This window comes from Brachionichthys hirsutus, chromosome 21 (assembly GCF_040956055.1).
Source record: "Brachionichthys hirsutus isolate HB-005 chromosome 21, CSIRO-AGI_Bhir_v1, whole genome shotgun sequence".
Lineage (NCBI taxonomy): Eukaryota > Metazoa > Chordata > Actinopteri > Lophiiformes > Brachionichthyidae > Brachionichthys > Brachionichthys hirsutus.
In genome coordinates this window covers 6,366,756-6,505,198 of record NC_090917.1, presented here as the reverse complement: position 1 = coordinate 6,505,198, position 138,443 = coordinate 6,366,756, and the positions used below count along the sequence as shown (strand labels likewise).

Here is a 138,443-nt window from a genome sequence, read left to right as displayed (position 1 = left end):
TCCCCTCAGGAATCGGCTTCCTGACGTAACAGACATGCAGAACTCAACACTGTCGCCCACACACACCCCTCCCGCCACCTTCGAAAGCTCCGCGGTAATGAAAATCCACTCTCGTCTGGTAGGGTTGCACGCATGTTACACGCATGTGCAACCCTACCAGCCTACTCGCAGGCCATTTGCTGTTGACATGTGAGTTGGTGTTGCAGAGAGGGAGTGAGTCAGAGGAAAGATTAAAGGTTATCTAATGTTCTGGCAATTCCTTAATTAACTGCTGGATTGGCTTAGAGTAAATCAGACCTCTGATACAGACATGCTCATTTATAAAGGGAACATGGCTTCCATAATACACTTGGATGCTAAATCCAACGTGTGATTCTGCCTGATAATTTTTTGCAATAGACTTGTTTAATTTTCCTCATATTATTTTTGTGATACCGGTGGGCGTATCACACTGCTTTTTCTCTCGCCTTTTCCATTTCAAAATATGTTCATAATGTCATTGTCATTTGTAATATTTGTAATGCAACAGATTAGACCCATCAAACTACTAAAAGTGACATTTAAATGTACAGTAAGTATTGCTTCAATGAGTATTGTAATGCTCCATTTTGTGGCCTTTTTATGGAGACATAAGTGCCATTAAGTACTTTGAAGTGTTTCAGTGCCAACATGTGAAAATGTATAAGGTTCTGTAAAATAAATCTGGTTAATCTGAAAGCATCTGCAACTCTTTTCATTTAAGCACAAGTCAAATCTAAAGCCGTTTGAAGCCACCTTGTCTTCTAGTGTCGCACGATGAGCAGTTCATTACAGCGAGATCTTTGGCTCAGCTCAGGAAAACAGCCGATGTGCTCGGTGGCATTAGTGACACATACTGACAGGGGACAAAAGGTCATGGGTGGCGTCAGAGACACGCTCGCTCAGACGAGGCAGTTCTTCTGACCACACAGCTCTGAAAACATTAGATAGAGTCCGATGGCTCTAACAAAGGACATCAAGTACGGTATTAGTTTCTATAAAACCCAGATTAACAAAATCCTAAAATTTACCAGCTCACACAATTCATCTGCACAGAAAGCCCATCAGAGGTTTCAAATACTTTTTTTAATGCTCATCTTTGAAATAATGTAAGGCAAATAAATAATAATTCTGTACTGACATGTTAAAGAAAACAATGTGTCAGTCTCTGGAGAAAGGAAATGCTTGCTGTTTCAGCGCACGGTGATCTTCACTGAAGCCATCTATTTAATGTCTATAATTCACATTGCTGTTTTTTTATTTAGTCCTGTCTGTGCACTTTGTTTATACCACTTGAATGACACAGGGAGGTTCATACAAGTTCCAGGCCCATCTTTGTTCCTCTAACGGAGATGAGGATTCAATTAATTTTCCGGTAACACAGGAGGCTCTCTAACAAGCAAGGGCATAAAGGTCTTCATCTGGCTATTCAGAACGGTTTAATCAATAATGTTCCCGGAGAAGAAAAGTATGAAGGCCATTCTGAATATGTTCATACTCATATTATACAAATTAGCCTGTATCTTATGATTTATTTTAAGCAGGGAAAACAAGGTTGGCTGATGCAAAAATATAAAGAAAAATGTAATGTTTTTGTCAATTAAAATTACACAGGAGTTCTCATAAAAACATTGCTTTAAGCAAAGAACAAAGAACAAACCTTGAGTGGCAATCAGGTGATGAAAACAACAGCAACAATGTTTTCAACCACTGTTAAATAAAGACAGAAAATAATATGATAACATTGTTCTTGGACGGAGGAGAACATCGCACACAGACGTGCTGGAATGTTCCAAAGGTTTTTTTTTGTCAAACAACAAAAGTTATAATAAATTGCGTGATATTCTATAATACAGCAATATTCAGAGAAACACTCCTCATCCAAAAACTGCCTTACGAGTGATCATCTAATAGTTTCAGCACCTGCAGATCTCACAGTATCTCTGACAGCCGACAGGAAGCCGTAATCAATAAATCTGTGATGCGTCTGCCTGAGGACAAGCTGCCATTAAACACTAATTATACGAGCGCTCCTTAATGTAACTCTGAGCTGTCATCACCACCGTCTCTTGATTTCTGGCCAAATACCTGGAAGCATTTTGACATCCCACATCAGGTTGGGTGTTAGTTCACTGAACAAACATGCAGGTCTTCTCACAGGGCTCCTTCTCCGTCTTCCTGATTTTGACATTCAGAGCACACATGAAGGCTTGAAATGATCATCGTGGTTCAGGAATGACAACCAGCTTTTGAGTTGGAAGCTTTGGCGTTGGTTACAGTTCAGTCACTGATGTGGGACATGCTTCCGAGGTTAGACATTTTCCCTGAAAACAATAACACAATGTGTTAAAAAACAAAAAGTGGATAGTGGTTAATGTGGCCTTTTTCTTCAGCAGATATCCACACGATGGTGCTAACAGCTCAAGCTTGATCTGAGTGGCTCATCCAGTGTGGCTGACTGGTTGCTGGGATCATTCTGATGTTGAGATGGACACTGAACTACATAGTTAATGTTCAAAACTTCACAAAGATGGTGCACTAATAAAAATGTCTACAAGACATTGATTACATTGATCTCCTCTCTAAATTATAATATATGGTCAGTAGACCTTTTTCTCCTTATTTTTCAATTATTTCTTCAATTAATGAAAGTGTAGGAATGTAAATAACATATTTAATCCTAGATGACATAAAACATTTCAAATGTAAATACTTAAATAAATGTTTTGTAGGAAGTTTGTGTTTGTCACATAAGTCTCGAAATGTAAGCAATACTCTATCCACATATAAATCTTTAACAGTAGGGATGCCCTTCATTTTCCATATTTTAAATCCACCATAATTTTTGCAAGTACACATTATTACAAATAATGAGAAGTTTAGAATCTAACTGGGCTGTCATATCGTACCATTGTAAGTTAGGAATCTGAAGGCCACCTCTATCATAGGGTAGATATAATAACTTAAAATGAAGTCTTGCTTTCCTATTATTCCAAACAAAGTGACTAAATAATTTATTCAAGTTATCAAAAAATGATGGTGGTAAAGGCAATTTACCACCATCATTATTCAAAAACATCAGCATTGATTTTGTGTTATTGATTTTATAGCCAGAGAATTCACGAAATTATTTTATTAAATTAATCAAAATGGGGATAGTAGTTTTTAAATCTGTCAAAAAAATAAATGATACAATGTTGTTCCTCCAACATTGTGACCTGATATGCCTCAGTGAGTTCTTCCGGCTATAGCGAGCGGTTCCAAAGCTAATGTGAAAAGCAACAGGGATAAAGGACACCCTTGCCTCGTTGAACGTTGTACATTAAATGGTTTTGAAATAGTGTCATTGGTTAAAATTTGTGCTGCTGGGATTGTGCATAATAACTTAATCCATTGAATAAATGTTTCATGAGATAGCTCCACTCTATTCATTTTCCAATCTCAGCAGTCAATGGGCGAGAGGCAGGATACACCCTGGACAAGCCGCCAGTTCATCGCAGGGCAACACAGAGACAGACAATAGCTCCACTCGATTCTATCAAAAGCTAAAAGCTAAATCTAATTATGTAGGAGGATTTTTCAGAGTGGGCATAGGATGCACATGTCAGTGCGGGAGATGAGAAAAAAATTAGTTGTCAGTGAAAGCGTTTGAAGAACACTGTTGAAGCCATAAAATGGGAAGTAAAGCAATGTTTTACATCTTTTAAATCATGACAAACTTGTCAAGAATTAATATGATCACCACCACGGTGTGAATATTAGCATGAATGCTAACACCGGTCTATGCTAAATGCTTTGATCTTTTACCTTTAATGAATCCATCTTCAACTGTCCGGCAAATGGATCAAAGCAGACAAGTCATATAACTAGCAGACGAGAACAAAGAGAGTCTGTTTGTGTGTGTCGGCGTGTGTGTGAGCATGATGGATATTTACAGTTTACTTGGGTATGTGGTCAAGGATCCTACCAATCTGCCAAGATATACTGTCATAGAGCGGGAGGATAAGGATAGTTTTTATGAAGAGGTAGGTACACATCTCTCTCTTTAAAAATAAATTTGTTACAGATTATTAATACATTTTGTAGTGATTGCCTTCTATTGATGCTCATCTGTACCTGCAGGTTGCCATCCTGGGGGAGTTGATGTGCCGAAAACTTGACGCATATCATCTTATCAAGTTTCATGGCTGGTTTTTGGGAAGTACGAGGCTGGCCTTTGACCCATTAGACGATGACTTAGAAGGTTATGACTTCAGAAACATGAACAAGCTGAGCCTGAATGACATCAGAGAAATAATCCAGCAGGTATGAGCACAGTCCATACAAAGATAGACAAGCCAGTAACTGTAAACTTTCACATTTAAACTGGACAACTTTCTTTTCAAGATGGCCACAGCGTTGAAGGTTCTGAAGTCCATCGGGGTGATCCATGGAAACGTATCCCCCAAGAATATCATCATGGAAGATGAACGGACAAGACCTCTCAGGGTCAAGCTGGCAAACTTTAGTTTGGCCCGGCTGAGATCCGACAACCGGAAGGCTCCAGAGCTGCAAGCGGATGAATTTACGTAAGGACAATGAAAACAGTGATTGTAACTGCCAGAGAGGGAGAGGATATTTTCCACCTGTGTCTTGATTGTCAGCAGAATTGGTTGTGAATGCCGGAAGCATGTTAGCTCAAGTCAGTTTGTTAGCTCTGGTCAGTTTATTAGCTCATGCTAGCAACAATTTTAGCCACTTAGATGGTTGCTCATGCTAAAATTCAGCATGTTAGCAGTCAGCATTGATCAGTGAACACACTCATTTAAACCTTCCACATCCGGTTCATACTAGATGAACTCTTCTGGTATCAGCTTATTGTTAAACATAAAACATATTCACTATTAATTTTTCATTTTTGATCATTTTAATGTGTATTTTTTTTTCTCCATGAAAGTCTAATGCTTTCAACAATTTTCACATTTATTTATTTATATCAGGTACATAGTAATACATATTTCGGTCAATATGCCAGTTAGCCAGAAGGCTATTTTTCACTAGTCACTATCATTCATGGATCACATTAGAATAAATAGCCTTTAAAATGTTTGTTTCTTCCACATGTAGCTCTCCAGAAAGAACTCCCGGCCTACTGTCATCTGAGGCTGAGGATATGTGGTCTTTGGGTTCTGTCATGCGCTTCTTGCTCCGTGGCTGTGAGCGATCTGCACATTCTAAGGTAATGACTGAGGAGGCTGCTGCTCCACTTCCTCCACCTGATGGATGGATGGATGAATTAAAACTTGAAAATCCTGATTAACAGCCGTTATTGGTGTTTTGTCCAAAATGCTTTAAATGTTAGTTTGGCGATGACAAATGGAGATATCATTTTTAGTGGTTTGGTGCGTCTTCTTCTACACTTCTGGAACGGCTTGCAAAAGATTTTCTGACTGATGGTGGATTTGACCATTGCTTCCTGAACTAGATGCATCAAGAGGAAACCCATGAAGAAGAACTGGAGATGGCGGAGTGCCTTCATCTTCTAACTGCCATGATGGAAAAAGATCCTGAAAAAAGGATTACGCCTAGTGACGTTCTCATTCATCCCTTCATTCTCCGTGGATCGTATCCATGGACGAGTGAGTACCCAGCAGCTGCGAAAGAAGGGTTCTGCATAGACTTCCTCAACTATGAGTTAATGGAGACCCTGGGACATGGTGGCTTTGGAGGAATGAGGAAGTGCAGAAGGAACGACACCGGAGAGTTTGTGGCTGTAAAAAGGCCCCTGAGTCGAAACGATTGTGACAACGAGGTGAGTGTGGACCAGCTGTTGAGTTTCCTGTTCCCATCTCTCATTTTGTTAGTTTTGTCAGTGAAGCACAGGATAAGTTGAGTTTGTATTTAGAAGTGCAAAAAGCATCGCAAACACATGAATAGTGCATGCATCGACAACGGTAACACAATGTGCCTTTCTGCCTTCGAAACTCCATCCAGCTGAATTCACCTGACCTTCATGAATGTGAACAGATTAACTTCTATGTCAGGAAACCAATCATGTATAACTTGTCATGTTTTTACAGAGTAACATATTGGAAGAGCTAATGGCTGCAAATGCTGACCAGCACAATATCAACAAGTGTCATGGATGGTTTGATTTCACATTTGGAAAGGCGCCTGTGCTGGAGCTGCTGGACAAGGACATGGAGGAGCTTCTGAGTGAAAGGGAAAAAACAATGCCTCTGAGTGACATCAGAGGCGTCATTCAACAGGTAGGCTCAATAGCAGGGAGAAATCGCACGATGCTGTCGGTTATAACCTGTAAGAATCTCTGAAACACACCCCTCCCTGTGTTCTGCAGATGGCTGAAGCTTTGCTGGCGCTGAAGGAAATGGGTATAATCCACGCTGACATAAAACCCAATAACATCATGTCAGTCGATCCACAGAGACCCTTCAGTAAAGTCAAGCTGATAGACTTTGGCTTGGCCAGGCACAGGTCTGAACTAAAGCTTGGTATGGAGATGCAGTTACCTTGGTTCAGGTAAAGTCTATTAAAGTATTTAGTATTCTTGTCCATACTTGCCCATTATTTCATTTGGGACATGCTCCATGTACTCTTTTAATGTTAGTAATATGTGACGTACACTTTTTTTTCTTTCTACATGTAGGTCTCCAGAAGTCTTTTTCGGTCTTCCCCTTTCTGAGGCCGTTGATATGTGGTCTCTGGGCTGTGTGATGGCCAAAATGATCTTGGGAAACAATCTCTTTACTGGCACCGTGGATAGAGAGGTGGTAAGTTACCTGTAGATCAGCCTACTTCTTTGGTGTTCAGTCGGGTCAGCTTTCTGAAGAGGACCCCCCAGGACAGTTCAGTAAAACTGAAAAAATAACTGTGCGGTGTTTTATCTCCAGGTTGCACAAATGGTGAAGTTGCTGGGAATGCCGTCCAACCGTGTTCTCAACAAGGGGATTCACGTAAAGCGTTTTTTCACCAAGATCATGTTCACAAAGTGGAGGGTACGCATATTTAAGCTTCTCAACTCCAAAGAACATAACATGTTTACAGCTGCAAACTCTTTTCTGATAGTCATACAAACACAAATACTTTCCTGCAGAAAGCATTTCCCCCTAAAGTTGTTGTCGTTGCGCTTCTTCAGATGCTTGATAAGGAATCGGAACCACTTCTTCTTCCCACGGGTCAGGAGCTGAATTCTCTGGATGATCTGAAAAGAGTAAGGGTTAAAAGTTCCTTGTTTTCTTTAACCTTGATTGATGATGTTCTCATGGATCATAAGGAAGAGTTTGACCATTGCTTCCTGAACTAGATGCTGCTGGAGGAAAATGATGATGCAGAAGCTGTTAAATCATGCATCAAGCTTCTGAAGGCCATGCTGGCGCTGAATCCTACGAAGAGGATCACACCAGAGGGAGTGCTCAACCATCCATTCATAAAACCCCACCCAGACCCTTGCAGTCCACCTCGAAAAACCTCAGCAGTAGGAGATGCGCTGAAGCCTGACGCTGAGAAGAAAGGAACCAAGGAGGAGAAGAAGCCGAAAAAGAAAAATAGGTTATTTCGCTTCTTCTCCAGGAAAAACAGCACCTTTCCACCAGGTGTGATCCCGGATCAGCTGGCTCCATCTGGCAGACGATTTAATGCGGTAGATGAGGAGAGACCAGGCAGGTGAGAAGACCATCTGATTATCACAAACACCATCACCTGACTGAGGTTTATCGGATGCTTGCAGATGTCTTGATAACAGGAATACATTTATGTGTTTAGTTTGCAGAGTGGCCCAAACAAGATGCCAGAATCTCCGGTGGAAGTCCCTGAATGTGCCACAAAGACTTCCATCCATGTGGACCCCATCACAAATGGTGAGAATCAGTCACATCTTCTCCTGAATGATCGCTGAGCATTTGGAGGATGGTGGGCGTTCTAATGTCTTTTTTGTTTGCAGAGACCAAAGGAGCGCGAACGAAGAAGAAGAAGTTCTTGCGCTTCATCTCCGGTCTAAAGAACATCGTTCCATGATGTTCCTCAGATGGACTGTGATAACATTGGCTCCCAACAAGACCATCACAGTTCACTTCCTACAACCTCTCCACCAGGAGAGGTGGAGAGGTTTGAAGGAAGTGAACTGTGATGTTAATCCTGGTGCATTATATAAATGGCTCCTTCTTACCATTGTTGGTATTTAATTATTGAAATATATTGTATTGTATATATTAAATATAGCTTATTAATTTTTTTTTCTTTGGTCGAAATATGGTTTCTTGTACTCGAAAAGGTATTATTTATTTTATTTTTTATTTTTATTCTGTTTGAAACAAACAATAAACTAAACTAAACTAAACACTGGAAATGTGATTGACTTACTTCCGGCAATGCAGCCCAAGGCCCAAGCTCTGACACCGGGATTATAGGGAATGGACGGCCTGTATGAGGGGGTCCGATACGCCATACTCCCGGAGAATCCCCTCCTGGACTCCCCCAGGAACACGGTCAAATGCCTTCTCCAAATGCACAAAACACATGTGGACTGGTTGGGGCGAACTCCCATGCAGCTTCAAGGACCCTGCCGAGGGTGTAGAACTGGTCCACAGTTCCACGGCAAGAACGAAAACCACATTGCTCCTCCTGAATCTCAGGTTCGACTATCCGACGGCCCGTCCTCTCCAGTACCCATGAATAGACCTTACTGGAGACTGATTACATTTCTTGATTAATATTCATATGCTGTATATACATATACAGCGGAGAAGAATACAATTGCATGTACACAGTGATAACTATCAGTAAGTACTCTGAAGGGTCAAAAGTGCATCAATCCACTCATTTTTTATCACTCAATGTCTGAAAGCCTGGGGGAAGGCACGCAAGGTGAAAAATGCGCATAACATATTTGGAGGAATGTGTCGCCCCCTTCAGGCTATGAGAAGTAATGTTTGATATTACACGATATAACAATGTTATTTGACCCAATGACAGTGGGTTTAATACAGTTATTATAATTACAATAAATACAGTCTAACATCGCGCCTTTAAGGTAATATGAAAACGCTATAATAAGGCATTTAACTGAGTATTGTAAATGCTATCAGTCTCAGCCCACTACAGTATAATTATTGCTGATTTGTATACATAACCCCTTTTTACGTAAAAAAACACACACGATGAGTTAATATGGTATTGCACAATGTTCTTGAATAAATATCTCAGCACAATTTGTCCTATGCAAAGACAGAAAGATTGGTTCCACCTCAACAAACTACACACTTTATATGCATTTTTTTCAAGACACCACAATTATGGACAGAAGAATTAATTAAAGAATTAAAATGAAATGAAAAAAACCAACAGAACAATGACTGAAAAGGTATTGGTTGAAGTGAAACACTCATTAATGCCAAACCCTTATTACAGCTCGATTATGAATGAAAGCACCAAACTTACATATTAACATACAAGATAAACAATATATATATATATAAATGTGTGATAATGCGCCGCCTCCGGACCAATCAGAGCATTTTATACCAAAACTGATGTCAAAATACGTCATGTCTTCAAAATGCGTTGAAAACGGCACACGAGGATCATACTGACTTTTCAATTCATAAAAATAAATGAACATATCATTACAAACCAAAATAAATCGTGTGACGTCACGCGCCCTCCCTCCCTCTCCCCCCGCCCTCTCCGTCAGCCTGCGTAAACTCTCCGTGTCGGTCAGTCGGTGCGTCCACAGGAGGCTGCGGAGTGGGTGCGAGCAGAGAACCGGCTGGTGCGTGTGCGTGTGCGTGGAGTTTTATCACTCGGACTGCGCAAACGCGTGGATATACAAGACCCTCCTGGTTAGATCTGTTGCTGATATTACATTTGTCGGACTTCTGGGCTGGAGCAACAAGCTGCCATCATGTCTCAGGCTCCGGAGGACGTCAGCAAGCTGACGGAAAACACGTACAAGGTGAGACGCCTCACGGTCACAGGTGGTTCCTTCCTTCAATCAGCCCATTTACGCACAGGGACTTCAACTTTCAGGCAATAGTTTTGTTTGTTTGTTTGTTTTGGTCAACAAAAACAAATACAACAGACAAATAAAGGCAAGAAAAGACTGATAAAAAAAAGCTTATCTTAACTTTATTTATTTATTTTAATCGTAAGAGGGGTTCATTCATTTAGAGTCTAACTACGGCTTGTTGGGCTTTTTAATCCGGCCCGCCGAACTTGTCCAAATTATATAATTATTAAATTACATTTTATTATTATTAAACCTCATTCATTTGACCTATAATGCTAACTGTAAAAGGCCAAATCCTCTCTTGTAATGTCTTTTACATGTCATTTATATGGGTTCGCATGAACACCCCAGATGAATGGAGTTAGAGTCACCCCCGATTCAGACCAAACCCCAGAGCAGTGAAAGCAGGATGTTTATCTGACAGGTGATGCCAGAAGGAAAGTCTCTCTCTCTCAATCAACAGGCTACATCTTGCCAAGTGATGTGATCACAGTCTACTTTACACAGAGGGCTTAATTCTTTACCGGGTTGATCTAATCAAGTTTACACTATTACCTCTCACTAGTGATAAAGAGGTGTGAGCGTGTGGGCCTGCATTTCTGGTTCAGTGAGGACCAATATCTTCAAACGTTGAAAACAAAAAAGGGTTTGGGTGCCCGAGTTCAGTGAGAGTTTATTGGATTTATACATTTCAGCAGTGTGTGTGTGTGTGTGTGTGTGTGTGTGTGTGTGTGTCCGCGTGAGAATAAAGATAAAGATGCAGTGCATTTTTTTCAGTGTAATGTCCCACCTGGTTTAGCAATAGAAGTTGTGTGTGTGTGTGTGAGGCAGACAAAGTCCTGCCTGTAGTTTACAGTGTGCAGCAGTTTCAGCTGGAAGGGAGAGAATAGAAATAAAATAAGGAACCTGTTTCCCTCTTTTTTTCCCCTCCTCTACTCTGTTCCTTTCTTCATGAATCGACATACCTTGCCCCTCCATTGTTCAGCTGAGGGTGTGCCAGGGGAGTAGAGACAGGGAGGTGAAGGGGGGGGGGGGGGGGCGAGTGAAGAGGTTCATGCCACAAATGTCTGGAAATTCCTGTGGGACTTTGCTCGTTTTGAGGGAGTCGTAAAACACACGTGAAGGTTCAAGTTAAAGATTGAACGTCTCATTGTTCTCGCAGAGTATTTATAGAGCAAAGGCACATGCATTTGTTTACATGTGTTTCCCCGCTCCACCCGTCCCCATGAAAGTAGCCTATTATTTTCAGCAAGATGAGTTAAACATGTTTGTGACTAAGTCAAAGTAACTTATTCATAAACGTGGAGCTTGTCTTACTGATTTCTACCTGTTGTTGCTTCTCCCAGATTGTGATGGATCAGTTCAACCCAGGACTGAGGAACCTGGTCAACCTTGGGAAGAACTATGAGAAATCAGTCACAGGTAAAAAAAAAAAAACACCTTTCTCCCACTTTCAACCTCGCTTCTTGAATAGTGTGGGTGCAGGTTTTGCTGCTGTCCGAGCCAGTCACATGACGGTCTGTCTCCCATGCAGCCATGACCCTCGCAGGAAAGGCCTATTTTGACGCCGTCTCTAAGGTTGGAGAGAATGCTGTCGTGTCTCCGGTCTCCAGAGAGCTTGGTGAGTTTTATGTGTGAAATCTGAAGGAGGTCTGCGTGATGTACTTTTGTGTTGTACTTGGGAATAACTTCACACAGACGTGTCCAGAGGAGAGAGAGGGACTATATCGGTAGAAGGATACTGAGGATGGAGCTGCCAGGGAACAGGGCTAGAGGTCGACCCAGGAGAAGATGCATGGAGGTAGTGAGGGAGGACAAGAGAGTGGCTGGTGTTGGGGAGGACGATGCAAAGGACAGGGTGAAGTGGAGAAGGTTGATTTGCTTTGGCGACCCCTCACGGGACAATCTGAAAGTAGAGTAGTAGTAGTATTTAGCCCTCACTTCTAAAATTATGAACTGTAAATCACTGTTCGTGTTATCATACAACACATAGCTTCAAATGGAAACTGTGTCCGAAGCTTTCCCTGGTGCTGCTCGTGTCCTTGAAAAGTAGCCGCGGCTTTCTCTCCTCGCTCGATTGCATTTGCGCTTATAATGGTCCAATAATAAGTTGATGATGTCAGGCTGGGTGAAGAGATCTCCCAGGGCTGCTTGCTGTGTGGAAGACGTGAACAAAACAAGGCAGTCGAGCTGAACTTGAGATGAATGAAGAAAAGGACAAATCCAGACACCCACATCCTTCTTGTCGCCTGTCTGTCAAATAGAGTTATGTCATTTATTTTTGTCCAATCTGGAAGCATCAGGAAGTTTTGAAAATTGCTCCAACTACAAATTTCCACCAGAAATATGGGAATCTCTGCAAGTGGAAATCTGTTTTTCAAAATTGAGATAAATCTTCACACTCCGCGGTGACGCAGCGTTGATCAAGTTCGTCAGGCTACAGCTCCCAGATACATAAACGGAGAGAGATGAGAAATGTCTCCTCTGGTAGATTTAAAAGGGGAAAGCTTGAGTAAATATGTCTGTATAGACCAGAGACGGCCGTCCTGCCCTGCTGTGCTGCTGCCTAATGTGACCCGTGAAGTTCAGCAAACACACTGAGCAAACGGATCGACTGAGGACACTTCCCATCACCGACCCCCTTAGTCCCGCTTTCTCCATCTGCCCCCCCCAAAAGCCACCGCCAGTGTATCCTGCCCATTTGTGGAGGCCCATGTGTCTGTGTCACGACCCACTGACGCATGGAGTTCTTTCTTCTTTGTCATCTTAAAGATGGCTGCTTATGACATGTCAATGTGATCAAATGCACATCAGTGCAACTCGTAAAATCCTTGAGTATGTAAATGACGGAGACATTTTTTAATTGAATCGCAAAAATGTCAAAAACTAGAAAAGCACTTGGGGAGCGCAAACCTCTGCCAAGGCAAAAATAAAAAATAAACAACCCGGTGATATATTTTAGAAATTCCTGGATCCAGATAGTGATCCAGATCTTCATCAAAATATTCTAAATTGTTCTCGGTATCTTTTACACACCAACCACGAAAAGTAAAAGTCAATCAGAGTTGATGTGTATTTTAAACTGATTTTTGAATCCATAAATGTGATTTTCAATATTAAAATATATTTTTTCCTGACCTCATTCTGGATCAGATCCAGAAGACATTTTGCATGATAGTGCATATCGGACACCTTTACGACTTTGATTTTTGGTGAGTGAATTGAATGCATATTTGACAAGATATATATATATATATATATATAATAAATAAGCCTCCATTATAAGTAAATGGGGAAAATCCAGATTTTATTTGTATCCAAAATTCAATGGGGTCTAAGTTAGACCAAGACCCATCTTAAGATGTTTATTTATTTTTAAATCAAGATAAACGGCCGTTCACCTCACTATTTCGCATAATCTCCTATGAGAGAATGATATTGAATGATGTTAGTTTTTGGAGGGCGCAGTCGCCCCTGCAACCTTCACACATGAAAACACTTCACATCTTTTAATGGGCTCCCTTTTTCTTCATGTTAATCTGTAGTGCAAAGCTGTGACATATTTCAGATGTTTTTAGTTGGTGCACAAATAGAATGTTTCTGAGCATTGGCACAAGTCTTGACTCCACAGGAAGTTTTGAGTCCACTTAAAGGCAGCAGGTAATGAGGGACTGAAAATATTACAGGAGGAAGAATAGCACGGTCGCCGCCCTTCCACCTTTTCTTTGAGCTGTTTTTCCCACCCCAGTCAAAATTGTGTTTTGAAATATTTAAGTACAGTCAGTGTGAAAATAATGGAAATGTCAGCCGCAGCGATTCCTTTTGCTCCTTGGAGAATAAGAATTCAGAATGGAGTGTTTCCTGCTGATAGCTGCTGTAACAGGTTTTGCCTTTAGAGTGGGAGCCATTTGTTTTTGAGGGGAGGTTATGATGTCATGAATGTGACATTTCAAACATCCTGCATGGAGCTATTTCACAGACTATTCTCCAGACGCACAGTGCTTGGGTGCAGCATGGACGTGTGATGGATAATTTGTCTTCAGTGACATTGTCACTGGAAGCATCAGCAAAGCAGAAACGCGTCGGGGATATAAAGCATGACAATGGTCTCTCTGGGAATGAGTTATACTGGTCCAAACATGGTTGAGTGTGACTCGGTGCCCTCAAAATGAAGAAAACACGAGATAAAATGCCCTTCCAATATAACGGCGCGTGTTTCCTGGGCGTTCACTCGTTGTTCAGTCCGTTATTACTCCTCTCGTCACACTCCGTAGCTTTCTAATGATCCCCGACCCCGAACTGCCTCGTCCTGTATCCGCCATTAAACTAAAGGCCGTCCAGAGCACGGCGACTTTCCTCCGAAGGACCTCTGAAGAGAACAGAGATTGACTGGATTTGGTCGCACTTCATAAAAATACAACATGATTCTCTCTGAGCCTTTAGTTTGCTCGACATCATAAGTCGTTTATAGGATGTTAAATATTTCAACCAGTATTTAGTGGGAGTTTTTATCTCCAAACATTTTAGACCAACACCGTTTTTCTTTACACTAAGAACACATCTTAAAGTGTTTTTTGCCTTTAGATTTATTTTTGATGCCTGGGGGGCTGCAGAGAGATTTATTTTTACTAGTAATAAATGACATAATGTAATGTGGTGTCTGTGTGTGTGTGTGTGTGTGATGATGGGTCAGGAAGCTGGCATAATAATACAGAATTGTCGACAGTACATGTTCAAATCAATAAATAATAGATCAGTGAAAACAATTGTCGCTTCTAGACATTATTTGTGTAATAATCTGATGATAGATTTTTGTATTTTTGTATTTTGTATAAACATCTACGGCACCAAGAGTTTGAAGGTGTGGTTGGTTTGGTTCAATGAGATAAAATAATATTAATTATATTGATATCTAATTAATGACTGGTCCAATAATTAATCAAATGGATGGATGAATTATTAAATGACCTCATTCATGTGAATTTAACTTTACATCATTCTGATAGCAGGAAGGGAGTTAGTCATCTTTTGCAATCTGCATGTGTTCTTCCCCACCTTCACTCTGTTGAGATTAAATTCCTGAATCACATTGGAGGGAGACGTTTCTTCATGGCACACCCTTTAAGCATGCGTGGACAAGCCCAGTGACGTTCCTGTAGGGCGATGGCTGCAGCAGAGATTGCTCGGAAGCTAATTGCTCAATAGATGAAGGATCATCAGTTTACAGTGGTGAAATAAAGGTGAGCTGGAGAAACGGTGCCAAGTAGTGAGGCGGTATTTACCTTGACAACGTCATATCGTTGCTCAGTCTCATTATCGGACACCATCCGGTATTGGTGTTGCCAACGCAAGGCACTCCCTGCTCCAACAATCATTACGTGTACACAGGCGTCGCTTTGTGACTGATGCCGAGTGTTTTGAGACGCTGCTTCTTGAGTCAGGCTTGAAGCTTTGACTTCAATATTCTTCAAAAGCTACGATTCTAGATCCAGAAGAATCCGCCGCTACTGAAAGTGTAGCTTTTTCTGAATAACTTCTAAACTAATAATGATAATCCAGTTGCTAAGAGGTTTGTTTTCATGGTTAAGGAATCTAAAAAAAAATGGAGATGGAATAAATGTAGGGCCATTCTTTTTTTGGTGTAAGTCACAATATAGGGAGACCGAGGTGCTCGGCGGAGGTCTGCGCTCTCCGAGGGCTTTTCTAGTTTTGCCTGAAGTAGGATACACAATGTTGAATTTCAGTGTTTGATAAGGGAGTGGACGGGAGAACGAGCAAAGTGTTCAGCTCTGAGTCATCAGATCACATGAGTGAATCAGCGCTTTCATTGATGTGACCCAACCTGAACACGGTGTTTTACATTTGTGATTAAATTAGGGTGGAACACTGTTGGTTTTCTCTTACTTTTATTAAGTTCAGAATATTTGCTGTGATAGAAGTTGTATTTCCAGGTATTTTGCATCCAGATTTTATCCCCACTTAAGCTGGAGAGAATAATTTTGTAAGTTTTTTCCACTTCCCTTGTGCAGACTTTCACACCTTGTGAAACCTGCAGGCGTGCAAAGTTCTGCCTCTTTGGGTCCCTTCTTGGCATTTCTCAGGGCTCCGTCCCCTTCCAGCCCGGCGCGGTCTGTTGTTGGGTCTATACAAACACACCCTGAGCCCAGCACCTCCCCTGGCTGTCCCAAGTACAAAGGCGGCATTTACCAGTACGTTCTGGTGACCTTCAGAGGGCAATGTTGTTGTAGCTGCACGCTGCCTGCTGGGTCACAGAAGTGCAGCTCTATCAGCGGGTCATGTGTTTGCTGTGGGCAGAGGAGGAATGTCAGATGATAGGTGAGAAGCCTTTGAGTGTTTAGGTGGAGCTTGCTGACACGGAAGACTTTCGAGAGATTTCCACTTGAAAATGAAGGAATGAACTCGACACCTGCGCTTCGAACGATGGCCGAGGTTGTGCAGGTTGCCCGGCCTGTGCTCGCATCCCTCTGGGTCACATGTCCAGATATGGTAGCCCCGTTTTTACGGGTTTCACCAGAACACATGTCCTATAGTAAACCTTCAGTCTAGATGTCCCCTCATTGTGACAGAGCTACAGTAGGACCTCCCATTGTTTCTCCTCTGTAGCCTCTTTGTGAATGGAGACGGTTCTGAATCTGACTGCACAATAGCAGAAAGCTTCATAGGTCATTATTGACGGTGGTTTAAATAAAGGTAGATAAGTTATCTGTGAATTAGGAACTCTAAAGACGTGCAATGCTTGGCGAAAAGATCTGGAAAGGTGTTTCTTCTTGTTGGTTCTTTTTCCACAAATGATTCTGAATATTTCCCTTGCCATGATCAGGATATAAAAGTACAGGACCGTACATTCCAAACAAGGTTTTTATCATTTCTAAGGACAAACGTTGCTCCCCGTGTTTTCCAGGTGAGGTATTGATGGAGATTGCAGAGGCCCACAAGACGGTCCATAATGAACTGGAAGAGAATGTAAGTATAGCCTGTGCAAATGGGCACATCCTGAAGACAAACCGAATGTTTGTCCCCATTGTCGTTAATCTCATGGTTGGACTAGCTGACATTTTACCTCGACGTAGGCACGAGGTCCTTCTCTTGATTTTTGTTTTTTGGAGACGCGCTTTCTGAATGTCTGACTTCATTTGGACTGAGATCCTAACGCAGAGGGTTTTTGTATTTTTCATGAATTCTTTTACTTTAAGAAAAGTTTTGCCATTTGATAGGCTGTCTTTTCTTGACGGGTAACTTCTCTGACCTTTTGAGCTCGCTCTTTTCATTTTAGCACTGGTTACCAAAGGAAAAAGTACGTTTTAGATGCCTCAGTTGTTTCTGTTCCAGCTGCCTCGGGGAGAAATGCTCCAGATGAGCGTTAAAGCGGCGGCTGAAGCACAACACTGACTGACGTAGTTGATCACTTCCTGGACTAATTGTTTTTATTCTGCCAGAGAGGAAGGTTGTAAATCGTTAACCTTAACATGCTGATAAAGCATCCCTGCTGGGTGGAATCTCATCCTATCAGAAATCCATTATGAACCAAGCCACTCCCTTCACAGCGATGCCGCTGAGCCATGTGACTGAGCTGTATATTACGTTTAGAACAGGGCATATGCAGGAAGATGCACTGGATTTGATGCGTGTGTTTTTATTTTTTTTGCACAGTTGAAGAGGTTCCACAGAGAGGTGATTGTGGAGTTGGAGAAGAAGACAGAATTGGATGTTAAATACATGAACGTAAGTATGTTTATATGTTCATCTTGGACCGCCGGCTAAGAAAGTAGAAATGAATGTCGTGACTGTAAAGCTTCGTGAGACCTTAAAAGCTGGTTCTTAGGTTGATTGCTTGTTTCTGCTCGTATGCATCGAAGAAACGTGTTTAGAATGAAGACTGCGTCAGCTCCTCCCTTCGCTTGTCTCATGCCTCATCTGTCAAACATGCTTGTAGGCTACCTTCAAGCGCTATCAGTCGGAGCACAAGCTGAGACACGAGTCCCTGGAGCGCTCAAAGACGGACCTGAAGAAGCTCAGGAGGAAAAGCCAGGGAAAGAACTCGTCCAAGTACGAGATCAGAGAGAGCGAGGTGAGAAAACGTTCCTTTTCTCCGAAACGCAGCAGTCTCCGAGTATCTCGGGCGGCTTTGTGATGATGATTATGCTCTGCCACGCTCTTGCCCTCGTGCTCATCAGAACATGACGAGCGTACAGCTGTGATGGCGTGGAGCGATTTGAGCTTCTGGTGCAAAGAAGGATTAAATGGTTTTTAAGCACCAAGACGACATTTTCAAGTGAGGTTCTGTCTTTCCCTGCACGTCTTTCTCTGCTACACCTGTAAAGTGCCTTGGGATAACTTTCTGCTATGATCTGGCGCTATATAAATAATATCAAATTGAATTACATTTTAGTTATTTGAAATTCCAGTGTTTGCTTTCATTGTGTGCATTAGTATGACATAAGAGCAGCGCATCATAACGTGGATAACAGTGAGTATCTCTTTTAGAAAGGTGCGATTGTCTTTTTGTTTATATGCCCATAGACTGCTTGAACTGTTGCTATACTGCCCCCCCAACAACCTCCAGTGGCACTGCACCATTTTATCTGAGCCAATGTTGACAGGGCCTGTCTTGAGATGACTTTTGCGAGGTGTTCCATGACCCAAGTATTGGGTCCCGCGCTCCGCTTACTTTGCTTGGATTGTCTGTCTGGTTCTTATTTTAATTTAACAACCATTTTCATGGATTTACTTTGACGCATGATGGGTAAGCTTGGCTTCGGTCAATAGAATGAATTGGAATTAAAACAAAACTTTATCGCAGCGTGTAAATGGCCTCTTAAGCTGCACTTTGAAGATTCTTTCTTCTTTGATGCAAACATCAGAACCACTCGCTTGTTTTCTTCTTACATTTTTTCTGCACCTTTTCTCAAGGCATTTGCAAAAGACTCGCAGCCCTTTTTTGGTGAACATTCATTGTCTGACACGCTATACTGGAGAGATAGAGAATGAAACCAGATTAGAGCAAGAGGAGTAAAGATTGTGTTGTTATTATTACGTCCTATTTGTATTAGTAGTAGTATGTTTAAAATTCATCTACCTTTTCTTGAGCTGAGTTAACAGTTTGGTGGACATTGTGGTCCCCTGTTCTAAGTCATAAGGTGTAAAGAAATAGTCTATAATGAACTGCCTGTCTTTTTTGAGTCTTTTAGCTATTAATCCTACACCTCTGATGCTGTCTGTAGTATATGGGGACCATCTCTTCGCGCCAAACGGACATGCAGAAATTCATCGCAGACGGCTGCAAAGAGGCGCTAATGGAAGAAAAGAGGCGTTTCTGTTTCCTGGCAGACAAACACTGCACGTTCTCCTACCAAGTTAGCGGCTTCCACGAGAAGGTAAGCGTGGCCAGAGAGCTCGATCCTGCATGGTCTGACGTGTCTGTGAACGTGTCTGTTCATGCTGCTCTCTGTCTGCAGGCCAGAGACACGCTGGCTGTGAAGCTCCCCCGCTGGCAGGAAAAGTGCAGGGACATCACCAAGGTGCCAGACACGGTGATGAGCATGATAGAGGGGCTGTCGAACACTCCACAGCAGTCACCGGATGAACGCTGCAACAGGGTGAGTACCAGCACCGTAGGGGGGGGGGGTTAAATATATATATACTCTGTGAGCTGAAGCGACGGGTCAGAAAGTCCTTAAGAGCTTCATTCACTTGTCTAATCCAAGGAGTATCCCTGAAGTATTTCATGTTGTTGCTTTGTGGTTTATCTCGGTAGATTATCTGTAAAATATCCGGATCTCATTATCCGATCAGCTCGGAGGGAGACGATAACCTATAACGTCTAGCGATATGTTTGTCACCTATCGTATCGGCTGATTATATTCTCCCCCATCTCCTCAGGGCAACGTGGAGTCGTCGGTGCCTCCTCCAGCGCCGCCACTGAAGGCACAGACCAGTCCACTGGCAAACATGTTCAACCCAGATCCCATTTCCCTGCTCGCCTCTTCTTCAGAACGCAACGCGGGTACGAAATCCCAGTTTGAAACCCAAACGTAACTCGACTCGTAGCCGATGCGCTACATGAAGAAAATAGATTAGCTTAGCATTCCCCAACGTCTGTAAGCGTGTGGATAAAGCTGACTCTGTCCAGCAGCCCCCAAAAATCTGCCTCTAAAATTCAATGCTGGAAACATCATAACTGCAAATCAGTTGATTCCACATCTCTCATTTGCGTTTGTGTGATCCTCTGCTGTCTACAGATGTGGGCAGCCTCGAAGACGATCTGCACCGGTCTCCATCTCTGTCGTCCAGCCTCGACGGCAGCAGGAAGCACAGAGTCAGGACCATCTTTCCCCACATGGCGGGCAACAACCCAACACTCCTCAGCTTCGATGAAGGCGACGACATCACCCTGTTCAACCAGGAGGAGACGGATGGCTGGCTGTATGGAGAGCTGGAGAAGACGCACCAGTAGGTTTATTATTTCATTGATCATTTATCAGTTTATCTTGTCTTATATATTTAAACGTTTTCCCGGCAGCGGGAATGACTTCATGAATTCCTCCGTCTCTGGTTACGTCTCGTGATTCTGTTCTTATTGTCAACCAATGAAAAGAAAAACACTGAAGTGATCCTGTCTGACAGGCGCTGCCTGTGCAGCCAGTGTCTGGTGCAGCTTATTCCTCTGTGCCCACAGCCATTAGATATGCATCAGTGAGCCACTCGGTTGCACTGGGAGACGCATTTGATTTCAATGCCGCAAACACCTGTATCTGCGAATACTCAATTAAAAACATTAAACAACACATTTATTACCTGTATTCAAAGATCTATACCTCCAGGCGGCTGAAATGGAAGCCAGAGATTAGCAAAGCTAAAAGGTTTGTGAGACAAACTAAATTACTGTTGATTTGCAATCTCAAAACTCTTGGCACGATGACAGAATACAATGCGCTTTCATTCCAGCAAGCAGCAGCAATGACACCCAAGTATTTTCTCATTACTCAGGTTAAACGTCCTCCTTCATTTTCTGCGCCTCTGAATACTTGTAAAGACGTCACACATAGAAGCACAGAATGTCTGGTATGTTTGTCGAGACAGTCGAACAACTTGCTTGTCTCTTTTCCTGCCCAGTAACAACACCTAAAGAAAAATTAGTCTTGCGCATAAAAATAAACAATAGATCTATTTTTGAAAAGTATATATGGATATCTCATTCGGCATTGAACAAACTCTTTAATTCCTTTTCTCTCATCCCCCAGTCCAAACACACTTGGCGTCTGTTAGCTTCGCATGTCTCGTCATGCTATCCAGAGGGGAAATATTTAGCTGCAGCCACAGAGCCGTTAAATGTCCCCCCTCTGGGTTGCCCTCAGCTCTTTGCCGGCCCAATTAGGACTCGTGAGGCAGAAGGAAGCACCGCCGAGCGCGTGTTGAACATTTTCACTTTGAAAGGCAATTAAACAGAACGCTTCTCTGCCCCATACGGTGTCAATCATTTAGCGATATTGTGAATGAAGGTGGTTTGGTGTCAGTCATCAGCAAGAAGAGGACTTCTCTGGGCGAAGTCGCATTATTTTCTGTTTCTTAGCAACACCTTCGGTGCATTGGTCTGATCAGACCTCGTTTTCCCCTCAGTGTGACTCCGAGACTTTGGAGGCTCAGCGAGCAAAATGTCTGTCATGTATTTCTGAGGTTTGTATCTGATTCAGAAACGCACTTGAATCACAAGCAGACCTTCTTCTGGTTTGCAGGAGTCAGTTTTCCTCCTCGGTTTTTCATAAGATTTTGGATTTTGCAGGCACTGAAAACATTTCATTGTTTATCAGAACTGGTTTTTCAACAGAGATTTGATTATAATGCTTTTTTTGCTGGTTAATGTTTTATACGTGAAATGTTTGGTTGTGATACAAATTCTTATTGTCAAATTGCTCCCTCAAAGAGTGCTCATCGTTTCTGTTATATTATCACATTCTAAATGGATAACAACCTAAATACATCCACTAAATCAATGACCAATAAAAACAATTATATGATAGAGGGTGTTTAGTATGTAATTACTTTTGTGAATTTTCTGATATCGTGCTTTATTTTTTGTCTCCCATTAGACGGGGCTGGTTCCCCTCATCTTACTGCAGACCGTGCACCGATCTGGTCGTATCAAACAGGTACCAACACATTTCAGAATTCTCGGTCGATGATCAGAGAAACGTTTTCGCCACTGGCGTTTGACAGCAGAACTTTCCTGTCGCGCAGCAGCAGTATTGTCAGCACGCCGGTGCGTAGCCTCAGCGTGGTCAGTCTGCCAGAGCTGGAGGAGGAGGAACCGGTTTTGCTGCCGCCACCAGACTACAGCGACGACCCCCCCTCTTACCCGGAGATAACGATGAACTCGCCACAGACCCCGGTTAGTCCCAACCGCACTGATGCCTAAATAATCTTTGGGTCAGCGCAATGAGACTAATCTCAGCTTTTATTGTGTCTCCTGAAAATGAGACAAAGTGTAAGAAGTATTACAGTCTTTTTTGTGTAGCATGTAGCGAGGCTGTCCTGCTGCTATTGTGGCAAAAAACAAACACATTTTAAAATGAATCCCATATTTATTGCTCTTTCAAATGATGGTATGAATATTTTCTAAAAATATGGAATTACTTTACAATACAGTGAAAGTATGCATGCAACTTATTAAAAAAATAATTTTTTTAAAATGTTTTTATGGTCCAACCTGAAAGCTGAAAACGACAGACGGCACCAAACATGAGAATGAATGATGAAGTGAACGATTAACTGCGGAGCATTAATGGTACACTTGGTGAATATTTGATCAGGTATTTCCCTCAGCAGTTGGAATGACATTCACCAGGATTCCACATAACGGCACCAAATGAAGGACAATTCTATTTCCTACCGACTGATACATAGACAAGACCAGGAAGTCTGTCATATCGATTTGTAAGATACTAATATCTTACAGTTTGTTATGCTATTTTGAGAAAGCTGTAGGCTATGCTCCTTTTTATTTACTGATTGTATATGCTAATACCATGAATATAATAGAAAAAGCATGGCAAATGTGACAAATGATTTTATGGGGAGTTTAAAGAAGTTCTTCTCCATCTTGAACACAGAAAAGATTAATTCTCACCAGGCGAGAGTTTCGGCCCATCTGCAGGACATTCTTTTAATAACTGTTGCCGTTGTGCCTTCTAGCCAGGCCTTCAGCTTTAATGGCAGAACCGAGGATTGTGAGCGAGTTGCACAGGTGCCATGCTTGAGCGGCTTTGATTTGTCACGGCATCACATGTTCCCAAAAAAGTTCTTATGTTTCACGATGAGTTAGCTTTGTGGTCTTAAAGTCCATCATCCCAGACTGGAATGGTTTAACAGAAATAAAAAATGCCATCACGCAGGTTAAATGGATTCATGTCAGACTGACTCGTCTCGTCTTATCAAACATTTCATGGATTCCTAGTCGCTGCGTCCACTCCCCTAAAACAGGGCACTGCAGAAACACACCTTAATTCTTCCAACCATTCCGAGTAAACATTTCTTATCTGGAAGGTTGTTTTTCCACAAGGGCCTCTGAGAGTTTTACAGCAGCCTAGCCTCTGTCATTCTGCTGGTCATACAGCAAAGATGAGAAGTCTGAGACACGCCAGGGAGTTTATGGGTCAAAATTATCTTAAAAGGCATCTGAAAAATACTCTCAGCCTGCTTTTGTTCGGGAATTGAGAGGTAGGAGGAGAGAGTTACGGCAGGAGACAGAAAGCACAAGAGGGTACAGACATAATTTAATTTGGTCCCTGGACAGTGTCTTCTGATCGAGAATGAACTAGTAGTTGTTCCAAACCAGCAGGCAAGCCCAAGCACACTTCTTTCTCCCTCCATCTGTACTCGGTGTCCTCTGTATCTGCTGCCTCGGGGTGTTGCCATGAAATAAACCACAATGAGAGGTTATAAACATGAGAAGTCCAAAGCTTTCAGAATTCCCTTTTTAATATCTCAATTTCATATGTATTTATTTAAACTTATACCAGTGCAAACAAAAGCTATTTGTCTCCTTTTGACATGTCAGAAGCCTGACTCTGCTCTTTAGAGTTGCTGTTGGGACATAGCTGTGCTGAGTTTAACCTCACGGGCATCATACTGGTTCCTTTTCCCTGTATTAAGGCTTTGCTACTTAGTTGGGTGTTTTTTGTGTGTTTTTGTGTGGTAATTTTACTTGATTAAGGATTATTATGAATTACTATATACTTTTATGCCAGGACCTTCCAAAAGTGATGAGTTGAACTAAAATTAAGAACTTTTTGATGTCAGACAACAAAGGTGTTTCCTGAAGGGCGTAGTTCAGGGAAAAACAATTTTTTTATTATAATTCTGTTTGCATGTTTGGTGACTCCTGAATGTTTATCGCCCTCTAATGGAAGAACAGAGTAATGCATGGTTAACGATACAAAAGAAGCCAAATACTAGATAATGCACTGATTTAATATATCATTATAAATTATAATGGCTGCCTTGTCATGCACACTAAATACATCAAAGAAAAAAATCTTATTTTCAAACAAATGTTTTTATCTGATCAAAACAAATCTAAACAACAATCTGAGTTGGCAGTGGTTCTTTTGACTACAATGGCATCCCTGCAAACTTAACTTTATTCATAGCATTTTATAAATGCACTATAGTTCCCCTCATAGCTTTTTTTTTGATTGTCGTTCTGCTCACTTGGCTCTGTGGCGGCAATAAGATTGCTGTCCTTCCCTAAGAAAGAAAAAAGAAAACTCCGTCCCCAGCCAGCTTTTCCAGATTGTCAAGATTCCAGACTCAGTAAGAGGTACTTTAAGTCTGTAAAGCTCCACTGCACTTGGGAAATTATTGACGAGAAATCTCATCCAACCAGTTTGGCAGCTCTGACTTTACTCCCAGCTGGAGGGAGTTGAGATGTGGTGGCTGGTGCTGTGGGCCGAGTGATGCGTGTTACTTCCTTTATCTGCTGGATCTTCAAGGGTCCTTGTTTGGGATAACAGTTACATAAAACAATTGAAAATATGCAAATGACCCTATCAGTCCTCTCTTCTCTTTTAACTACAGGTTTCTTTAGCCAATGGGACTGCAAAGGCTCATTTTCTAGGGTGAGTGTCCGAACACAACTAACCAAAACTCACATTCTGAGTTAGTCAGGTCTGTTATTGATCAGAAGATGATCAATTTAGACACCAGCATTCTGATTGTTTCCCATTGTCTCACCTCAGAGGAGGGAATCCGTTTGCGACAATAAAACTGAGGCCAACGGTCACAAATGACAGATCAGCGCCAGTCATCTAACCCGGCGAAGGAGGAGGAGGAGGAGGAGGAGGAGGAGGATCAGGAGGAGGAGTTTCACCGCCGTCATGCCTTCAGGGGAATCGTGCGACCCCTGTGCCACACTATCACCACAATCCTGACATCCCTGCGTGCTGCATGCTCGTCCCTCTCAGCATGAGTCTTCTGTGGGAAAAGACTTTGTGTTTCTTTTTCTTTTCGTTCATTAGACTAAATGGGGAAGCGCTGCATAATGAACATATGGAGAAGGGATTCTGAAAAGGTTTATGCATGAATACATTATTTTGTGTTTCACTAAATGCTAAATTAATAAGTCACCCAAAATTCTAGACTTTGTGTAATCATTTAAATTCTTTCATTTATTTGACAAAGATAGCACACTGTTTCTGGTGGCTGCTTCACAATAGAAATAGCCTCTTATCTCATCAGCGTGACTGCTTTTATTGTGAAGCAGTGAATCCTAATGCAAGTAATACATAGGCTGTAACAGATCTGACGGTGTGAAGATCATATTGCATGCATGTGTCATTTTCCTCATGCACTGCTAGGCGATCAGAATCCAGGCAAGGATTGTCCGACTCTGAAAATAAATATCAAAGCATGCAGAGGTAATAACTGAATTAAAACTCAAAAGGCTGTTTCAAAATCAGTGCGGTTTACAAACACTTTATTAGCAGGAATTATTTAGTGAAAATCAACAGTACTGAAAAGATCTTTCAAGTTTCAAACAAGTAGTTATGTCAGTTTTCCTACTTTCACATTTCTTCTGAGGGTCTTTCCCAAACGGTTCAAGTGTTTTGTCGACTGACAAATACAAAAGGTCCAAAAGTTAAAAAAAAAAAAAAGTTACAAAACACATGTGTGACCATGTGCAATGCTTTTAAATACATTTGAGGGATATTTTCTGTTTAGGGGCTGAACAGAAAGCCGCTTTGATTTATTGTACCAGTTTTCACCAAAATGCTCAAGACTTTATTTTGGGAGTGGACTGTCCCTTTCAGTCAAAGTCTTTGTAAACAACAGTGACCTGATCCTGGACCATGGATGTCTTCCTGACTCATCAAAATGTATGCCGTTATTTCCATGTTTATTCATTATTTTCGCCTTTCTTTTTTTAAAAGACGCTTTGTCATATAAAGTTGTGAGAATGAAGGGCACATGACATACTGGGGGGGGGGAAAGGATTTGTCAGTAAAGTGAAAACTGAATAGTTTGTTTCTGTTTAAAATGAAAAGAGTATTTATATAAATTAACTTTGAGATATTTAAATCCAATGTACGTGCAGCAGTCCATTCTGTGAAAGTGACGCTTTGGTCTTGATGGCCATTCTGCTCATAACACCACACTGACTTTGATTTGACTGCTGGGCAAAATGATCTTTTGATGGAAGACATATTTTTTCACTCGTCGTGTTGCTGTTGTCGCGTTGACACTGTACGAAGCGCGGTTTATGCAAAGTGAAAGTGTGCCTTTATTAGTAGATGTTTGAAATCTAGAAAGTATTAACCATTTTGTATGAAGATTTTTTTTTTCCGCCTTGTATTTGCTTCAAAGAATATAAATGATGAAATTATCTATGAGTTTATTGATCACCATTGATCAGTGTGTAAGTGAGCTGGTCAACCTGACATAGCTGGCCGCATCATGCTTCGGAGTACCTTTCCACTGTGCTGACCATTGTAGTATTTGTTTCTCGACAAAATAAATCAAAGTAAAAGTCAGAGACTCTGCCTCCCGCCTCCCCCTGGCTTTTCTGAAAGCGTAATTACCTGAAGATGACTCGTTCAGCTTAGAATGTGTAGAATTTTGTTATGGATGATGATGTAAGACAATGCTTTTAAAGCAAATAAAAAATCTCACAGATATATACACTCCACCCCTCTGAACCCTCATATCTCTCCTCTGACCACCTCCCTTGCTGCCACCCTCCTCACTTCTCTCCCTCTCACTCAACCCTCCCCTCTTCCCCCTCTTTAACTCCTCCTTTTGTTCTATTTGTTCATGTATCAGTGTTCTTGGTTTTGCTGTGCTCATATTTGACATGTTTTATATAGTTCTTGTTTATATCCCTCACATATATCCACCCTGCTTATCCAACCACCCAACACCCTCAACACACTAACTTTAAGTCATCACTGACACTTGCCGATACCAGAAAAAAAGCTCACACACGATAACAAATCTTCTTTTCTCTATCACAATAATCAATAATGGAAGACTGAGTTGCTTTTCTAGTCATTTTTATTAAGGGAAATCTGGAAATCCTTTTTCAGACTGTTGCCTCCGTGACCCGGCCACCGGATAAGTGGTAGAAGATGGATGGATTATTAATATGACTATTATTATTATTATTATAAATAATAAAAATATATATAATAAAATGTATTAGCATGTTTCCAGACTGTCACATCGCCAAGAACACATGTAGCGTGTTCTGAAGTGCAATTCTCGGTTCCTGATTTTGAAGCGTTTTCTTTGAAGAGCGCCCCCGCGTGGACATTAAGGGCCGGGAATCCGCTGCAACTGGAACAGCCAATAGCAACGCAGAAGCAACATCACTTCCTGTTTCGTGTAGCAGACTGACTCCGGATGTGACCGGATGCCACCCCGGTTTGTTATTTAGCTCAGCTGTTCACTCCCACCTGCTGGATGAACAGCGACGTTTCACGGCTTATGAACGGAAGCTAAAGGTTTGTGTATTTATACTCTGTTCATTTGCTATTTCCAGCGAGCTAAGATCGTAAACCTGCAATAAACAACACAAGTCGGGTAGTGTCGTTCATTATATTATACTATTGTGTATAACATTAAAGCGTACAAATGGCCCCTTTCGCTTGAAGGACGTCGATTATTTTGAAGCTCGCGTCTTGCTAGTGTCGCTACACGCCTTGTTATACAGTAGCAAACCAGGAATAAACAATTATTACATTTTATTATACTGTTATTACTGTTAAATACTGACTATGATGTGTACTTGTAACAGCTGTAAAATGGTCATTAACATTTACATTACATTAGCTTGTTGTTCTTCACAGCCTGTGACGTTGTGGTGACTCCATGGTGTAAACAAAGAGCTCATCGATCATTGATCACCACAATCCATGTCCTGGATTATTAGCTGCATGCCAATTTACACTTGGTAGATTTGAAAAGACGCCCCTTTTTATTTCATTTTGTGAAATTTGTTTTTTGAAATTGATTCCATGTCTATATGGAGAACAATTCCATAAACTACGAGTTGTTATATGTAGTGTCTGAGTCAGGAGTCTGATTTATCCAGCTATTGGAATCCCAAATTAACTCCTTTTTTAAAGCAACTCACCCTTTTCAATAGTAATGAATAGCTCGAAGAAACTGACACGTGGATTATAAACACGACCAGGATTGTTCCTCTGGCGTGCCGGAGCCACGGAGTCTTGATCTTAAGTAGGCAGTTATAATCAAAGAGTGGGCAGCTATCCCACCAGAGGGATAATGTTCCTGTCCCTGAGGAGGAGAATTATTGTTATTATCGGCGCCAATTGATGACACACGATATTACATACTCCCATAGAGTCACTTCGTGAATTTATTCTGCTTATATGTTCACTCTTGTTTGGACAATGTGTATAAAATGAACCTGCATAACTTCATCTGACACACTTAAACAATGCTGCTGTGAATACTTGCGATGATATAGTTGATATTGTGTCATCATCCACTGTTCCATCTGTTCCGCAGCATCCCGCTGCAGCCATGCCCGTCTCCCTGCTCTGGGCGGTGGACGTGTACGGCCGGGTCTACAGCCTCTCCACGGCAGGGCAGCAGTGGGAGCAGTGCCGGGATGCTCAGCTGGAGTTCAAGCGGTTGACAGCAGCTCAGCAGTGCTGTTGGGGCATCGCCTGCGACAACAGCATCTACCTGAACGTCCATGCCTCTGACCTGTCGGTCCGCTACCAAGAAGAGACCTATGAGAATCAAGTGGGTCTCTTCTGTCATTTAGGGTGAAACCATAAAAACATTCTTTATACTTCTATTAGTTAAAAACGCCCTTCTGTTTTTCTGTCTGTCCTTTAATCCTTTCAGAAAGTATCACAAGTAAAAGTGAAAACATCGAGTTCCCCTTAGATTTATGTTAAGTGCAGCATCCTCTTCCTCTGTTGTTGACTTCAGTGCTCTCACTTCTGCCTTAAACACAGGTGAAGCATGTTGAACCAGTTTCAATCGTATATCAGATATCGTGATGGTAATAATCGACATAGCACTGAAATGGCAGGTTCAGGACGCTACCTAAAGCTTCAGCCTTCACAGTTTGCTTTCTCTATGCTATATTATGTATATTAGGTAAATTAAATACTGTGTGGCAACTGATCTTATGACTTCCTCTAAAGCAGGGGTCCCCTAACTACAGGCCGCCTCCACATTTGGCCCCCTGAACAAGACCAGAGACTTTTTTCTGTGACAAACCCGGAAAGGGTTATTTGGTTATTATTTATTTTATTAATCGTGTTATTATTTATTTCCTGACTTTTTTTTTCTGTGAAGAATGGGTTATTTGGTTATTATTTATTTTATTAATAGTGTTATTATTTATTTCCTGACTTTTCTTCTGTGAAGAATGGGTTATTTGGTTATTATTTATTTTATTAAAAGTGTTATTATTTATTTCCTGACTTTTTTTCTGTGAAGAACAGGTTATTTGGTTCTTATTTATTTTATTAATAGTGTTATTATTTATTTCCTGACTTTTTTTCTGTGAAGAAGGGGTTATTTGGTTATTATGTATTTTATTAATAGTGTTATTATTTATTTCCTGACTTTTTTTCTGTGAAGAAAGGGTTATTTGGTTATTATTTATTTTATTAATAATGTTATTATTTATTTCCTGACTTTTTTTTCTGTGAAGAATGGATTATTTGGTTATTATTTATTTTATTAATAGTGTTATTATTTATTTCCTGACTTTTTTTTCTGTGAAGAATGGATTATTTGGTTATTATTTATTTTATTAATTGTGTTATTATTTATTTCCTGACTTTTCTTTCTGTGAAGAATGGATTATTTGGTTATTATTTATTTTATTAATAGTGTTATTATTTATTTCCTGACTTTTTTTTCTGTGAAGAAGGGGTTATATGGTTATTATTTATTTTATTAATAGTGTTATTATTTATTTCCTGACTTTTTTTCTGTGAAGAATGGGTTATTTGGTTATTATTTATTTTATTAATATTGTTATTATTTATTTCCTGACTTTTTTTCTGTGAAGAAGGGGTTATATGGTTATTATTTATTTTATTAATAGTGTTATTATTTATTTCCTGACTTTTTTTCTGTGAAGAATGGGTTATTTGGTTATTATTTATTTTATTAATAGTGCTATTATTTATTTCCTGACTTTTTTTCTGTGAAGAAGAACGGGTTATTTGGTTATTATTTATTTTATTAATAATGTTATTATTTATTTCCTGACTTTTTTTCTGTGAAGAACGGGTTATTTGGTTATTATTTATTTTATTCATAGTGTTATTATTTATTTCCTGACTTTGGTTACTTGGATACGTGTGGCTGTCTGGAACACAACGCTAAAGGGTGCATGTTACCTTAAGCTGTCTGCAGGAAACAGTGACTTTGGACGGTGAGACTTTTGTCTTAGATTGGATTTGGTAGCAGGTTACTTTAATAGTTTGCTTGTGTGATTTATCATCTGTTAGCGATGGAATCCCGTCGGTGGTTTCTCTGACCGCTTAATGCCAAGTGACCGCTGGCAGTGGAGCGATGTCACCGGTCTGCAGCATCAACCTCAGGACAGCTTCCGGCTCCCCTCTAGCAGCTGGGAGTGGGAGAGCGATTGGTACGTGGATGAGAACTTTGAGGGGGAGCCCACAGAGAAAGGGGTGAGATAATCAATGTTCTGTCTTTGCTGATTTTTATCTTCTTTTATTGTAATGATGGAGGTGTTCATATCTACAGGGGTGGAGCTACGCCATTGACTTCCCTGCCACCTACACCAAAGACAAGAAATGGAACTCCTGTGTCCGTCGCAGGCGATGGCTCCGCTACAGGAGGTACAACGCCATGGACACCTGGGCTAAGGTGGGTGCTATACTGTGTTTGTGTGTTTGTGTGTTTGCGTAAAGCTTCCTGGTTATTCAACCATGCCTCTTCTCTTTCTTCGTGCATTTACAGATCCCCTCGCAAAAGGCGCCTCTACCAGATCCCTTCAGCGACATCAGCTGTGGCGGTTGGGAGATCACTGAGGAGCCCACAGGCCGGTTATCTCTGTGGGCTGCTTCCCTGCAGGGCAAGGTATACACGCGCATTCATGCAACGTCCATCTCAGCCTTAATCAGTGTTCATGGCAAAGATATTAAAGGCTTGACTGACTTGGAGTTTGCACAAATACAAAGATCTCTTTTTTCTTCTTGCGATGATCTGATGAGCTAACTTTCTGTCCAGGTGTGGTTCAGAGAGGGAATCCATCACCACAATCCTGAAGGCTCTTCATGGGAGGAGGTGCCCCTCCCTGGGGAGGTGGTCCAGATCAGCTGCGGTCCAGGGGATCTGGTCTGGGCAGTGCTGTGGGAGGGGGAGCTCATCGTCAGGGAGGGCATTGGCCGTGACTGCCCCAAAGGTACATCAGCTCACTGTTGGGAGGAGGATGTGGTTGATTCGTGTATTGAGAATCTATATTTTTCATTGCAGGTACCTCGTGGGCCGTGGTGGAGTCCCCCAGTGCTGATGTGGGAGCCACGCACGTAGCTGTGGGAACTAACGTTGTGTGGGCTTTGACCAAGGACTATAAAGTGAGGACATTTTGTAATGAACACTATGGACGCGCCCACAAAAAAAACTCAGCCACCTTTCAATTAAACAGTTGTATTAATGTGTTAACATTGACATTTTTAATTTTACTCCACTTATTTTCCTTTTTCCAATATATCTCAATTCCATGTTTGATCCATTTTATTAAACACTATCAACCTTTACTTAAATTATTGGCTTATAGTTTCACCCTTGAGTCATAATACTTGAACCTTGTACAAATATAATAAATTGGAATTAATTTAATTTGGTTTTGGATTTCCAGTCAAGTCACATGACAATGTGTGAATATTTTATTTTAACTACGTGATGTATGACTTTATTTCTGATAGATTAGAGAAAATATATTCTTAAAATGTGCTTTGGGGGGGTTAATCCTCTCCTTTATCTGGATGTACAACCCAATTCATTTATTGTATAATGTAGGGGTCACTGTAGGTCAAACGGGAACGGCTTCAACAATGAGAACTGGACTGCTTTTGTTATGCTAAAGATGCTCTTTCCTCCTGACTCCTGCTCTGCCAGGTCTGGTTCAGACGGGGCGTGAACTCCCACGATCCATGTGGCTCCAGTTGGATCAGCATGGTGGGGGAAATGGTCATGATCAACGTGGGACTCAATGACCAGGTGAATTCATGCTACATTGCATCACCCCCCCCGACTAGGAACTGATGCATCAAGCATCTTCCTCTCTGCTCGAGCTGCTTTTGGTGTTCCTTGCAGGTGCTTGCTATCAGTTGCGAGGATCGGGCGGTGTACTTCCGACAGGGCGTAAGCTCCAGTGAATTGAACGGGAAGACCTGGAAGGCCATAAACGTCCCCAGAGACGGAGACCGATCCCAGTCGAGAGCCAGCACAAACAGCCTGCAGAGGTGAAGGTGCCTCACTTGGACACGCATGGTTTTACACAGCTTCCACTCACCGTGTCATATAAACATGTCATATTAGTGTTTGCTGGGCGAGATAACAAAGCGTTCCTCTTTCTGTGCGTCTGCGTCACAGTGCTGGATGCTTCTTCTCCGGGGAGGTGCTCACTCAGTCGGCCGTGAGCGACGTGGAATCAGATACAGAGAAAGGATCTACAGACGTCATCTCTGCATCCCCAGAATCCTTTGTGGACGCCCCCACAGAGATGCAGCAGCCGTTGGAGACCCCCAAACCCCGCATCCCTAAAGTTACCAGTGATGGCTTCATCACTGAACTCGTCTCCGATGACGAACCGGCTAAGACCTCAAGAGGGAGCGGACCTGCCGGTCCAGCTGTACCAGAAGAAGAGGCCACATCCGGAGAAGAAGCGCTCCAAGCCCCTGGCGTTGGTGTAGTTCACCCCCCCAGCCAGTCTGGAGGTCCTCTTGACCCACAGTGGAGCAACGTGGATTTGGAGGAGGCGCAGAGCCAGCAGGCCCAGAGCGGAGCCACGCTGGAAGCAGCGGATAGCTGCAGCTTGTCGTCGGTGGCCACTTACTCTCTCGCCATGGAGGACCCATGCGGGATAGATGGCCATCCTCTGTGGGCGTGGGTCAGTGGAGGAGGCTGCTCCGTGGACAGTCACTCCCAACTCGGCTGGTTTGGCTCTTTGTGTGAGTTCAATGGGACGCCCAGTAATCACAGGTCATTATTATCGGAGTCCCAGAACAAATCACAAGATATCATAATTCCTCACCAGCTGTGGTCCAGTCGGTCCAGTCCATGACTCTGTCTGTCGCCCCAGCCCTGACGGCGGCCTGGCGGAGACAAATCTTTGAGCAGCTCAGTGAGAGGACCAAAAGAGAAATGGATAATTTCAGACACTATGAACAAGCCATAGAACAGGTACGAGCCGCTTGGGAGAGGCTGTAGCAGCACGCTACAGGGTGATTTGTCTCGTCAGCATTCTGTTTCACTTACTTATTCTCTCATCTGCCTGTTTGTTCAACCTCATTGCAGTCTGTGTGGGTAAAGAAGGGAACCATGCAGTGGTGGAGGGACTGGAAGCCACACAAGTGGATCGATATTCACTTCACGCTGGAGCAGTTCTCAGGACCAGAGGGCAACAAGGATGGCATCATTTTCATTTATTACAGCTTCAATGAAGAAAAGAGGGTGAACAAAGTGTGTGTGTGTGTGTGTGTGTGCGTGTGTGTGTGTGTGTGTCGGTTTCTGTCTGTGACTTCTCATGACTTTATCAGCGGAATATTGAATTCCCATTCCTCATCTTACATTAATACCTTTCTTCTCCTCGTGTTAATACTCACAGTACCTCCACGCCTTCATCAACGAGGTCACCATCCTCGTTCCGGTGCTGAGCGAATCCAAACACACTTTTGCCATCTACAATCCTGAGCGGACCAAACAGAGGTGGCCGATCAGATTGGCGGCAGCCACAGAGCTTGAGATGCACGATTGGGTGCGTATGGATTAACAGGAAATGCCGTCATTCCCAGAGTGCATCCAGTGCCATAAATTATTATTTACAAGGTCAATTAAGGAACTTTGCCAGGTAGTAGTGACCATAAAACATTTTGAATTAATGCCTTGTGATAAATGTGTGTCGAGGCTTTTTATTATATTGATTAGTTCCCTTGATCTGAACAGCTTCCGCCTTTGGAACAAACTTTGAATAAACCCAAATATTCTGATGTCACACTATCAGCCTTTAGGTGTTCTACATGCCCAACTAATAGTCTCACATTTGAGCTTTTTTTTGTATTGCCTTCATTCTGCCTGTTCTAATCTCATCTATCCCCCCCCCCCACAACCTCCCCTGTCGACCTTCACCCTTTCATCTGAAGCTTGCGCTGTTGAGCGTGTCATGCTGTGACTCCAGGGCCATCCAGGGTCCCCCTTCCAAGCAGGCCATGTGGTCTGTCACCTGTAAAGGGGACATCTTTGTCAGCGAACCCTCACCGAGTCTGGACCCCGTGCCCTGCGACCAGATGTAAGAAAAGCTCACCGAACGCTTCATGTCGAGCTAAAATACTGGCTGAGTAGGATAGAAAGCGTCCCATCTTGACTTGGTGCAGGTTCTGGCGACAGGTCGGAGGCCACCTACGTGTGGTCGAGTGTAACAGTGTCGGCATAGTGTGGGGGATCGGATATGACCACACCGCCTGGGTCTACAGCGGGGGCTATGGAGGCGGCTTCTTCCAGGGGCTGACCAGCAGCGCCGATAACATTTACACTCAGACGGATGTAAAGAGCGTCTACATCTATGAGAACCAGCGGTGGAACCCCGTCACCGGCTACACCAACAGGTGGAGTCCTCGCAGCAACGCGGATATTTATTCTCCCAGCGCTTATATCTACTGACATGTTATTGTTTCTTAATATTTAATACAAATAAAAGCAATCGTTTCTTCTACATCTCAAGTAGTTTTTGTGTGATTTGAACTGTAAAGTAAAGTTTTGACTTGTTCTGTTAAGTGTGTTTGGTTTATTTTAGGGGCCTACCGACAGACCGCTACATGTGGAGTGACGCGTCAGGACTGCACGAGTGCACGAAAACAAATACGAAACCTCCCCCCCAGTGGACCTGGGTAAACTACAGCTACAGACACGCACATGGAGGCATGTTGTGTAGCCAAAAAGCGACGTGCGTTTCACTCCTCATGCTCGCTGCTTCCAGGTGTCTGACTGGATCATCGATTTCAGCGTCTCTGGAGGGACGACCAGAGAGGGCTGGCAATACGCAGCTGATTTTCCAGCGTAGGTTTCATTCCTAAAAAGCCTTCGTGATGCATTCAACCGATGACGCCTTCGTAATTACATCCATTTATTTATTTGTCTTCTGCGCCGCCTCCTTTTTTTCCCCCGTCTCTCCACACAGGTCGTATCACGGCCATAAAACGATGAAGGACTTCGTACGTCGTAGGCGATGGGCCAGGTATTATAAAAAAGCACCACTCGCATATAAAGTCTCTCAAACAATATTTGTTCAGCGAGTACACGGTGGCTGAATGCGCGCTTGACATTTGCAGTTTTTGTTTTGCGTATTTGTGTAGAGTATTTGAGCAGAGTCTCAGAACAAAGTGACACAATCAACGCAGGAAAATGACATTGGCGCTTTCAAGCCTTCCGCGCCGTGGGAAGTTCTTCGTGTTGTAATAGATCGTATCAGTGGGCTTTAATTTCTGAAGGGAAAATTCACTTCACTTCACTTCTCTCTGAGGATAAATCCTGATCACCGCACGAATCATTTTACACACATTTAAAGAGCCGAGCTTAGTTTCTCCCCAACGCCTCATACTCCCGCAGCATCATTAGCTGTACGTACACGATTACATTTACAGGCACCTGTGAACGTTGAGTGTTTCCTCCTGGACAGGAAGTGTAAACTGACCACCACAGGACCCTGGCAAGAAATTCCACCTATAGCGCTGAGTGACATCACCATCCTGCCATGTGCAGCCCAGACCAGCGTGGACACGATTCCTCTCTGGGCCATCAGCAACAAGGGAGACGTGCTCTGTAGACTGGGAGCCACTGCCCTCACACCTGCAGTGAGTCACTGCTAGTGTACACAGCCATACAAACAAGTCAAACGCCGTCAGCCCAATGACCCAAAAACACCTTTTTCTGTCCTTGCTGCAACACCACATTATCCTTCCTCGCTTTAAGCAGCTTTATGGAATCATTTCTTCATTTTTAAACTAAATGTCCTCATGTTTGTGTCACAGGGATCCTCGTGGCTCCATGTAGGAACCGACCAGCCCTTCAAGTCCATCTCCATCGGGGCCGCCAGCCAGCTTTGGGCCATCGCCCGAGACGGTTCTGCCTTTTACAGGGGGTCTGTTTCTCCACAGAGCCCGGCAGGTCAGTAAAAGCTGAACAAATGATGAGAGAATTAGAAGCATTAAGGTTAGCTTTAAATGAGCAGGTGCACTGTATGGTATTGCTCGTATCTCCCTCTGCAGGAGACAGTTGGTACCACATTCCGTCCCCACACAAGCAGAAGCTGAAGCAGGTGTCTGTTGGGAGGACATCAGTCTATTCTGTAGATGAAAATGGTAAAGATATTACATATATGATATTCCTGATATTCATAGTTCCCCATCAACACATTCTAATTGTGTGTGATGTGGCTATTCTCTCTCTCTCTCTCTCTCGCTCTCGAGGCAACCTGTGGTACCGGCAGGGCGTGACCCCCAGTTACCCTCAGGGCTCCTCCTGGGAGCACATCTCGACTAATGTTCGCAAGGTCTCAGTAGGTCCTCTGGACCAGGTCAGTACCCGGATATCAGTCACTTTTTCACTGATCGCCGTCTATGTCAATGCCAAATTGATCCCTTTTGGTTAAGCATTAGCATTTACCACATCATTTTTGAATACTGATATTCAGACTTGCAATTGGACTCAAAAGCAGCACTCGCTGATGGATAAGTCTGTGAAACTTGTATTTACCTACTCAAGTGGGATCAGCGAGATACAGGCCAGAAGACAGGCACACAGTACCCAGCGAGGGACGAGCAAAGCCCGTAGTCGTGGATGGAAGTCGAGTTTATCAGGGCAGGAACAGAACAGATAATTGTAAACAGCCAGGAAAAAGGGAAGGCAATCAATCAATGCTGGAAAATCAGGGGGAGGGCATGCTGTGACAGATATTTGGAGCTTCTAAACGTGAAAGTGTGCAACTTGAATGACTGATTATATTATATTGTATTTCTGTCCTTCTACAAACTGGAGAAAATAATCTTCAGAACACATCACTTTGACGTTATTAACTATTTTGTTTTGCATATTGTTGAGTGGGTGATTGTTTTGTTGTTGCTGTTGGGGTAAAGGTGTGGATCATAGCAGACAAGGTGCAGGGTAGCCTCAGTCTGAGCCGCGGGACAGTTTGCCATCGGCTCGGAATTCAGCCAATGGAGCCTAAAGGGCATTCATGGGACTACGGCATCGGGGTAAGACACAAAACCAGCTTCACCGGGTCGGAAAAGTCTTTAAAAACACAGGCTTTAGTTGATATAAGTAGTACAATTAATTATGTTTAACCTTTTTAAAGTAACATTTTGTGCCAGATTGTAAAATAACAGAAAAAGGCGTCTGGAGCTGAGTTCTTCTCCCCCATCTTTTAGGGCGGATGGGATCATATTACAGTGAGAGGAAACTCTATGGAGCCGCCTCGCATCCGTCTTCCTCCTATGACACAAATGTCACCCCCTGCTCCGCCGAGAGCTGCCCCTGATGGGAGCATGGAGGGTGACGGTACTGTCCGGGGATTCTAGGCAAACACACGGTGTGCATAGGCAACCGAATTATTATGAGATTTGTAGTAAACCTAATTTCACTCCTGGAGAGGACAGCCTTTAGACCTCTCATCACATTCCATCTAAGCGATCCTAACTGCTGACTGAATCTGTCTCCTTTCTGGGGACACATATTAATAGGTATAATTTCAGTGTACAATATCATACATAAAGTGAATGTCCAAAAGTGATGTTTTTTTAAAAAAAATATATGTTTTTATAAAAGAACAAATTCTATATATTTAAATTGCAGTTGATCCGCCGCTGAGCCGTCAACTCCAGGAATAGCAGTGTGTAGAAAATCTAAAGTACGTTTCATCTTGCAGCCTGCAGGAAACGGGTTAACTTGAGTTCTGCCGTCAGGACAGTGTTCAGGCTTCAACGGCTCCAGATGCTAATCTGAAACATCCTGTGAAAATCTACAGCACAGACTTCCGTGAGATGTTTGTATCTGGACGTTTTTAATTTTGCGGGATATTGAAATGACCTCTTGAAGGCCGGCAATCCGATTTCCAATCACGTGTTCAAGCAACCTGAGTGTGGTGTGGTCAGGCACTAATCCACGATGACGGCTCCCTCTGTATCTTAATGGCCCGTTTGAATATGGTGCCGCATTTGGAATGTTTTAAATGAATGTGAAGTGAGAGCTGTTTGCATCATCTGTTACTATAGCAACGTAGTGCTTATGTGTTATGCATGGTCAAAATAACAGTCTTTGTCAATAAATAAATGGGTTTATTGATAAGAAATCCTCAAATTGTTTCTTTCCTCTTTTCTACCTCCAATGTCCTGCCATCATTTGGCCTTCCACACACACACGCACGCGCACACACACGCACGAGCACACACACACACACGACAGCATTTGGCCTTCCAGCAATTGGCACTCCACTTTAAAGAAGACGAGTAAATCAAGTTCTCAAATTGGCAGGAGATTGTCCTCGTCAGTTAATGAACAAACACCTTCTAGCTTCAACATTTCAATATTTAGGGTTGCTGCTTGCGTTTTTTTTTTTTTTTCCTCCTTCTTCTGGGTGTGACAGTTATGACTCGAGGCCACGGAGAGCAGGTTTCTCATAAGTGAGCACACAAGAAGATCACAAGATGACACAAAAGAGAACAAGTTCCTGCTACCACGGAGGCTGAGAGCTAACAGATCAGATCCTTCCTTTTGTGAGGACGGGAACAAATGAGCACGATCCGTTGCTGTTCCTAATTTCCAAGTCTTCTGTCTTTTGTGTCTGGTCCTCAAATCATTCCATTATTTACACGACAGGCCAAGTTCTCGCCAGCCCACCTCTGATTATGGTGCTCGGGTTTAATGTCAAAGGTCATTGATCAGGAACAGCGTCCCATTCCTGTCGAGAACACCAATTCTGAACACATCCGAGAGCAATGTGACTGGAAGAACTGGTTTTAGTTTAATATTTGCCACTAAACGTTTACCCGTGCCTCGATGGCAACCTTCCGGTGCCCCCCCCCCCCCCCTCCGGTTCTCGGAACAGCCTCCCCGACCCGCTGCTAGCTTTGCTGGCTGATGCTGTGGACGTGGGTGAGGTACTGGGTGAGGCCGTCTTCCCCGTCCTCCTCCAGGTGCTGCTGGTAGCATTGCAGCAGCCTGGCAGCACTGGCCTCCGATGACATCCCACCGGCAGGCAGGCAGGCCCCCGACATGTCGAGGACGATGGTGGTTAGTGATTTGATGTAGTTCTTTGCCAGGGTCAGCGTTTCGATCTTGGACAGCTTCTTGTCGGTCTTGACGTGCGGAATGGCCTCGCGGAGCGCCTGAAAGGCGTTGTTGAGCTTGTGCATGCGCTGGCGTTCCCGCTCGTTGCTCTCCAGTCGCCGGACGCTTCGCTCCTTGTTGCTGGAGCCATGTTGCCTGCGCCGCCGGCCTCCGCTCGCTCCTTGACGCTTGCCATTCCCGCCCCTCAGGGAGCCCCTCCAGGAGCCGCCGATCCGGACCGAGGCCTCGGAGGCCTCCGAGCCCTCCTGCTCACTGGAGCCCGGCTCTAGTTCCGTGTCCGGTTCTAGTTCTGGCTCGGGGTCAGACCAGGTCCTTCTGGAGGCTTTCACGGCCTTCCCTTTCGACTTCATCTTGCTGCGTCCTTCAACAGTCTCTCTTTCTCTCTCTCTATCTCTCTGTCAGTCTCAGATCTCACAGGTTCAATAGACCTGGAAGAGAAGATGGGGAATCCAGGATGAAGTATCAAAACCAAAGTGCCAAAGTGATATTTTAGCAAGAATTCAGGGTATTACTCTCCAGCCTTCTCCCAGTCCATCAGTAATCCCAAAATACTGAATAAACCTTTCTCCAATTCAAGCAGCCTCACATCCTGTTGTATCTAATCAGCCTATTGCAGTGTGAAAACACCACGATGTCGGCCTGTTAGTCTACGCCTCCCTTATCCCCGCGGCCCTGCGATAGTACTCCTTTCAAGGTTACACTCAAAAACGTAAAAAAAAACTAAAAAGCCAACATGGACCAGCCAGCAGGATTCAAACGATTCACCGCCACAGCTCAGCAGTCGTTTCACCTCCAGTTAAAATGTGAATATTGATCAATGAACATTGTTAAAGGATCCACAAGCAAAAAGGAAATTTACGTAAACACGATTATTATAAATCTGCTCATGTATAAAAGGCGTTTTACACAGATTAGAGCCTGTAAAGCAGGATTTGATCTAGTCAGGAAACTTCTCTACTCTTTATGTTCCCTAGTTTATTCACCCTAAATCCCCCCCCCCCCCCCCTCCACAACAGGGAATAAAACGGGACCCTGTCAGAAAGAGGCCTTACCTTGGACACGTAAAGCGTGATCTTCACCGTGCAAGCCGGTCCCTTCAACGCACCATCACGTCACGCAACGCGCAGAGATCCACGCAGCGCCCCGCGCAGCACCGTCACATGGAGCCACCTGTAGCTGACCGAGGTACACGTCGCGCTGCTCAGCCAATCACAGAGCCGCAGCGTCCCCCTTCCAGCTGTTTGCTCTGCGCCGAACGTCCCAACCGCTGCGCCTGCGACGGTGCGCGGCTTGAAAGAAGCGCCGCCTGGAACAAATACTCACATACTCACAAATACTCACAGAAGTACTCGTTTTAACACTCGGTCTAGAATTCTAGAACTACTAGAATGACCATAGCAGTCATAATTTGGATTATTGTTATAATGATCTAAGAAAAAAAATAGGTGGAATAGGTAAATAAAAAAAAAAAAAAGAACACATCATGATACTAAATTAAAACTATACTGATGAGTGTTTAATGATATAATGTCTCTGCAATGACAACTGCCAACTCGAACTGCAACAATTATCTCTGTGAAAAACAAAACGAATGCATCCTGCTTTCAAAACAGGTTGGACTCCTCATTAGACCTTAACAGTGGTAATTATTACCTATTATGAACATTTAAAACAGGTTGGACTCCTCATTAGACCTTAACAGTGGTAATTATTACCTATTATGAACATGCCAAAATGCTGTGAGGGGGCGGCCAGCCAACTGAAGACACTCCGCTGTTTCACACAGTGAACACAGGTAACCTGCACCCCCCCATGTGCAGCTCCTTCCACACACCACAGGTAACCTGCACCCCACATGTGCAGCTCCTCCCACACACCACAGGTAACCTGCACCCCACATGTGCAGCTCCTCCCACACACCACAGGTAACCTGCACCCCCCCCACATGTGCAGCTCCTCCCACACAACACAGGTAACCTGCCCCCCCCCCCCCCACATGTGCAGCTCCTCCCACACAACACAGGTAACCTGCACCCCCCATGTGCAGCTCCTCCCACATAACACAGGTAACCTGCACCCCCCCATGTGCAGCTCCTCCCACACAACACAGGTAACCTGCACCCCCCCATGTGCAGCTCCTCCCACACAACACAGGTAACCTGCACCCCCCCATGTGCAGCTCCTCCCACATAACACAGGTAACCTGCACACCCCCCCCCCCCCCCCCCCCATGTGCAGCTCCTCCCACACACCACAGGTAACCTGCCCCCCCCCCCCCATGTGCAGCTCCCACACACACCACCTTGTGACATTTGACACAAGTATCCCTTTGTCTTACAGCTTCTTCACACTTGGCTCTGACTTCTCTCCTCCATCTTCTGCTGCTCCATCCGGGGCTCTTGCACCATCATTTGTGTAGCTTTTGCTGTCATGTGTCCGGAGCGAAGCTTTTTTGTGAAATCATGCTGTTTTGTAAATTATTTGGAGGCCTCCTGCAACACCTAAATAAAGGTTAAGAATCTCACAAGAGGCTTGCATTACGGAAATATGCATTATAGCAAACAATAGCCTAATAATAATGATGATGATATGTAGGCCTCATACCTTGAATATTAGCTGATGGGATGTCAGCAAGTGTGCAATTCAATGTTTCCAATTGTCTTTTTTTCTAGGGGGCATCTCTAAAATGTTTCCTGAATCACTCAGAACTAATTGAAGCTTCTTCCAAGCAGCAAGAGACATCACTCTCTGAACCTGCTCCTCCATCAGAGTCTTCCTCACCAGGGCTCTAAAGCAGAGACAGTTTCATTTGGGATTCTTTGATGCTTGATGGAGTCGTTACTCTGTCCGTGCTGCACCGGAAGCCTCAGGGATCGCTGCGCTTCCACAAAGCTTCACTGGAGGAAGTGTTTCTGTGGAGGTTGTCTTAACATCTGATTTGTGAATGTTTGCGCTGACGAAGGATGCTAAAAGCAGCCGCTTGTGTTGCACTTGGAGGAAAATATAAAATACAATTTAAATAAGGACAGTACTTGACTAATAATCTTTGTTGCTTTTGTTTACGTAAACAGTAAACATATTAAATAAACACGGAATAAATGATCATTCAGTGTTTTCCTTCCAAATATTGTTAGTTTTGAAACAGAAATGTCACGGCATCATATCAGTGCCACGGTGGCGTTTGGGTTACAGCCTAAAATCATTTTAGTGATTAGCTTCTTATCAGTTCAAAACAAAATGAAGGCTACAATATTCGATTTAAGTTGTGGAGGAATGAGATGCCAACAGTGATGTAGATGTTGGGTGGTAGGACTGGTATCTATCCAGTCATTATGGTATTGGCTCATTTGAGCATGCAAAATATAGGCGGGGGGGGTCTTTCAAGATCCAAAATAAAATTCACACACGTCTGACTTTAACTTTTTCAAGCGAGGTGTGGTATTTTATTCCTTTATTTGTGATCCTTTTTTTCCATTAGCAGCAGCAGCCAAAGTCAGAGACATTCATGCACACCTTCAACTCCAAGCAATCAGCATAATTTCCATTGTGGCTTACGAGCCGCCTCTGCTTCTTTTGAATACGGACCTTCAGGCTCCACCTGAATGTACAGAAGCAGGGCTTGGTCTGTTTGTCACATTATTGACTTTTTACCAGACTTTTAAACTTTTAAACCGTCCCATCTTAACATAGACCAACACGACGGACGCCATCGTACTTGGTCAAATGAAAACGGAATGTAAATTGCACACGCACGCAAGTAAGACGCATAAGAAATGACCTTATGGGATACCTCAGTTAAGAAGGGGATCCAAGCGTATTTTAATAATGGAGTGAAAGAACACTAATTTAATATAGTTTGACTGTGTAACAGCAACAATAATAAACAGCTGGGAAGTTCCCAGCTCTTAGAAGCAAACACTGAGCCTTTGGTGTCCTTGAACAGTTTACTGTGTGTGTGTGTGTGTGTGTGTGTGTGTGTGTGTGTGAACAGACTGGTCCTGCCAGGTTTCCTCTGCTCCTCAGGTACAATTTATCTAATCAACCAAAAACCCTGCAAATGCCGGCTCTGTGGAAACATTATCTGTTACTTCTAGTTTGTTCAGTTTCTGCCTCCATCAGCCCAAAGGCTTGCGCTGTTTATTTAGTCATAGCTGCTGCTGCTGAATCCTGAGCTGAATAAACTTCAGTAATGAGGCAAGCAAACACGGCTTCCTTCAGCATGCGCTGTTTGAGCAAAACAACCCGTAAACAAATTCGTATTTTGGTACAAACCTGGAATTTTCCGTATTAAAAGACAAAAGTGTAGGCCTGAGTTTTTTTTATTATGCATTTATTATATTTAATACAACAACCAAGTTTATTAAATTCACTTTATTTGGATTTGTCTCTTTTTCTATGTCACAGCTTTACAGCCAGAGAGGAACGGTCATGAAACCTGTTGTTTTATCACATCGTCGCCAGTGAGGCTGAATGCAGTGTCACGCAGTCCTGCATGGCGGTGATGTCACAAACGGCAGGTGTTTTGAATCTATTTGGAGCAGAGGTAGAAAAAAAAAAGCCATTAAAATCCCTTAGTCATCATAAAAGAGGCGGTAGGCGGGGAGATGACTTAGGAGGATGAGGTCTGAGCGATTAGTCAGTTTTTCCATTAGGCCAAGGCCGGCTGTCTGAAAGAAAAACAAGTGTGGATGTCGCGCTGGACCATGGTGACAGGGGCATCATCTGATTTGATAGAGAGGCCGAAAGAGACAAAAACCTAGCCCCTAAAACGCAACATGTGTGCATGTCCCCGACCCCTTGTCTCACAGCTCAAGGTCTGACTCGCTGATGTGGGTGAGAAACAGGCCGCTTTGGGACAGATCGAATTGTCTGGTCCGAGCAGAAAGGTTGTCGTAGCGAGATTCCGGCTGCGTGACACACTGAAAATGGCAGCTCTTCTCCAAGGCTGAGAAGTCGTCTTCCCATTCCAAGCCTACAGGCAAGCAAACACGCAGTCACTTACAAACTAATGTCAATAGCCTGCAGAGTCTCGATTTAGTGACACAAACTCATGAGCATTTGCTGTAGCTGATGCAGTAGTCCCACCCAGATCGTGTAGCTTTCTCAGAGGATTTAAGCTTAAATTAGTCACATAACCAAAGGAAAAATGACTTTTCCACATCGTCGTCCATGTTTTAGTGTCAAAATCTTATTTATCATTGAATGACAAGATGGTTATTTATGTGTAGTTGCACTTTAAATGTTTTGTTTTCTGTGAAACGAAACAAAACTCATAATCATGGCCGAAGTCAGTCAGCCAATCACACAGACCCATTCTCTATCTTTGCATCAAATATCTGAGGTATGGTCTCATTTCAGAATAAAGTACTAACACAAAGACGTTCGACAAATGGAAACAGGAGACTTATAGGAATGAAGAAAAAGTCAGCAGAGCTGGACAGAGTCTCACGGTAACTTCGGTTTGTTTATTTGTATTTTATTACGTTCTCTCTAAACCTAGAACATTAGCATAGTACATGTAAGAATGACATTTGTATGTTTAGCCTTTATAACATGTTTGCTTGCAGAGTAGCTCTTAAGGAATTTCTGAGAGTCGTGAGTTTGATTTCCAGAGTTTTAAAGATAATGGCGTTGATGTCTTTATCCACTTAAGTATGTTATATCATTACTTTATAAGCTCTCATGTGGCTTTTGCATAAAATCTTATTTATTTAAACTAGTAGTCAAGAAAAAAACACATTATTCTGTATATTCCTACCCCTTGCAGTAAATGTGAAGTGGTAAACAGTGGAAGTACAAGAACCTCGAAAGTACTTTGCTTGAGTAAATGTGCTCGGTTACTTTCCACCTGTGCAAAATGGTGAGCAGTTACAAGTAGAACCTCGATTCCAAAACAGTTGTGATGCTGTAAAACATTGGGGGGTTGTTTGAACGGTGTGTATTTGTACATGCTGATACTACCGGTATTTTCTGATGCATCATCTGGCAGGTTGCAGGAAAAGCTGCTTAGCAGAGATGTGCAGGTCCCAGTGTGCAGCTCCACAGTGGGACTCTCCTAAGTGCAGTACAGAAACAATAGCTAGTGAAAGTACAGGAAGAGTCCAACATGCCACAGGTTGTAACAGACAACAGGAGAACACTACCTGATCAAACAGGTAAACGATGACATCATCATCAAAGGAGACGCGCATCCTCTTCTTTGCATTCTTGCTCCTCCCACAGAAAACTGCTGCGTTGCAAATTTGGCAGGACTTCAGAGGATCCTGAAGGTGATCTCTGCTAATCAATTCACTGTTCATCCTTTCCCAGTCGTTGCTGGGACCATCAGGCCAGTAGTGAGCAGCAGAGTTTTTCAAACGTCTCAACATGTTATTACAATCCTCAATGTGGGGTTTATTACTAAAAACGCGCAGCGGTATATCCTCATCACAGAAAAAGATGAGCTTGTAATGCTGATTCTTTTTAAAGAAAACATCCTGATTCAGGAGATTTGAATCCTTTTTGACGGACCCGAAAACGTCTGGCACATTTTCAACGACTTGTGACCACTGAGTCTCCTTTGGGCACTGAAAGACAAAGGAAGTGAGGAAAGTGTGCGATAAAGGATGGGAGGGCTCGCCTGGAAGGCTGTACTGTCCCGGGGGGGTGGAGACGGGTAGCGGCGGTGTCAAACTTGATCTGCGGTCGGTGTTCCTCCGTAAAAGAGGAGGAGTCAGGATGCAGAAGCAGGTGCTTGGCTGCAGCATCCCATCAGCCTGGACCGCCTGACCTGAGGACATCGTCATCGATCTTCTTCCCTGTGAGAATGATTCATAATGAGCCGTTGAGATTTTACAAGCATAATTGGGACAGAACTGAGCCATCAATGATATTGTAATTATAAAGTTCATTTCTTAGAATTAGCAACACAGATCAAATATTTCTGACAGGTCAATGACAGGATTTCAGTTTGTTGAGATAATTATTTCCAGGATGCTCATTTGTGTTTAGCTGCTAGAAATGTCATTGTCTGTTAGCTCACTTAGCTGTCAGACTGTCGCACTCTTATGCACCAAAGTGTGATTACAGAAATCAATTCAGGGAGCACAATTACACCTGATAGATAGAAATGTTGTTAAAATGACAGAATAATAAATTCAATTTATAGGCAATAGGCATAATTTAGGCAATATAGTTCATTATGCTGCTCTACAGTAAACTGGCTATAATCCATCAATTCATGTAAAAATGTTCACCTGAATCTGCAGTTCCTCTCATTTTACCCGAGCTTAACTGAACAAATAAAAACGTTGTCCCATCACCACATCACACCCATCAACCTTGGGTCTTATCTTTTACATGGAGCGTGTCCAAACTGTTACCATCTTCTTACAGTTCCAAAATGGGGCGTTGTATTTTGTTCCAAAGGTGCAGCTTAATGATTTAAGTCGGACAGTGTACAAAAAGGTTTTGTGCAGCACTGACTTTACAGTTAAACTGAATATTCTGATCTCTGCGTGCGATTGTAGGAGCTGTAATTTCTCAATCTTCTTATCTTCATTTACTGCACTTTAGTGCACGTAAACAACAGGATGTGCTAAAACTGATGTGTCAGCCCATCTGTCGGACAAAACAGTGCACACACACACACACACACACACACACACACACAAACACATACATTATTGGGCCGCTCATTCCTTAACCTGAATAAATATCGGGGCCCATCCAACCGCGGAGACAAAGACGCAATAGGAAACTTTGACCGCTCTGCGGTAACCAAGCAACCACTGGATGAGTGACTCAGGGAAGGAGGAGAGGAGCTGACTCACAGCAGCTGTGACGTAAAGCATGTAAAAGGGCACACGCAATAGCACACACACTTATGCAGCCGGCCTGAAGGCTGTAATCTGCCCCGTTTTGGGTAAATCAACACATCATTGTGAAGCAGGTCACGGAAAAGACATAGTTTAATTAGAAAAAATCCACCAAACAGCCAATACAAAAACAGACATTTGATCCCACCACTTCAAATGAACATGAACACAGACCGACAGTCACAGAGATAGAAAAAAAAATCTAAATAGTTCTCACTGCAACTCCAACTAATCAGTGAAATCACCGCGCCTGAATTTACACTCTCTAAAAACATAGAACTGAACCTGATATGCATGAAGACTTGCTGCATCACGGTGCAGCAACGGAGACGCGTTGCAGCACATTCAATCTCTCTGCAGCCACATTGAATCAATGCCAGGATGATGGTTGTCCTACCTTGCCTGCTGCAAATCCCATTCAATGTTGCTAGTTTCACTGCACGATAGAAAACCTCATTGAGGGAAGCAAGCAAGCTAAACTTATGGTTAAAAAAAAAAAGATGAGATCTACAGAAAAAGGAGGGGAGGGGTAGGATCGAGAGCGATAGTGACTTAATGAAGGGAAAGGGAAATGAAATAGGGAAGTAGATTAAAGGAGATGAAGGAAGGATTCAGAAAGACGATAAAGAGGATGAGATGAGAGAATATGAGGACAGAGAAAGGGCAAAGAGCTCATATATACTGTTCACTCTCCGGATGCTGCTGGCCTCACTGCAGCAGAGTGCGAGATCAATAAGTTATCGAGTATAAGGTAACATAACTCCTGAAAGTTTAACAGCAGAAAGGTTGTATGGCGTTCTGTATTTTAGGATTGTTTTTCATTCTGTCCGAGGAGGAGCTCTGTTTTCAGTTTCATGAAGCTCGGTGGGAGGGTTGGTGATGTGACCATTGAAGTGTGGAGTGGATAAAGATAAAGGGGCAGATCCATCATTTTATGTCACCTTCTTTAATATTGTGAGATTGATTTCTCTCCCCCGCTGCATTTCTATTATTGAGTTATTTAGCATATCGATGGCCAAAACGCAAAACCTGCAAAATGATCCAGAAAAAGTAGTGGAAAACCTTCTCTGTATACGTCTACTGCATATCTATATTTAAATCTTTTGTATTATTTTAAAAATGCAGCCTCATGAGTGCGGTTCTATTATCTATATATATATATATTTATATATACTCTATGTGTGTTATTACTTCTTCCTGCTGCTTACATTTGTATTTTTTACCATCATCATTGTCATTCCCAAGCAGCCGCATTTATGTGGATGTTTCTGCCGCCAGACTCCGCCCCCCTGGCAACAAAATCACTGATGCTGGAGTACTGCTTTGCACACCCAGTCAGCATCAGGATGTTGTTTCCAGGAGGCAGCAATGTCACCATTCAGTCCACCTCTGGTTTCCAGGAGAGGGCAAATCACCTGAATAGAAAAAGGGCACTGAACATCAACTCCCTCTCACCCACAGCCGTCCTCGAAGGCGTCGTTTCGCGCAGCAGCCTGCACCCCGTGGATCCATATGGGGTCAGGAAGGGTACGCTGACGACACGCAGTACAGTCGACTCTTTTTCCACTGGCCTTAGCAATCCATTTGAGTATGTGATACAGCCAGTACCGAGCTGCACTGAACTGAGCGTTCTCACTGACACGAGACGCAAACTTGTTCCAGGCGGCTCCACTTTCTATTTTCACATTGGAGCAATGATTGATGCGTGCCGTTTGTCTAGCTCATAATCTGATATCTCGACTACTTGTCAGATCTAAATCTAAACGTCAGATGAAGGAGGGATAGCTATCTTTGGTTTCTGACTGCGTGTGTAGAAGCTGAGAAGGCCTTATAGCGTTATTTTATCATCCACTGTATTTTAGTTAAGTGGTGTAACATTGAATTCCATTTTTTTCTGCTGTTCTTTCCGCCCCCTTTAACCAGAAATGTGCTGAAAGCCTTCAAGCTGGCTCATTTGGCTCTTCAATTCCTTGCAGCACAAAGGGAAAGCTGACCTCAAAGGCATCAACGGGTGAGTTAGAAAATAGGTTTCTCCTCAGATGAAGATGGTAAGAAGAAGCCTGGGCACAGAGGTGAACCGTCACTAAAGCTTTTTAAATCAACTCGTTTACGTCCCACGTCGTTGTACTGCTCTGATTGAGTTGTGACAGGCACATTACACGCCAAAGGATCTGCAGAACTATCCTTTTACACTGCAGGCGCAGAATCACTGTATCCAGCCGCCAGACAGTGAGTGACACCGGGCAATCCCTGAGAGGAGGGTAATTGGAGATCATTAGGCTTATTCTGAGCATGCTGAATCCACTATGCTCAAGGCCTGGGGGGCGGGGGGGGGGGGCACAAGGAGTAAAGCTTTATGGGTCACGTGGCAGAATGAGACGACCAGGTAGAATGCCGGTAGTGCTGCTTGCAGCCTTTATTTGGGCACAGCGGGGTCTCATGCTGCAGAGCCGGGGGCAGAGAGAGAGTTAAATACTGACAACAAACAGGGCAGGAAATACGTTACTGATATACATATTTGCTGTTTGTAAGATCTCAAGCATGTCAAGTAATGCAAGGACTGTTTTCTGCAGCTCTGGATCCAGCTGTGAATTTCAGCACATCTGCAACGACATATGTCCTCAAATTCCCAGAGGAAAAGAGTCTTCTCTTAAGTGGAGGCTTACAAGATCTTAATGGTATTTGATGCTGGAGTTTTTAATGCACGGACATAAATGTGTAATCCATGTCGGCTGCTTTTATGAGCCTCTGTTGACAGCGATACACCTGCTGCAGACCTGGGAACGGTGCCCACCTTCCACGAGCACGGCTGCTGCCAAGCCCTGTGCCGTATCGGGAGACGCTTGAGTGTGCTGCTATGAAAAGATCAATCCTGTGTGTTTGTATGAAAAAGTGCTGCGAGACAGAGATATGAAGGGACACTGCTACATGCTAATTGAGTTCAATCGGCTGTATTTATGCCGTGTCAGAAGGACCGCCACTGTGTCACATGAATAAACACGCATGGCATGCGTATATGCATGATAATTTTAATTAATTATAATTAATGTGAATATATGAGGAATAATAATATTATTCTGGAGGAATCTATTTCTATTTATTGTATACAGACTATGCATGGTTTCAGTTGTGCTTATTATTATCGCACACATGAGTTCTTTTGAGTATTTTTAGTCTGCAAAACTAGAGTTTTACAAATGCAGAGCTGCTAAGGAAATTAATCCATGAACTTTCAGGCAGGACGTCTTTCCAGCATTGTGCCACTGGGAAGCAGCAGAGTGTAACAGAGGGAAAGGTGGTCGAGGATTTCACCCACGAGCACACAAACCGGAAACTTAGTTCCGTATAATATAATGGCATAGAATAACAAATCCTTAAATCAAAGTTTTGACTTTTTACTTCACATTTTTTGCTTTTAAGTGTCACATTTCTCTGGTAATTCAGACATTGGTTGTGAGTGTATAGCAATGAGCAAAAACACACAGCAGCTTTTGACACTGAGGCTTAATAAGAGTTTGCTACTAAAGCTGGTGTTGAAGGCTCTGTGCCCCATCTGTCACTGCATGAGGGCCATTTTTCTATCTCAGCACTTCCATTTAACGGCTGAGCAATTACTTCAACTGTGTGTGTGTGTAGGTGTGTGTGTGTGTGTGCACCTACCTCACTTTGTCCTGTAATGAAACCACAGCAGAGGGAGCAGTTAATCAGCAAAATCATAAAGTTAACAAAACAGTTCAAACATATTCATATAATGAATGGGGGAATTGAACTTTCAATGTCCATGCCAGCATGGCTGTGACCTCTGACCTGTATCAACTCTGACATACAGGCAAATGAGGCGGCAATTAATCGGTTTTATGTATGGAGGAGTTGAGGTTGAGAAGTTGTTGACAGAGCACACACACACACACATAGGCAGATAAGATCATATCTGTTTCCGCAGCTAATCTTAAATGTTTACAAGGCCCAGGAGGAAAATACATAAATAACTTTATTTTGTAATGAGGTCATTCGTGGCTCACACCCCTCATACTACAGGAACACTTTTCCTTCACAGATTCACTGTTACATGGAGAAAAGGCTCTTCGGAGGGGACTCATAGGATCCATTCTGGGTCCATCTTTCTGTTAGTCAAACCAACACCCCTCTCATTGAGTCTTTTACGCTGCAACTCCCCTCCTTAGAGAGCCATGAGGAAGTCCCCCCCCCCACTCCCACGTCCCCTAAACACATCTACCCTATCTTGTTCCAGCACAGGTCCTATCACTTGCATCCTAAACTGAACGGCATTCATCCCACCCTGATCCAGTTGCACAGCATCAACCACATTTAAGTCCAAAATGTGATGAGTCAGGATGACATAGCTGCAGCTCAAACACATAAGAAATAACGCGGATGATGATTGGCTATATTAAAAGCCAGTCATGTCTATGAACCTCAGCTAATATCAATTATTGCACATGTCTGCGAAATCTGTAACAATGCAAATAAAAGCATATCAAATAATGAAAAGAAATGTTACAAACCCACATAAAACATTTATAATGTCACTGTCATTGGTCGGAATTTATTTGTGAAAAAAATAGAACTTAATTTGAAAAAAATACAACATAACACAATTCAAATAATGTTTTTTTTGAGTCTGTTTATAGTTTCCCCAATTTCCATTTTGTAAGAACACAGCAATAGCCTTGAAAGAGCTTGGATCCTCTTCCTGTCTGCCTTTTCCAGCCCTTATGGTTGACCTGATTCTCTTCATCCTTCCCTCCTTTTATATTTAGGCTGTTCCTGTTATCTGTTGCCGTTAACATTGTTATCTTACTGCTCTGACCTTGTCTGTTTTCAGACTTTGGCTTACTGCCTACTCTTTTTGATTGTTTTCTTGTTTTAGCCTGATCTTCTGTTTTGACCTTTGCCTGCCTTAACCTCCTGTAAGTCTGTTTATTTAGATTGCTATTGGAATAATTACATTGCTAAACTATAAACTATGCTCTCAGTGACTGCATTGGGTCCCCATCCTCTTTTTCTGAACAGACATGCATATCTTTTTTTTTTCACTTTTTCTTTATTTATTGGACATCTTTTATCTTTAGATGAAAGAAATGAACCCATCAAGATTACTTCTGGATTGGTCACATCTAGATGTCCAACAATTCAAGTCAGTTCTGAGTATGAGATCACTCTAGATTTTCTTAATTTTCTCTCAATTCTACATTTTCATCGATTTGTACACAGATTGATTGAAAAGAATGAGGTGAAATGAGAGTCTGGCATAGCTAAAGTGCAGATAGATGCACTAAAGGAGTACAAAGCAAACTGTTAAATGCTGGATGAGAAATCAAGAAAATATTATTTTCTTTGGAGATCTATTGATTTGGGAGAAACCAATATGTGTGTCTTGTGGACCTTTTCAGATCTATCATATTTTTCTCATTTTAGTAAAGTGAAAGATGTCATGCCATATATATATATATATATATATATGTATATATATATATATGCAATGACATACAAATGCAAAAAATATGCATACACAAGCACCCACACACTGAATACCACAGACAACGATGCCATTTGACGGTTTTGTGCCAAAGGAGATGAAAGAGATAAAACTGTTAGCAAGGATGGAGGGTGGAGCTTGGAGAATTCAGAGGGGGTATCTTGGCTGAATTTGAGAGTGTCGTTGGCAGCCCACACCGCAGCTGGTCAGATGGAAATAGATGAGGCAGTAACTGAGCCCGGGAAAAGAGGAGATACCCCTTTCCTCAGGGATACACCCATCCGACGCGCCTTTCTGTCTGAGAGTTGAACGCTTAGTCTCAGAGCGCCTTTGAGTTGTTTCACTGTGCATTGAGTCTTTCCACAAAGAAGGATCGATATCAATGATCACTTTGTCCAACATTCCTCAAACCCATTGTGAAGCTACTGTATATATATAATAGAGAGAAACCTGCCTGAGGCATGATAGACAACAGAACAGGGACAGCATCTGTTTGCTATTTTGACTGTGACAGATATTTCATATAAGTGTCTGGGAACTGCGTTAGCTTGTGGAAAGAGAGTATATTATGGGATGTTTAATGCAGCCTCAGAGGTAGCACGGGAAGCGTCTCCCTTGAGCCGGTCCCAAGCCTGGATAAATGCGGAGGGTTGAGGCAGGAATGGCATCCGGTGTAAAACTTTGCTAGAATTAAGCATGTAATCAACTAGAAAGTTGATTTGCTGCGGCGACCCCCTGACGGGACAAGCCGAGAGAGGAAGAAGAAGGAGAAGGACATCTCACATAATAAAACCCTTCAAAATGTATGTGTGCACCTCCTTCCTGTCCTACAGCAGCACAGCCAATGTCTGCTAGATCCACAAAATGACTGCTGTATGTGTAACAACACTGAACCCCCACCAGCTCGTTCCAGTTCATTACTTTGTGAAGGTCATGCTGTTCTTACCTCCTGATTGTACCGTTGTACCGTCCAGATCTGGGATGATCCATACATTCCATATCCACATACAGAAATGCATTTGTCTTCTCTAAAGCCCAGCAGCCAATGAGGGAGCTCCCTGTCTGCTTCACTAACGTTCCTCAGGTGCACAAGACAAAAAACGTGTTTTAATCTAAGCAGAATAATTCTGCTCACAGTCTCCCTCACAGCATAAGCACAAGTGCAAAGCTTCATCACCCCATCCCTATCCATCGCTGTCTGTCTGACCCCCCCTTCATTTCATCCACGCTCCATTTTGCAGGAAGCCTGGTCTTCCTGAAAACAAGCACTTGTGCATGGAAAGGGACACGGCTAAGGGGGGGGGGGGGGGGGGGGGGGGCAGGTATATGGGGGGGTAGGAAAGAGGATGTTTTTGTCATTCCTTTGCCCCTCTGGTTGCTTCAGGCTTTACTGTAGTCCATCCTGAGGAAGCCAGGCTCACGTCACTCTGACCAGGCCTTGGGCCCACACCTGCCTGTTATAGCGGGCATGACGCAGTAACGTCAGCACTCCAGCAGCCCCGGTCTCATGGGAACCATAAAGATATATCTGATCTGAAACTGTGGAAAACTCTGCTTTAAAGACCATAGAAATGGCACCAGCCATGCAGCAGGAAGAGCCAACCTCAAATCATCAGCCAGAATGAACTCGCCAATTGATCCATTTCCTGTTTGCAGCCGCTGCAGACATCCAAGCATCCCGGAGTGTGGGAATTCCTCAGCAGGTGGTTTTACACATCACAGTCAACTAGAGCCACACGTAGATCGGGCTTTTTTGTTTTCTGTTTTGATCCTTTCAAAAATGACATAATTGAAAAATGAGATTATTTATTTTCAGGTTAAACTCATAAGGCTTTCTTGTTTTTATGTTTTGATCTCAACAGATGCTCGGCAGGACGGAATATGTGACATCAGGTTACGTTGTTCCGACCGCAGAGGCTGAAAATTTGCATCAAGGGGAAATCTGTGCAGCATAAAAAGGAATAACTCAGGAAAAATGGAGGAAGGGTTATTCCTCCTGGATTTGATCAGCATTGCGCTGAATGATTTTAAATTTCAATTAAATTAATTTCACATTTCTCAATAATTACCTCCGGTGAGGCGGGGGGTTACGTGATTACCAGCGTTTGATTGTCTGTCTATCTGTCCATCAGTCCATCTGTCCGTCTTTTAGCAAGATATGTAAAAAATGTTCTGGATGGATCTTGATGACATTTTCAGGAACTTTTGGGAATGTTGGGGCTGTTTCTTACAAATATTGGGCAGTAAGATAATATTATTAACCCAGAAAACAGAAAGTCAGAGTTTTACACACATATTTAATGAATGCTCTATCTCCATCCTGTGATTGGATGAATAAATTAATTAAACTAAAGCACACAGTGCTGTCATTGCTCTTATTTATCATGTTTAGCATGAACATCCTCTCACTCAGTCGGTAAGTGGAGTGGCGCTGCAGCCTGAAAGTGACAGGATGTTTACAGCCTGCAGGAACACTGCCAGGGATCGCCCGGAGCAGGCAGCAGCCCTCCAGATCCAACAAATATAACAGCACTCATATGCCAGTTTGTTTAGATGCAGATGCTTCCAGACTGGGTTCTGTCGAGGTCGATTTACATTCCAACATTGACCTCTGACCCCTAGACGAGAACTACTCTAGAAAGCATGATTCTGAGTGTTCTTTTGACACACGTGTTTGCTGAAGTGGTCACCTGCAGGTGACAGCAGACAGAAGGGCACGGGTGGTTTCTGACACCGGGGGGGGGTTAAGTCTGTTCACTGTCACCAGTCCTTTCTTTCCACTCATCAGTGGTCCCTTTCTGGCCCAAGCTGCAGCATCCACCCCGGCAGAGTCTTCAGGAGCATGGCAATCACTGATTTCCTAGCCGACTCGGACATCATGTCAGCGATTAATGCTTGTAAAGGTGAGGAGAAGGTTTGAGAGTGAATATAAGGCCTTTGTTTTTTTTCTTGCATTATGTAGTTTCATGAAAGTTGAGCGCTTCATTGTTTTACCAGAACAAATCTGCCATGATGTCTGATTTTACTTCCAGCAAAGGATTCCTTCAGCCCGAAGATGTTCTTCAAAGCAGTGGGTTTATCCAAGAAAACTCCAACAGAGATCGAGAGGATCTTTAATATTTTGGACCAGGACAAAAGTGGCTTCATAGAACAGGATGAGTTACAGTTGAGTTTTAATCACAGTAAACATCATATAGAATAACGAGTACACTTCCATAATCCATTATGAAACCTGGATTTCACCAAACTGTAGTTTTATATGCTAATGTGTGCATCCACTGTTTGCTTGCTTCACCAGACTGTTCCTGCAGAACTTCTCCAAAGGAGCGAGGCCCCTGACTGCAGCGGAGACCAGAGCTTTCCTGTCGGAGGGAGACTCAGACGGAGACGGAAAGATCGGCTGGGATGGTAGGCAGACCGAAAAACACTTATCTGACATTTTGTGGACAATTTTTCTATTAAAAAATAACTTTTTTGTAACCCTTCACCCCAGATACATGATCCTAAGCAAGCAACAATATTACATGTTATATCTTATATATCATACAATAGAAGCTGTTAACCATAAACTTAGAGTTATGAAAGAAATAATACCCAATTGAGTAGAAAAAGAGAAAAGATAATCTTAAATATGATAATTTATTGAAGTCCAAAAATCCCATTTCAGCAGTTTTGGGGGGGGGGGGGATGCTGGAAGCGACACACACAACAACGAAATTACACCCTAGTAAAATGGGCCCCTCGAAACGATCACACACATTCAATTCAATTCAATTTTATTTCTATAGCGCCAGATCACAATAGAGAGTTATCTGAAGGCACTTTTCAGGATTAGCAGGGAAAGACAGAACCCAACTTGACCCATAAGAGAAAGAACTTTGGCAATGGAGGCAAGGAAAAACTTCCCTTTAACAGGCATATACATACATGCATAGGGGCCCTGCAGCATGCGGAGAGGGCATAAGGTGAGTTGGGGGGGTTGATACCTTGCCGAGGTGCCCTTGAGCACCTCGGCAGTGCTCTGGAGCGTGGTCTGGCCACGCTTCATATTTCGTCTGGGCCAAGACTTGAACCGGTGACCCTCCGGTTCCCAACCAAGTCCCAGCACTGCTGTATTTCACCGCATCTTAAATGCAGTCAATGACCTGCTATGTCCGGTCAGTATGGAGCTGCAGTACATGTCAGGTCATGGTTCTATTTTTAATGTCATTCTTTTTTTTTCTTCTAGAGTTTTCTGCGTTGGTCAAGTCGTCATGAATCCCGCGTGATCTCAGTGAAATGTTGTACGGTGATAATTTCAGATTGTATGTTTACCAGCTAAAGTAAATGACATAGATCAGGGACCCAACATGTTTCGGGTAATGAGTAAAAAGACTTGATGTAAAGTGTGTAATAAACTAATTTAAGAAATAAAATCTTGCCTTTTTATGTTTCTAAATGAAATGAAATCGACCCTCACGCTCACATCCAGCGAATCTGTCGTCGACAGAGTCCTCTCGTGTGTCTCGTGTAACGGGTTCTGGGAGACGTCCAACCGGAGCGCGAGGCTTTGGTTTCTCTAATTAACGGCAAGAGCAACTTTTCACCGTGCAAGTGAAGTGTTTGACTTCCCGGCGAACCCAATGTGACACTTTAGATGAAGTAATTTGGTGTAAATTATATGTTTGCATGTAATCAACATGAACACATGTAACATTCCTGGGGCCTGCTGTGTGAGTCACTTACATAAAATCCTCAGCAGGCACCATGGAGAAAAGTGTCCGACATTCATTCATTCCGGAATCATCATTTAATTAGTGAGGAATATTGGTTTGGTTATTGAAGAAAAACACAGAGTAAAAAAACCTCCTGAATGCAGAGGACCAGAATGGAAGGAAATTAAAGACAGAAAAAAATGTGGATAGAGGTAAAGTAGAAGTTGCCTCAAACTCAAAATGTAATTTGTTACTGTCACACGTGTTTCAACATAAGACTTTTTAAATAAAACATGTTAAAGAGCTGGATGAAGGCTGTAAATTTAAATTAGCTCATTAATACAAATCACTATTTATTACCTAACAACAACAACATGCATTCATTCACACCAAAATGTAGCACTCATTACGCATAATAGTTATTATCAGTGTTATATCATCATTATTACTGTTGTATTAAGTGGTGGCTATGCAATAGTTGGCTAAGAAGGCAATAGTGGTAATTGCTGCATCTACAGAAAGAACATAATGTAGGAAACAAACGTCTTTCAAGTTGTTTTAAAGCAGTTTGTTTATTGCTAAGATCAATAGAGGACATGAGATCTATAGACAATAGATACATCATCTTAGGAGCTTTCTGAGGTCATCCACTACAGCCCAGAGCCAGACGCATCAATGCATGTAGGTGTGAGCTGAGATGAGGAGGCGCTCCTCCTGTAGGAGGAACGGAGCTGGCAGACAAGGAGGCGGCTTTGGCAGTGCGTCAACAACAACCTGTCTGAGGAGCTTCAGGAGAACTCTGGGATGGGATTGAGTGTCTGTGCTCACACATTTCAATCACTTCTATCCATAAAGCACATATAATAGTGCTTTCACATTATGTCTAAATGACCAAACAGCTACTCTGTTGTGTAAATGGCAAGATAGAGATATCCTGCTGCTCTTTTTAGACACTTAAAATCAAATAAAGCCTGAAATTCTTGGTTCCAGAAATGAAAATTAGATGCAACTTCTGCATTAAAGTATTTCTAAATATTCTATAGTTACGCAATGTGCATTTCAAACATAAAGCTTGCTGGAGGACCGTCCTTCATCGTCTCAAATTACAAATGTTCATCGCCTCCACTTGATGAGTTTCATCCGTGCTGCAAGATATTTGTAATTTAAACCCGATATTGAAGAAGGGCAGGAATAGTCTCAGTATCTGTGGCCGAGTCGTTCGAGGTAAAAGACCTAATGTGACCGCGGTAAATGTTAAAGGCCAAGACATTTGTTTTACACGACAGTTAAAAGATGTTCAATGAAAATAAAGAAAGTGAAATAAATAAATTAAATATAATATAAGACTTTGAGACATCACATATCTGAAACCGTTTCTTTCACAGTGACTGCTCAAGAAGTGCAAAGCTGCAGATGCACTTCAAGTGGACTGTTAAATACATTTTTATTATTATATATTTTCTTTGTATACAGAAATTTACATTTCAATATGAACTCTGTCACAGGACAATCCCAAGACTGCCACCTGATGTACAAAAAGCACACAACAGCCTGTAGCAAATATGGGCATGGAAAGAACCTGGACCTGGACCTGGACCAGTTCATCATTTCATTTAATTGTTTGCAGCGTGAGAAATTTGGCGTCATTACGCGAACGAAGTGCGAAAACGATGATGATAATAGCGATGGGGATGACGAGCATGCCGATGATATCAGTTTTCAGTGTTTTCCTAAAATAGCCTCATAAATAGTTTCACCACCATAAGTAGAAGTTATCTGAAGGGGTGTAAGAGGAGCACGAATAAAACCTGGCGACGCTCCTCAGCTGCGCGTTGAGCAAGTGATGACGATGCACTTCTAAATGAAAGAAGCATTTCAACAGTTCTGCATTAAAATCACTCTTTGGCTTGAAGTGTGAACTTTAAAATGAATAAGTTAACTTAAATAAACAGCTACAAAATGGTTTACATTCAAAATAATCAAATTTAGGGGGGAACACGCTCCGTCATAACATTAAAGAAAAGAAAAAAATAGAGTCCCTGATTAAAGCTCTTCTGTAAAATAAAGGCAAAAACTCCAGAATTCCGTGATTTCATTATGAACAGCAGGACATTCACTCTTACTCCTTAAACCTGAGCGATGTCACCAGGGACTGTCTACAAAGTGCAAATACAAAAATGTGTTTGCTGTGTTGATGTGCTACAGCCTCATCAGAGCTGTTCCAATCATCAACGCCACAGTTTATGCAACAGGAAAAAATATGCTTATTAATTAATAAAAATGTTTTTGGTTAAAAATATTTGCTAACTTCACCCTGATGCACTACATAAAACAAATACTAGGGGTCTCTCAGCAGTTATTCTACTAACTACGGCAACTAGTTTGGACAAATTTGACTTATTTATTTTTTAAGGAATTAACTAATGTTATTAATTGGAAAAATATATATATAATAAAATGAGACATTAATGGATGGTTGTTTTTTTCATCTGACTTTTAATCTAAATCACATCAATCACAGCAACTAGACTTTTGCTAACATAATCGACCCAAAGTCATTTAAAGGAGAAAGTGGAATATTTATTTACATTAAATGCAACATCTACCCATCTACCATCCACTTTTTTATTTTTCAGGACACTGTGTTCCCTTTTGACACATAGTTCTCTACAACCACTAAAGTACTAATTAACACCCGTCCATTTTAATACAGTAAAATGTAGAAGGGTAAAAGCATGCCAATCTGTAATTGGTGGGTTGTAAACTATACAGATACACCTGATAAGATTGATAGCGAGTATGTCAGAAGTACAGTGATCAAGTCCAGTCTGGGTCCTCAAATCAAATTGAGCTTTGTGCCCTGTAAAAACTGGGGCCTCTGTTTTTCCTACACTGAAAGTAGAGACTTTTCTCAAGTTTCCCTGAGAGACAACATATAGGATAATTTTCCACCATGGGTAATTAGAATGTAAAAGTAGAAGTTGGCTACACCATCAGAAAGAAGCATGTTACATTTATTTGACTATTTTCACTACATAAATCACTGAAAACCATGGAAGGAGGTTTTATGCTAGGAAAGCAAAGTGAGGGTACGCAAACACCACATCTACAATCATCAAAACCATCAAGAAGAAATAAAACAGCGCTTGGCATGCACATTATATGACTCAACACCAAGAAAAATCCAGTCGTCACTAAAAAAGCCCATCTGGTGATAGCATACACAGATGTTAATAACTTACTCTGCAGAAACAAGCATGGCCTGATCGGATTATCTGCAAAATAACGTGTAAAGGTTTACCTCATCCTCCGCTCTGTGGCGCTCTGCACCATTTAACCAAAAACTACATGGTCACAGAGTTCACCCAAATCAGCAGCGTATATTATTAGCCCTATGCAATATCAAGCACTTTTGCATAGGCCTACACTTAGCCTACCATTTAAGCATCTTCATTTATGTGCACATAAATAGAACAGCTCTGTCTACTGGACATATTTTTCAACCCGCTGCTTTGACTGCTTTGCACACAGTGTCTATTACATAGCCTATGCATCATATTTCGGGTTGAGTGAAGGTATATAAGCTGTCCAGAGCGGCTGCAGGATTCACTGCAGTGATCAGATTCATCTGAGCGAATCCACTCTAGTCATAGAGATAAACCCAAGGTGAGTTTCAGTGAGGTGCTTCAGAGATTAAGACACTGCTGTCTGACTCGGCTTCAACTTCATGCAATGGGATACAAACGGAGGAAGGTTCTGCACAAGGCCAGATTCTGAACATCAGATGCTCAGAGTTTGGACTAACTAAGGAATCAAAAGGTGGAAAAGCTATTTGCCAACCAACCACAGCTGCAAAGGATATTTGATCTTTTGCATTGGAGGGCTTGGCTTTGGAAAAATTGGACTACCGGTACCTTTTGTGATCGATCCTTGCCTTTGGGGCCTATCAAAGAGGAATATTCACAGAGAGGAAATGTAATATAGCTTAATGAGGATCACATTTAGCTATTTGACTACGAACGCTGAATTGTAAAGTGCTGTTAGGAGACATTATGGGATTAGATTAGGATGAACGATGCATCACCTTGCCTGATTTGCTCAGCTGAACTGATGAACTTGTCCTCTGCTCTCCTCCTTCAGGCAAAAATGGCATTCGCTGGAATTCTGACTGAGGCTGACATCACTGCAGCCCTTGCGGCTTGCCAGGGTAAACCCCATCATGAGAATGAAACCGTGTGCAGCACATGACAGCCGAGATCGCACACACACACAAACAAATGTAAAGTTTCTGTTTCGATATCCTGCTGCAGAATTACATTTGCCGGAAGCGAATCACGTTACCAGTTTGTAGCTGCAGTCAGTTTTGCATCTTTTCTGGATTCAACATAACAGAAATGTCATTTTATATTTTGTTGCTGGACAAATACTGTAGAACCCACACAATGCGTTTATCACCATTTTTGCATGTCTAAGTACAAAGCCTGTCATTTTTGCAAGAAAAAAACAATTATTTCAATTATTATTATTTTAACTCCTTCAGATACAGCGTGATTACAATGCTCGATAATTCTTAAAATTATAATGTTTCATCAAATTGGAATTTGTAAACTAGGAGCTACAGCTATCAGATGAATTTATTGGAGTATAAAGTACACACTGTAGTGAAGCTGCAGAAAATAAAGACTCTTCTGCGTACATGTACCGCAACCTTTAAGTACAGGACTTGAGTAAATGCATTTAGTTACTTTTTACTGCATGTGATGCATCTGATCTGATCCTTGTCTGTATCTCCTCGCAGGTCCTGACACTTTCAAGCACAAGGAGTTCTTCACTAAGGTCGGTCTGTCAGGCAAATCCGACGCTGATATCAAGAAGGCCTTCGAAGTCATTGACCAGGACAAGAGTCAGTTCGTTGAGGAGGATGAGCTGAAGTAGGCACCATCTGCACCTAAACCTCTTCCAAAGCTCTATTAGAGCAGGGATCATTGTGCTTTGGGATGTGATGAATTCATAAAGAATTCATTCTATTCCTCAGGTATTCAGGCGATCCTATGGCAGGTCTCAGATGGAATCGAGACAAAGTGCATTTTATTTCTAAATCCTATGTAGATGTTTAAAATACTTACAAATACACTGAGAAGAATAAGCAGTTTTGGACTCTTAAAAAGCACCTCTGGAATTTTTTCCTGAAAACCATTTAATACAGTGCAAAAAAAAAATCTACTGCAATGTTACAGAAGGAATATTTAGAAGTCTATTTCTGTAATAAATGCATATTTACTGTAATACTCAGCGTCTTTTACGACCGTCCTCTCCAGGCTGTTCCTGCAGAACTTCTCTGCCACTGCCAGAGCTCTGACCGACAAAGAAACAAAGGACTTCCTCAAGGCCGGTGACTCTGATGGCGACGGCAAGATCGGAGTTGATGGTGAGCAAAAATGTCCATTTTATTGCCAAATGTATTTTATTTTTAATTCAAACCAGATTGATGGGCCTCAAACAAACTTAATTTTCTTTTAAGTCTTCTAATAAAACTGACATTTTTTTCTCTTTCTTTTCTGTTTGTTCCTGCAGAGTTTACTGCCATGGTCAAGCATTAAATGATTAAGCTGACCAACATCTTACTTCAATACTCTAAAGGAACAACTTGAGACAAGATATACTCCTCTCCCTTTCTCCTTTTCCCTTTCACGCTCTCTCTCTCTTTCAGCTCTCCACACCACTTTTATACACGTGACCTTTCATCTCCCCCCGACCATGAACAAACTGCTCCTTCTCGCTCTCTCTCTCACACCTTTGCTGTCCACGATGAATGTACCTGACTAAGTTTATAGCGTGGTTGACTTGTGTCTTTCTCTCTCTCTCTCTCTCTCTCACTCACTCCTGCCATCCTTTTACTATGTGAGTTTTGCTTACCGTGAGATCAGATGATGTACTTTTATGGGAAACGGACGGACGATGAGGCAACAATAAAGGTTCTTTTTCAGTAACATAAGTCTGATGTTTTCATTGCGGTTAGGTATTAGTTTATTTTTGTTTAGGAACGAAAAGTTTGGATTGTTAAAGTAACTCATTCATAGTCCATAGTTGGTTCCTGAAATTGAACTCCTTTGTACAGTAACTGTACATCTAAATACATAAAATAATGATGTCAAATTCTAAATATTTAGAAAACCAATGAATTGCTGTGAATTATTCTAAATGTAATTTAATTTATATAGATCATAACAGAACAATATCTGAAGGCACTTTGCAGGTGTAGCAGGGAAAGACAGAACCCAACTTGACCCACAAGAGCACTTTAGCAAAGGAGGCAAGGAAAAACTTCCTTTTATTAGACAGAAACCTTGGACAGAACCTAAGGCTCATGGTGGACGGCCTGTCTGGACCGGCTGGGTTGAGAAGGAGAGCGAGAGAGAGACAATGACAGAGAGAGAGAGAGACAGACCAGACAAATACATAACGTAACATACAGACTGCTGAACAAGATACTGACTAAAGAGCTGCTATATAAAACCACAAATGCTAATACTAGCGATATGGGCGTCAGTGTTGAGGGCCACAGGTCCAGGTTCTGCAGCGCCACGGACAGAAGGACCTGCAGACAGAGACAGAAAGAGGGACAAACAGAGGGAGAGAGAGCACAAGACTACAGGGAAGAGAGAGAGAGATTACTGACATATATTTATAACATGAATAATCAGATAGAGAGGGAGGAGCTGAGTGTGTCATAGGAGGTTAAGCCACCAGTGCTGGCCTATGACAGCATATTGATTATTGTATTGATTAACTATAAGCTTTGTTAAAAAGGAAAGTCTTCAGTCTACTCTTGAACATAGAGATGGTGTCTGTCTCACGAACCCAATCAGAGAGATGATTCCACAATAAAGGAGCTTGATAAATGAAAGCTCCGCCCCCCCGTCTGCTGGAACCAAGAGCAGGCCAGCATTTTGGGACCGCAGAGTTCTAGTGGGGCAATATGGCATAATGACCTCTGTAACAGAAAGCCAATGCAGAGACGCCAGAACAGGGGAAATGTGCTCTCTCAGTCTGCTTCCTGTCAGAACACGAGCTGCTGCGTTCTGGATCAGCTGAAGATGTTTAATAGAGATTTTGGGGGCAAGCGGATAGAAATGAATTGCAGTAATCCATTCTGGAAGTTACAAAAGCATGGGCAACTTTATCGGCATCTTTTTGGGTTCATAGACCCTGACGTTTTAAATATTATGGTGAAAGAACGCAGTCCTTGAAATATGCTTTATCTGGGAGTGAAAGGGCAGGTCCTGATCAAAGGTAAAATTATTAAATTATAATTATGCAGCAATATTGACAGTCCAGCTGCATCAGCTATCATCACCATACAATAGGTCAGCATACCAGACCAAGTAAGGCCATTTATGGCTCTGAAATCCATGTAATCAGCCACCAGGTGGCGCCGCTGATCCGTCTACACGTCACACTGAGTTGGAGCGATCTGATTATGTTGGACAGTCAGAGCCATAAAAAAAAAAAAAAAAAACGTGTTTAAGAAGCTAAACATTTTAAATAATTCACTTTCTTAATAGAATTGTGAGAAACTGCTGAACATCTTATGAGTCACAAAGTGTTTTGTCGGAGGTTCCCTGCTTGTGATGTTCAGGAGAATAATGAGGTTTATTCCCTTGTTTCTCGTTAGAATCCATCCCCTCGCTGACTGGCTTCAGCAGAGATCCTGCTGAGCAGATCGTTAGAAAAGCCTCCCTTTGAGGACTGCAAACTCATCACTTTGAAGTCGGCATGAAAAATAAAAAGTCCGATAACTAATCCAGGACAGACTTTATATTTTATTTATCTTCCGTTTATCATTTCTTCTTTTCTATAATTATTAACTATGGAGTAATTGTGCAAAGTTAAAATGTAAATTTAACTGATCACTTTATTTTTTTTTATTTGATTTGTGTCTTTAGATTCTCTTCAGATAATGTCATAATATCCTTATGGTGAATTTGTTTTGTTTGTTTGTTTGTTTTGACCACGATAATCATGCAGTGATCATTTTACATTGTGTCAAATCAGTCAAATGCTCTGAAAGTGAAACACATCTGTTTGGACTTACTGTCAAACACAAAATGAACTCTGGTGAGGGAATTTCTTTGTTTTGTTTTGAAATTGTTAACAGTCATGAAATTATACCGGTAATTGTTTGCTTGAAATTTCTTTGGTCTGGTGGGGCCTGGGCCCCAGTGGAGTATTATGTCTAGCGACGCCTCTGGTGACCAGCCTACAGTCTGTCAGTGAAGTGCTGACTCTTGTTTTCAATTCATTTTATTATTTATTTTCCTGACAAAGCTCATAACATCAGTGTGATACAGATTACTGATGACAATCTCTTGGTGACTCATAAAATGATTTATGACCTGCCCGCCCTCTATGGCCATCTAAATACAGTATGAGAGATTATTCACTCACACCAAAGAGAGAAAAGGGGCATGATTAAATTTGAAATGTCTGTAATCTTCTTGCTTGCACCTGCAGAGAGAGGGGAGGGGAGGATCCAGAATGGGAAATGGAGGGATAGAAAGCAATATAGCACATGGGAAAATTTAATTTGACCAAAACCACTGTGTTGTGACAACATGAGAGAGAGGAGTGGACCAGAGTGCATATATATAGACCTGCATAAAAAGCTAATGGGCCAGGTGAGCCAATGGGGAACAGGAGAAGGAGGCTGCAGGAAAATTTGATCTGCAGACAGGCTGGAAACTCAAGCGTCTTTCTGCGCATCCACCCGGCCTTTATAAAACTGAGTGAGCTGTGAGAGGACGCCACGAAGCCTTATCTGCTCCTGCTTTGGACCTGGAAGCAGAGGAACCCGAATCCAGGTGTGTTTCCTGTTCCCTCTCTGTAAAGCCAGGAACAACAGTGTGAACTATATTCTGTTTTGTGAAGTTTTATGTTTGTCTTTTGCATGACTTTATACAAGTTTTGAGCATGCTTAACTTGTGTATAATTAATTTATATAAAAGAAAATACTGCATTTAAATTTCTAACACCAAGTAGTTGCTTGACTTTTTTTTTAATCCAGATTTTTTTTATTGACCTTAAGACATTTTAAAATTATGAATCATAATTTTAAGTAAAATATTTGTTTTTATTTCACAAAATATTTATTCTTATTACCGTAACTTTAGTTCCATCTGATAAAATTATATACATATATATATATATATAGGGTTTGTTTAAAGAGTAGGGCAGAATGTTTTTTTGAATGTTGCCAGGATTCCACTTTTTTTCATTTGTAAGTCATTCAAGGTTGAGGAGATTAGAGCCGATGGCAGCGGTTCACTCATTCAGAGGCTTTTGGCCTCGACCCATCAGCAAATCTTCTGTATGAATGTCTGCAGTTTCACTATTGGTTGTTGGTGGGAGGGGTAGTGCTAGTGGTCGGTGGTAATTCTGGGGGGCAATAAATTATAAATAAAAAAAAAATAATAATATATATATAGTTTCTATCACTCAATAATTTTTCATACATTCAAATTATAAATGGCAATTTACTCAATAAAGTATTTCAGAGGCAGTTGAAGCAGGGGAAATCCTGACTAGGAAGTTTGATGAATAAAATCTAAGCATAATAATAATAATTATTATTATTATGGAAAGACATTAAATGGAATTTGTGAATTTTACGAAGGTTTCTTTGTGTTTTACAGACAAATTAAAGCTTTTTGTCAAAAAAGCATTATAATGTCAAGCGTAGAAGCAACATAAAAACTACTTCAGCTAAAACATAACTAACACTTTTATTGTGTTTATAAATAATAACTAATTATTACACTCTTACAGAACTGGACCAACATGTCGCTCACCTCCATCCTTTCAGCTGAAGCCATCGAAAAGGCCATCAAAGATTGTCAAGGTATACTCTACAAACACACGCACACACACACACAGAGACAAAACCCTGCCTTACCAATATTTGAAACAGCTCATGATTTAAATTTATTACCAAAAATATTACTTCAACATTGCATACACAAATTAAGTTTAATTAAATGAAGTTTTTGTTATTCTGACAAAAGGCACAATAATGTTGATCTAAATTTCATTAATTAACTAATTAATTAACTATTCAAATACTCTGAATCGTTCAAAGGTGTTTTATCTTCTCTCGTGCTGAACCGTTTCCAACGTACGCATAATCTTTGCAAAAGCCATACCCAGCTTGAACTGAATGTGATTAAATCTGAATCTAATATCTTCGATTACTGTGACACTTTAATGGATATGTGTGTCCACTGGAGTTAAAGGCTAAAACCAACACTGTAAAAAAAAAAAATAGCCATATGCTATTTTAATCTGAGCATCATCTCCGGTCCGGTCGACCTTGTGGGTGCGGCTCTTATCTCCTCCCCTTCTTTACTGCTGTTGTCTGTTGTTGTTTTGTGTTGCGTGCTTCCAGCTCCAGACTCATTCTGCCAGAAGACGTTCTTCCAGCTGTGTGGCCTGTCTTCAAAGACGCCCGAGGAAGTCAAAGCTGTCTTTGAGATCCTCGACGATGACAAAAGTGGCTACATCGAGGAATCTGAACTCAAGTGTGTGAAACTGTGATGCCAATTAGGAGGCTATCCCCTCTGTGGTATGACATAAATTCCCCAAACCTTGAGCGAGAGAGATTGAGCAACAAACCAATAACTGGGGAATAACTGGGATGATGCCATTAGCAGTCTCCTAATAATCCAAAAGGGGCTAGATCAGGGATGGGCAAACTTTTTGACTCGCGGGCCACAATGGGTTCTAAAATTATCCAGAGGGGCGGGGCCAGGAACCGATGGATGTTGTATTTGTGTGAACTAATATAAATGACATGTAAAAGCCATTACATGAAAGGATTTGGCCTTTTACAGGTAGCATTACAGGGAAAAGGTCAAAGATTGGGGTTTAATTATAATAAAACTTAATTTAATAATATAATTTGGACAAGTTCGGCGGGCCGGATCAAATAGCCCAACGGGCCGCATAGGCATGGGCATGGGCATAGTTTGCCCATGCCTGGGCTAGATGTTAGTTTTAAATTTTGTGTTCTGTATGTGACCCGACCGGAGGCGTCTAAATGCATGTCCACTGTGTGTGTGTGTGTGTGTGTGTGTGTGTGTGTGTGTGTGTGTGTGTAGATTCTTCCTGCAGCGGTTTGTCCCCGGGGCTCGCGTATTGACTGAGGCAGAAACCAAGACCTTTATCTCAGCAGCTGATGATGACAATGATGGAATGATTGGAGCTGAAGGTCAGTATCTGGTCAGTCTTATATATATATATATATGTATGCATGTATATCAGAAATGTTGTTGAATGAAATATGCAAACATTTCCAAACTCAATGTATGATGTATTTAAGATTCTGGGTACTTTGAAAGATTTCATTAGTTCTGTTTAATTTGTATTAAATTAATTTCGCTCTGCAGTATTTGTGTTCAGTTAAAGTACAAATGATCCACGAGGGCAGGTTTTGTTTTACTATAATATCTAAGAAAATCTTGAAGACGTTTCAGCTCTCATCCGAGGGTCTTCTTCAGTTCATGCCCACAAGATGATTGTCCCGATTTGCGCATCTTCCATTTTCCAATGACGCCTGAGCTCAGTAGTCCATGCATAGGAAAAAAGACTTTTACAAAATACAGAAGATTATTTATTCTCTAGTTCCATTAATGCCTATATTTATTCTGCATAAATGAAAGTCAAAAAGGAGGGAGCAGCTTTGTGGCCATGTTAACATGTTTTTGTTCTCTTTCTCTAGAATTTCAGTCAATGGTGCTGTCCTAAATGAGACCTCAAGTCTGTGTCCTCTCCCCACTTCAGGAGTAAACTGACATTCCATTCCCAGTTATTTTGTTCATTTTCTACTCTTTTCTGTGTCCGCTAATTGTTTTTAAATGATATCTTGTCCATTTAAAGATAACAGACTTGTAATTTGTTTTTCCACTATGTTGGGCCATCGTCCATGTGTGCCCATTTCAGACAATCAATGAGATGAATAAACATGTGGAAAATAAGATCATCTCTTTATGCTTGTCTTTTCTTCAATCATGTAAAGTTGCTGAGACATTCCTGAGCAATGATTTCACATATAATATTTCAGAATAAAACTGATTTATGTGCAAAGATTATGTGTCAGTACACTGTAATAATTCAATTTGAATGCAGCATAAACCAAGAGACATTTAAATCCCATAAATCATGTAGAAAAGCTATTCAATTACAAATTACAAAAAGGTGCTTGGCCATTTTGAGCTTGGGCAAATGTTCTTGATTCAAATGAGCAGTGTCACCATTATCCACATTTTACAACAAGGATGTTAACCCCAGAAAACAAGAGTATCTCATAAAACCCGACTGACAATCACAATTAAATTCCGTTTAAACCGAATATTGTTGCAACAATATTTCCGCAACCAATCAGTTTGTTGCACATTCCTTAATAAACGCTTCATGCTCCATATTAGGACTAGGAACTTTCTCCAAATTGATTTCACCCGAACTTTTAAGATTGTGACACCGCGCTGTCAAAAACAGGAAGTAAAGTATGTAAAGTAATGCGGCATCTTATGTCATTGATCTAATTACCTCATATTGGGTATTGTATGTGCGCAACCCATGGCCGTTTTGGATCCATGTTCTGTAAGGTGAGCATTTCCGTTTCTGTCGATCTGATTCGTATTTTTTGTCAGCCTGAATCTGAAAACAACAGAACTATTATGCTAACAGAGCCAGTTAGCACGCTAGCCGCGCAGACTCGCTGAATGCCGGCGAGTTGTCTTCTTGATAAAAGGTAAAGAATGTAATTACGTAAGTGCATTTATGTACAGAGCGTGAAGCATCGCTCTCTTTGCTTAATTCATAGAGTTGCACTTTACAAAAACAGCTTCGTTAGCTAGTTTTTGCTCAGCTCGCAGACTTCACCGCTCAGAAACGATCGTTTTACTTTTAGTTCACTTAAACTCACTTAGAAGCACTGCAAATCTGAATTAGTTGTACCACGGTGCAATAAATACATTAATACATTTGTTTGTCTTTGTACTAATTCGTTCAGTAATCAGTGCCTCCAATATGTTATTCCATAATAATAGTGTTTATAATAATAATAGTTTAGAGTTCAGTTTATTTGCATCCAATGCAAACTCGCTGCATGGATTTATAAGGAAATAAAAAATATTCTCTATAATTTAAACAGAAGAACAGAGATTGTTGCTTGCCATTATTCAATGTTTTTTTTTAATTATTATTATGTAATCGCCGGTGTTTGTTTGTTTGTCTGTCTCAAAAGATTCTGGACGGATCTCGGTGAAATTTTCAGGAAATGTTGGAAACTATGGAACTGTTTTTGGGTTGATAATAACCCAAACCCACCATAACAGTAGCGTAGAAACATGGGATAAGTACGTTTTTTATAATATGGGACCTCTAAAACTAAGTTTAACAAATAAATACACGGATAGAATGACCAGCAGCCTAAGCAGGGAAACCCAGACTTCCTTCTCCCCGGCCACTTCTTCTAGCTCTTCCGGGGGGACCCCGAGGCGTTCCCAGGCCAGCCGAGAGACATAGTCTCTCCAGCGTGTCCTGGGTCTTCCCTGTGTTCTCCTACCGGTGGGACGTGCCCTGAACACCTCTCCAGGGAGGCGTCCAGGAGGCATCCCGAATAGATGCCCGAGCCACCTCGTCTGGCTCCTCTCGGCGCGGAGGAGCAGCGGCTCTACTCCGAGCTCCTCCCGGATAACCGAGCTTTCTCACCCCATCTCTAAGAGAGAGCCCAGCCACCCTACGGAGGAAGCTCATTTCGGCCGCTTGTACACGCGACCTTGTTCTACCCAAAGCTCGTGACCATAGGTGAGGGTAGGAACGGAGATCGACCGGTAAATGGAGAGCTTTGCCTTTCGGCTCAGCTCCCTCTTCACCGTGACGGATCTGTCCAGAGATTGCTGCAGACGCTGCTCCGATCCCGTCTGTCGATCTCCAGTTCCTTCCTTCCCTCACTCGTGAACAAGACCCCGAGGAACTTGAACTCCTCCGCTGTTGTGGTATGTGATGGACTTGTCTTCATTCTGCAGGGACACGGCATGCTAACCAAACTACCTTTGGAGGAAAGGAAATCCAGACACAAGTTAAACTAATGCAAATGATTAGGTAAAGCTCATTTGTTTTTGACAATACTAGGCTAACATTGAACAGTTTCTGACAGCCTTCTCTCCTCTTCTCTCTTCCCAGTCCCAGAATGGCTTCTGGAATTCAGGAGAAACAACACACACCAACTCTGCTCAATTTTTTCGTTTACAACCCTTCATTTGGACCCCGTGAAGGAGAGGTGAGATTGATTCGCAAATGAGGTCATATTTTACTGTTTTTATTTTTAGCGCTACGTGTTAATTTTGTAATTGTATGGATGATTTAAGATGTTATTTTCAGGAAGAGAAAAAGATTTTGTTTTACCACCCGAGTGATGTCGAGAAGAATGAGAAGATCCGGAATGTAGGCCTTTGTGAAGCCATTGTGCAGTTCACCAGGTAGAGTATAGGACGCTATATTAAGTGTATTGAATCAATATTTTCATTGAACTTAAAAGATAAAATGTTAGTCTTTTATGGGTAACTTAGTTGCTGCAATGTCGCCAGAAACACACTGATATAAATGTACTACCTTGGAAAACACAAAGAAATGGGCTGATATTTGTGTTTGTTTGTGTCTCCTGTTTTCATCGCTGTGTCCTCTGTCAATCAGGACATTTTGTCCAACAAAACCAGCAAAGTCCCTGCACACACAGAAGAACCGGCAGTTTTTCTTTGAGCCCGAGGACAACTTCTGGATAGTCATGGTACTGGCTTAAGTGTGTATTACGCAGCATTTCATCTGTTGGTCTACTCCGTGTTGACCTTCTTGGGAATGTAATTTTGCTATATCTCGCTATCAAATCCATTACCGCTGCTGTTTGAAATGTCCGATTCGCTCCTTAGGTGGTCCGTAACCCCATGATCGAGAAGCCAAACAAAGACGGAAAACCTTCAACTATAGAGTATCAGGAAGAGGAAATACTCGTGAGTGTTCCACGATACTTATTAAGTTATTAAGCTCTGAATATTGTTGGTTTACTCTTTATCTTGTGTGTAGGACACTGTTTATGGTGCAGTGGTAAGGCAGTGCTACAGCATGTACAAGGTGAGTATGTATCCAATGGGTGGGAGCCCTCCCACCATATGTTGACCCCCCCCCCCCCCCCTGGCCAGCTTGAAACTGCCAGTTTACAGTCATTATACTCCTTGTGTTAAAGCTCTTCAACGGCACATTTGGAAGAGCGATGGAAGCTGGGGGCGTTGAGCTGCTCATTCAGAAACTTGAAAAGTTCTTCTACAGGGTAAAAGACTCCGTACAGTGAAGTCATTCATTTAGTGTGTGTGCGTGCATGTGTGTGTGTGTGTTTGTGTATGAATCATTTGAATATAAGAAGGTGCATCAATCCAGAACTCTTTATTTGGAAACCAGACTTTTGACTTTGGTCCTACATGAAGCCTGAAAATAATTGTTTTCTCAAGGCGTGCTTCTTTACTTGATAACTATCTGCACACCTTTATATAAAAGTATAAAACATGTTTGTATCCTAAGTAAACACAGGCTGCCCTCCTCAATGTGTAACCCAAAGTAGTAGATAAAAAGGAGGGGGGGGGGCATGATTCTCAGTGCCTTGCTGTCTCAGGATGATGCATACATTTCTGCTAAGCAACACTCAGAGAGGATTTTTATTTCTCTTTCCTGTGTCCCGTGTCTTTTGTTTTTGTTTGATTGTTTGTTTTCATTCTGGGTTTCCAGTATCTGCAGACGCTCCACTTGCAGTCGTGTGATTTACTGGATGTGTTTGGAGGCATCAGCTTCTTCCCTCTGGATAAGATGACCTACCTAAAGATCCAGTCCTTCGTCAACAGAGTGGAGGAGAGCCTCAGTCTGATCAAATACACGGCCTTCCTGTATAATGACCAACTCATCTGGTACGGTAGCCAGAGACGGGCCCTGTAATCCTCTCTGTGGCTAACTGTCATTTGCCTCCTGGCTTGTTGTGTTATCACAGAGATTACACGATTACGTGAGATGATCCGAGAGGAATGTGATCTTTCATTATAAATTGTCAGTAGACAAACGGAGACACGCTTTCTGCTGTCTAAATCACGCTGTACTGCATGACAAGCATCACCATATTGTAAAACCCAGCACATTACGTAGCTCACTGGAACACACAGAACACATCTCCACATTCTATTTTATTTTATTTTTTGCCCTTGTGCTCCTGGATACAGGAGTGGATTGGAACAAGATGACATGAGGACCTTGTACAAGTACCTGACAACGTCTTTGTTTCCGAGACACTCTGAACCAGAGGTGAGGAGCAGTGGGGCGGTGGGGGGGGGGGGGGGGGGCACAAGAGACAGAAAAATCCAACAGATTAAATCTGAGAGTAATGTCAGGGATTTAGTGAAGGAAACGGTGGATGTTTGTGTCCGGTTGAGAAAAGACGCTCAATGTGAACCTTTGCACTTTGTGTTTTCTAATGAGATGACCATCCGTGCATTTATAGAGCTAATGTTTATTTTCTTTGTATTCAGGATATAGACAGATCCTACAAATCACCTGAACTGAGCTGTGAATGTTGTCCAACCCATTCTCTTTTGCCCTCAGCTGGCCGGCAGAGACTCCCCTCTGAGGCCTGAGGTAGCAGGGAACCTGCTGCACTATGGGAGGCAAGTCTCTGATACCATAATGCTGCCCGCGTAACGGCTTCCTCTGCTGGGAGTAGACTCAAAGCAGTGTTGACGTGATAATACTGAAGCTACCCCGAGAGAACTTTAGCAAACTAAGCTACAGTAGCATGGCAAAAGTTGTTTCCTACACTAATGGTAATTTATTTTTTGACCTTTGCACCATGGATTTCCATTAAGCTCTGTGGATGGAAAGCAGTTATTACATTTTGTTTCAGATAAAGTGGACATACGACAGAAGAAGAAGATGCTATTCTTTACATTCCAGTACTTTGGTAAATGTGTGAACTAACTCGTGTCTATTTTCTATCCTCTAGGTTTTTGACAGGACCAACCAATCTTAAAGACCCAGAAGCCAAATTACGATTTCCCAAAATATTTGTCAGTGCGGAGGACGGCTACGAAGAGCTTCATCTGATTGTTTATAAGGTAAGGGAGAGTAAGTGTGATTTGCAATTTTGTGACAGGCTACAGGCTTAATTCAATCCTTCATTTATTTGTGAACAGGAGTTTTTTAATGTATTAAAAAAGAGAAGCAGAAGTTGTATTTCTTATAATCTGCCACTGGATTTGTTCAGGAACATTAGATTTAGGATAAAATATTCCACTTTTCTATCAAACTGTGGGTCTTCAGGATTAGATGGCTCAAATTTAAAACGATGAAGCACATCCCACCAAGCTCATCATCATGTTAATGTGATTTCTAAGCTGTGTGACCTTGAGTTTGAATTTACCCTGAACTCATCTCCTGTTTTCTAGGCAATGAGTGCTGCAGCTTGTTTCATGATCAGTGGTGAGTGTGCCCACAGTGACCCACCCATTGCACGTTAGATTTCCTTTTTTAATTACCCGGCTTAATTAGTTCTTTTTCCCGCTTCCTGCTAATATGCAGCTGAAGCATTACTTTCTATTCAGCCTGTGCTCTATAATAGCTGACTATCTTCTCTCCTCCGTCTCTTTTCAGCTTCGGTGGAGCTGACAAGGGACTTCTGTGAACAGTTGGACAGCTTAGTGGGCCCCCAGCTCACTTTGCTAGCATCTGATATATGTGAACAGTTCACCATTAACCGCAGGATATCAGGGTCAGTTGGGAATCCGCCTCCTCGTGAACGTTTCTTGTCATGTGAAGATTAACTTCTTGATCAACCGCTAAATAGAGAAAATCGGCCGTTAAATGCGAAAAGATGGAAGCGGTCATGATTAAACTACACACATATAGTTCAAGCCATATCTTAAATCAATTAATCCGTTAGCCAAGAGAAATATTATGATTAAAATGAACTTTCACAAATGCAAAATATTCCCCAGTTTCAGACTCAGTTTATAAATGAAATTAGGCCCAGTGACTGACAGAAGCCCTGTTGTTAGTTGTCAGCTTGCAGACTATGCATTGCATTAACACTGCCTTTCTTGACTCTACTAGATATTGTGAGGTAACTCAAGCAGTGAGTTTAAAGACTGCCGTCCTGGCCCGCTCTCCTTTAACCCCATTATTTTAGCTTCAGATTCCTCCTCGCCTGTAATCCAAGACTGAACTCTCAGGCTCCGGACTATTTGAAGGGCTCCTTTTTTTAAAACGCTCTCGTGAAGAGTCCACTGAATAAATGATGCCGTCCCAAATTCCTCAACTGGCTTTGGTGTCCATGTCCGGCTTTGTCTTATCGAACTAAATAATGTGACGCAGCACATGTAACAGTCAGTTACACGGTCTGTTTGAACTCATCCACCGACCCTTCCAGAGATGTAATCCGATCCTTGTTGTCGGATGAGCTATATGGTAATAAGTGTATCCTCGTCTTACGTTTTTGAAAGGATTACATTGTGCAAAAAGTGAATTCATACGATGCTCTTAAGTTTGGGGTTTAATCTCAGTTGCTCTGTGAATTCAGGCCAGAGAAGGAGCCTCAGTTTAAGTTCATCTACTTCAACCACATGAACCTGGCGGAGAAGAGCACCATACATATGAGGAAAACGGCAAGCGTTTGCCTCACCTCTGTCCCCCCGGACCTCATGAAGATCCTGGGAGACATCAACTGTGACTTCGCCAGGTACATTTCAGATAGCACATCATATGTTCCTGTCGTTTATTTGTTTTATCATGAACACGGTTGTGTCTCTGTCCTGAATGTACGCGTAATATTATCACATACTATCTGCTAAATGTCTCTTAAGTATACTGTTTTCCTCCAGCATTCACTGGCGGGGCTTCCTCAGCTATTGCACTGAATATCAGATGATAGTTACTTTCTTTGAAGACTGCTATCTTATTCTGAAGTTATTTTGAAACTGATGTTTGCCTTTAGATACAAAGAAACTGCTCTCAATATAGTGTTGTCTTCATTTGATGTTACTCAGCACTTTCTGTTTGTCTCACAGGGTAGATGAAGATGAAGAAATCATTGTAAAAGCTATGACGGACTACTGGGTAGTCGGCAAAAAGTCAGACCAGAGAGAGCTGTATGTGATCCTGAATCAGAAGAACGCCAATCTGATTGAAGTTAATGGTATGTCTCCACGTGACGATGTCTAAATCTGTGTCCTTACCGGCTGCCTTGATGTTTAATCTCTACTTCACGTCTAATCACCTTTTCTTTTTTTTATTTCTCCACCACAGAGGAGGTTAAGAGGCTTTGTGCCACACAGTTCAACAACATTTTCTTCTTGGACTGATGCAGCAGGAGGAAATTATTTCACCACACTGAAAAGTGTCATTGTTGCAGGGTGTCATGGCAGCATTGTAATACAATAAATGTATTGTAAAATAATAATAAGAAAAAAGCTGACTTAAGTTCTTTTTTAGTTTAACCTATAAAAACTATAACTTTCTTTTCTAATTAAGTTGTACATCCAGATTTCTACTGTACATGGACTTTATTATCGTTTCTTTCTTTGTACATACGCGTTGGTCTTTGTTAACGGGTTGCTTTCCAATTCCAGTTTGTATATGGTTTTTATTTTTAGATTTGAACACATCTTGACATTGTCTCAATTTAATTTAAAACTGACATGTACAGAACAGTTTACTCCAGGTTTTGATGATCATGTAAAAAAAAACCAACGATATATGTTATGTCAATAATATTTTGCTTTGTAAACAACTGTCCTAACTTTAAATAAATTAAGAAGTACGTAGTTGTTTTTGTTGAAACATTACTTTATTTTAAGTGCCACATTTTTTTAAATAAGTGAGACTGATTAGGACACTAGTAGAACGTTGTAGGTTTATAATAAATTGGGTAATTAAAAAAAACACACAGTCGCACTTTAACCTCCAGACAAATAGAGAGTGCAGGGAGCAAATTGTCAGTTGAGCTGACAGAAAATAAATCAGAAGAAGAACAAGAACCAACCAGCGCTCATCGTTCTTGTCCAAGTTTCAACCAATCAGCGTTGTCGTAGGTAGATTTCAAAACGCTAACCCGCCATGATTGTTGTATTCTGAGACGAGCTTGTTGTTTTGTAGTAAGTTAGTTTTACGAAAAGGATTTATTTTATTCTGATAGAAGCGGAGGTAAGATTTAATTTTTGACTACATTGTTTAAGCAAATATTTCAAATCTTCACTTGCTGTCCGCTATTTTAGCTCGTGACATCAGGAACATTAGCATGTTTGGGGCTAGCTAGCATATTAACGCTGCGTTTGGCTGTTTTCAAACACTTACTTGCTAAGGACCTTTAGCTGACTTAGCTGCGCTTTGTACTTTTGAGCTAGCTTCACGGAAATAACGAGTCGAATGAAAAAGAAAGATATTCTTAATTCCTTCAAAGAGCTTAGATTTTTGTCGACCAGTTTAATATTAGTCCTTTTTAAAATGGATGTGCTACTATGTTTTTTTACCTAACTAGCACCTGTCCATATCACCTTTGCTTTCTTCCCTATTTGCGTTTTGTCATTACTATTTAAAAGCCATGACAGTAATATTTGCCATTACAACATCTTGATTCCTCTCGTGTATATATATATATATATATATATATATATATATATCCCTTGTATTTCAACATTATAATGTACCTGATGACCTTTAATCTAATCCATGCAGCATCTGTAACGCATCTCTCTATGTTCTCTGCAGATTACCTAAACATGGAGTCTCATTTTGCTCATCTGCACAAACGGGACACCAGTGTGTCGATGCTGAGAGTAAAAATGTCCCGTAGGAGATCCCAGTCCCAGAAAGAAAACCGAGAGCGAGCTGTGAATACACGCAGGCATCTTGACAAGCTCCCAGAGCTGGAAATGTCTTCTCTGGATGCTTCGGTCTCGAAGCCCAACATGTCAACCATTCAGGAAAAGACAATGAACAGCGCGGTGGTAGCTAAAAGTACGATTAAATTCTCCATCACACCTACAAGGCCCAAAGACATTTATTTAGAAAATAAATGCGTATTTATCAATGTCATCCTGGTTTCTCCCCAGGTGTGGCTGGAGCAGACAGGATGAAACAGCTTGCACGCTGGAAAGAACGTAAGGCTCTTGAGAAGGAGAAGGAAAAGCGAGAAAGGGAGCGTAAAGGAGTTTTTAAGACTGGCATTTATCATCCAAAGGATACATTTAACGAAGTCTCTCAGTTTGTGATCCCAGCCGGAACCAAGGAGGTGACTGGAACTCAAATATCCAAGTTCACACTCTTTGCTGTAAATATTTACTCCAGTTAAATAACCCCGACGTCGTTTCATTTAGACTAAAGTGAGCAGTGTTCCGTCTCAGAGTACCAGAGTCACTCGTTCGATGAAGCAGCAGCAGCTGCAGCAAATGCAGAAGGTACTATGTTTGTCTGACGTCTTTCCTAAAGTTCTCAGGTTAACTTAAACAATGATAAAAACTAACGGGAGCTTTTTTTTTCCCCTTCGCTTTTCTTTTGCCAACATTTCTACAGCCTCTGAAGGTGCAGCATTCAAATACTGTGGCAAGGAAAGGTACATTTAAACTTCTTTAAAGTCCTAATTTCCTACTTGGGGATGAATAAAGTAAATATCTCAATGAATTTAATTAAGCATCCATTTGAGTACCCTGCCTCTTGCCTTAAGTTACAAATCAGGGAAGGGAAGGGGAGCTTCGGGGAAAATGTGGAATCCAAACTGCAGAGAAATATAAGTTTTGTTGAGTGAATCACTGTTGCAAATGCAATTTCCCTCTGGGATCAATAACTATTCTGATTTTAAATGAAATAAAGCTGGGTGTTTTTTTTTTTTTTTACCTTATTTCTTCTAGATCTAATGTCTCCTTTCTCTTTCAGCCGTTGCTGCGCAAAGATCCGCCAGGAGCTGTGTTGAAGTCTGTAAAGGTAACAAACGAGAGTAAAATCAAACAAGTTGTACTTCCGTCGGTGTTGTTTTAACCCTGCTGTCATCCCATCGCTCTGTAGTGGAGCCTGTCATAAGAGCTCTAGCAACAAGATCAGCTAACAGGCCTCCTGTTACAGCAGCTCCTGTGGTGAAAGACCAACCGAAGCAGTCTGCAGGTAAAAAAAAAAAACAAAAAAAACTGGAAATGTGACCAGAGAGAGGCTTTATGAAAATGACCTGCGGTGATTTTTAAATACCTCTTCCCTCCAGATATTAGAATTACGAGGAGCAAAGCAAACGCTGCGGTCCTACCTGGGGGAGAAAGGAAATCTAAAGGTACGGTTCAAAGGATCCGTTTTATATTTAAGACATGAACAGCTGCAGATGTTACTGGCGCTGACTGTTCTTCTGTTTCTTATATGCAGGAACTCTCTGCAGTACTGCCCCGCCTGCGCCTCCTGGGGTAAGAATTACACAGTATCTGTTAAAAAGAAAAATCTGTAGCTTTTTAAAGAAAGATATTTTTCATTTTGACAGTAATTAACTAGTTTGCTGTTCATAACTCGTTTAAGTCTGAGCAAGCGCCTGAGATGCAGGTCCCAGAGGACAAGCCTTGCCCCCCCAGCCCAACGCCCGGCTCCAGGGAAGAGGACTTGGTGGGCCGAGCTCGGGCTGAATCCGTCGCCCCTGTGGATCCTGTGGCAGCCCAGTCTTTTGCTCCGGATGGTTTTGTGTTCCAGGCTCCCGACGGCTTGTCCTTTAAGTTTGAGCCTCTCACTCCTCGCTCAGCTGACGCCTTCCTCTCGCCAAAGTGTGTTTCTTTTCTCTCTTGTATGTTCGTGTTTATTGTGAAGGTAGTTCAAATAAAGGAAATATTGAATACTGCTTCATATGAACTAAGATGCCAAAGTAACAATACGGATTATTTTATTGTTATCTTAAGACATGAATAGTCTTCTATCACAGTCCACGTCGTCTCTTTTAGCCTCAGCTTCAGTCTTCCTCCGTTCCCCGTGTTGCAAGCGGAGTCCAGCTGTCGCTCTCTTCGTCCGTCTCCCACTTTGGATCCTCCCACACCTGCTGGCCGCCTGGAATCAAAGCACGACGTGCCATATTTCAGGTGCCAAATCCTTTTATGCATTGGGTCATCTGTCCGTGTACGCCAAACTTTCTAAATCTCTGTTTTTATGTGTCATTCAGATCAGAAATTGCCAACGAAACGGACAGACTGACGAAGCTTCGTGTTCACTGGGAGGCTCGAGTGGAGGATGAGGCCATCCCAGAAGAGAGTAAGCTTATTTCCTTCACAACATAACTGCAGATATATTGAATGATGGTGTTCTGAACTGGGTGAAGATAACATGATTCCCGAAATCTGTCTTTTTACACCTGTTTAGTGAGAGATCGCATGCGAACAGCAGTTGGCCAGGCAAGGTTGTTGATGAAAGAGCGCTTTAAACAGTTCGGCGGACTAGTTGACGACTGCGAACTGGGCCGAGGGGAGAAGATTACGACCTGCACTGATTTGCAGGGCTTCTGGGACATGGTTTATTACCAGGCGAGTTTCACAGTGATAGAAGGAAAACGTTGAAGAGGTGGATGTGTATCCTAATCTCACCGTCTTTCAGGTCGAGGACGTCAAAAAGAAGTTTGATGCTCTGGAAGAAGCGGAGAGTCGAGACTGGGTCGAGGCGTACAAGCCGCCGCCACGGCAGAAGAAGGTGGCGAAGGTGAAGATGCTCAGATAACGATTGTAGAACGGACCCGTGTGATCGTATCTGTTTTAGTGTCTACTGATGTAGAAAACGTCTGTGTTTAAAAATTGGGTGGATTTTTCTCTGTTTAACAAACAGTCCTGATGTTGATTCAAAGACATTGAACCATTGTCCTTGCCCAGAAACCACCAATAGCGATGGCCAATACGACAGGAACCAAAGCCGCGGCAAAGTCCCGCCTGGCTGCTGTGAAAGCAGCCGTGAAAACCAGACAGCGGGCCGCAGAGAAAGCAGCGACTGTTGCCGGGGACGACGTAGGCGCCGGCGCTAACTCTCAGGAAGCCCCGCCTGTAGCAGAATCCCAACAAACTGGCTCTGTGGTCTTTGATGGAGGCTTCTTCATGGTGGAGAGCCCTGCCAAACCGACAGGTGAGGACCAAAGTGCTCACCAAAGACTTCTCGGTCATTGGTGATTCTCCCGGGTGCCTATTTGCACGAACGATAATGTCGTTCGTCCTTCATCTGTAGGTCCTTTGAGAAGATCCAGCCGCCTGATTGCTTCCGTGCTGTCCCCGACCTCGCCCAGGAGAGTCACACGACGATCCCTTGCAGCGGCACAGACCCCCGTCCACGCCGCCGCTCCGTCCCAGCGCCGTCTTACCCTCGGCCACACCCGGGGGTCTCTTCACGCCACTCCTCAGTCGTCATGTCACGGAAAGGACGCTGTGAATGTCTCTCTTTGTTCCCCGGCTGTCAAGGAAGCGCGTTCACAACGTATCCTTCCCAAAGAAGGCCCTGAATGCCAGTCAGAAAGAGTTGCTGCATTGAATGGGCCCTCTCCCATGCTTATAGCGGAGGAGCAAGCTGAGGCCGTCGGCTTTGGCCTCCATTCCCCTTCTTGCGAGATGCTTCCCGTCTCCCAGGCCCCCGAGATCTTACGTCAGAGCTTTGCATCATCTCTCCTTGTGACTCCCACTCAACCGCCCGTCTCTACTTCTGTGGGGGTCCAGGAGTCTGTGTGTGCCACGCCCGACTCCCTAGATGTGGAGGTACAACTATGTTAAGGCTTATCTAAAGACATGTCTGTGTTTTAAAATCTCACTGAATACATAAAAAAACTAAAACTGATCCATCCTTGCTATTCGGTAAACGAGTTGGTCCTGTAATTGCAGGATATTCCTGGCTTGGACATTGAACGTTACTTCCAGCCGTCGCAGAGGTGCAGCCTGTCACTGACTGAAATGGTTTCCGAGGAGACGCTCTCTCCCGTGGCGGTGGATGTAGAAATGAAGAGTCCCAGCGGTGAAACGCAGGACTTGTGTACTCAGCAAGAAACGGGTACGTTTGATCGCATGTACCGGTACACGCACTTTGTGTATCTGGGTTTCGTAGCTTAGCAAAAAATAATGTACGTATGCTAAAACTGCAGAGGGTTGGATTTGTACATTTAAGGTTATTTTAAAATTTCAAACATGGAGGGATTTTAAGTTGCTACGTTTCTTAGCGTGCAAATAGACATGCGTGATGTGTAATCACACTTAAACTGTAATGACACCGTGACACTGATTCCTGCTGTTATATATAAATAGCTCTATACCAAACTGATGGTAATTTATCTGAGGAGCTGATGTCTCGCTGGAGCTTCATCTGAACAGCCAGATGGAATGAATGGTATATTTTAAACTCACATCTGACTCTCCCTTCTCACTGTCCTCACAGCACTGCCTGCAGTTTCCTCCGTGTTGATTCCCGAGTCACCACAGGTTGGTTTTTTTCCTTTAAATATTCACTTCTAATTCCACATGGAATGATTTCCTGAAATGTTCCTTTTACTGCCTTATTGCTGAGCATCGTGTCTGTTTTATGTCCAGACGGCGACGTCTGCCCTGCTGCTCTTCACCCCGGACCTGAAGGACCGGATACGCCAGTCGGTCTGTCCGAGTGACCTCATGGTCTTCACTCCTCCCTTCTAATGGGCATTACAGTTTATTTTTGATGCCATCAGGAGAGAAAACACTCTGGGGCTTTTTATATACAGTTAAAAAGATGTTTAATTTTCTTTAATAAAGTTGTAGCTAAAACAATGAAATGGCCGGTGGTCTTCAGTTACATCCAGGCACAGCGCTACAAGTCTGACAATCTGAACGGGATGCAACGAAGGCTATAGGGTAAAAGTGATGGCGCCATCTGGTGTCTGTCTTTGCACAAGTATGGCTCCTTAACACCAACGTTACACACTGAAGCACTGATCTAAACTAGACTATTCAGTCTGTAGAACAGTGATTATTCCTGTTTATAATCTGGGATTGGGTGTGCCTTCTGGCTCTCTAGGGGGGGCACCCAGGCCAGTTTGAATTTCTTCCTTCATCTTTCTGGAAACTAATTCGTTATGTTCAAAAGAAGGGAACAAGAAATAGTTGAAGAATTGACAGCTCGTCTTCGTCCAGAGATGGTCTTCGTCCTCCACGCCCTTTCCTTCCCCTCCAGTCTGTTCTGCAGGAAAGACGATGTGGTTTATTAAGAGTGAACAGCTATGAGGATTTATTTTTCAGGATCGCAAATGCAACGTATGAACTTAGCAGTCTTATTCTATGATGCTCATTTTATAAGCATAGATTAAGACTTCTAAATTCCTTTAGCTTCTTATGTAGTAAACATTTCCTGATGAAAACAAACCTGCAGACTGGGTTTCCACATTCGCTTCAGTTCTGATGTCTTGACTCTCCTCATCCTGAGCAGCAGATGGTTTTGTGTAGCTTGATTTCTCCATCTGTAATAAGATGTTAATACTATCATGGTACAATCTTTACATCTATATTGAACATATGGATGTAATATTACTACAAATTAAATAAATAAATCGTGTAGACGGAGAAAAGCGTTGCATATGTGCGCCCCAGTTATTTCCTGGATGAGCATGAACAAAAACAAGACTAGCCTGCCTCCTGCAATCAACTTCTACAGATTTGGACCTGGAGAGCAGCACAAAAACTGCAAAAGTCACTTTCCTATTTTCCTTTTTGAAGTCGGATGCAAAGGTTTTTACAAGTGGCTTGAGAGAATCTGAGCGACTGGGAAGGATTTGCTGTTTGCCTCTACCTCGCGTCCGTCACTCTGGGCTGCGTCGTCGTGACTGGATGGCGGCTGGCCCTTCTTGGGGCCCCCGGGCACTTCCTGACACTTCACCTCGGCGGCACCAAGGAGCACCTCAAAAAACTCCAGGAATGAAATCTGCAATGGAAAAACGTGCTCAGCGGATACGGGTTCATCTCCCAACGGGTACGGAGGCGTAAACGGTTGATACCTCGAGATCCATACAGGAAGAGGGGTTTCCGGGGTCGAGGCTCTCTGCAGTCATGACCTCCAGCAGTCTCTTTGAGGTCAGGTTATTGTCCAGCAGGTGAAGATCCTGGTTTCCAGGGAAAACACATTTTGTTTTTGTCGAGTTAACCTACCCTACATCAATCTGTTATGCTGTAATAACCGTGGTAACCTCTCTGCTATGGTCTCTCGCACCTTAAACATGAACAGCAGGTCTCGGTAGGTCATGGTCTGGTTGTCCCGGGGGGGGCCAGCGGTGAGATTGCAGAAAGCCTGATAGATTTCGAAGCACTTATTGACGTAGTTCAACGCCACCGCCGCGCGGTCTGGCTGCCTGAACAGGAAGCCTAGATCAAGAGAAGCCACATCTGATGAGCACCGTTAGTACATTATCAATGTATAGCCGTTGTTTTATTCGTATTGAGCATCGGGTTCATTATTTCTGTGGCGTCATTCACTCAGACAGAACCTCTGAACATGTAAACGGATGGTATCCGGATAAACGTCTTTCTTTTCAGCATTAAATGTGTGTCTTTGGCCACATAATCTCACATTTTTTAATCCTAATTTTCCCATTGCAGGCTTCTTATGCATGTTCAGCTACACGTCTGCATGGTCCTGTAATAATGCTGTCAGTATACCTTTGACTTTCTTAGCATTAGGAAGGATGTTGTCTGTCATCAGTCTGGAGAAGCAGGCAGTCAGTAAGTCCTTTTGTGACCTGTGGAAGAATAGAGGATCCCCCCCCCCCCCCACACACACACACACACACACTCAGAATGATTTACTAAGGAATGAAAAGTTTAAATTGTGTTGCGGCGTTTTTCTTTGTCCCATTGTTGATTCTGAACTGGGAACCTTGAGCTCATTCTTGAAAACGAGTCCTTGCAGCTTTCTGTGGCTTTACTTGAGGAAGGGAAACACTAGCCAGCATGCTAACATGATATAATTGATTTAAATACATCGTAGTAGCATGGCTGTCTGCTCTTCTTAGACACTTGAACGATCTTAAGAGACGGTGCAGATCTGTTAGGAGTCCTTCCTTACGCCATTTCCTCGCGGTACATGAGGTAGGCCACCACTACTAGACAGCCTAGGAGCGTACTTAGCAGTACGGGAGTGAACGGAGAATGGATCTCCTCTGCAGCAGCATCTCCTGAGACACACAGAGTACAAATGATTATCCACAACTGCTACAATTAAGAAGCTGTCGAGAGAGAGAGAGTCCGTTGTTCGTGCCGGTCTTCTCACCGCCCATGAGGTGGTTGATCTGGGTCAGAGTGATATTGTGACGGGGGACGTTACAATCTTTGAGCAGACGCCAGAGCTGCAGGCGGGTCAGCGAGAAGGCCTTATCTGCAGAGGGGGCGTGGCCGAGCCGGCTGTAGAAACGGTAAATGGACCTGAGCTCAGCGGCGTGCGTCAGGATCACGAGCTCCACCTGGGACGAGCGACGGCATCAGGGCAGAACCGGGCTGAGGATGAGGGGGGGGGGTAGGGGGGGGGGGGTAGGGTCTGACCTGCTTACGCTCGATGTCCCGCTTTGTCTCGGGGACCACGTGGAGCAGACATTCTGCGTTCAGAGCCATGTCCGGTAACAACGAGACGGATGACGGACCTGGAACGGGAAGCGCGCCTGTAGGCGTGGCCTGCAACAACGTTCAGGAACGAGTTCTGTTTACCGCACAGAGGAACGGGAGCGGCGTTTCCTTCCAGGTTCCGTGCCATCATCTGATCATCCGTGAGCTCTCCTTCAAAGACGCGGCCATCCTTAAACGTGAACGTTCCCTGCGAGGCACAGGAAGTCACTGTCAGGAGCGTCCGGAGAGGACGACGCGTGTCCAACGACAGCCCGTGTCCCCGGTCGACCTCGGCGTGTCTCCTGTTGTCGCTCCACTCCCCTTCGTAGGTCACGCCGCCGGCGTAGCAAAAGGCTCCGCGTCCGTGTCTCCGGCCCTGAAGGAAACCCCCCGTGTACCGATTACACGGGGAGAACCGGGCTCCATCGGCGTGCCTCGGGGTCCAGGTGTGCGTGCCGCCTCCGTGCTGCCGGAGAAGACGCTAGCTGACGATGCTACGAGCCCGTGCAGGGAGCTGAAATGGCCGGCGGGACGTTCCTACCTGGACTCCGTTCAGCCACGTGCCGACGTGCTGCTGTCCCAGCCGCAGCCACTCCATTGTGCCCCCGCCATGTCTGAGGTTGTTCTTCCACCCGCCAGAGTAAAGGTTGCCAGAGGGGTAGCTGACGAGAGAACGACGACAGTTCACGAGGAGACTGAAGACTTTCCTTTTTTTTTTTTTTTAGCAAAGCTTCCATATCAATATGCTGCCATAGGACGAGGTGGCATAACCTCCTATGGCAAACTAAGCTCCTCCCTCTCTATCTGGTTATTCTACATTCCACACATACGTCACTGATCCCTCTCTCTTCCCCTCCGTTTGTCCCTCTTTGTGTCAGTCTGCAGGTTGTGCTTGCTGTTGTGGGTAAAAAAAAAAAAAAAATGGCTTCTACCTTTCCCTGCTTCACCTGAGATTATTTTATGTTATAATCTGGCGCTATAGAAAAAAAAAAAAATGAATCGAATCGAGATGCGATTCGGGCTCCGGATGAGATGATGTATTCCCACCTACCGTCTCACTCCCCATCCTTCTTTGTTGTTCTTCACCCAGTCTCCGTCGTACCAGGAGGTCTCATTCCGGTTATAGTAAAAAACACCCTGAAACAAACAAGATCGATTCAAACGCTTTAAAAAAAAAAAAAAGAGAACAGCGAACATAAAAAGCGGGATCCTACCTTTCCATGTCTCTTGCCCTGATGCCACTGCCCGGTGTATGACATGGTGCCGTTTTCACTCTTGTAGGTTCCAGTCCCGTGCCGGATTCCGTTGTACACCGTGCCGTTATAGGAGCTGCCCCCTGGCCAGGTGTACCTTCCCTCCCCCGTGGGCTTGTTGCATACAAATTCTCCCTGTTGGATTAGAACTTCAATTCCAAGATTTGTTTCTGAATTTATTACAATTGTCAAAAGTATTTTTGAAATGATATTTTTGAAACATTTCATTTGCTTTTGTATGGTCAGAGCATGCATTAAATGTTACACAATAAATAGATGAAGTATTGTATCATTATTGGGTCCGACCTCATATCTCAGTCCACTTGTCTGCGTGAAAACTCCACGTCCCTCCATAAGACCTTTGGAAAAGTTTCCCTTCAGAAGAGTAAAGTTGTGACTTTATTATTGTTTGGGAAATGACGCAAAGGGCAAATTTAACATTCTGAACCCATGTGAGAATGCAATTCATATTGCGTGACGTTATTGTATTGTACTGAAAACCATTGAAAACTACATTTAGAGGTATTTCACCTTGTACATGTGGCCTCCTTCAAAATGAGCGACTCCTTGTCCATGAAACTGACCTTCAAATGTTTCCCCTTCATATCTGCCAATGAGACCAAAACAAAAGCACTTCAGTCGCTTCACTAAGACTAAGTGGAGTTTTAAAATTGACCCCAGATTTACCTGCGGACGGCTAACGGGAATAGTGTGGGGAGTTCCTCTCTGACGTCACTCAGACTGCTCTTCGCGTCTCGCTTTCCATTTTCTTTTTCCTCCGTTGTTTGTCGCCGCTCCGCGTTTCCACACAACGCTTCGCTTTGTTCTTTGTCGTTTTTTATTGCAGTTTCCTTCTTTTGCCCCACCTGTATCATTTTTCTCTTCGTATGGTCTCTTCAAAAGCGAGGTTTTTCTCCATGACAACAGAACAACTACGGAAAGCATCATCGGCCAAATATAGCAAAACGCGAATACGTCTTATTTTCTAAATACAGTACGTAGTAAACGCACCGACTACTATTACTACTACTATTTATATCCAGTGGTAACCATAGTATCTCATATTTTAGCATTTTTAACATTTCTGTTAAACATTTAATTTAATTTTAATAAAATATTGTGTTGTAATAAGCAGTGTTGTAATAATACGCCAAAATATTTTTATATTATAGATATTTTAGAATATTTTCATTGGGCTATCCAATATTTTCAAATGAACTGCATTCAAGGAAACAGACAACAGAAAGGAGTGCCATATTTCACAACATATTTGGTTTATTTCCCTTTTATATGGTGTAAAAATATTTGTTTAAACTATGTTGTGGCATTAAAAGCAAATTAAACAAAAGACTTAAGAGGATAAGGAAAAACACTAGTCAGTCAATACTTAACATTTGAACATGACAAATACACAGGATGTAGCTTTTGTATCAAGAACAAGATTTATACTAACAGAAACAAACAAGGATGAAATGACGCATTCCTGTTATGACAAGCCAGTGTTAAATCTGAGTATCCAACAGTTGCTTCCTTGAAGTCAGTCTTGTGAGACGATGTCGAGGTTGGCGAGGTGTCTCATGGTGGGCCTTCCATGAGGACAGTTCCACGGATGTTCTATCTCCCCCATGTGAACCAATATCTTTTTCATCTCACTGACACTCAAAGCGGTGCCGATCATCACCTTCAGGGTAACATAAGCAGAGAGAAAATACATTTTATATTGGCACACATCCAAACTGGTTTCCGTTTAGATGACTTTATACTGCTATTGAAGATTAAAAGTTTTATTGTTGAAGATTCTTGAAAACGAATTATCATTATTATTATAATATTTCCATCACGCAAGGAACTGAAAAGGAATCAGACAATACCGAAAGACAGACAAGAGCTAACAGAAAAAGAAATGTGATGCATATTAAAAGTTACGTAAAACACAACTTCCTTGTGAAGATCTATAGCAGATTGATCCAAGGAGAGAAGTCTGGTTTGTGTAAATATTTCAAAATAGGTTACAGAAACTATTTATTTTACAAACTCACAGATTTTCTACAGGCTCTTGATGCAAACATCTGCCTGACGCGCGACGGTCGACACATGACCCCCGGGCTGTCACTCAGCATAAAGACGAGCTCCTCGATGTCGGCTGGGCCAAAAGTCCAGTTCTTACTGGTGGGCAGAGAAACCAGTTTAACCCTCTCCATCACCTGAGCTGCAGTAAGAATAAAACAAATAAATTAAGTTTATCGTTTGTAAACTCATGTTTAATTACCCACATTAAATACGTCTTACCTTCCTCGTCAACAAGGAATTCAAATCCATTTTTTCGAAAAATCTCAATGTTCTCTATAAGAATATTTTCGCTGACGGCCGTGAGGTGAAGCTTCTGAGGCCTGAAAACATGAAAAAAAAAAAAGATCAATTAAAAAGGCCATTCCAAGCAGCAGAAGGCAAAGTGCATTCACGGCTCCCTATCCTTACACTATTAGTTTCTGCCCTTGGAGGACAGTGTGCTGCTGCAGCATCTCAAAGTTGTACTTCTCGTCTGTAGCATGCTGGTCAATCATGAAGATGTCCGAGTGGAGTTTGGCAATAATGAAGCCCAGGTTAAATTGACCGATGATCTCCATCTGCTTGAACGCGTCTTTACTGTTGGAATGAGATATTATTTACCATCGTTGCCATTTTCACCCAGCAGCAGTTCATGGGATTCAAACCCTACCTGATCTCTTTCTTCAGCTCGTCCTCTGCGCTCTGGTTTTCTCCGGGGATGATCTTGGCCCTGAAGCGTCGATGGTGCAGAACATCCCCGGCGCTTTGAGCCCACTGTTCCTGCAACCTCCTAATCCTTCCGGTCAGCTCTAGCAAAGAGAACCGGAGAGGCACCGTCCTCCTCTGAAGGCAGACTGGAGCATCCACGGTCAAAGAGGGTTTCTCCGAGTGGTTGGCCTTGTGTTCTGTAGGTAATTGTGGATTCTCTGTCCTCGCCCTCTTGGCATCAGGACTCTCAGCACAGTCCTCATTGTAAGCGCACGGCTCAGTCGTTAGTGCGTCTTCTTCTTCAGGAACAGCATGATTATCGTCAGTCGTTTCTTCTATTGCTTCATTTACCACGCCGGGCCTGTCCACTTCATGATTTGAATGCTGAACATTGGGTGACGCCGATGCAGCACCGTCGTTTTCAGATTCTGTACCGCTGAACGCTGTCCCATACCTGAACTTATCCAGAACAGACGTTTTAACTGGGGAGCACTTCGCTAGATCTCTTGTGGGCTTCGAAAGAGATTTCACATCGGGGGTGCAGAGTGTACGTTTGCCATTGCCCTTGAAAAAGGACTGCAGCGTTTTCTGTGTTGGGCCACTGTCGGTAGGTTTTGCCAGCTCAAAATTTGAGCTGTGAGGGCTTGAAAAAGCTGCTTTTAGGGCAGCCAGGTTAAGAGAAGACTTTGGACCCCGGGTGCCTGGTTCCTCTGCAGGTCTTCCGGGGTTCTCGTTAGAGGAAACAACTTGGCAAATGTCAGCCTTCAGATCTAGAATCATTAAACAGTCATTATCACCGGATAGAATATTCATTTCATGTGCTGATGACAAGGTTGAACTTACTAGTGTTGCGTGCCGAGGTATAGTTCAGGCTGATTTTATTCACTCCAGCCTCGTACATGTTTAAAAGTGAGGTCTTCAGAATAGAAAGCAAGAGTTTCTCCTCCTGTAGGAAAATCTGTCGCTTGTCAGGCGTGACGTTCACATCCACGCATTCTGGTATAACACCACAAAAAAAGAAAAGCTCATGTAGTGCAGAAAGTTGGCAGCGTGTTTCAGAAATCACTGTTTTCAGGCTTACCAGAGGCCACAGCGACGTTCAAGGCAACAAATGGATATTGATGTCTGTTGTACATATGATAGACTTCATTCACAAGCTTGGTCACCTGCAGAATTAAGAGGGAAAACTCAGTTGTAATACTATAAATGAAAGATAAGAAAGTTAGATCTGCTTACACCTAGATTGCAGTGTTATAAACGCTTCTTTTGTTAAACAATTATTGCCTCCACCGAGGCAGAGTTTATGTAATTGCCGGCATTGGTTTGTTTGTCTGTCTGTCTGTCTGTCAGCAAGACATGGTAACTCAAAAAGTGAAAAAACAGATCTTGATGAAATTTTCAGGAAATGTTGGGAATCTTACCAGAAACAGATAACTTCATTTTAGTGATGATCCAGAAGAGATCCTGGATTATGGATCACTTTGAAATATTCGTTAACATTGCTCTCAATGGAGCTTCAAATTATGTTCCTCAATATCTCGGTTGATTATTGACCGATGTTTATGGAATTTGACACAGTCATGTAGGGTGGGCGTCTCTATCTTTTACTTTTCATGGTTGGTGTATCAAGATGCCAAGAACAATTTAGAACCTTTTGGTGATGATCCAGATCACCATGTGGACGGTGTAAATCCAGTTATGAGGGGAATGAGCTGCTTGGCGGAGGTTTGCGCTCTCTGAGTGCTTTTCCAGTTTTGTTAATGAGAACTTAAACTAAATATTTATTACCTTAAGAGGATCACAAGGCCGATTGTTAATGAAGAAGAACTGCCTGTCTGTGGCACTTCTCCCAACGCCATGATCTCCTTGAGAAACAAACCCTGCAATGCTGCCAAAACATAGAAAGAAAAAAAAAACGTTGTTTCCATGGAACACAACAGCAACAACAACAACACTTCCACGCAATTGTATCACCCACGAAAACAGCTGTTTGGGAAGATCTGTATCTTTAAGTCCATATTCTTCAAGAATATTTTCTGTAGGGGACACTTGCTGAAAAGGCAGAAGACTCTGTGGCTGCAGAACACAAAACCACCATTGGGATTATTTTCTTAAATAATCCTATAACATAAATGGATACAATTCCAATAAACAAAATAAATTGGAAATAGATCAAAGCAGTGTCTTAGAAAATTCAGCACAGATAAATCAAAACTGCTGAATGCAAATGAGACAACACAGTAAAAAAAAAAAAAAAAGTATGGAACCAATGTTTGAACCTGTTTTGGCCCAAATATGGCTCCTATGTTGTCTCTCATGCTGTGGCTGCCGCTGGTGCTGAGGATAGTGCTTCGCTTTCCTTGTCCATTTTGATTGGAACAAGTGATTCGCACGCCTGTAGAGATGATACAGTAGGACTGCAGGACTTGTATCATTTTGGCAAACTCCTGAAATCAAAAACAATGAAGTTAGATAAATGTTAAATTCAAGATGGCACTTAATTAGTCACAAGTTGGTTCTAAACAAACACATGTGAACATCAGACAATGAATTAAAAAGGCAATTTGAAGTCAATAAACATCATGAAAAAGCTGTACATCAGATTTAGCTTTAATTGTTTGGCCAAATGTTTGACTTTCACTGAATCACATTGTTGATTTCTATGATTTTGCTACTTTACTTTACTTTATGTTCCTGTACTCCTGAAACCAACTAGCCCCCCCATTCCTGGTATGAGAAGCAACTTGACAAGTCTGGAAAATGATCTGAGATCAAATGGAACAGTGGTCTTCTATTGGCGTTTGCGTGTTGGCGGAATGCTAAGATGTTTGAAGCTTGGTAATGTCCAGTGTTCACATTCACTGAATAAACATATGCACTTACAATTTACGATGTTATAAATAAAATCCCACTTTAAAGAAAATCAATACATTTTTCTTTACATTTTACACTTTATATTATCTATGAATCTATAATTTGTTCACTTCAGGTAAAAGAATAAGTATATAGAAACAAAGACAACGAGCTTTAGATGACTGGCCTTCTTAATATTGCGTTGGAACTCCTTGTGCCGAACAGGCAAGGTGTAGAAGAGCTGCTGCAGACTGACTGTGGAGCCGTGCTGCCGTGGATGGGGTGACTTCTGCACTAGGTGGCCTTTGTGGTCAAACACCAGCTTAGTGCCCACTTGGCTGGACTCATGGCATGTCACGACACACAGATTACTAGTGCAGGGGGGGGGGGGGGGGGCAGATGGGATTTCAACTGATATGATCATAGTCAGTATAGTTTAAATCACATTAGCATGTCTGATGACATTTATTACCTCAGAGCACATAAAGAGCTCAGAGCTTCGCCTCTGAAACCAAATGTCTCCACATGGATGAGGTCAGTGAAGTCCTTCAGTTTTGATGTGTGATGCTTCAGTGCTGTAAGATAGGAACTTTCACTCACACAAAAAGATCAGGCCGACATTCATTTATTGGAGATAAACAAAGGTATGCTTACTCAGCGCTTCAAAGTTGGCTTCTTCCACTCCTTTGCCATTGTCTGACACTTCCACTAATTCAGCTCCACACTCCTTCAGCCTGACATCTGGAACAGACACGGATGTAATACTATGCTCAAAACATAGGGACATATGGGAAATGTCCGCTCTTTAAAACCGTACTAGACAATAAAACACGGGCATCTTGTCTTGAAAAAAAATACAAACATTATTTGGTCACCATTCATAGACAATCACCAGGTGTGTCAATACTTACCAATGTTTGTGGCCCCTGCGTCAATGCTGTTTTCCACCAGCTCTTTGACAGCAGTAGCCAAAGTAAGCACAACCTGCCCCGAACAGATCTGATGCACGGAATGCTTATCGATGGCCTTAATGGCTCCAGCAGGTTCAGAGCTGCAGAAGAAAACCCACACTCGGTGACAATGATGTGCAAATTTACCTTGAATTCTTCTGAAGTTCAATATGTACAGTTAGCTTGAGAATGTTATACACTTTCCTAAAGACTGTGTTCTCTGACCTGTAATAAACGCATCAGTATTATGGCAAAGCAAGTGAGTTAAATTTAAGATGTGATGTCATAGTAGTGACCCTATTCTAGCAGGAATATATACAGGATAAGGATATGCATGAAACAGAGTTTTTACTAATGGGTGTTACAGAAACACACAAATTATTAAAAGCGAACCCGCTTTTGTTTTAAAAAGTACCAGATGTTTAACTTTGATCTGAAATCAAATAAAATCAGGAAATGCTTTTGCAGCTAACTTACCAAGCATCCGACATCTTTTAAGAGAGAAAGGATCGGGGTGATTTTATTTTATTTATATTTAACGCTATTTGACACCGTTAAAGGAAAAGACAAGACGTCATTGTCAAACATGGATAGTTTGCAGCTGTTATTCGGAAGGTTTTCGCGAAAACGCTTCATATCATAAACACAAACGTGAAGCTGTACCGCGCTGCGCAGATTCTTCGCGAGCGTCACTCGTGCGCGAAACTGCGCAATTAGAATAATATAAAACTTTTCATAACGTTAAAAGACGAAGACATATCGTCGTGGTAACAATAACCGAGTACGATAGTAACGATAATGTCAATAAATAAATAAAAATGGACAGGTTTTTAACAAAATTGTTGCCTAAAACGTGGTAGCGTGCCCTCGCCAAAACACGCGTGTTGTTAGGCACCGTTGTGCAGTTATCTCATGTTTTATAAAAATATACGTATCTCTTTTTGTGTTGGAGGCAATTAGTGGTATATGTCTTCACGTAAATATGTTAATATAATGTAAATGTGATTTTATACTGTAATACTGGGAGACGTTTCTTTATCTTGTTAATTTTAATTTAATTTTTCTGCTTTTACGAAGCACGTACATTGTTAGAGGTTCCCTAGCTCTTCATTGCGACAGCGGAATCATGGCTGCCCTTTGACTTGAGTGCAGGCCGGAACATTTGGGAAGCTTGTTGACGCATTTCGCTGTTGATATTTATTAGCTGTCGTAAATCTGACAGCATTTTTTTTTTTTTTTTTATTTTTTAATCCTTCCCCTTTTTCGGGAGCAGTAATGTACAATTCAGCGTCTAACAACAGAGTATTCCCGTCGGAATGTTCGAGCAGCAGCAGCAGCAGCCACCATTTGTTCCATCGGAACCTTAAACCCACCCGGACACAAGAGGTTAGCCTGATTAGCTTAGCAAGCGAAGAGGACGACGAGGTCCAGTTTGACAGTAAGCAGCTTTTACTTATTTTAAGGTCTTAGTTGTGCTCCATAACGTCGGTGTCAGTGTTTACTGACATTGAGTTGGATTTTGTAATATGATTGTATCTAGTGGCACGAAGATGAAACACACGATTTGAAATACTTTAAAGACTTTGTTGCTCTGAGTAACAGCCCAGGCTGCAGACACTCTCCTCTTCTCCTCCCATTCCAGATATGAATAGCATGAGGGAGAGGACTGTATATAGTTTCTGCAGGTAGCACTGAACACTCTGCTTTTAGAAAGGCTTTGTTTTACACCTAAAAGCTACTGGATGGACATTAAACATGAAGCTTGGTGAAAAGCTTTGAATCAGAATAGACCCTTGCTTGTAAATGCTCATGCAGATGAAAGGAGTTATTCAGGAATATTTGTTTCACTTGTATTAACACTGCAAAATATGATGTGTGTATATATATACATATAAATATATATATATATAGCTCCGCCAGATTTAAATGGAGCGAACAGACATGAGGAGAACCTTCAAAACTCTGCAGCACAGACAGGGTAACAGTGCTACCCACTACGCCACTGTGCATCCTCTAATTGTGGTTATGTGGCTGCAGTTTTAGAATAAAACTGGACTGAGTAAGATGAGACTTCATGTATTTATTCATTTTCTCTCACTGCTTATCCTGTGTGGAGTCGCTTGACTTTGGTGGTGAGGAGAAGCCGGAGAGCAAAGTCTAAGACTAGAATTATATCGTTAGTTGTAAATGTCTTATAGATAATTGTGCTTTTTTTCTTTCTGAATTTTTTTTTGTACAGCTCAACACTCATAAATTGGTTTAAACTTTAGCAATATGATGCGGTGTATGCATAAATCATGAAGTTGTGGGTGTGGAAGACCAGAAATACAAGGGTCATAACCAAAACAACAGGATACATAATGCCTTTCACAAAACCCTGCCTCCCACTTAAAACCAACCAGCTTTCAGAATCTGTGCCCCCAGTTTGTCCTGCAGGTTTTTAAAGCCAGATGAACCCTAATGACATCATCAGGATTATTTATTCAGACTTTATTCCAATGACTGATCTACAGGACGTCTGTCAAAGCTGTTTATCCCAACTTGCATTTTAAACGTTTTAATAGTCGAGTTAAGATTGCCATTGCATCTGTTCATGAAACCACACTGCATATCTGTTGAAATGCACTTTTTATGTTGTTCTGCCTGCCTGTCCTGCCTTGAAGATCAACAAAGAAGGGGAAACGCACCATGAATGAAGGTCCTGCTGTACGATTAGAGGAAGGGAATGGTATGAAACCATCCCCCCATTCCCATTCTGGCACAGTGGCCAAGTTTCTCATCTCGGTCACGTGTTTAAGGGGTACGGTTAGGTGGAGGAGGCTGGCGTCTACTGGGACAGACAGATAAGACTTGTTGCTCCACACGCCCATCGTGTGAGATGAGCTCAAGTTCAGCCTTTCGCGTGAATAGAATGATCGTTAGTACGGCTCTGCCTGCTTAACGTTGGATCTCGACTGGTTTCATACCAAGAGAATGGACCTAGGAGACAAAAACATTGTTGAAATGATAGCAAAAGTTATTGAAGAAGGTAAGACTTGCGTCAGTTTAAAAAAGCCTAATACAATCAAAAGTGTGCGTCGTCTTTTTTGAAACTATTTCAGGAGAATTTAAACGCATTTAAATCCGCTGCTTCCTGTTTTACCTTTTGCTTTTTTGTCTTTTCTACGCTCCAGCTTCAGACACAGGCGATAACCGCCAGGTGTTGATGAACGGCAGGAGCTACTTATCCATCCAGGAGTTTGCTTCAGCGATCCCCAACCACCTCCTCCTGGGGTCACTGCTGGAGCACCTGTGCTTCGTGTACGAAAGCAACCCGGCCCGCTCACGCACGCTGTTTAAAGGTATTGGTCGAGGCTGGCATCTACTTCAAAAGCTGTTAGCGCATGGTTCACGTTCTGACACCGCGACTGTCTCTCTGGCAGTCATTGGACAGCAGTTAGCTGCCATGAATCTCCTTTCGCCTTTGGCCATAAGCGACGAGTTCAGCACCATCCGGTTCCAGCACAACCAGGCCTTCACTGAGCTGCTTCGTGCTGCCAGCTCCTCAGTGTATCCACAGGTAACTGGATCACCACTATTTCTTCCATGTAGAGTTCGGCTTGCTGTTGTATTTGATGTTTAGATCATGGATTTCATTCATGAATCACATTAGTTGTATTTTATTTGCAAATTAAGATTTTGAATGACATCCTGTGGCCTGTGTGGGGAAGTTACACAACTTATACTCCTCTGTATTTATATGGATTTATTGGGTAATTATAAATTACCTGGGACTCCCAAAAACACAAGTCACCAAAGTACACATCTGAGTAAGAACAAACTTGGATGGTTTTGTTGTTTTTATGGAAACAGGAAACACTTATCTATGAGGTCCACTCCTGGGATATGAGTATTCATCAAAGACCTCTTTTCATTTTGCAGGGGCAACGACTCGGAACAAACGTCCCTGCCACGAGGTAGTTTGAATTTTGAGCAGTTCTTAATGCTGAGTTTCAAATACTATTGTTGCTGCCAACTGCAAACTAGATTCCAGGGGAGATGTGTATTTTAATGTGTATTTTATTTGTTTCTACTTCTCTTACAGGCCAAAAGAGGGACTTTTTCAAGCACAGACTTCCCGGTATATTAGTGAATTTGAAGAAATAAGTAGACTTGGAAAAGGGTCATATGGAAATGTTTTTAAGGTATGTTACTCTGCTCTACTCCACATTATTTGAATTCCTCTTATGGAAACAATGAATTGATTAAACCCACGTTATCTCTGATGCCGCCTTGCAGGTTGTGAACAAACTGGATGGACAGTTTTATGCTGTGAAGAAAATTCTTATCAAAAAAGTCTCAAAGGATGACTGCATGAAGGTTGGTCGTCAATGTTGTGTCTTTTTTACTCCTAAATACAGAGATTGCTAAATGTTTTACAGTATTTTTATTTTGCTGTAGGTCCTCAGGGAAGTCAAAATGTTGTCCAGCCTGCAGCACGCAAGTGTTGTTGGCTATCACACTGCATGGATGGAACACGTTCAGCCTGCAGCACGTGAGTGGAGTTACTCTTCAAGGAGTTCTGTGAGCAATAACACTGGTGGGTTTTATTTAAGACAATCCTGATGTGATAAACACTTATTTTATAGATCGTGAGTCTCTCCTTCCTGCGCTGGAATCACTTGGACCACAAGACAGGTAAGACTTAATGTAAATTGCTGTTATCCATTATTAGTAATGATTCTAATAGACATTTTAATATGCAATTATTCAAATAAAATAACAAAACTTTGAATCGAGTAAATGGACACATTTTACAGCGATACCTCTTTTTTTTTTCCAACTCGCCTTTAAAATTATTTTTATTCTGTGAAAAACATAGTATTAAAATTATGCTAATTCTATTGATATCATGTTGTGGCAAAAAATATCCTGCACTGTTTAGATGCAGTAATAGTAACTATTAAATATCAGGGGGTTTTCATTCACAGCTCTGATGAGAGCCCTGAGAGCAAAGGCAGCAGCTCCTCAGTGGTTTTTCAAAGCCTCAGCCAGCTGCCGACAGATGCTGCCCCAAGCACCAACGGACCCTTAACAGAAACCGCAGCCATACAGGCGTTGGTTCCAACCCACGAGAAAGGCCAGGTGGTGTGCCCCAAGACGATGCGCGGCATCCCCAAGAACTATGTCCCTTGTGTGTTCCTTGGGCGCCAGGAACCCACGAAGAGCTCCAAATGTCCTGCCTCGGGCTGGGACAGTCCAGCACTGATAGAGGAGCAGTCAAGCAGGAGCAGCATGGAGCTGAACAACAACTCCCACGTCAACAAGGAAGGTCCACAGTGGCCTGACGTCTGCATAACAAAGCCTTCAAAAGAGGTAGGTGCTTAAACACAGACATATCAATTAAAAGATCCCATATTATACTCTTTTTCCACAAGTTAATGCAGTTTCCAGACACTTATATGAAATATCTGTGACAGTCTTTGGTCAAAATAGCAAACAGATGCTGCAGGACAGCGTCCCTCTTTTCTGTCTCAAACAGCTCTGTCAGAAAAGCCTCTGAAAACAAAAACTAAACAAAATTCATTGCATGCATGTGCACACACGTCTTGTGCACGTTTTTGTACCGTGACCTCAGGAAGAGAGATTTCTTCCAGAAGCGTTTCTGTACTTGATTACAGAACTACGTAGGATTCTCTTGATGGTTTATTTAGCTGTTTTTGGGTTGATAATGACATAAACCCTCCATAATAGTGTAGAAACATGGGAAAAGTGTGTTTTTCATAATATGGGACCTTTAAATGACATGGAAATATATTGCGAAAAGGTTTTCCTTCGGTCACGGTTTGTCCGTTTCTGCAGGTGCAGTTCCACCTGATGCTCTACATTCAGATGCAGCTGTGTGAGCGGTCACTGAAAGACTGGATCTCTGACAGGAACACGAAGCCCAAAGAAGAGAAAGCCTCAGCATGTAATTATGAACCATTCATCTCATTATTACACATTAGAAAATTACAGAATTAGTTTATTCTGACTGTGCTTTTCACATCTGGTCTGTAAACATACTGAAATACATCAAAATCAATATTTTTTTATTTATTTTCAGGTCCTTATGGATGTGTCGATGCTGAACAAACGCTCAGCCTGCTGAGAAAGATAGTTGAAGGAGTGGCGTACATTCACTCCAGGGGAATTATGCACAGGGACCTGAAGGTACGGTGCTTTTGTTTTTTCACATGCATTTAGCGTTTGCACAAAAGTATTAAATAAGAATAGTTTCGTTAAATGTCCTCTTTACAGTCTGTCAAAAAGAAATCTGTACATTCTCCCAGTAGTGAAATACAAAGTCATATACCTTCTCTGGCAAGATCTTTCTCAGCTCTTCTCTCTTGTCTGGGTTATGTTTTAGATAAATGGCAACCTTACAAATATCCTGAAGCCTCCGTGGCTGCATAATGAGTTCTAGTAACTGGTCTCTCTGTTTAAAGAAACACGGTAGCATCAAGGTCGAGGGTAGGTGTCCTTCGTTATTGTAGACTGTGACCGGGTAGGTCAAACTGAACAGTTTCAACAATAGGGACCCGTTCCTTACATTTTGCCTGCGGTTCAGGAACAGGAACAGGCAACTCTCTCCCGCTTCGCTCGGCTTATTGATGTCGGCTCCATGGCTGAGCAGCAGGTCCACCAGCTCCTTGCTGGCCATGCTGCACGCCTCATGTAAAGGTGTGATCCCAGCTTTGTTCAGGGCATCGACCTCAGCCCCGTGCTGAAGCAACTCGCGGATGCAGCCTTTGCCATCTGACAGGGATTTATTGTTCTTCATAGCCAGTGCCACAACAGCCATGTGCAGAGGACGGTTCCCAGACTGCTTCACACCCTTGAAAAATAGTCAAGGATTTAGTTTAATTCAATGACAGATGTAGAACTGGATTAAGAATTCTGAAAGTGAAGTGAGAGCACAGCTGGGTGCCACAATATGGAGTTCTTTGCACAGAACATCTTTGGATGTGAATTAGTGAAGATCATTCCTTCTTTAAGTTGCGTGTTCCTGTGTAAGGGGTGACATTGTGTTTTCAGGTGAATGTGGTGTTAATTGAGGGTTCCTCCTTTAGTGCTGCTGACGACGTGGGCAGAGAGTTTGCCAACGCCATCATCAAATAGCGTCCTGCAAGGTCGAGGCAAAATACTCTCATGCTGCATTTCTTATTAATAATTTGTTGCAAGATGATATCCAGTCAACACAAAATTAAACTTGGTGGGCAGTGTTTTTATTAGGGCTGCAGCTATCAATTAATTAATTTGATTAAGCGAGTAATCGGATAAAAATACATTGAAGCGTTTCGGTATATTTTTAAGAGGTATAAAACAAACAAATGTTAATGCTTGCAAAATATTTATTTTGAACTGCACACTCATTAGTATTGAGTTTCACAAGCGCAAATAAAAATAAATAAAACACCTGAGTGAAGCCAAACACTGTAAAAAATCTAATTAAACAAGAATAATTTCTGTATCAAGTATGGCAATGCATTATCAAACAACCACTTACAATAAAACTATAAATGAAAAACTGTCTTCACATTTTAACACACACTATAATGTTGTTAGTGGGATTTATGATTATTATACGTCTTTCAAATTCATTACAACGAACATACAAACTAGCATGTAGCATGTAGCCACGTGTTTAGTTGTATGAAGCCAGCCTGTGCATTGCGTTAGCTGATTATATTGGACTGTCTTCCCTCTGCTCTGGCTTTTTCGTGGGCATGCTCGGGTGCTAACCGCTCGTAATAATGCTACATTACTAAAATACTTCTTACACTATTTACCTGTTATTATATAGTATAATGGCAAATACTATGCCACTGTTTTTTTTAATCTGTAGAATGGGAACACACTTATTTTGGCTGAAAGTTTTTTTGTGGGATATTTTCGTTTTCGGTGAGAATGTTATGTAGCTTTTTAAATAACAGCTCTGCTGTAGGAAGAAAAGTGTTTAGGTGTCTTTTTAAGTCGTGCAATTTAACGGCAGTCATTATTTAAGGCGAATTACAGGATTGCTTTCACCACACCAGAATGACTATTTGTGAAAGGGTCGTCTGTGTTTCATCTTTTTAAATTAAGCAAGAAAAAAAAAAGCAAGGAACAACACAAACCATGTTGGGATCTGCTCCCCCCGCGATCAAGCTGGCTATCATGTCTTTACGGAGGATCCCAGCAGCCATGTGCAGGGGCGTCATCCCGCTGCTGTCGGCAGCGTTAGCAGCAGCACCATAGCTGGTGAGAATGTGGACAGCAGACAGAGCCGCATGGCGCACCGATAGGTGGAGTGCCGTCTGGTGACTCTCCCCCTCCACCTGCGGAGAAACCACACGACACTACCTGAGGCAAAGCATGAGGGGGAACTTTGCAAATATTTTACCCATAAACATCACAAACATTTATTGATCGGCTAGACGAAAGTCTTTTCACCTCTGCGTTGACGCTAGCGCCGTGCTCGCAGAGGAGCCGCAGACAAGCCTCTGCCTGTGTGTACGCAGCCGTCCCGGCTGCAGATCCTGGTTTCGTAGTCAAGACAATTGGCCAGTTGGTTACCAGCAAGTGCAGAGTGGTTTGTCCGAGCCGGTCTCTGTGATGGAGGGGGACACACATTGAGACTAGCGCAGGTGCAGACTGACTTGTGTCGCTTCGCATTCGTAACAGGAAGTTTCCCAATCATCACATTTGAAACTCTTCCTGTGCACGGGCATGTTTCTTTCAGGAAGTAAATGAGCAAGGTCAGCTGTCATTAATCAATTTCAACAACTCGTTTATGTTTATATTTTTGGGATCAGAAGCTCGCGTGACAACATGGTTATCCCGGTGTCTGTTTGCCAGGACCTTGTTTCGGGATCTGCTCCTGCCGATAGCAGGCTCTGCATGCTCTTAACTCTTCTGTAAGAGGCAGCCAGATGAAGGGGAGGCATGGCGAAGCCCTGAGGCGAGACATGACGAGACATGACAAACTGGAAGTGTAAAAACTAATGGTGCGCAGTTTCACTCGACGAGAAGTCTTTTGTCTTATTTTCAAATCTTGAATTCAATTGGAGCATCAGCATTATATTTACGAGTAAATACTGACTTTGTCGTCGTCGTCTGTGTTTCGTGTACAAGATGCCCTTTTTCTGCCAATGTGACAAATTTTAGCTAGCGTTCTACATGTTCTGTATCGAGTTGTTTCTCGTTGCATTTTTACTCTCACCTTCCACGAATCTTCACCGAGCGCCCCACATTTCATCTGGATGCGACAGTTGCTGCCGTACATTTTTGACAGCTCTTGTATCCGTCCCAAATCTTCATCCATAATCGCAGTACGGAATTCATTGTTGTGAAACTTCGTGACGTTACAGCTCGTCTCCCGGCGTCCCCCGCTCTCCTCCAACATGACCATCCACTGCCTGTCACTGCTGTCTGTATTTAATTTTGTTCAAGGAGTGTGGCGGTAGAAAGCTGGTTCTTCTTGTTTGAGGAAGCACGCGGTGACTTGGCGTAGGCATGCTTGCCAACTTACACTCTGGTAGAGGGAACTCAAACTTGTGTGGTTTTTTTCAGTCAGTTTGATTTCGTCATGAATGTTTGAGAGGTGCTTGTTTGATGTATCCTTCTGGGTAACTTCCTGTTGGGTGAGGGGCCAGTCAATGGGACTAGTGACACCCCTCACCCTTGTAAGTTTTGTTTTAGTCATACAGTACTGTATATATTATTGTTGTGTATACGGTAGAGAACTTTTATCTGAAATGCATAAATCTTTGACGTCTTGACATTTTAAACTGTCTGCAATAACTTTGTCTTTCTCGGCAGCCAAGGAACATTTTCCTCCACGGTCATGACTGCTATGTTCGAATTGGGGACTTCGGTTTGGCCTGTAGGGATTTAATAATGGATGCCCATAAAAGTACTACCTCTCCAAGTGGTAATGTATTTCTGCACATCTTCACGTGTTTTATTTTTGTGGCACAGAACCTCAAAGAATCACCAGAAGATGGTGCCATTTACTTTAAGGTCACATCTGTGGATTCTTTTTGCAGACTGTTCACACACCACCGGCGTCGGCACATTTGTATATGCTGCACCGGAACAACTGAAGGACTCGCATTATGATTCAAAGGTAAACACAAATAACATCGATGTTATGCTAACCTTTGCCCAGTTGTTTATGTAATAGGACGCATTTTCATGTAAGGTTTGTCGTTAGTCTTCATTATCATGGCTTTTGTTTCTATTGTTGCGGCTCTTCCAGTCAGACATGTACAGTATTGGGGTGGTGGCTCTTGAGCTGTTCCACCCCTTTGGGACAGAGATGGAAAGGATCCGGATACTTGGGGACCTGAGAGAGGGGAAAATCCCAGAATCGTTCTCTAACAAATGGCCAATTCTGGCCAAGTACATCATGAAGCTGACAAGTAAAGATCCAGGTGTTCGGCCCACGGCCAGCGAGCTTCTACAGAGTGAACTGTTCTATTGTAAAGACAAAGTAAGTCATGTATAGATATAATTTAGCTCTAAAATGATGACAGCTATCTATGAAGTATTACCCAGAAGTGATTGTTGTTTCCCATTTAGAATTGGATTATTTTGGTTTTACTAGCAAAGTGGTTACATTTTATCTGCAGTGAATTTCCTAACAATAACTCCCAGGCAATTTCAAGAATAGTTTTTTTTCTATTTCAGGTAATCTATGGTTTGCAGAGAAGGGTTGAAGAGCTGGAAGAAGAGCTTGTGCAGCTGAGAAGGCAGATCACTCAGCCTAGTAGTTCAGAAGAGTCATAGCAAATCAGAGCCTTAAAATTTAAACTGCTCACAGACTGTGAAAACTTTATTTTTTACTTTTGCACTTTGTTTTGTTTACATGGAATATGTGGGAGAGTATATGTGTGTAAGTAAGCAAAAGAGTGCCTCTTGTACAACTGGATGTTAGTGGAATTATTTATCTTTAAACAGCTGTTCAATAAACCCATATTCTACCATGTGTTGTGGGTTTTCTAAGTAGTCTCTGATCAATGGAGATTTTCTTTAAATTGCCTTTAAATTGGTTGTACATCTGGTACACAAAGCTCAGAGGGATTATACACGCGACGGATCTTCCTCGAAACGCTTCTCCTTCAAAACGACCGCCTTAACCAATCAGAAACCTCGTTTTAGCGCAAGTACCCGGATGTACCCGTGAGGCAATTAGCTACGTCATTGTTCACCGCCGGACACCCGCTGGAAATAAGGAATGTATTTACAACCGCGAGTAACGTATTTGTGAGACGTTTCAGGTACGTGTGATTCTTCCCGTCCCGTGAAGCGACATCTTAGTTGTGAATCGGTGACATTTTGAGCGGCATGGGCCGCTGGGATTGTTTGTAGTAGCCTTACACCGGCTCTCTGTCATGTCGGAGCGTCGTAGGTGAGGGTCGAACCTCCCGAGTCGCTCGTGAAACGTCCCGCTGCGTGGGCTAAATTAAATTAAATCGGTTAAATTAAATATATCATCTGAAGCTTGACAATGGAGTCGTTAGGAATAAATAAGTTAATCGTTATCTCAGTCTCCGCCATGTCATTCTGCATTCATCGTACCGAGCTAGCTGCTAGCGTTAGCCTCCGCAATGCCGCACGAGCGACTCTGCAGCCCACATTTGAAATGGTTCTGTTGTCCGTTTCCATGGGTTACAAGCCGCTCGCGCCAAACACATGTTCGGGTAGTCTTCGACGAGGAAGGTGTGTTTTCGATCGCTTATGTCCTCTCCTGCGGGGACCGGCGAACGTTTAATTCGTGTTAAAAGCAGATTTAGCGGCCTAGCAGCAACCGTCCGTTAGCCAACGTGAGCCGGTCTGCCCGGGCGGACGTGGGAGGGACACCAGCTTCCGATTCGGATGTGCCCCCTCGTGAGTTTTTAGCTTGGTGTCGATGTGATAGTTTAATATTTGGTGCTTAGTACTTGTTACCTCCGCCCGGGCGGGGGGGGGGTGTTTATGTGATCACCGGTTTATTTTAACGTCCGGTTGTTCGCAAGATAACTGAAAATGTTCTGGCCGGATCTTCATGAAATTTTCGGTAAAATGTTGGGGACAGATTATTAAAGTTCGACGATCCAGGAGAGATCCTGGCTTATGGATCACTTTGAAATTTTCTGTAACATTGCAGTCAGTGGAGCTTCAAAAATGTGTTTCTCCCAACTGAAAGAACAAAGCGACTTTGAAGGCGTTACTCTCCTACAACTGGCTCTCTTCGGTTCTTCACTGAGGAAAACCCTTAATACGATTGATTGATTGCATTTGGTTGTCGTGATTTAGTCGTATATCAATGTATTATACATGGTAAGCAACACCAAAAGAAACGTCATACATGTTATTTTAGCCAATAAATATGCCTTTGTGTTTCTTCCTATCATACAGCTATGAACGATGACAATAGTTGACAGATCTTCAGAAAAGTCTGACCACGAGTCAGTCGGATGTAAGCGATCGCCCTTCAGCAGTGGAGACGTGAGGATGGACGGCACCTGCTGCAGCAGCTGGACGGCCGGTCCCACCGTGCCCTGTGATTCCACCCGGCTGAATGATCCGGCGGCCTGCGTGGGCCCAACGCCTGGAGCTGTAGTGTACAACAGCACGCCCTCCGCCATGGACTGGCCCAAGGAGCGAGGTGGGAGCAAAGGCTTTTATCAGCCGTTTCTTATCGTGCGTGTGGGACCGGTTCGGATGCGTGGCTTCACCGTGGTGCCGCTCTCGTGTCATGTTCACAGCAAAGTCTGTTCCTTTTCTTAGCGTTTATGTCCGGCGTCCTCAAAGGATTGCTCACAAAGATATGTTGTAACAAATTATATAAAACATTCCAGTGTTTCTTTAGCAATAACAATTCTTCATCTCCATGTTGCTTCAAAAAGTCTTCCTTAATTTTTGCCGGTGCGAGACTAGAGCTGCTCAACTCGGCGTTGAAGTCATGCAGATACTCCCCCTGGAGGGCTTATTGTATTTAGTTTTATTTTGTTTAATGTTTTGTATTGACTTGTTGTGCAATATCTTTCAGTAAAAAAAATAAAAAATAAAACATGCTGATGGGACGCTGACTCCATCACGTTCAGCGATGCTTGTGAATCCATGTTGTACATATTCGTCCGACCACGTTTTCCTCGACATAAAATATTAAAGAAATCACACGACGTACGACCACGACGGTCACGCGTTGAATACGGAGCGCGCTAAAAGCTACCGTGAGACGTCTGTAGGCCTGCGTGTTCAGAGGATGCGTTTGGGAAGCCAGGAGGATGCTCACACCACGTCTGCGTCGATTCTGATATCGGTAATAATTCTCTTTGCTCTCTGTGTCCAGTTATAAGCAGTGATGACGGCTTTGACTTGCCCCAGAAGGTCCTCTTCCCTTCAGAGAGGCTCAACCTAAAGTGGAGCCAGGTTCACCGCATCGGTGCAGGCCTGCAGAACATGGGGAACACGTGCTTCCTCAACTCGGCTCTACAGTGTCTCACCTACACACCTCCATTTGCAAACTACATGCTGACACGGGAGCACTCCAAAACATGTAAGATTAAGTTTGGTGTTCATTCCAGCAACCTTCTACGGTCATGCAATAATTATCTCGTCATCCTGAGTCATTGCAGCATCGTCTGAGTTGTTTTCTTGCCCGATTCAAGCGTTTCTCCTTTTGTTCGGGTCCCTCTTGTCTCCTGCTGCAGGTCACGAGCCAGGATTCTGTATGATGTGCACCATGCAGAACCACATCATTCAGGTTTTCGGCAACTCTGGGAATGTCATTAAGCCCGTTGGCGTACTCGATGAGCTAAAACGTAAGTGGCCTGCACAGCTAAACCGCTGGCGTTGTTCTCTTTGACCACTTCAGGTGCATATAAAATGTGGTCTTTCTAAATTAAAGTGCCAAAATCAAACAAGTTACAGCTGAACATTGTTGTGCGCACGTTATGTGCATGTGCTTATTGTTTCTAGTTCATGATCACACGAGCTCACTCGGCGACAACTTTGTCTGAACGTTTGCCTGTTTTGATTTGCTTGCTATGATATTCATATGGAATCAAAGATGACTGAACTTGCCCGGAGTCTCATTTTAAACTAGCGGTTCTTGCTATCCGCTGTTTACCATTGAAGACTTCCGGAAGCGTTTTCCACTCAGTCATTATCGGTTGGGATTCGTCAAATGTGGTCTCCAGCTGTGGTTTATGGAGCACACTAAATTATGTCGGTGGGTAATCATCAAAGTGGTAAAGGTTTGACTGTTTCTTACTCTTTTATGGCTTATGTGATTCCCCCCCCCCCCCCCCTCTCAACACAGGGATCGGAAAGCACTTCCGCTATGGAAGCCAGGAGGATGCTCATGAGTTTCTGCGTTACACAGTGGATGCTATGCAAAAGTCCTGCTTACCCGGAACCAAGTAAGTATTAGTGAAGATCATCGGCTAATAAAAAATAATACATTTTATTTATAACGAGCTTTATATTCCACGGAATCTCAAAAGTGCCACGTGGTGAAAGAAAACAAAGTAAGCATCATATAAAAACAGAAATAGGCCAGGCATTAAAACAAATACGTTATCAGCATAGACCTAAGGAATTAAGGAAATGATTTTCTAAAAAGGTAGGTTTTAAGTCCAGTTTTTAAAGCATGAATTGGCCGAGGTGCTCTCAATTGATCGGGGAGGGAATTCCACCGAGTTGGGGCTGGTCGGCCACGGTGCGGAGCCTGGACTAGGCAGACCAATCTAAATGTTGTTGCTTGAAAGCAAAGGGTGTCCAGTGCAAACATGTGTGACTTTATTTTATTTATTCATTACTGCTGAAATGTACCTCAGGAATGTATACCCATTACCAAGTAGGTCACAGACAAAATGTAGGTTTCAAGTAACAGGTCAACAAACTAGTGTCTTCGTTCTTTGTGTTTTACATTCTCATTTTGATCTTTTCTACAGATTAGAGAGACAAATGCAGGCGACCACGTTCATCCATCAGGTGTTCGGTGGCCACCTAAGATCCAGAGGTAACTTATAGTGTTAATTGTTTTATATGAAGCCATGTCACTGTTTGTTTTTAGGTATTTTATAGTTTTTCGACACTGTTTTGTGACCATAATTTTCCTTTTTCAGTGAAGTGTTTAAACTGCAAAGCGGTTTCTGATACATTTGACCCTTTTCTGGATATTCCCCTGGAGATTAAGGTGAAATAATTATGCTTGTTTTTAGCTGTGGGTTGTTGAAAACAACCACTGAATGTGCAACAAATATACATTTTGGCAAAGGCTCTTCAAAACAGAAGTAAAGCTGATTTTTGTGTCCGTGCAGATGGCACCGAGTATCTCCAAGGCTCTGGAGCAGTTTGTCAAGCCAGAACAGCTGGACGGAGATAATGCCTACAAATGCAGCAAGTAAGTCGTTCTGCAGGATAAAGATAAAACGGTGAAAATAACAAGAGAGTTCTTTCTTCATCTAATTACTGACTGACTAAATATTTGTTTCCTTTTTTAGATGCAAAAAATTGGTCACGGCTTCAAAAAGATTTACCGTCCACCGCAGCGCCAATGTGCTCACGCTCTCTCTTAAGCGCTTTGCAAACTTCAGCGGAGGCAAAATCACAAAGGTACCGATGACGTGTACAGACCATAATATCAATAAATGGGTCACACATACAAATGTGTACCATATTTGACCAGCTTCAGGCCCCAGTAACTCACAAGTCAAGTTCGATGTCCTGCTCGTCATCAAAGGAATAATGACTTGCACACAAACAGCGATTCCTCACGTTGTATTTAAGTGAAGAGAATATTTCACTGTAATTTTGACGATTAACCAACGTCTGTTCTGGTCTTTCAGGATGTGAAATATCCAGAGTTCCTGAACCTGCGACCCTTCATGTCTCAGTCTCAAGGGGAGCCCCAGCTCTACGGGCTCTACGGCGTGCTGGTCCACTCTGGATTCAGCTGTCATGCTGGACACTACTTCTGCTATATTAAGGTACTGATTCTGCTCGGGATCCGCTGCTCCGATTTAATTGAAAGCTGGAAACCGCGCTTTAATTCCGAACCGGCATGTCGACCTGTGTCTCTCAGGCTAGCAACGGGCAGTGGTATCAGATGAATGACTCCTCCGTGTCCGTCAGTGACATCAAGTCTGTCCTGAACCAGCAGGCCTATGTCCTTTTCTACGTCAAGTAAGTCGATCTTTTTTTAAAGCGTCGCTTATTTTATTCCCATAATGAAGAACGGGAGTTAATGATCGCTTAGTGATGGTGACTAGCTGACACTAGAGAGGAGCCACCCGCATTTAAACGCTTTCCATCGCTACCATTCCTTCCTCTTGTGTCACTAGATCCAGCGACGGGAAGAAAACGGGCGATCACAGCCATAATGCGGGCGTTCCCGGTCAGTCATCGCCGCGGCCTGTGGCGACGCCACGCATCAACGCCACCGTGCACCACAACAACATCGGCTTCATCGGCCCCCAGCTTCCTCCTCACATGGCTAAGGTACGGCAGATAGTTCTATATTTAATATGATCCATTTTACCCGGGGCTTGAGTAACACTCGTGGGTTGCCTGTTTTGTTTTTACATCAGAATCCTCTCCATGTTAACGGGAATGGATCTCAAAGGGACTATTCTTCTAGTTCCAAACCCAGCACTGCTGTGGGGAAAGCTAGCCACGGGCTAGCTCCTTCATCCGTCTCCCACTCTGTCAGCCAACCCACAATGATCCCAGCTCAAGACAAACGCCAGAAGCTTTCATTCTTCATTGGGCAAAGCAAACAGAGCCGTCCGTCGTCGTCGTCCTCCTCCTCCTCCTCCTCTTCTTCTTCCAGCCAGTCGACCTCTCCGAGCAACAGCTCCTCCTCCAGCTCTTTGCCCTCCTCAAGGTCTACCTCAGACGTTCGCTTTGTTCCACGTCAGCTAAATCATGTTAACGGCACACCGTGCAGCAACGGAGGGGGTCGCCACCGTGGAGGGAACGGCGCGTCCTTCTTGGTGCCTTACAGCCAAGAGTCCTCCGAGGAGTCGGATCAGGAGAACGCCGGCATTCTGGATAAAGGCTCTCTGGCCAAGTCTCGCGTTAACGGAGACGGAACTGGAGAGGTGCTTGACGAACCTCCTCAGGCCGCCGGAGGAGAACCAGGAGCGTTCCACAGTGGCGACAGATTAAACGGACCAGCTAACGGCGTCTCTAGCGCCAGTCAAAACGGGCATCATTGTGGACACCACCGAGCGAATGGACACAACGACCCCGATGAAGTAAATCCAACGCTTTGTGTTTTTGCTATTTTGTGGAGTAATAACTGAATGGAAACTAGTGTCGTGTCTAAATAATCTTGTTTTTGCCCCTCAGATCTCTGGCAGTGATCACAGTTCGTCGTCCTCCGTGACAACCGTTGCTAACGGACAGGACGGCGACCCGAACCGAGCAAAGTAAGACGAGGATCATTTCGCCGCGCTGCATAAAGCAAAATGGATGTTGATGTATATATATTATTTTTGCTTTTTCAGAGAAGAGGATCATAACTCTGCCACATCCCCGGCTGCTGCTCCTCAGAGCCTGCATCCCGCTGCCGGGGACTCGCGGGCTAACGCGGAAGCTAAACGGCCGCCTCATAATGCAGCGTCCTCCGCTGCGAGTGCTCCTCCTCCAGCCCCCCCTGTGAAAAACGTCCACCCAGCCACGGCTCCAGAATCTGCGCCCTCCTCCTCATGTAACGGTAATGCCGTTGTGGCTTCGCCCCCGCCGCGTGACCATTCACGAAACACCGACGGGGCCCCCGCAGCTCCGCTGCAGAGCGGCAGAGGTGGGGAGGAAGCGGCGGATCTGCCACGGCCCAATCAGCTCTCGGAGATGACTGAAGCGTGCGCAGATGCTAAAGAGCAGCGCCGGTTCAAGTCCAGTCCGAGAAGCAGCGAAGGACAATCTTCCCGAGACGGATTGCACTCTGACTGGAGCAGAGACCGAGGACGACACAACGGGGACAGCGAGCGTTATCGTTACAGACAGGACTACAGAGACCATCGCTCACGCAGGAACCACTTCCCTCGCCGGGATTGGGAGTTTGAGCGTCGCCGGGAGGGGAACTTTCATCACTCAAGGGAACGCGATCGTGACAGGAGCCCCCGCCACTACCGCCACTATCACCATCCCCGCTCCAGAGAGCATAGGGGGCATGAGCAGAGCGGGCGGGGTTACCCCCCTCACGGAGAGTCTCGCATTCCCTGGAGGTGGAAGGATGATGGCAGAGAATTCCGGCTGATGAAGGAAAAGTGCAATGGCCGGGATAGGGACCATTATTCCTCGAAGGAGGAGAATTCCTCGCCTGCCGCCGGCTCAGAAACCTCCACAAAGTTTGCTCAGGCTCGTAGCTCCGTGTTTGGACCGGCACCGGACAGGGAGGATCCGAATCGCAAGGGGACGGCACATCCCCTGAGCAAGAAAAGGGGGGAGAGCTCCGACATCCATCGTTCGAAACACAGAAAGAGCAAGAAGAGAAATAAGTCAAAGGATAGAGACCGATATCGTGAGAGTGGGTGAGTCCTGTTTAGCTTCTGTGGTGCGTTTGATTTGTCATTTTTCACCGTTTTTTTGTGCGTCACACGGTATTCACGGTGTGTTTTCTGCCTTCCTCCCGAAGCTCCAGCTTGGAATCGGACCGAGCCACCGAAACAAAGAAGAAGAAGAAAAGGAGCCAGTGGGGCGGCGAGTCTGAGCAGCAAAGCCCAGGAGCGTCTCGGAGCCACGGGAACGGAAGGAGCGAGGAGAGGGAGAGCGGGAAGCGCCGACACGATGACGCGGACGCTCAGCACGACGCTGGCTGTTCTCCAAAGAAGCGCCGCCCCACAGACGGCAGATATAACCACCCCACCGACCACACGCCGGCTCACCACCATCTCAACGGACACGCAGGTATTACAGGCTTCTCGTATTCAAAGTCCTCCAACAGACACTTTAAACCGCCGTGGAGTTTCCCGTCTGTAAGCGTTTGTCCTCTTTTCGTAGGAAACGGTTACAGTCAAATGAACGGCGACTCCCGTGGATACTCCAGTGGCTCGAATATCTGTGAGTGTGTGTGGGGGGGGGGGGGGGGGGCGCCTTTAGTGATTCTCAAGGTTGTCTGATGGGAGTGAAGTATTTCAGCTCATTGCTCTGCGGATAAATTATACAGAGACGTCCTCCGTCTCATTTCAGATGCATGAGCACCGTTTCAGCAGGACACCGAACTGCAGAGGACGGCCATCGACGGCTGTCTGCCGTGCTGCTCCTACATGGGAATTACATTTTGTATGTACTGTACATAATTTTGAATGTATCGGCTGTTTGACAGCTGTTTGTTTTTTTAAAGGCAAGGCATTGATTTATTTGCCGTAACTCTTCAATATGGTCAAAAACATTCACCCATTGAAGGTTTAAATATGAAATATTAATATATATATATACTTCTATCAACACAAAGCTTGAAGATCTCAACTGCTGCTCAGTGGAACTCAGGACTTTTAAACTTTTTAATATCCATGTCAGATATCCACCCGCTCCAGATCAGAATGAAACAAAAAGGGAAAGTGTTGCTAAGTGTCGAGCTGTAAGGTATTACGTCTGCTGCGAAGTGAAGTTTTCACCGTTTCTAAAGAGCGGCAGTGTTTTTTTCTTTGATTTAACTCCCTCGATGGAGGGAGTTCTGAGAGACGGAGGCAGACGAGTGCTTTGCTGGGAACAAGGCTTTGCTCATTTATACCTCCATGTTAACCCTGGACAGACTTGAGGACATTTCCCAGCTTTTATTTTTTCATTCTTTTTTTTTATTTTTTAAGATTCATTGTAATTTTTAAGCTTTTTCACAGAAGACTATGCTTTTCTTTCTTCTCACATAAAGAATGTGAAATTCTCGTTTCTCATCGCTATAGACCATTTGTGTTTGCTTTTAATGAAAAAATACAGTTTGCGTCATAAGAAAATACTGTGAATTTAATTTTAAACTGTACTATCAGTTAGTTTTATATGTGAAAATCCTGTATCAGGGTTACCGGTATATTTTGTTATTTGAAAAAAATTGCATTTTAATTTTGACAATTCTTCTGGACAAAAGTCAGTAACGGGTGTATGGGTCACTTTTGTTTTTAGCTTCAGAAAGAGTTGATAAACGCTCTTATTTTTTGTTTAGCATGTCAGAATTTATACATTGTATGAGGTTAAAAGCCTCAAAATAAATTTGTTAATTTCAAAAAAAGGAATTTGTTTACATCTGTGAAAAGACTCAGACTAGTGAGTTGATGGGCCTTTTTAGCTCTACTTTTTTTGTTTTGTATACAAAGACAAGATTCTAGTATTTGTTTCTATTTGAATAAATGTCCGACTACAGTTGACATCAAACTAGAAAGCCTGGGGACAGAAACTAATGGCACTTCTATATTTAGGGTTTCTTGAAAGGAAAAGACATTTGTTCAAGGTTCTTTATTCACAATACTTTTCCATTTTGAAAGAGCCAGACCTGGTTAGTTTAACTTTTATTCAACTTCAGGAGCAGGAATAAAAAAACGTATAATTACAAAAAAGGGTCATATGCTCACCGGTTGCTCTCCGTCCCCCCAGCAGAGGAGGGCTGACCAACTTTTGGGAATTTTAATTGAAGGGCCCTGGTATAGACATTATGCTTTACATACTATTAAACACAAACAGTATGTACATTATTATATTCCATACATGTATAATATAAATTGAGGGCTGTCTCTTTCGTTTAAACATATTAAGATAATAAATACAAAAGAACCTGACTTGATCACAGGGGCGAATCTTCAATCGATGAAATGACTGTTTGATACAGTCACCCCTTAAGAAAAGGATATCACACGCATCGGATGAGTCTCAACCTGCAACCTTCTTCACCATCAACGAAGGAATAAGGGAATGTAACGTAAATCCAAGGATTGAGCCTGACATGAATCTAGAATAAACCAGTCTGTTTGCATATGCTGAATAGATCCAGACACTTGAGGTCTAACAATCAGACCAGCTGATTTAAATGCTTGAGGCTTTCTGCAGTAACAGGATATTACAAATGTCGGGTTTGCGTTTGTCAAAGGGCGTGAAGTGACGATCATGAGATATTGGCTGACAAATGTGAGTCTTGCTGGCAGACAGCCCGCCTGCATGATGATGAAGGTTGAAATCCTGCCGGTGGCCACATAGCAGAGGAGCTATAAGCCTTGATGTGTCCAGCAGAGGGCAGCGTGGCCACAGAATAAAGTCAACTGGATTATAGGAAAAGCTTAAAATGTTTCGCCTCTTATCCAAGAGGGTTCTTCAGGGTCAGAGGCTTGGTGAAGAGTTCGCTCTTATCTTAAAGTTCCACACAGACGGCACACTGGTGTAGAAAATCCCAGTCATATAAAACCTTCACATTAACCGGAAGTCAAAGTGCAGACAAAGTTCTGTGTCTGGATGGTGTGTATCCGCCTCGGAGGATCATAGTCATCATTTTTTATTGGCTATCCTCCGTTTCCTGGTGGCCAGCATGTCGTAGAAAGGATCCCTGCTGATGCTCGCTCTGTGGAAAGAGGACAGGAAGAGATGCGTCTGTGATGAACCGTTTCACGTCGACGCCACACACACTGAATGTAGGCCACAGCGTTGCACATTATTATTTTAAAATGTATTAACGGCATTTACTATAATTAACAGAAGCGTTTTACTCTTATATGCACAGTATAAATATCCTTAGTCGTAACTGTAGTGCATTTATCTTACAATGGGCCATAAAGGAATTCCTGGAGTACTACTCGAGTAAATGTACTTAAACATTCCACCATTGCTGACAGTAATCGTGATGATTCATCCGCGTCTTTCCCAGCAGCAGGACAGGAAGCTGAGACCGCCAGTGTTTCAGGTGCATGTGAACAGATGAGTCAGGTGGGACAGCATGGGAAACACCGTGTGTGTGGGTGTGTGCGTGTCTGTGTGTGAGACTGCTGACCACAGAACATTCTGTTGCCACCAGTATCCGAGTCAAATGAGACTTTGTCCTGCTGAGTCCCGTCTGTGCTCTTCCTTCTTTAAATGGTGGCAGGAAGTACAAAGAGATGTCCGCTTCACGCTGGAGCTTCTACAGTAAGAGAAGTCTGAGGCGTGTGAAACATGCGTTACACACTCGGTGTCTTCTGACAGCACAAATCTTTAGCCTCACCCGAACGACGTTTACAGTAACGTAGCTGCAACACCCATCCCTTCCACACACACTGTACGTCAGCGTTAAGTTGCTTTTAAATACAATTAGACCGTGGAAAGGTGTGTGATGTGATTTCTGCCGTGTTATTGATCATATTTGGTCAGAGAAGCTGCAGCTGAGTGGATGATAGTGGGCTGCTAGGGCTCCATTGGGCTTCCTGGATAACAGGCAGCATTTGGATATGACAGAGAGAGAACGCTTCTGAGAGTGCGATAAGGTATGGTGGCTGAGTAGGTGTGTGTGTGTGTGTTGAGATTGGGATTCACGTGGGATCGGCTCGGCGTTGGCTAAGTACCCTCTCGGTGTAAACGGATCCGCGCTCTTACTTGATGGATTTGATCCACTCCTCCTTCTCCTCTGGCGTGGGAGCTGATATCCGGTACACGACGTGGTTGCCTTCCACGACCCGCCCATCCGCCTCGGTCTTGCAGGCTTTGATCACCTGACCTTTGTGGTTGGGGTTGTAGAGCTCGAAGCAGTTCTAGAGAAGCAAAAATAAGAAAAAGAAAATAAGAAAGCATTTCTGTTTCCCCCCCTAAGTTCGTATTCTCGGTGTGGATTTAGAAGAGATGAAATTAAACTTAGAGGCGGGGTCTCCTTACGGGTTTTCTGGGCTCATCGACCTCTCTGATGCTGAGGTTCTCCAGAGGAATAATCCCACGAGGCTCTTTATCCTGGAAACACACGACAGTCCGCATCAACAGACACTCAGCGCACACAGCAGGTTAAGATTACACTGTGTGACGAAGGAAGGATCCATCCCCAATAATATCACTGATCATTATCAGGTTAACATTTTTTAGGACCAATATAATTGATTTATGTCCTTCTGTGCTAATGTCACAATGCTACCATGCAAATCTGAGACGGCGAATACGGGACATGTTGAAGCAGTTCAGGCCCCACAAAAACATATTTCAGAACCATTCAGTCTGAGAAGTGAACATCGAGGTGTTTTAAGGAGGAGTTTTAATTCACTGTGCTCGTGGACGGGGGGGAGCGCCCCCCAGGGAGACGTAACACTAAACCCTTCATCCTCCACTGCTTCTCTATGTGGGGCCAGATGTAAGGCCCATGTGTCTGTTGGGATGGGGGTCCTTGAGGAACAGCCCCCTTTCCAGCCTGTCATTTTCCCTCTAATGAGGGGGCACAGCAGGGGGGGAGGAAATGCCCCGGGACAGCTGCTCACAGCTGGCTGTGTGTGTGTGTGTGTGTGTGTGTGTGTGTGTGTGTGTGTGTGTGTGTGTGTGTGTGTGTGTGTCTTTTGGATTTGTGTGCGCTGAGGAATTGGTGTTTGTGTTTTTTGGGGGGGGGGGGGGGATGGGGGGATGCTCGCAGAACTAGGGATGATGGTAGAAGCGTGAGGGGACACGCATTGGCTTGCGGTTTAGCGAGGCCAGATGTTTCCCATCATGCATCAGGTTCATTTGGGTCAAAGGGGAGGCAGTGGGCACGGAGGCAGCGCTGCACGACACCGGCCCTCCATCTTTAACGCTGACTGCGCCTGCGTGTGTCTCACATGGATTACAAATTAAAATATATTAGTTTAGAGTCTTGGCTTGTTTATTCTCCTGGTGCTATGCTAAGCTAACAATCTCCTGCAAACCCATTCCAAAAAGAGGAAATAAATCCAGAGTCCAACACGATGCACGCAAGAGAAGACGTCAGTCTGCACACTCACTGTTGTGTATTCAAAGTAGTACAGGCAGTTGTCAGTCAGGATGAACCATCGTCTCTTCCATGTCTTCACCCTGCCGCCTGGAGAGAGAAAACGCACAACATCTGAGCCGTGACTGGAGAGGCGACGCATTCGTGCAAGTCCAGGCTAACCTGCAGGAGAACTCGGCTCCACGTGCCGCATCTGGTTCTGATCATCTCTGCAAAATTAGGCCCAATCGGAAGCTGGACGCTCCCTCCAAGCGTCTCCTCCCGGTCTCAGGAGAGCAGCGTCCATGTTACCAGACGTGCGCACACCAAAAACACGGGACAGCTACGGCGGGAGTGGGTGCATTTACTCATGAATGTAGAAATGTAATGCTAACATCTCCATCTGCCAGTAGATTACTGGGATTAGGTGTGTTTCCGTGATGTAATGAGTAGTTTACTGGTATAATCAGAAGAACATAATGTGGCTGATGTCACTACACGGTCTGCAGTATGTCCACCATAATAACATGTTTGCTGACTTCACAAGAAGGAGGACAAAGCAACAGTTACTGATGTAATCAATGAGCAATAATTACTTGGCCCAATATTCAACCTATATGACTCTGTAGAGAGTAAAATCCGGCACCTATATTACGTATTACGGACCTTTTCTTCCATCTGGAAGACGTCTACATCCCTGTTGGATTGAGGCGTAAAGTAAATAGAGGTTTTAGTCTTCTACGGTTAGTCCAAAGGGCAGTCTGAACCCCCTGAGCTCGAGTTAAACCCAAAACCCAACACTTGTTGATTTCTGCTTCTCGGTTTTTAAAAGCAGCTTTTGTGTGGAAGCTCATTTGTATGTGTGTTATTTAATTTGACTGATATTGCAGAGAATGCAAATATTTTCTACTGATATCAGGCCTTCTGAAGTCCAACGTAAGAACATCTCAATGACTGAGTTTTAAGCCATGCTGCTCACACTGGATGATGATGATGATGATGATGATGATGATGATAATGATGATGAAATCAGGCATAGCAACAGGCTCAGTCCTGTTAATAGTGCAGTGCAAAAAGAGCTTATGGAGCTTCACAGCCGCATCATTCAAGTCAATACAACCTCCTCTCATTAAGCAGGGGCTCTGAAGAAGCTGAAATAAGCCTGGACCTCACTGAGGGGGGGGCTAAAACAATGTGGTAAGGACAGCTGGTAGAGCGCAAAAGAGAAAAGGAGGAGAAGCAGGATTGTGGGGGGGGGGGGGGGGGCTGCACCGAGGAACAGAATAATAGGCTTCAGTGCACGATCAGCCACGCAGCAGGCACGACAGACTGAAGCAGCCGTTCACCGATCGACTTCGGAGGCATTTCAAATGACATTTTTCCGGTCGACAACCAGAGGTTCCACCGTTTATGTGTCATATCTATGGAGATACCCCTGAATTATTCATGCGCCTCTTAAAGAGTAATTGCTAATGAGCAAGTTTTCTTTCTTAATGTTGTACCGGTATTCTTTTAGAATACAAAGAAAATGTTTTTATGGTTTGAAATGATTATATTTAACGGGGGGGGGGGGGGTTCCATGCTCTGTGCGCCACCACGCCTCCACCAGCCCCCCTAGAGGAATCCCTTTAATCCCCATGCAGAATGAAAGCGATCCCTAACTTGTCTTGCCTTTAAATAAAATAACCCATCAGTAATACTGTTCAAAAACTGAAGTACATGTACTCTGCGTGGTACTCTGGTTCAATAACATTAAATGAAGCATGTAGCATGTGTGGAGACTCGGTTGGTTTTAGAAGATAACAGCAGCCAATGCCAGCATGAGGCCACTTCTGTGGTGAACCATGATGATGCAGGGTGGAGTGTTACCTACCTCCTAACACAGAGAGGGAAGGGAGAGAAGGAAGAGCCAGCACAGAACAGAAAGAGAGAGAGAGAGCAGAGGAGAGAACGTGAAAGGGAGAGAGGGGATGAGCGAGCAAAAAGACGGAGCACAAAAGTCACCATGACAGAGAACCCGAGAGAAGCTGAAATTATTGACATGGATAGATGGTGGGTCCCCTGAAATGAAGTCGTTTATATATAATATTGGTAGAACGTGCCCCTTAATTCACTAAAAACATGTTCAAATACAAAATGTAATGTTTTATGAATTAGGTTATTATAAATTAGCCTCAGCATATCTGTCAGTGATAAAATACTGCAGCTGCTGTCCACACGTTTACATGAACAAAACGTCTTTAATCCGATCAGAGTTCGGATTAAAATTATGTTCGGATGCACTGATTTCTTGGACCATAAAAATATTGATCCGATTAGGATTTGCGTGTTCATGCATCACACTTTCAATCGGAATAAATTATTTTGACATGCGCAATTTGACCAAATATACCGGAAATAATAGTAGAAGAAGAAGCCGTAGCGACTTCCGTTGTAAACAAAATATGGCTCCGCCCTTTTCTGCTTGAAACTTCAGCGTTATTTCGCACGTTTTCCCCCGTTTGCGTTGTTACTTTCCTCCTTTAATATCTCCGGCAACGTGTTTGTCTCAGATATTGACCAGTTCTGTCTTTCGCTCGCTCTGCTTCGGAATAAGTGTTTTCATGCATCTTGATCGGATTATCAATCGGTATAAACCACCCCTCTCGATCGGGATGGAATCTTGATTAGATTGATCTTGATCGGGTCAGACTAATCCGATTTGGGTGTGCACGTGAAGCATTTTTATTCCGATCAGGCTTTTAATCTGATTAAATGTGTCCATGTAAACTCATCGGCACTGAACGCTATCAATCTACTTTATCTATCTTCTGGGACTCTCGCCCAGAAGTTGGAGTTAAGTCACAGATGAAACATCTCATTAGCTTGAATGAAGTCACTCGTGTTTCTGGGTTTGAGCATCATGGTAAACATTTCAGAATACGTCTGAACAAAGTGATGGTAATCCAGACGAATTCTGGAACTCAAATGCACATACCGAGCTTGAGGAGCCAGCCTTCTCTGTCCGGGTTGAAGAAAGTATGCGTCAGATCATTCCCATCATCCTCTGGGATTTTGAAGGGCTCGTTTTTGATGCTGTCGTAAAGGTTCTGCAGGCAGAAGAGGAACGCTATTGAAGGAACTACCTCCTTCCTATGGATTAACTGTGACCGAACAGCCTTGGAGATCAATCATCACAGACAGAGTCTGACCCTGAGCAGCTCCTCTGGCAGGTCTCCTCCTTCGTTGATGCCTCTGTTCATGGAGATGAAGCGTTCAACGGGGGGCTTGTCTCTGACGTTGGGGTTGTGGAGGCTGGTGTTCAGCATGATGATGGCGAATGACAACACGTAGCAGGTATCTGAGGGGGTTGGTAAGCAAATCTAATGAGTTACAGCGTCAAAAAAAAAGAAAAAGATCCTCACACACAATCCGTCTGTGGATATTCATAAATCTGCTGATTGAAAGTTACTCAGGTAACCCCTCAAATACTGACACAGAATATGCTAAAAGCAATATCAAAGAAGTAATGGGGGGGGGGGGGGGGCAGTAGGGCTTTAGTCTCTCTACTGAGGGGTAATGTTCAGACACGGGCCAGTAACTAAATCATTCATCCGCTCTGTCTGCCTGCTGACACACATTCGCTTTAAAAATGGAGGCGCTTTACACACAGTGAGAGATACGGAGCAAGAGATGCCGGCATCTGGCAGGGGGAATGTCCGTGGAGTCAGAAAAATGGATTTTGAAGAGTGAGAAGCAGTTCTTTCCTTTGCTGATTAAAGATCTGAACATTATTTCTATAGATATTGCTGGAATGTGAAGATGGTGATTTACTTTGGCCAAGATAATTATAATAAACAAAAAAACTGTCATGCCAGCATTTTTGCTGCTTTCTGTATGACACAGAAGTATTAAGAAGTAGTTTTACATTTGATCCAACAGAATCAGAGCAGCATTGCATTGAATTAATGATGAAACCGGAAGTATGTTGTACACAATCTTGTACACAATAGTTTGCTCCTTAATTATTTACAAACTGTTCTTGTCGTCTTTAACACACATCCGCGTACCGGTCAGCCGGTTTGAGTCTTGAATCATTGATTATATGCTGCTGGTTGTTTACTCTGATCTCATCTGATCCATAGTTACTGTGATCTGCTTATTTCTAACTGAGTGGTAGTTACCGTGACGCCTGTAACTGAAATGGACTGAATAAACAGGCCAGCACTATTGATGGAGTATGTGAGGTCGAAAGTAATCTGGATTGTGTCTAACCTGTCGACTGGAAGACTCCAGGGTTGCACTGGCAGTACCGCGAGGCAAACGCCTCCATCATACGGTCGATCTTCTGGGCTTCGCCAGGCAAACGGAAACTCCACAGGAACTGCCTGAAAGTCAAGGACGGGGATTTAAGTGACAAAAATAAATTGTTCAGGTTGTATTCAAGACATATTTTCTCTGCTCAGTATTTGAGGTGCTCGATCCGCTAACCGTAGCGCTTGGACGAGGTTGAGGTCGGCAAATTCGTGCAGCTCCACAAAAGCCTGAAGCACCTTGATGTTGAAGTCATCCCTGGTTTAAAAAGAAAAAGGATCAGAAAAGACTTACAGTATTAGTCTAATCTATTAAGCCAAGTATAATCAGATCATCCAGAAGAGATCAAAATACCTCTGAGAGGATAAGAAGAAACAGAATGAACACAACGGGAGCCCAAAAAGAAAGACAGGTGAGGAAAACCAGAATCCAAGTTTAGGTCTTTATTCTAACGGAGCGCTAGGTGTGAATCTGGGACCAAGTTAAACAGCTGGAGAGTTTCTCCACCCTGAGGGGGGGGGGGGGGGGGGGGGGTATAGTCCATTTGATTGGCGATAATCAGCTCAAACTAAACACACACTGGCTCCTGATTGGCTGCTGGAGCCAACAGCTGTTCTCAGGCAGCGGCCGCTGCTTCTCTGACCTCAGGACTCTGATCCTGGATCTTCTTAGTGTTGTGTTTAAATACAAAATAAAAAAACTGGCATTTTCAGACTGTGTGTTTTGTGGGAAGATGCACATAGCGTTGATTTATATACGTGATGCAACGACTTTTATTGCAATAGCTTTCTTGGATTATTTGGATGGTGGCGGGGGGGGGGTCCTTCTGCAGTGTGACTGTATTGTATTCTACTCTGTACTGGAGCAGCAAAGTGAAATGAATCTTATACGCTGACGTTTATATATTATATGATTATTATTGAGGTACATTTCTTACAAAGACACCTATACGTGTGGAAAAAAATGAAAAGACATTGCATCCAGTGTAACACCAGCGAGTGTTTAACAGCAACACAGAAAGTCTTGTAGTATAAATTAAGAATGAATCACCCGGCAACTATATATCAGGTCATTTTCTCCCCCCCCCCTCCCCCCCGGCTTCATCTCTGCTCAGCATGTAATGACACGTTCCTGCTCCTTGGATAAACTCAATTAGTGAAAATGACTGTGTTTAAATTCTCAGCCTGTGTTTAGCTTGATTTCCATTGGGTAGGTGGCCTCTTTGATGATCATCCATGATAAAGACGGCCAACCAGAGTCCCCGGAACCCCCCCCCCCCCCCCACCCCCCAACAGTGGGTCCCATTCATAGAGTGCTTGTGTGTGTTTCATTGTTTTTCTGAAACCATTCATCTCTCTATTGATGCACAATCAGCTGCTGTACCAGGTAAAGATAAATATGATAAAGAAAGTAAGAAGTGGGATTCCCTAATGAGAATATTTAAAACATGGCAGGACTTATTCTGTTTAAAATGTGTCTGCTCTTTGCTCTTCAAAAGATCATTTCTATTTTAAGGTAGGAAACAAAAAGGCATCTGTCCGACCAGCATGAGGCCCCGACTCAGGCTCAGATTGTGTCAGAGGAAGAGGAAGAGGAAGAGGAAGATGAATGTGTGAGCCAAGCAGGAATTCATTCACCACCTGTCTGTGACATTTTCGGCGATCTGGTGAAAGTGTTTGTTTACACTTCACAAAAGATGAAATATTAATTAAAGAGATTAGTAGACTGTTGCTTGTCTCGCATATTAGTTTTTAATAAGAAATATATTTTCTTTAATAAGTTGTTTGTTGTTAATGAGAAGAAAACTTGACACACGTTTTCTCTTGCCTCAAAGTATTTCTCAGAAAGTTTGCTGCAAATTAGCTTCAATAATTTCTCATATATAAAAAAAAGCACTTTCCCACCTAATTCATTTGAAATACAGCCGAAGCTAATAAAGCTGTAGTTTTGTGTCTCCTACATTTAGGGCAGCCTTTGACGTTGTCTAACCCTTTTCTTGGTTTTTGATTCCCCCCTCTCTGAGATGACATCGTCCAGCACCTCCACTTCATTATCCAAGAGTCTGACCTTCATACTCATTTTTATCAAATCTACCTTCACATGGCTGCACCATGAAAGCTCACCCACTCAAACCATTAATCGCACAGGGAGCGTTAATTGAAGGAAAACACTCTCCTGCAGCCTGATAGATGCCCCGTCTCACCGTTCGCCCAAGTAGTCTCCGATGACGGTCTTGTTCAAGCCCTCGCCTTTGTAGAGGAACTGGGCGATGTCTTCTGGAGTGTGCTGAAGGAGGTCGTTCTCCAGCAGGAACTGGATTCCCTGAAGACGGGAAGGAGGATAAAGACGGGTTCTTGTTTGAGGAGGGATGACGGAGAATGCTTTCCTGGCTGAGACGCCGGAATCTGTGGCGCTTTATGATGATGCATATATCCAATACCTTTTTTGGATCCATGTTGAATTTCTTCCTGCCCATGGCGATTTGTTTGTTTCGCTGGGATGTTTTACTGCAACAGAGAAACACGAATGTTGAGTTTCACTTCGCTGAGATATATTGATTCACAACTGACATTATTGTTTCCTGTCACGTCTGTTCTGCAGATCAAATATGTTAATTTTTGAGTCTAACTTGACCAACATGAACACAAAAACAAACAAACAAAATGGTGCGTATGTATGAAGAACAAGTGTGATTGATTTACACTAAAAACATTTTAGATTCCACATGACTGATTCGTTTTTTCCGGATGGCCATTCAGAAAACCTGAATGCGCTTGTGTTTTGGATGCGATTGGAAATGCAACAAGCGTTCTACTTAATATGAACAGAGTACATCATTTTGGCTCCAGTGACTTGCCTTTCTCCAACACATGTCAGCTGCTCGATCTCCGTCATGACCTCGGCGATTTCAAACTTCAACCTCTGAGACAAAACAAAAACAAAATAAATGCACAGAGAGAGAAAACCCGAACTTTTTCTGTGAGCAAATCGAGCATGTAAAGATTTAATGTCGGAGACTTTTCTTTACAGCATGCAAATATATCCCCGACTGCTCCAGAAGATTATTGCACAGGAACTGGAACAGGAATGAACTGCACACACTGCATTTCTCTCCCTTGCACAAGCAACAGACCTCAATATCATCGAGCAGCTCTCTCTTCCTGCGTCGGATGTTTGAGAGCTCATCCCTCTCCTCCAGGGACAGATCCTCTGGAACTGAAACGCACAAACACAGCTCACATCAGCCGACCCGAGCAGCTCGCTGGGAGAACACAGAAGCGAGTGCTAATTAGAAGAGGATTTGAACATGTGTAATGAGTTCACAAGCAGAAATGGGAACTCCAAAGAGATTCATCCTCTTCTTACGGTTGCTGCATTTTACTTTTGCAATTGGAACAGCATGACGAGAGTCAAGCACGTTCATTATGAGCTTTATTAACCACATAGGTCTTAATTATTCCACTTGAAAGTCTCATTCCTGACTTTGCTCTAGGGAGAATTCTATTAATAAAATAATTCCAGATTAAATGTGCTTACATTTGAAGTGATTTGGTAATTTAGCGTAGCCCATGACACTGATTGTCTCACAGCCCGGGGCAAAAATGAGCAAGTGACTCGACTTCTGTTCAGTGTTCTCTCCGCTCCGTTCCCCACGCTTGTCTTTATCTTTCAATCTTTTTTCCGACTGCCTCCTCTCTTTCTACTTCCCTCTCACCCACACACAATATTTCACAATTCCCTTCATCTTGCCGAAGCAGAAGTCTGAACAATCCCGCTTCATTAAGGCCAGCTCGGAGGCAGAGAGCGCAGGGAAGTGGCACATCTAATATCACAGCCAGAGAATTGTGCGCGCATGTTGATAAAGAGGAGAGAAAGCGCTGCTTGTTATTTTCCCTTGTGGGCGGGAAGCAGCGATAATTACAGCAAAACAAGGTCAGTGGGCTCCGGAGGAAGCGTTCGGTATGATCTTCATTTAACATCATGCGGAGGAGGTGTGATTAGGGGAATTAACCGACACAAAGGCTGGTATTCACATTCACACTGAAACTAAAATCACTTCCTGGTTGTTTCATCCCCAAGCACCAGGAGAGCAGCAGCAGAACCACATTTTCCTGAGAGAGACAGGGAGGGCATGCATAGTGACATCATCATCATCATCTTCATCATCCAACCAGCCATCCATTTTTACCTCCGTTATCGGCCGTTAGCACGATAACTCAACATTTTCTGGATGAAATTATCAGAAAATGTTGAGTAAATCTTCATTTTCAGTAACATTGCAGTCAATGGAACTTCAAAATCTGTTCCTCAATATCTCGGTTGATTATTGACTGATGTTTATGGTATTTGACAGTCATGTAGGGTGGGGGGGCCTCTAACTTACCACCAAATTTAATCTGGATCGGATCCAGAATGACGTTAGGAAAAAAATAATAGATCTTAACATTGTTTTTGTCTTTCAGAGGACGCAGTCAGATCAATGTCTTGAATTAGCCTGAGGCATCCATTAGCTGATGGAGACGTCCACTGGCTACAACATGCACGATTACAATCTGGATTCATGACAAATCTAATGAGAAGCGGATGATGCCGCCTTTAATAAAGGCCGAGCCCAATTAATGGAAAAGCGTTTCCCTTACCCTCCAATCCATTCCTCTCCTACTGGATGGAGTGTAAGACACCTCTCAGACCCCATGTTTGGTAATCGAGAAGACACTAAGACATGTCCAGATGTCCCTGTTCCAGTAGAAAGTCTTGTTTAGTGGCGGGGGGGGGGGGCTCCTCTGCAGAGGTGGTCCACCAATTACTTTATTAACACTCGTCCCCCTGTGACCTTCTGACTCACTCAGGAAATGAGTTTAGTGTCGTCGATAAGCGCAGAGGGAGGACTGACACCACGGCCAGTTATAGCCTGCATATTGGCACAAACCAAACACATGCATGCAAAAAATGAACATCTAGCAGAACTCATTGAGGTGGGAGCCCTCACAGATTTGCTGAGCAGATGTAGGTGATGCCCTGATTCGTTTCACAGAGAGCTAATAGTGCACAAAAACAGACTTGAAGCCCGCTTTGACCTCTGAGGCCGCTGAAATAAAATTGTTTTATGAACATTTAGAAATGAACGCTATCTGTGGCTGGCTGAGGGGGTTCAAAGGGTTTGAACGCCAATATGTGCATCACAAACGAGAAGCTCAAGGCATCCCCCCCCCCAAAAAAAACACAAAATCCCTTAAAATCTCCTTTAAGGAGTAAATCCCCTGCTGCTCTTCACACCCAAAACTAACAACTGTCCCCGGCCACCCGCTGCAACCAGAGGCTTTGATGGCCTTTAAAGTAAGATCAGGATGCATAACTAACACAGCACCTAGAACAGCCTTCAGTTTAAGCCATTTATTAGAGAAGACCCGCGGGGAGGAAAATATCTCTGGCTGGGCCGAGGACTTCTGGAGGGGAGGAACGCATAACACGTGAAGCTCAGATTCAAAATCCTCGACTCTCATAACACTGGCTGTGATCCCAGTTTTCACTTTACTCATGAGAGGATTTGTCCAGATCCGGCTTTTCTCTAGCGACTTTCCGCACAGTGAAGTCTTTTAAAGTGGGTGAGTAACCCTGATACCTCCAGCTGGCTCTGTAGTGCTACGGGACACAGGCAGGGAGGTGGGAAGGCAAGGGAAACTTCCTCTGGGCTTCCACACTAATCTGAAAGCCGCCGCTCCCAATCCCTCTATAACTATATGTTTTAACACGAATAAGTAACATGTAAGATAAAGACTATTGTTTGCTGAAGGGCTGCAACAGGCTCAGATAAATGAAATAGCGGACAGGGCAGATGAATGGAGAACGTTTTTAGGACTGTAAATGACATATAAAGCTGACATTTTGTCAGGTTTTGTAACTAACATTAGAATTTCTCAGTGCCTGGATATCTTCTTTGCAAACTAGGATTGAGGAAAGACGACCTTAAAGAGTGAATATATCAAAGATAAAGACAGAAAGTTCTCCCCGACTTGACACCGGAAGAGGGAGCATTCAGTTTACTACTGTGTTCTCAGTTTAGTAATAGTTTGTACTATTAATTGTCATAAGTGAGAACCACAGTCTGAATCCTAAAGATATTTGTATGACACACACAATCCTCATAGACTTGAGCGATTAGCTGGATCAGGAAATAGAGAATGTTGGCATTTTGTAGCTTGAAAAGAAAACTGATGTAAACAGCATCACACACAAAACACTCATTCTAAACACAAGAAATCACAAAAACAGAAAGCACAGCATCTTGCTGGATGGGTCAAACGTTGGCTTCATGTCAAACTGCATGAATTCTTGATACATTAGCATTATAGCTGAGTGTGGTATCAGTGGAATAATTATTACAGCACAAGCTTGATCAGTAATAACTCAGTAATAACAACTCGGTTTTTAACTACTGCTGAGGGCACACGGAGAATCCTGGGAGCTAAAGGGCCTTCTTTTTAATCACTGCGGTTAATCTGTGCTTTTGGGGCGGGACCCCCGGCTGTGATCGCATTTGTGCAATCCTGTGGTTGTATAGGAGCTGGTCTGCACAAGATGTCCTGATATTGTACATCTGGCCAACATCAGCTTCATGTCAACACTGGATTCAATGAGAAGGTTTTGGGGAGAAAAGGGAATGATGGAAAACGCCAGTATCAATCAGTTTCATGCTATCTCCGAGCAGGAATAGCCTTTCACCGTGCACGAAGCCAGATACCTCTAGCGGTTTCTTTTTGAGCGAAATCAGACACAGACTCTTCACATATTTATAAAATTATTGAATTCATTTAATCTGATTTTATTATATATTTTATTTAGACGCATGCAGATATTCTGCGTGCTCAGTCACAAAGTGAGAGATTTTGTCACGCTTTAAAATTGGTGTGGATTCCTTAAGTTAATATCAACTAAAATATTATTGCCTCTCACACTGAAGGGAGTGCTATCTGTCCCATCCGAACTAAAGGGAGATTCAATGCGATTCAGGCAAGCAAACTTTGGTTTGCCACCAATTTGAGTGTGTTCTGTCTACCACAAGTGTCAATGAGCCAGAGCCCAGGGAAAATGTTATTGTATGTCTCCCAACCACAAAGTCTGTGTCAGACATTCTCGGTTAAGATAAAAAGCAAGCAAACATTTGCCGATTCCACCGAGTCAACATTTTTTGGTCCACAACAAGCTCTGGATGCACGTTCACGTCTGACTGAGACGCAGGTTGGCGACGTTCTCCTCTAACGCTGGATATCTTGATGCACTCTGCTCTTATAGAAACAGCTGTTGTCGGCGTGGCGTAAGGTTTGGGATTCACAGACCCAGAATCTCGTAATGTCATTTCATGTGCATTAAATCACCAAAAAGTAGCGGCACTATCACCAAACGCTTAATCCTCTAGTTTGGTTTGTTTTGTTTTAGCATCGCGTTTGAAAGATTCCTGATTCACAGGCTCAAACCTTCCTCAAAAATAACTGAATAAACAATAATTGTGGGTCAGTGATCTGATGTGAGCACTCACCTGCATATTATTGTGACAGTTAATCTCCACATCGTGTTTGAACTAGGCAGGGGGGGGGGGGGGGGGGGGCTTCCATTAAAAGCAGGCGGCGCTAACTCCTGTGATGCTGCCTGCGAGCAGACACCAGCAGGCAGAGGGTCAGCCTGGATGATTGGCAGTGGCATCAAAACGTTTAGCTGCAGCTCTGCGTCAGCCTCCAGCCTGTTCGGAGGTGCAGGATATCCCCTCTGATGATTATGTGCCTGCCTGCAAAAACACTGGCTTTGGGCAGACCACCCTGATCCCACTCACGACGAGAGCAGAGCTACCTTTGATCACAACAACAGAAACCACCCACAGGGTTTGCATGGTGGCGTTCCTCTTGGTACTGGATTCAAGTTCACTTCGGTTCTGCGAAAATGGATTTGGTCAAATATCCAACTACCTGCTGGGTGGAAATATTTCCATTAAAAACAGCCTCGTCGTCGCTGAATGTGTTTGAAACAGAACAGAAAATATACAGTTGATGGCTTGAAGTGAAGGAAATGAAATGGAAAAAGTGCCAGGACGTCTTACTGAGGTAGAAACGAGCTGGGCGTTGGCATGTAGAAGCCAAGAAACACATCCCCACCCCTCACGCCCCCATCCTGTCTGCCTGGTCAGCCGGTCTGTGTTCTCTCTTAACCCCCTTTTCACTGAAATTAGACATGGATTGCTTCTACACACTGCATCTCTGCTGCTCTTATGTCTCTCTGTGCTCCTGCACAACTGCAGCTCATTTAATTTGCTGCTCCTTTCGCCTCCCATCTGCTCTCTGTCTCCACATAAAGGGTTTCCACTCCCGACAGGTCTGAGCAATAATTCAGGGTAAAGAGCACCTCTGTTCACAACAGCAGAGACGTTGTCCTTACTGCAGAATCGCTACGCCGCCTCGTCTCCCACGCGCTGCCATGGCGATGGGAACATGGCAGGAAGCCTCCCCAGTCCCTCTCCTAATCAGGTCCACATGTAGTCTCTCTCAACCCTTAAAACATAGCCTCAGTCTGTTGCGGGATCAGTCTCTGCACGTCACGCGGCGGCTTCGCACCGTCTGCGTTGGTGTGTTTGTCTTCTCGCATGCGGTATAATGGGATTCATGCATTCATCGTTTAATGTCGCTCTACAAAACCCATAATCTTGGCAGTCATAATTAATTTCTGTTCTTTCCAAAATCTCCCCTTAAGCCTTTCAACAGCACTGCAATTTTGTTGGGTTTGTTGAGATTGTAAAGGAAAAAAAAGCATATTTTAGCAAATGTATTACATCTGTGTATGGAAGAGACGCATTGATGCAACATAGATTTAAGTTGCACACACAAAAAACCTTGTGAAATTATGAAAGTGTTGTATTTAGACTGGATCCTATTGTTTTTTGTACAAAAAGTCACCAGGCCTTATTTTGTATTGTGTTGATCATTTGGTGAGGCAGTAAAGAAGCATATTTCCCAAAATGTTAGCATTTTTATTTAATTACTGAGGCCTGGCAAAGTGCCACACTGATTTTTAGGCCCGAGCGCTTAGCTAGTTGGATGTATTTTTGCATTTAATACCATGATTAAAGTATAAAGGTCAGTGTTTAAAAACACGTACGTTCCTTTATCTTTGGTGTGAATGTCGAAGGTAAAATACAATGACCCGGCGTTACGATGGGCTTTCCAAAATGTAAAAGTGTGTGTTTTGCGACAAGAAATGGCTGTTATGACGAGCGGAATGCACTGGCAGCGGAGTTATGAGTGAGTACGTATACATGTACAAGTATAAATACCCTATATGTATGCAAATATAAAAAACATTATGTTATAGATTCATTTCCATGTCCGCTTTATCCGCCTTCTGGGTTTTGCTGGAGCCTATCACAGCTGTTCTACGGGCGAGAGGCGGGGCACACCCTGGAAGCGTCGTCAGCGCATCATGAGGTAAACATCTTTATCCGCACAAAATGTCGGGAAAGTTGTCAATCAATGGGGGTTTGAATCAACGACCAACTTGTTTAGCAAATGGGTCTTTGGAAATGTTAAAGATGTCCGGATATTATTATTATTATTATTAAGTTTCTTTTTCTCCCATTCTTGAAAATGAAAAACTACAAAATAAGTATGGATTTAAATGAATTAAATTCTTATTTAAACAGTTTCATCTGCTTCAGTGATCAGTCACGTGGCTGAGGCACACGTACAGCAATCACTAAACCAAAAGTGTTTCCAATGGATTTGTTTTTCTTTTGGTCAATCAACTAATTGATTTCATGGATTATGACTCACAGCAGATTCCACATGCAGCGCTGCAGCACGTCTGCAGGGCGCCGTTTACATCCAGATGCAGACAGACAGATGTCTGACGCTGTCGAGCCGTTCAGCACCGACCACTTACACTAAACCAACCAGCCTCACAGGGTGAAATATAGCTAGGAAGCAGCCGCAGCTCGCCTCGGGTGCCTGTCTGATGTCCTCCCACACACTCGCCCTGCAGCCACAACAAAGGCCGTACCACAACCACACAAACGTCCCCTCTTTCTCAGCCCTGCAGTACGAGACTCTAAAAAACAAAAATCACACAGTGTGTTGACTGAGGCTTTCCAAAAGCCACCAGTGCTGGGTTTCATGTCTGCTGTGGTAAATGTGATTAAGCGCATGCAGTCAGACGCCTGTTACGTTTGAGACAATTAAAAACACAATAACCCATGTTAAGGTATGAACACAAACATCGCCGTGTGCAGGGCATGAAAAAGAGTTCAGGTCAAATCTGATTCACTATTTTAGCACAGACTCGCACATTTGATCCAAGGACAGGAGAAGAACTGAAGAAACAGACTTTTCCATTCGACTTTTTCCACAGTCACACAGACAGAGTGCTGACGGAGGCAGAACCCCACAGAACCCCCCCCCCCCCCCCCCACACACACACACCCCCTTCAGCACATTTCTGCACCCCAACCTTCAAACATGTGCCGCTGTTTGGTTTGGCGGCCCGGTGGTCTCGGACATTTTGATTCAGGTGCCAGGAATTTTTAAAAGGTTAGGTTCTGTTAATTGTAGCCATTTAATGAAATAAAAATTTTAAAAAACGGCCGTTGACTCATTCTATAAATCCCCTGATGGACGCGTCACAAAGCTGCTATAAAGAAGAGACGAAAACAAGCGAGCCAAAATCCAAAATGTTCAAATCCATGGCCGACATTCAGTCATTGACGGAACTTCCTTTTACTAGTCATAAAACCAATTAAGAGCGGCACGGTGGCCCAGTGGGTAGCGCTGTTGCCTCACAGCAAGAAGGCCACAGGTTGAAATCCAACTTGCAAACTTTCTCTGAGGAGTTTGGATGTTCTCCGCGTGGGTTCTCTCCGGGTTCTCCGGCCTCCTCCCCCCCACCAACAACATGCAAATTAGGTGAATGTGCATGTGAATGATTGTCTGTCTCTGTGGTGCCCTGCGATGAACTGGCGGCTAGTCCAGGGTGTAACCCCGCCTCTCACCCGTTGACTGCTGGGATAGGCTCCAGCACGACCCGCGACCCGGTAACGGACAAAAGCGGTCAGGAAGATGAACGAATGAATAAAAACAATTCAGATTTTAAGACTTTCATCCATTGTGGGGCCGCGCCGTCGGCCATGTAAACTGAGCAGAGAAGTGCCAGCTCTGATTAGTGAACACAATAAACATCTACTAATGGATCCCGCGCTAACAATGAGCACCACAAATAGTTTAACTCAGTATGCTGCTAAGTTTAGCCACATTGAGCGCCTCCTTGCTCCAACACTGCCGCTATTCCTCTAACAGATGATGTGGCTCATTGTCATATTAAACTAAAACCAATAGATTTCCAACTGTTTCCATTATGCAAGGGTTACATTGCATGAGTTTCTCTCATCCATTCATTCATTTCATTATTTAACTTCTAAAAGACAAGAAAATCTTGTTTCGAATGTAAAGGATGCTCGTAAACGAACCGGTATTATTAGATTTATCCAAAAAGCAACAAGTTGTAAAGTCAATATTTGACATCACAGCCATGAGCAAACAGTGGATTGATTACACATCCATGCACAAGCAAAGCATTTATATGAAAAGTTAAGTTTCATAGTAGCACTGTTTCACTGTTGAGCACCTTGTGACTTTTATCAAGCGAAAAAGGCTCCACCCTGTTCACCAGCTAACCCAGAAGGCACGGAATTCAGTGTGAACGTCATTTTGCATTTCTACATTGAGCTGATAAAAATAAGTGCAACTATTGTTACTGTTTAGAACAAAGATATATTTACCTGAGGAGATAAACATCTCAGTTATTAAAGAAAAAAAAAAACAACTGAGCATGCACGGCAGCTTTAGTGGAAGCGGGCATCAGGCTGCAGAAACATAGGTTGTGTGTCTTTAGCAGGAAATGCAGTGAAAAAGTAAAGAACCTCTGGGTAATGCGGTTTATTGTGTTGCCCAGGAACTCAATACTGTTTATATATGAACAAACACCAGCAGCTATAGTGAGTGAGAAGTGCCAGGAGACAGAGCACTGGTGAATAACGGTTTATGCCCTAAGCTAAAATAACAAGTAGAGAAATGCCAAAATTCCTTTTTTGCCGAAAGGAAATGCAGAATTCTTTCTTCATTGTGGGTTTTGCAAATACACAAACCGCTTAATTTGCATTTCAGGTAGTCATCATTTCAACGTTAATAAATAAATATCGGTTTTAACAGCTTTAATGGACGCAGTCTGCAAACAGAGTCTCGGTTCAGAAAGATCACCCTCCAATGGAAGAGAATCGTGACATCTCTGTAGTTCTCAGTGTGGTTCACTAGTGCAGAACAAATCATCGCCCCCAATGCTGAACATATGTTGTACAGTTTGCATGCAGGCGTGCAGAGCACTGTACCTAATGAACATTCATGGGGATAATGTGCACGTTTGTCAGCATGACAAAAACAAAAACACACCCAGAACTAGAAAGTAAAGCTCGTCATTGAATGGATTCACAGTCATGTCGGTTTGGAGTCTGGATAAGTCTTTTTTTTTTTATACTTGCCCCCAATCAAGCTTCTTTGGCCCAGATCCTGATGCAGGCTGTTTAATATTGGCTCCACTTAACATTTGATAAAAAAAATTAAAATAGATTGGACTTACTAAAGAAATAATATATGTTATATTTATTGAGATGCTTGTTTTGAAATCTGAAAGGTGCCGATTCCAAACTCCAAAGCAGTTCAGGGGACATGAAGATTATTATGATCGACTAAAGAGGACGACGTATCAGACCTGATGAAGGTGTGAGTTTAACATCCGCTGCTGTGTGTGACAGGAAGGGATACATTTAGAACTGATCGTCTGTATGTGACGCCAGCATATCGACGTGCGAACAATGTTAAGTGAGAGAATGCGAGCGAAGCCAAGCTCTTTATTATCACACATTCACGTCTGTGGGTTTGGCTTAGCTTCTGTTGCACAGTTTCCGGCGTGATCACAGACAGCTTATCGCTCTGACATCCTGTCACGTGATTTATGGACCAGTATCTCGTGGACGGGCTTCGTGCATGGAACTAGTGATTATCTCTCTTTTTGAGCAGACATCGGTGATGTCCGCGTGATTCAAGTTACAAAGACAATCGGCATTTAGGCCAAATGCATCAGAAACACACAGCAGAAGAGTCGAGATCCTCCGAGGAGGCAATGCGTTCACCAGCATCAGGAGAAATCATCACATCTTTGATTGGATTCTGTTATCGGGGCGATCGATGAGTCTCCTTTAATATTGTGAGTGCATTTTTAGTCATTGTCCTTGAAGCAAGGAAGGGAGGAAGGACGGAGGGATGCTCCATTACTTCACCTTTGACCTGGTAATAAATTAAATCAATGCAATAGCTCTCGTTAAACCTTCCATAAGGTCAAAGCTTCTGGTTAAATATTCAGACACGGTGACACGTGAGCATTATATGAGGGGAAACCTGGAATCTGTCTCCTGACTCCGATAATCTCTCACGGTTTAACTGACCAGCTGTTATCAGACGATTGCCATATTTACTCTACACTTGGTGAAGGCCTTCAGCGCAGGAGGCCGTTTGGATTATCTGCTTAGAGGCACGCTTGCGTGTGTGTGTTTAAGGACCGTAGTATATTGACTGATATGAGACCATGTGCAGTAATCGAGATTAGACTGGAACGAAACAGCTATTTTATTACGCTTCAATCTCCATCTGCAGTCTGCAGTATTATTGAAGTTATTTAGCTTCACTGTGCAACTCCATCTTTCTATTTTATCGTCCTTAATGGAACTTAGAATTACTGTTTTTTCCCCCAAAGTGATCAGTGTTTGCAGTTTACATCAGTTGTGGTTAAAAAAAATATGTTGTTGGCAATCAGATCAAATCTGTTATTATATATGTTATATGGAATAAAAACCCAAAATGATCCCATTGCAGTGTGTGTTCTATTTTAAAACACAATGACTCCAGGTTTTCTGCTGTAAAGGAGATTAAAGTCTATTTTGTGACACGTGCTCCGGTTATTAGGAGGTTATGAATCCTGACTGCTGAGTCTGATCATATTTATGTGGGCAAACAAACACACACAAATAAATATCCCGGTTTTACAATACACACATTCATCCCTCCCGTTCATCCATCCTTGCACACGGGCTGCGGAGGGGGGAAAGAAAACATCCTCACCGTTATTGTCTTCATCCATAATATCGATCAAAGCAGCCAAGTGTAGTAGAAACCTGCAGGGAAATGTCTTGTTGAGGTTTTTCCACCCAGTCTTTGCTTTACCAGCTGCGTTGACGGGCAGACGGGCCAAAATAATGGAAAACCGGGAAACGATGTCGGACGAGCCTGGATGGGCTCAAGATGCGCGTCTTAATGCGTGAGGATGCATCAGAGGCGTCTGGCCGCGATGTGGCGAGGCGCGTCTCTCCTCCTCCATCCTCAGCGACTCCGTCTGCATTTACATTAGCGGCGGTGCAACCGCGGCCACGTCATCAAGCCCCGCCCCTTATAACAACACCCACACACCGCGTCAAACGGACCCACAAATATGAATGTAATGTGGTAGGGGGAAAAAAAATCTGTTTTACTCATTCTAAAAATAACAATAGGAATATACGCGCTTTATTTAAAAAAGAATGTCTCTTCCACGCGTTGTCTCATACTGGAATTTTATTTGTCAATTCCCAATAAGTTTTTTTTTGTGACAAATAAGGAGAAAGAAATTTCTTTTAAAATGATTTATAAATATTACCCTGCCAACCACTACATGAAAAAAATTAGAAGAGAAATTGAAGTGAATTGTTCTTTCTGCAAAGACCATCCTGAGACTGTTCAGCACCTCTTCTGGATCTGGAAAGACCTCAGCAGCTTTATCACTAGTAAACTTTATAAGAACTTCTCCTGGGACCATGCAAAGAAAAGGAAAATATGATTATTATTTTTTTATTATAAACCTTTTTATTGGCAAAGTTCTATATCCACAAATGCAAATATAATAAGCAAAGACCTGCATTCAAACATTTTTATAATGATAGTTTGCCGTATATCAAATTAATTAGAGGTTCATTGAACAAAAAGGCATCAAAAACTTTAAATATCTGTATAACTGTAAATTATTTGAATGTATACTGTGTATAAACTACCTGACAGGTGACGATGAAACATGTTGGTCACACCAGCAGTGATGCTGTAGGGAGGAAAAAGTAGGATCAGCTTGTGAACCAACATTCAGGAAGGGAGTTGTGCTGAGGACTCATTGTGTGGAACACCAAGGGGACAATGAAGGACAGAAAAGGAAACGATGTGATAGCCCTGCCCTCCTCCACACGTATTCTGTTATGAAATCTAATCTGATTTACATCACTGCCAGCGCTCAGGTCGTCCACTCTATAAGTCCCATCCTAATTCATTTCTTATTTACTTCACATATTTTTGTGGAAAATATGGCCCTTTGGAATGTAGAAGAATTGATTAGAGTTTGAGACAGAGACAAATTAGTGTTTATCACTTTAACTATCATGTTACTATGCTAATATGTTCTAGTTATCACAGAACAGGTGAGGCTAACAGGAATATGAAAAGTATGGCAACGCATTCTG

At 42.9% G+C, this 138,443-nt stretch overlaps 13 protein-coding genes across 14 annotated transcripts; 8 read left to right on the top strand and 5 right to left on the bottom strand.

The window, feature by feature from the left end:
• Positions 1-9,916: 9,916 nt before the first annotated feature.
• baiap2l1a (BAR/IMD domain containing adaptor protein 2 like 1a) lies at positions 9,917-25,354 on the top strand. Its single transcript, XM_068754521.1, has 14 exons — positions 9,917-9,967; positions 11,368-11,443; positions 11,556-11,642; positions 16,944-17,005; positions 17,693-17,764; positions 17,976-18,110; positions 19,264-19,416; positions 19,498-19,638; positions 19,922-20,045; positions 20,281-20,491; positions 22,129-22,188; positions 22,277-22,427; positions 25,115-25,155; positions 25,276-25,354. Exons 1-14 carry the CDS (start codon positions 9,917-9,919, stop codon positions 25,346-25,348), a joined length of 1,437 nt encoding a protein of 478 aa, XP_068610622.1. The 3' UTR covers positions 25,349-25,354.
• Positions 25,355-29,080: 3,726 nt separating this feature from the next.
• tecpr1a (tectonin beta-propeller repeat containing 1a) lies at positions 29,081-39,101 on the top strand. The gene is made up of 23 exons (XM_068754311.1): positions 29,081-29,305; positions 31,039-31,221; positions 31,298-31,420; positions 31,514-31,633; positions 31,784-31,958; positions 32,030-32,130; positions 32,675-32,776; positions 32,873-33,021; positions 33,152-33,750; positions 33,816-33,961; positions 34,076-34,231; positions 34,386-34,535; positions 34,921-35,066; positions 35,152-35,382; positions 35,571-35,664; positions 35,754-35,833; positions 35,955-36,011; positions 36,453-36,627; positions 36,805-36,940; positions 37,042-37,134; positions 37,243-37,349; positions 37,909-38,028; positions 38,203-39,101. The coding sequence occupies exons 1-23, from the start codon at positions 29,081-29,083 to the stop codon at positions 38,350-38,352; spliced, it is 3,618 nt and encodes a 1,205-aa protein (XP_068610412.1). The 3' UTR covers positions 38,353-39,101.
• Positions 39,102-39,894: 793 nt separating this feature from the next.
• bhlha15 (basic helix-loop-helix family, member a15) lies at positions 39,895-41,216 on the bottom strand. The gene is made up of 2 exons (XM_068754744.1): positions 41,173-41,216; positions 39,895-40,548 (listed from the first exon to the last, which is right to left on the bottom strand). The coding sequence occupies exon 2, from the start codon at positions 40,468-40,470 to the stop codon at positions 39,895-39,897; it is 576 nt and encodes a 191-aa protein (XP_068610845.1). The 5' UTR covers positions 40,471-40,548; positions 41,173-41,216.
• A 15,042-nt stretch (positions 41,217-56,258) lies between these two features.
• On the top strand, positions 56,259-57,843 carry LOC137909840 (parvalbumin, thymic-like). The gene is made up of 4 exons (XM_068754271.1): positions 56,259-56,379; positions 56,509-56,641; positions 56,775-56,884; positions 57,705-57,843. The coding sequence occupies exons 1-4, from the start codon at positions 56,319-56,321 to the stop codon at positions 57,731-57,733; spliced, it is 333 nt and encodes a 110-aa protein (XP_068610372.1). The 5' UTR covers positions 56,259-56,318; the 3' UTR covers positions 57,734-57,843.
• Positions 57,844-61,752: 3,909 nt separating this feature from the next.
• Positions 61,753-70,172, top strand: pvalb9 (parvalbumin 9). Of its 2 annotated transcripts, none has more exons than XM_068754272.1 (5): positions 61,753-61,836; positions 62,311-62,377; positions 62,969-63,101; positions 63,489-63,598; positions 63,745-64,165. In XM_068754272.1, exons 2-5 carry the CDS (start codon positions 62,317-62,319, stop codon positions 63,768-63,770), a joined length of 330 nt encoding a protein of 109 aa, XP_068610373.1. In that variant the 5' UTR covers positions 61,753-61,836; positions 62,311-62,316; the 3' UTR covers positions 63,771-64,165. The 2 variants fall into 2 exon arrangements, with proteins under 2 accessions (XP_068610373.1, XP_068610374.1); XM_068754273.1 differs by lacking the exons at positions 61,753-61,836; positions 62,311-62,377; positions 62,969-63,101; positions 63,489-63,598; positions 63,745-64,165 and adding exons at positions 66,967-67,031; positions 67,996-68,068; positions 68,612-68,744; positions 69,324-69,433; positions 69,944-70,172.
• Positions 70,173-70,716: 544 nt separating this feature from the next.
• ccz1 (CCZ1 homolog, vacuolar protein trafficking and biogenesis associated) lies at positions 70,717-78,069 on the top strand. The gene is made up of 17 exons (XM_068754593.1): positions 70,717-70,829; positions 72,255-72,330; positions 72,412-72,508; positions 72,610-72,707; positions 72,922-73,015; positions 73,155-73,235; positions 73,309-73,356; positions 73,469-73,552; positions 74,005-74,180; positions 74,487-74,568; positions 74,866-74,927; positions 75,263-75,374; positions 75,705-75,738; positions 75,910-76,027; positions 76,835-76,993; positions 77,322-77,449; positions 77,560-78,069. Exons 2-17 carry the CDS (start codon positions 72,317-72,319, stop codon positions 77,613-77,615), a joined length of 1,443 nt encoding a protein of 480 aa, XP_068610694.1. The 5' UTR covers positions 70,717-70,829; positions 72,255-72,316; the 3' UTR covers positions 77,616-78,069.
• Positions 78,070-79,031: 962 nt separating this feature from the next.
• Positions 79,032-83,921, top strand: dlgap5 (discs, large (Drosophila) homolog-associated protein 5). Its single transcript, XM_068754888.1, has 17 exons — positions 79,032-79,269; positions 79,365-79,543; positions 79,629-79,709; positions 79,825-79,864; positions 80,314-80,409; positions 80,504-80,569; positions 80,659-80,696; positions 80,812-81,044; positions 81,219-81,353; positions 81,434-81,522; positions 81,631-81,791; positions 81,862-81,963; positions 82,131-82,377; positions 82,477-82,997; positions 83,121-83,286; positions 83,668-83,715; positions 83,797-83,921. Exons 1-17 carry the CDS (start codon positions 79,032-79,034, stop codon positions 83,919-83,921), a joined length of 2,565 nt encoding a protein of 854 aa, XP_068610989.1.
• Positions 83,922-84,899: 978 nt separating this feature from the next.
• rsph10b (radial spoke head 10 homolog B) lies at positions 84,900-88,977 on the bottom strand. Its single transcript, XM_068754886.1, has 15 exons — positions 88,790-88,977; positions 88,634-88,709; positions 88,064-88,237; positions 87,901-87,986; positions 87,391-87,511; positions 87,139-87,315; positions 86,952-87,057; positions 86,790-86,887; positions 86,521-86,710; positions 86,317-86,425; positions 85,911-85,990; positions 85,465-85,616; positions 85,253-85,357; positions 85,048-85,179; positions 84,900-84,920 (listed from the first exon to the last, which is right to left on the bottom strand). The coding sequence occupies exons 1-15, from the start codon at positions 88,975-88,977 to the stop codon at positions 84,900-84,902; spliced, it is 1,815 nt and encodes a 604-aa protein (XP_068610987.1).
• A 410-nt stretch (positions 88,978-89,387) lies between these two features.
• pms2 (PMS1 homolog 2, mismatch repair system component) lies at positions 89,388-95,191 on the bottom strand. Its single transcript, XM_068754288.1, has 15 exons — positions 95,140-95,191; positions 94,624-94,763; positions 94,367-94,453; positions 94,185-94,287; positions 93,900-94,083; positions 93,139-93,306; positions 92,838-92,935; positions 92,648-92,747; positions 91,941-92,025; positions 91,703-91,855; positions 90,822-91,629; positions 90,581-90,748; positions 90,392-90,492; positions 90,142-90,311; positions 89,388-89,783 (listed from the first exon to the last, which is right to left on the bottom strand). Exons 1-15 carry the CDS (start codon positions 95,151-95,153, stop codon positions 89,640-89,642), a joined length of 2,523 nt encoding a protein of 840 aa, XP_068610389.1. The 5' UTR covers positions 95,154-95,191; the 3' UTR covers positions 89,388-89,639.
• A 746-nt stretch (positions 95,192-95,937) lies between these two features.
• Positions 95,938-105,644, top strand: eif2ak1 (eukaryotic translation initiation factor 2-alpha kinase 1). Its single transcript, XM_068754373.1, has 15 exons — positions 95,938-96,100; positions 97,836-98,003; positions 98,085-98,221; positions 98,584-98,618; positions 98,747-98,846; positions 98,941-99,021; positions 99,103-99,196; positions 99,291-99,339; positions 99,633-100,017; positions 100,504-100,612; positions 100,748-100,854; positions 104,485-104,596; positions 104,712-104,791; positions 104,924-105,157; positions 105,355-105,644. The coding sequence occupies exons 1-15, from the start codon at positions 95,938-95,940 to the stop codon at positions 105,451-105,453; spliced, it is 1,953 nt and encodes a 650-aa protein (XP_068610474.1). The 3' UTR covers positions 105,454-105,644.
• Positions 100,682-104,065, bottom strand: LOC137909945 (ankyrin repeat domain-containing protein 61-like). The gene is made up of 5 exons (XM_068754374.1): positions 103,886-104,065; positions 103,525-103,619; positions 103,117-103,273; positions 102,801-103,001; positions 100,682-101,518 (listed from the first exon to the last, which is right to left on the bottom strand). Exons 1-5 carry the CDS (start codon positions 103,985-103,987, stop codon positions 100,946-100,948), a joined length of 1,128 nt encoding a protein of 375 aa, XP_068610475.1. The 5' UTR covers positions 103,988-104,065; the 3' UTR covers positions 100,682-100,945.
• A 1,429-nt stretch (positions 105,645-107,073) lies between the features above and the next one.
• usp42 (ubiquitin specific peptidase 42) lies at positions 107,074-115,262 on the top strand. The gene is made up of 17 exons (XM_068754885.1): positions 107,074-107,314; positions 108,002-108,208; positions 108,363-108,473; positions 108,974-109,073; positions 109,608-109,675; positions 109,782-109,852; positions 109,977-110,059; positions 110,160-110,271; positions 110,505-110,645; positions 110,741-110,841; positions 111,000-111,156; positions 111,246-111,914; positions 112,009-112,088; positions 112,167-113,192; positions 113,297-113,568; positions 113,662-113,721; positions 115,249-115,262. Exons 1-17 carry the CDS (start codon positions 107,074-107,076, stop codon positions 115,260-115,262), a joined length of 3,513 nt encoding a protein of 1,170 aa, XP_068610986.1.
• An 868-nt stretch (positions 115,263-116,130) lies between these two features.
• On the bottom strand, positions 116,131-126,644 carry LOC137910449 (cytohesin-3-like). Its single transcript, XM_068754884.1, has 15 exons — positions 126,572-126,644; positions 126,162-126,182; positions 125,955-126,037; positions 125,679-125,743; positions 125,262-125,328; positions 125,025-125,143; positions 122,999-123,079; positions 122,783-122,895; positions 121,720-121,868; positions 121,506-121,617; positions 120,402-120,404; positions 118,563-118,639; positions 117,484-117,555; positions 117,208-117,362; positions 116,131-116,203 (listed from the first exon to the last, which is right to left on the bottom strand). Exons 1-15 carry the CDS (start codon positions 126,642-126,644, stop codon positions 116,131-116,133), a joined length of 1,263 nt encoding a protein of 420 aa, XP_068610985.1.
• Between the last annotated feature and the right edge of the window lie 11,799 nt (positions 126,645-138,443).

Bases quoted from the DNA above. Each gene is read 5' to 3' on its own strand.
- usp42 (XM_068754885.1), top strand. From the start codon at position 107,074: ATGACAATAGTTGACAGATCTTCAGAAAAGTCTGACCACGAGTCAGTC. The intron at 107,315-108,001 runs GTGGGAGCAAAG...CTCTGTGTCCAG, and splicing joins GGACTGGCCCAAGGAGCGAG to TTATAAGCAGTGATGACGGC. The intron at 110,842-110,999 runs GTAAGTCGATCT...TTGTGTCACTAG, and splicing joins TATGTCCTTTTCTACGTCAA to ATCCAGCGACGGGAAGAAAA.
- LOC137910449 (XM_068754884.1), bottom strand. From the start codon at position 126,644: ATGTGCCACTTCCCTGCGCTCTCTGCCTCCGAGCTGGCCTTAATGAAG. The intron at 125,144-125,261 runs GTATTGGATATA...TCCCGTCTTCAG, and splicing joins TCAACATGGATCCAAAAAAG to GGAATCCAGTTCCTGCTGGA. The intron at 122,896-122,998 runs GTTAGCGGATCG...CTTGACTTTCAG, and splicing joins AACCTCGTCCAAGCGCTACG to GCAGTTCCTGTGGAGTTTCC.
- LOC137909840 (XM_068754271.1), top strand. From the start codon at position 56,319: ATGGCAATCACTGATTTCCTAGCCGACTCGGACATCATGTCAGCGATT. The intron at 56,380-56,508 runs GTGAGGAGAAGG...TTTTACTTCCAG, and splicing joins AGCGATTAATGCTTGTAAAG to CAAAGGATTCCTTCAGCCCG. The intron at 56,642-56,774 runs GTTGAGTTTTAA...TTGCTTCACCAG, and splicing joins ATAGAACAGGATGAGTTACA to ACTGTTCCTGCAGAACTTCT.
- tecpr1a (XM_068754311.1), top strand. From the start codon at position 29,081: ATGCCCGTCTCCCTGCTCTGGGCGGTGGACGTGTACGGCCGGGTCTAC. The intron at 36,941-37,041 runs GTCAGTAAAAGC...CTCCCTCTGCAG, and splicing joins TTCTCCACAGAGCCCGGCAG to GAGACAGTTGGTACCACATT. The intron at 38,029-38,202 runs GTAAGACACAAA...CCCATCTTTTAG, and splicing joins CATGGGACTACGGCATCGGG to GGCGGATGGGATCATATTAC.
- ccz1 (XM_068754593.1), top strand. The intron at 73,236-73,308 runs GTGAGTGTTCCA...TCTTGTGTGTAG, and splicing joins ATCAGGAAGAGGAAATACTC to GACACTGTTTATGGTGCAGT. The intron at 73,357-73,468 runs GTGAGTATGTAT...CTTGTGTTAAAG, and splicing joins AGTGCTACAGCATGTACAAG to CTCTTCAACGGCACATTTGG.
- LOC137909945 (XM_068754374.1), bottom strand. From the start codon at position 103,987: ATGGATGAAGATTTGGGACGGATACAAGAGCTGTCAAAAATGTACGGC. The intron at 103,274-103,524 runs GTCCTGGCAAAC...CCTCCATCACAG, and splicing joins GGAGCAGATCCCGAAACAAG to AGACCGGCTCGGACAAACCA. The intron at 103,002-103,116 runs GTGAAAAGACTT...GTTTCTCCGCAG, and splicing joins GCGCTAGCGTCAACGCAGAG to GTGGAGGGGGAGAGTCACCA.
- eif2ak1 (XM_068754373.1), top strand. From the start codon at position 95,938: ATGTACAATTCAGCGTCTAACAACAGAGTATTCCCGTCGGAATGTTCG. The intron at 98,847-98,940 runs GTATGTTACTCT...GCCGCCTTGCAG, and splicing joins CATATGGAAATGTTTTTAAG to GTTGTGAACAAACTGGATGG. The intron at 99,022-99,102 runs GTTGGTCGTCAA...ATTTTGCTGTAG, and splicing joins CAAAGGATGACTGCATGAAG to GTCCTCAGGGAAGTCAAAAT.
- dlgap5 (XM_068754888.1), top strand. From the start codon at position 79,032: ATGGAGTCTCATTTTGCTCATCTGCACAAACGGGACACCAGTGTGTCG. The intron at 79,270-79,364 runs GTACGATTAAAT...GTTTCTCCCCAG, and splicing joins CAGCGCGGTGGTAGCTAAAA to GTGTGGCTGGAGCAGACAGG. The intron at 81,045-81,218 runs GTGTGTTTCTTT...CGTCTCTTTTAG, and splicing joins GACGCCTTCCTCTCGCCAAA to CCTCAGCTTCAGTCTTCCTC.
- baiap2l1a (XM_068754521.1), top strand. From the start codon at position 9,917: ATGTCTCAGGCTCCGGAGGACGTCAGCAAGCTGACGGAAAACACGTAC. The intron at 9,968-11,367 runs GTGAGACGCCTC...TGCTTCTCCCAG, and splicing joins TGACGGAAAACACGTACAAG to ATTGTGATGGATCAGTTCAA. The intron at 17,765-17,975 runs GTAAGTATGTTT...ACATGCTTGTAG, and splicing joins TGGATGTTAAATACATGAAC to GCTACCTTCAAGCGCTATCA.
- pvalb9 (XM_068754273.1), top strand. From the start codon at position 68,008: ATGTCGCTCACCTCCATCCTTTCAGCTGAAGCCATCGAAAAGGCCATC. The intron at 68,069-68,611 runs GTATACTCTACA...GCGTGCTTCCAG, and splicing joins GGCCATCAAAGATTGTCAAG to CTCCAGACTCATTCTGCCAG. The intron at 69,434-69,943 runs GTCAGTATCTGG...CTCTTTCTCTAG, and splicing joins TGGAATGATTGGAGCTGAAG to AATTTCAGTCAATGGTGCTG.
- pms2 (XM_068754288.1), bottom strand. The intron at 92,936-93,138 runs GTTCAAACATTG...TGTGTTCTGCAG, and splicing joins CCATATTTGGGCCAAAACAG to CCACAGAGTCTTCTGCCTTT. The intron at 90,749-90,821 runs GTAGGGTTTGAA...TCATTCCAACAG, and splicing joins GAGCTGAAGAAAGAGATCAG to TAAAGACGCGTTCAAGCAGA.
- bhlha15 (XM_068754744.1), bottom strand. From the start codon at position 40,470: ATGAAGTCGAAAGGGAAGGCCGTGAAAGCCTCCAGAAGGACCTGGTCT.
- rsph10b (XM_068754886.1), bottom strand. From the start codon at position 88,977: ATGATACAGGTGGGGCAAAAGAAGGAAACTGCAATAAAAAACGACAAA. The intron at 87,512-87,900 runs GTAGGTGGGAAT...TTCTCTCGTCAG, and splicing joins GAAGGATGGGGAGTGAGACG to CTACCCCTCTGGCAACCTTT. The intron at 86,888-86,951 runs GTAAACAGAACT...TTCCCGTTCCAG, and splicing joins CGCTCCCGTTCCTCTGTGCG to GTCCGTCATCCGTCTCGTTG.